Consider the following 144,179-nt stretch of genomic DNA (forward strand, 5'->3'; position numbering starts at 1 on the left):
CTGTTGTAATTCCTACACCGTTCACCTGATTTGGATGTAAATACCCTCAAATTAAAGCTGACAGTCTGACGTTAAAGCACATCTTGTTCGTTTCATTTCAAATCCATTGTGGTGTATAGAGCCAAAAATGTTAGAATTGTGTCAATGTCCCAATATTTATGGACCTGACTGTATATATGTTCAAAAACAACAGCAAGACATAAGCAGTCTGCATCTCCCCATCTATTTATGTACAACAAACCCCAGCATTCTCTGCTAAGGCCTTCTGCTGGATGGGAGATCTTCAGGAGTCCTATCATCTCCTGGTACTGGCACTAATCCGCAGCAGCTGGAGAGCCAGAGGAGGCCTCCGTCAGGTATAAACAGCGGCATCACAAAGCCAAGTCACTACATGTAGGCAGATCAGCAGTTTTATCAGCACGTTCCGCTGTGCAGCTATTCCTGGCTTCTTGTGGAAATGTCTATTTATATATCCAAACATGAATTGAACCCCTCAGGCAAAGAGTATTGAAGCTGCCACTCCTAAATATAAAGAGCAGGTTAGGTGATAGACAGGTGAGCTCTGCCCATGTACTCCTGCCATGCACATGGGATCAGGGACTTGTATACGGAAAGAAGACCCCATTATTAACTACATACACAGAGAAAAGAATCGAGCATGACTGCTGTGCAACGTGTTTACAGAGCTGCTTCCCAGCCATAACCTTTTCACAATCACACACTATTATATTACATGTATATAGCTCTGACATATACCGCAGCGCTGTACAGAGAACACTGAGCCAGTCCCATCAGTCTCTGCACCAGAGGAGCTTACACTCTAATGTCCCCTCCCCCACAGTCACATCAGTCTCTGTACCAGAGGAGCTTACACTCTATAATGTCCTCTCCCCCACAGTCACATCAGTCTCTGCACCAGAGGAGCTAACACTCTAATGTCCCATCCCCCCCAGGCACATCAATCTCTGTACCAGAGGAACCCAAATCAGAGGAGCTTACACTGCTCCCTGAACCCTCCCTGCAAGCTATAATCCCCCATCAGTGCTCCCTCCAGCCTCTTCACCCCATTGTAGACCTTGCTCTATTGCTCTAAGGCAGCGGTTCTCAACCTTTCTAATGCCGCGACCCCTTAATACAGTTCCTCATGTTGTGGTGACCCCCAACCATAAAATTATTTTCGTTGCTACTTCATAACTGTAATTTTGCAGTGGGAGGACTAGCGCCCCATCACTGATGTCAGTGGGAGGAATAGTGCCCCATCGTTGGTATCAGTGGGAGGAATAGTGCCCCATCGTTGGTATCAGTGGGAGGAATAGTGCCCAATCATTGGTGTCAGTGGGAGGAATAGTGCCCTATCATTGGTGTCAGTGGGAGGAATAGTGCCCCATCATTGGTATCAGTGGGAGGAATAGTGCCCCATCATTGGTATCAGTGGGAGGACTAGCGCCCCATCACTGATGTCAGTGGGAGGAATAGTGCCCCATCGTTGGTATCAGTGGGAGGAATAGTGCCCCATCATTGGTGTCAGTGGGAGGAATAGTGCCCCGTCATTGGTGTCAGTGGGAGGAATAGTGCCCCGTCATTGGTGTCAGTGGGAGGAATAGTGCCCCGTCATTGGTGTCAGTGGGAGGAATAGTGCCCCGTCGTTGGTGTCAGTGGGAGGAATAGTGCCCCGTCGTTGGTGTCAGTGGGAGGAATAGTGCCCCGTCGTTGGTGTCAGTGGGAGGAATAGTGCCCCGTCGTTGGTGTCAGTGGGAGGAATAGTGCCCCGTCGTTGGTGTCAGTGGGAGGAATAGTGCCCCGTCGTTGGTGTCAGTGGGAGGAATAGTGCCCCGTCGTTGGTGTCAGTGGGAGGAATAGTGCCCCGTCGTTGGTGTCAGTGGGAGGAATAGTGCCCCATCTTTGGTATCAGTGGGAGGAATAGTGCCCCATCTTTGGTGTCAGTGGGAGGAATAGTGCCCCATCTTTGGTGTCAGTGAGAGGAATAGTGCCCCATCGTTGGTGTCAGTGGGAGGAATAGTGCCCCATCGTTGGTGTCAGTGGGAGGAATAGTGCCCCATCGTTGGTGTCAGTGGGAGGAATAGTGCCCCATCGTTGGAGTCAGTGGGAGGAATAGTGCCCCATCGTTGGAGTCAGTGGGAGGAATAGTGCCCCATCGTTGGAGTCAGTGGGAGGAATAGTGCCCCATCGTTGGAGTCAGTGGGAGGAATAGTGCCCCATCATTGGTGTCAGTGGGGGGAATAGTGCCCCATCATTGGTGTCAGTGGGGGGAGTAGTGCCCCATCATTGGTGTCAGTGGGGGGAGTAGTGCCCCATCATTGGTGTCAGTGGGGGGAGTAGTGCCCCATCATTGGTGTCAGTGGGAGGAATAGTGCTCCATCACTGGTGTCAGTGGGGGGAGTAGTGCCCCATCACTGGTGTCAGTGGGAGGAGTAGTGCTCCATCACTGGTGTCAGTGGGAGGAATAGTGCCACATCATTGGTGTCAGTGGGAGGAATAGTGCCCCATCATTGGTGTCAGTGGGGGGAGTAGTGCCCCATCATTGGTGTCAGTGGGGGGAGTAGTGCCCCATCATTGGTGTCAGTGGGAGGAATAGTGCCCCATCACTGGTGTCAGTGGGGGGAGTAGTGCCCCATCACTGGTGTCAGTGGGAGGAGTAGTGCCCCATCATTGGTGTCAGTGGGGGGAGTAGTGCCCCATCATTGGTGTCAGTGGGGGGAGTAGTGCCCCATCATTGGTGTCAGTGGGGGGAGTAGTGCCCCATCATTGGTGTCAGTGGGGGGAGTAGTGCCCCATCATTGGTGTCAGTGGGAGGAATAGTGCCCCATCATTGGTGTCAGTGGGAGGAATAGTGCCCCATCACTGGTGTCAGTGGGGGGAGTAGTGCCCCATCACTGGTGTCAGTGGGAGTAGTGCCCCATCACTGGTGTCAGTGGGAATAGTGCCCCATCACTGGTGTCAGTGGGAGGAATAGTGCCACATCATTGGTGTCAGTGGGAGGAATAGTGCCCCATCATTGATGTCAGTGTGGTGGAGGGGAGAATAGTGCCCCATCATTGGGGTCAGGGGGGGGGGGGGGGAATAGTGCCCCATCGTTGGTGTCAGTGGGGGGAGGAATAGTGCCCCATCGTTGGTGTCAGTGGGGGGAGGAATAGTGCCCCATCGTTGGTATTAGTGACACAAATGATGGGGCACTATTCCTCCCACTGACACCAATGATACTTACTTTGCTGACCCCTGCTCCAGCCTGGGCTCGCTCTCTCACTTACCTGTCAGCTGTCTTCCTTCTCTGGCCGCTCTCCTCTTCACTCGCTCCGGCAGCTCCCTCGATCTTCTTTGATGTACGCGCGCTGCCGCTCAGCTCCTCCTCTCCAAGCTCCACCTCCTCGCCGGTGATTGGCCGCCTGTGTGCCTCTCCTGAGCTACAGTTCCGGTGGCCAATCAGCGGCGAGGAGGCAGAGCTGCTGAGCGATCCCGGAGGTGTGGCCAGGTGACAGGAGCAGCGTATCATCCCGCCCACACATCGCCTGAGACGGAGGAGCGGTGTCTCGGTTCCTAAGACCATCGGAAATATGTGTTTTCCGATGGTCTTAGGCGACCCCTGGGAAATGGTCGTTCGACCCCCAAAGGGGTTGCGACCCCCAGGTTGAGAACCGCTGCTCTAAGGTGTGAGGAAGGCAACCACCCCCACCTGACAGTGTTCAGATCTTTAAGGGCCAATGGCCAGGTATTGTCACATGGGGGGTAGTGATGTTATCCACTCTTGTAAACTCCGATACCAAAACTTACTCAGAGGTACTCCTGAAGCAGGGAGGCAGCATGGATTGGTGAGAGGAGGAGGAGGAAGAAGAAGAAAAGGAGGAGGAGGAAGAAGAGGAGGAAGAAGAGGAGGAAGAAGAGGAGGAGGAAGAGGAGGAGGAAGAAGAGGAGGAGGAAGAGGAGGAGGAAGAAGAGGAGGAGGAAGAGGAGGAGGAAGAGGAGGAGGAGGAAGAGGAGGAGGAAGAGGAGGAGGAAGAGGAGGAAGAAGAGGAGGAAGAAGAGGAGGAGGAGGAAGAAGAGGAGGAGGAGGAGGAGGAGGAGGAAGAAGAGGAGGAGGAGGAAGAGGAGGAGGAAGAGGAGGAGGAAGAAGAGGAAGAATAGGGGGAAGAGGGGGAGGAGGAAATGTCGCTCTGTCATAAACAGGTGGCAATGTCACTTGAACGATGCAACAACAAAATACACAAATGTGTTTGCAGCCTACGAATGTATTGCCAGTTCACATGGTAGTTCTTACAGAGCGTCTTCCTATATTCATTGCTGAGAGCACGCTGTATACTATCATCAGCTCTCCTCTCTCAGCCAGACGGTCACTCGTGCACAGTGCAGCTCAGAACATCATCAGCTCTCTATGCAGGCAGGGAAATGACTACAGCTTTATGTAAAATGTATACATTACTGAAGACAGAATGTTCTATTCAATTCCGATGAAAATCTCCATGTAGTCAGGGAAGGGTTAAAGGAGGGGGCTAGGAGTTGTATGCAGCCCCTACGGAAGGCCTGAGTCCGGGCAGATGAACTTCACACACATTCTAGGAGTTTGTTAGCGGCTGTTTATAGAGGGAAACCCAGTTCCAGTGTCTCTAATCCATCCTTGTTTCATATTTTCCAGCCTCGCAGCCACTGACAGGACTATCTTTAGGAGACCCAACATGTTTGGAAGAGAGAAGCTGGAAAAGAGGCCACCTTGTGCCAGCTTGGCACGCTGCGTGATGTGGAAAATAAGGAGGTGCTCCCAATTCCACCCCCACCCCCCCTCAAATCAAAGACGACAAACGCCAAGGACAACAAAGAAAGGCAGGCTTTCCCTGCTCCCCTGAGCAGCCGGCTCACACTTTTACAATGGTTTCCATAGAACTTGTTTTGCTATCATAACAAATTCGGTATATCCAGGCAGAGCCGCGGAGCGCTGCTTTGTGAAGACAATTCATTTCCTGGTCTGTCATAGTGCCAGGGCATTTTTGTGTGGGTGCCACAGACGGGGGACTCCCTGGATACAGCTGCATCTACCATAGCAAAACTTCATCACGCTCATATTTATGTGCAGGAAGAGCTCCATGAGCCGCTGTCATAGCAAGGGTGGGGAGACCGCGGGAGGGGGAGGGGGGGTTGTGTTCACACTCCACCCTGAGTCTGTGTACACTACAGACACAACCCCAATCCCCTTCTCTACTCTATATACTCTACATGACTACTACACCTCCAATGTATATACTATACTTACCCGTCTACCACACCTCCAATGTATATACTCTACCCGTCTACTACACCTCCAATGTATATACTCTACCCGTCTACTACACCTCCAATGTATATACTATACTTACCCGTCTACTACACCTCCAATGTATATACTCTACTTACCCGTCTACTACACCTCCAATGTATATACTCTACTTACCCGCCTACCACACCTCCAATGTATATACTCTACTTACCCGTCTACTACACCTCCAATGTATATACTCTACTTACCCGTCTACTACACCTCCAATGTATATACTCTACTTACCCGTCTACTACACCTCCAATGTATATACTCTACCCGTCTACTACACCTCCAATGTATATACTCTACTTACACGTCTACTACACCTCCAATGTATATACTCTACCCGTCTATTACACCTCCAATGTATATACTCTACCCGTCTACTACACCTCCAATGTATATACTCTACCCGTCTACTACACCTCCAATGTATATACTCTACTTACCCGCCTGCTACACCTCCAATGTATATACTCTACCTGCCTACTACACCTCCAATGTATATACTCTACTTACCCGCCTACCACACCTCCAATGTATATACTCTACCTGCCTACTACACCTCCAATGTATATACTCTACTTACCCGCCTACCACACCTCCAATGTATATACTCTACTTACCCGTCTACCACACCTCCAATGTATATACTCTACTTACCCGTCTACCACACCTCCAATGTATATACTCTACTTACCCGTCTACCACACCTCCAATGTATATACTCTACTTACCCGTCTACCACACCTCCAATGTATATACTCTACTTACCCGTCTACTACACCTCCAATGTATATACTCTACTTACCCGTCTACTACACCTCCAATGTATATACTCTACTTACCCGTCTACCACACCTCCAATGTATATACTCTACTTACCCGTCTACCACACCTCCAATGTATATACTCTACTTACCCGTCTACTACACCTCCAATGTATATACTCTACTTACCCGTCTACCACACCTCCAATGTATATACTCTACTTACCCGTCTACCACACCTCCAATGTATATACTCTACTTACCCGTCTACCACACCTCCAATGTATATACTCTACTTACCCGTCTACCACACCTCCAATGTATATACTCTACTTACCCGTCTACCACACCTCCAATGTATATACTCTACTTACCCGTCTACCACACCTCCAATGTATATACTCTACTTACCCGTCTACCACACCTCCAATGTATATACTCTACTTACCCGTCTACCACACCTCCAATGTATATACTCTACTTACCCGTCTACCACACCTCCAATGTATATACTCTACTTACCCGTCTACCACACCTCCAATGTATATACTCTACTTACCCGTCTACCACACCTCCAATGTATATACTCTACTTACCCGTCTACCACACCTCCAATGTATATACTCTACTTACCCGTCTACCACACCTCCAATGTATATACTCTACTTACCCGTCTACCACACCTCCAATGTATATACTCTACTTACCCGTCTACCACACCTCCAATGTATATACTCTACTTACCCGTCTACCACACCTCCAATGTATATACTCTACTTACCCGTCTACCACACCTCCAATGTATATACTCTACTTACCCGTCTACCACACCTCCAATGTATATACTATACTTTCCTGTCTACTATACCCTCATCCATACTGACAGTAAACGTCATTTTTCTAGTATACATTTGAGTGGTATTATGTTTCAGGAGACAGAGACCGCAGAATGGATCACACAACAAGTAGATGTAGTAGGGAAGGTTTATTACCCATATTATTTGTTGCTGTCTGTGTCCTCTTAGGGAAACATCACTACACTTCCTGTCCTTGGGAAGCAACAGTACGTCCCCATAGTAAAGGAACTCTTAGAAAATTGTCCCCATTGGATCATTCTCCTTCACCCCTTGCTGTGATGACAGCCACAATATACCATCATTGGTCCCTAAACAAGCTATCTAATGGCCCCCGTCTGATCACCCACATGAACAAGAAGCATTCTATTACATAGAATAATGGGACTGTGTACAACGGGCGTGTCTACCTGCACAGGATCAGGGAATAGTTCCAGGACATTTGTAGCACTGACTAGGGAAGATGGCCACAGACTAAACATGTACATCTTTATGCAGAAACCATATTTTTCCAGCAGGAAGAGGCTGTCATGGGTTTCCTTCCTCCAGGCTTCGAGATAAAGAGAACATTTTCTGATGATTTGCTTGTTACCTCAGAATACCTTTCCTGCAGACTATAGGTTTATAGTGTTTTGTTCCTTTGCCATTATTCTGTATACAAACATTTACATTGTTTATAGCAGAGATCAGATTTCTGACTTTTCTACAACCACCACCAGCATTATTTATGTACATGACCTCGGTGAGTAGCTTTGAAGCCAAACCTGTTATTTTTGGGATATAGTAGGTACGGGTTGGACCTTCTGTCATAGTATTGTGGCTGTCAGTGTCCCCTTAGGAGTTATATTGCTCCTGTCCTAATACACAGGATGTAACAAAATGAAGAACCACATCACGGTTAAGAGGTTCAGATACGGCTGTATTCCAAAAAACGCCAGGGGGGGCAATCTGAAAAGTATCCAACACATTTTGGGGGGCCAAAGATGCCCCCTTCATTGGTTGCTGTCAAACCAGCGAGGCCCATGCTTGTAATCATACTGGGATAACTAACCCCTTAATGCTGGCGCCTCCTGGCCCTTTACGGGGTTTCTGATGCTATGAGGCAGGGCAGGGGTTATGATCATGTGACTGCCGTGATTGGCTGTCATAGCGGTCACATGAATAGAAAGCTTCTGATCGCTACTTTCAGTTAGGCACCGATAACTGTGTAGAGAGCGCTCTTGGCAGAGTTTGTTTACATTTTGGTAGGCATATATGTGTCCTATTGGCATCAAGGCCCAGCTGCTGAGAGGCAGCATATCTGCACATACTCTCTCTGCAAAGAGGTAAAGGTCCAGACGCTGTTAGTTCACATCTATTCTATTCACAAAGCACTGGATACTTTTTAGATTGTCCTCGACTTTTATTGGCATAAAGTTGCATGTGGACCTCTTATCAGTGTTGCGGAGCTTCAATTTCCATTTGCACATTTGAGGGGATGGGGGAATCCTCTCCTCTGTGACTTTTTGCTCTGATAGCAGATCAGCACTGCAGGTCAGCACTGCGGGCCTGCAGCTGTGATCAAGTGGCTAAAATTCAACAAGGTGGTTGAACAGAAGTCAGCTGTCTTTGTTCAACCACAGTGGCCATACATGGATTGTAATTTGGCCGGTCCCTGCTAAACTGGATGAATTGTGATCCATGTATGGCCAGCTTGCTATACACAACAACAGTTGGCACTTAAGACATTACCAATCAGGAACTAATCTCACTCTTTCATTTGGCAGTCATGACCTCCTTGTATTAGGAGCATCTGCACATACATGGCATGTCACAGCTGAGCAGCACTGCAAGGGCAGATGTATACAGGAGGGGTCAATACCAACAATGTAGAGGGAGGGAGATGACAACACAAAGCTTTGCAATGCCCACAACTGTCTCCGGGTTTACAGATGGCTCCATCTTCCAGTTTTGTAAAGTCTGAAGGCTTGGAAGAGTCTGTATGTCACGGCTTCTCTGCTGACAAACCAACACCAGGTAATGTTACACTGAAATACCCCGGGCAGCAAGAATGCCAAGCAGGTCCGCTGTGCCACAGATCAGCATAGACAACGCTCAAATGACTGAATACAAAAACAAATCATCCATTATAATACGAAGAACTCTTGGGGGATAAAATACAGATCTCCCATTCACAGCGAACCCACAGAGAACCTCTAATCCTTCACTATTCCAACATATAACATCATCGCTCCAACAACCTGAATGACTATCCTGGTCCATATACCAGCAGACAGCTACACTTCATCCCTCTACACCACGGATCAACAGACCTTCTACACAAAGGGCCAGTTTACTGTCCTTCATTATTTAGGGGGGCCGGACTGTGGCCCGTAAGAGTAAAAAAGGTCCTGATGTGGAAAAAACACTGACACCATCTTTGGTATCATTTGGAGGAATTGTGCCCTATCATTGGTGTCAGTGGGAGGAATTATGCCCCTTCAGTGGTGTCAGTGGGAGGAATTGTGCCCCATCATTGGTGTCAGTGGGAGGAATTATGCCCCTTCAGTGGTGTCAGTGGGAGGAATAGTGTCCCATCATTGGTGTCAGTGGGAGGAATAGTGTCCCATCATTGGTGTCAGTGGGAGGAATAGTGCCCCATCATTGGTGTCAGTGGGAGGAATTATGCCCCTTCAGTGGTGTCAGTGGGAGGAATTGTGCCCCTTCAGTGGTGTCAGTGGGAGGAATTGTGCCCCTTCAGTGGTGTCATTCAGCCCATTGTAAGCGTCATTGAGAGAAACTGTGTCCCATTGTTGGTGTCAATGGCAGGAATTGTGCCCCTTCAATGGTGTCAGTGGGGGGAATTATGCCCCAATGTTGCTATCAGTGCATGAAAAAGTGCCCAAAGGGCTGGATTAATGCAAGCAAAGGGCAACATCTGGCCCTGGGCTGCAGTTTGGAGACCACATACAACCCGTACAATGCCACTATGTATACTGCATTCTTATAAACACACACAGGGAAAACAATAAGGAAAATAAATATGTCTATACGTAATCAAATACTGTGATCTGAAATTTAAAAAAAAAAAACTCTTTGAATCATCAAGAGTCACATTGGGCTCAGCCAGGGAAGAGGTGCAGCCTTGTCTGAAGACAGCAGAAATCGAAGCATACAGGACAAAGCCACACACATGAAATCACATCCCCAATCACTTATGAAAGGGTTTTCTGATACTAGAAGAGTACTACAACCAATCAGACGCAGAGATTATTCTAACAGTTTTTTCCCAGAATAGGTTCAATTCTGATTGATTGCGGCAGGATAAGACAGCCCATACATTAGGCTTTTTTTTATGGTGATACCCCACTGTTGTATTCTGACAGCGGAGAGCCTTCCCTGCCCTCAAACCACAATGATGTAACCGGCAGTGCTGATCGTTTGGGAACAAACTGATTATACACAAGCTGATCAACAGATCGATGTGTATACCACCAGCCTGCCCATACACAGAATGACAATCGGATGTCCCTGCTGAACCAAACTTTGATCCATGTATTGCCGGTTTAAGAAAGACAATCTGTGAACTTCTCGTGATCAAAACCAACAACAGAACTTTGCAGTCATGTTTGATCGTGCTTAGCTAGTATTCTATGAGCAGGGAGGGGGTTCCTCACCTTACAGGCATACTTCACCTTTACAGGTAAGGGGCACCTGAAGACAAAACAAACTGAGCAGCTTTAACCAAAGTTGAATAATGCCCTTGCTATAGGTGTAGGCCATTTACATTACCTATGACGCCTGACTGAAAGACTCCCAGATAGTGTTTCCCTGTCCTGCCTTGTTACTAAGACGTTGCTAAGAGACTCATAGCTGTTACTGTTCACCACCACCCTCACAGGAGTGAGCTCTCTAATGCTAGGCTCAGAGATACTGCACTGGGGAGAAAATGTACATGTGAGGGGGAGTTGAACCAGAGAAACAGCTCACTTCTGTGGGGGTGAACAGAAACAGCTGTGAGTGTCTTAGCAACGTCCTAGCAATAGGCCAGGATGAGGGGGAAGCAATCTTTGGGGGGATTTCAGCCAAGGGCACCATTCAACTTTGGTCACGGTAGCACAGTTTGTTTTTATCTACAAATGCCCCTTACCTGCATAGGCAGTCATTCGGTAAAGGTGAACTATACCTTTTACGGCTACAGTATGAATGGAGCCTCATCATCTGCCAGAGCTGAAAACAGGTCCCACCTGCTCCAAAAACAAGACCCCCTTATACAAGTGTAGAATGTGGGAGCCACTGTGGTCTGTAGGTGGTGGTGGAGGTAGTCTTAGCTCAGGGTTGGTAATACGGGTAGTGTGGGGCTGTGTGATCCTAGCTGAGTGATAAAGTACATATATAAACATGGTGCCTACATTGCAATAAAACCCAATGTACACGAGTACACCATTACTATCGCTTGCCCATTGCAAAGTTACTGTTTGTTAAGCTGTAAGGCATGTTCCCCTTCATAACAACTCCAGCTGATGCCCCATTTCATCACTGAAACTGGCACCTTTATATATCACAAACAGTTTGGGGGGGGGGGGAGGGAGGGGAAGAAACGGCTCAAGAATACACACAAATGCAACTAAAGAAATATTATTTTGTCTGAGTGTTGAAAAAGTGAACATTGCAGTTTTTCCACTGATGGACACCAGCCTATCCTGGTGTTTGAAAAGTACCCAGAAACCGCAAATAATCCGAAATTTCATAGTAGACATTTCTTCAACTGTTCTCAGCTGTGTGCCAGAGAATGGCAATGTTCTCTATTACAGTGCCCCCCCCCCCCCCTGTAGTTAAGTGATAGAACTCACAACCCTGATATTACCCACACATCAGATCTCGCCTGTAAGTGGGCAGCCTGTGACTTGGCACCTACCACCATGTCTGTGTACAGACTGTTTTCCACCAAACCACAAAGCCCAGGGCTTAGTACACATTTGAAAGGTGTGAAAAATGTTGAGTATGTCAGCTTCCCAGAACATTACAAAGTTATTCAAGACAAATAATGTTGTATTAATTGCCATTGTGGTTTTGTTACAATTCAGCGCTTCTTGGTAATACTTTTTTCTTGCTCTGTATCTGATTAAACCGTGGTAGGAAGCGAGTATACAGAGAGCTCAGATCTCACAGGTTTAGTATATTAAATGCCTATACCACCCAAAAGTGATGTTTCCATTCGGCACGGCTCGCTGGCAAGCTGCATCTTAGTTTTGGCTGAAGCGGATCTTCATTTTATTTAATATCAGCATTAGTAATATTTATATTATGGAGCCTCAGCAGTAACCACTTCTGTCATGTTATGGAAAAGGCGGCGAGGGATTTGCTGTAAACTATTTTATGTAAAAAGAAATAATAAAAAAGGTAAACTATTTATTCAACTAAAGATCTGTATGTGGTGACAATGAATGGGGAGGGGGGGATTTACAGAGTGGGGTGAGGGTGCATCATTTTCACTTCTAGGACATTCATGGCAGCTACAGGAAATGATGAGTCTAATGGTCCACACTACATGACTTGTGCTTCATCTAAATGTGTTTTCTGCAAGTTTTACATCATGATAGGATTTCAGAAGAATTCTGGTCCTAAAACAAAGAGCAATCGGTAATGTGCACAGAGGATAAAGCACACTGGGAGCTTGCTGCATTATTCTATATCTTCTCTGTATGAGAAGACAGTCCTGTGATCTGTGAAACCCCTCACTACACTATACATGAATGACTCAATTCCCGTGACATCAGACACATAGAAGATAACAGAAAAAGCCGTAAATGTGTTCAAACTCACATGTCATACTGTTCTCTTTAAGTTTTGGCTGCATCCTCCGTTTCTTTGAAACCAACAAAAGATCCAACTACATAAATCCTGGATAACGGGAGCGGTCCGGGAGCCAGAGGACACTTTTATAGGATCGCTTCCAAACTGCCACTTCTTCCTATAGCCAGTCATAGATGGTTCGAATCTTGGCCAGTTCAGCTGGGACCATCTATGGGCAGATTGGTTGTACCCAATTCAATTGTTGTATGACTTGGGTACAACCAGCATGTCAGATCTTCCATGCAATTATTGCCAGCAGCTAAAGCCGCTAGCAATAACCACTGTGTTCCCCCTCCTAGAAGAACACAATGGCTTCAAGGGAGGGATTTCTCTATCCACACTGGCTGTATTGATTGTGGAAACAACCTGTGGTTGCAGAAAAGAAAATTGCATCGTCTATGGCTGGCATATGTCACCTCTGAGGTCACAGGCACAGTGCCTTGATGGTTCTGATAGGAACTGGGGGGGGGGGTAGAGGTATTTATTTATTTATTACATAGTACTAATATAGCGCCGTCAATTTACGCAGCGCTTTACATATATATTGTACATTCACATCAGTCCCTAACCCTCAAGGGGTGTACAATCTAAGGTCCCTAACCCTCAAGGGGCGTACAATCTAAGGTCCCTAACCCTCAAGGGGCGTACAATCTAAGGTCCCTAACCCTCAAGGGGCGTACAATCTAAGGTCCCTAACCCTCAAGGGGCGTACAATCTAAGGTCCCTAACCCTCAAGGGGCGTACAATCTAAGGTCCCTAACCATCAAGGGGCGTACAATCTAAGGTCCCTAACCCTCAAGGGGCGTACAATCTAAGGTCCCTAACCCTCAAGGGGCGTACAATCTAAGGTCCCTAACCCTCAAGGGGTGTACAATCTAAGGTCCCTAACTCACATTCATACATACACATACTAGGGACAATTTAGACAGGAGCCAATTCACCTCCCAGCATGTCTTTGGAGTGTGAGAGGAAACCGGAGTACCCGGAGGAAACCCACGCAGGCACAGGGAGAGCATGCAAACTCCAGCCAATCATTTTGCTCTATTTGAGTCCATTTGCAGCTTGCAATGGAGAAAGGGCATGTACCTGAGCTAATTAACATAGTCTTGCTTCTCCCTTCTGTAATATTAAAGTGTATACTGATGTCAGTTTAGTGGGGGGGGGCAGTAAAATGTGATATATTATTATGGCAATTACAATACTAAAGTGAAGGTCCAGGTGGTGACAGGAAAAGATGTCATTATTTGAATAACCATCATACATTTGTAGCCAGTGCCGAGACTCATGAAAACGATATGTAAATATTCTGCAAAATGTTATCACAAGGTGTCCTCATAGTAACCAGCACTGCCCTCCATAGTACCAGACATATCCCTGGCATTTACACTGAGATCACAAGGTGAAGAATACCTCAAATGATCATAAAAGACAGCGGATGTAAAATACAGATTTATTTATATGGGAAATATTAATTTGAAAACATTACCCATAAAGTAGAAGCTAATCACCTCAAATGAGTTATTTGTTGTTCCTGTACAATGGTTCAGATTTGTGAGTTTGTTTCTGGGACACATTCTCAGCACGGACTGATGGTTTTGCAGGTTTAAGTACAGCAGAAAAAGAATGACAGTTGGTGCTCTAGACTGAGACAAGTACACACTATAGAGGTATGCTTTGTTCATATTTAATGTCGGAGGTTTACAACCACTTTAATGTATAGAATGTATTAAGGTAAAACAACTTCTGCCTTTAGAACCACTGTCAAGATATGCTTTTGGTTACCCAGTATATACACAGTGCCTACTTAAAGGAGACGTACAGCCAAAGCTCTTTTAGCTGTAATTCTCCTCTGGATCACAGAAGTGCAGTTTGTTCAGGATCCACCCCAGAGTCGGGAGCGGCAACCTGCCTCGGCCTCTCAGCGGTCTGCCGAGCTCCAGTGAGCGCGGTGGGGGGGGGGCAGATCAGACAGCGGTGACTGATAGTCACCACACCCTGCTCACAGTGGTGGTGAGAACTCAGCAATTGGTCATGTGATTGCTGAGTTCTCACACTTAGAGTCGGTGGATGACAGATGCAGCATCAGATCGGTGCTGCATCCACCTTGGTAAATATGATTTGAAGAATAAAAATGCCATACTTCTCTGTAAGATCTTACCTATAATAAACAAAGTCGGGCTTCCGCTTTTTTAAATCAATATAACAGAAGGAAAGCGAGGACTGGTTGCTGTAAGGACTGTTTTTTCTTCCTTTATAGGACTAATACAGCAGCCTTTTCTTATCACAACGTGTAAAATGTTTGTGAAATTGTTTTATTACCTTTCACATTCACATGTACTGAAGCATCTTTGCACTAAAGTCAGCAACCCCTAAGGCTCCATGCACACTGGGGGGGGCGCTTTAACCATTAGCCGCCCGGCCAATGGCCGTTTGGCGGCTTCAGATGTGTCTCTCCACTCCGGGTGCACGCCATTTGGTGTGCTCCCGCACATGCGCCGTTTGCGCTAATGCAGAGCGGCGCAGCAGTGCGATCTCTCACCGGCCGTGCACCTCGGACACGGCCGATGACAGATCCGAGTACCGGCTCCCGTTGCTGGTACCATGTGACCTGCTGTGACCAATCACAGCAGGTCACATGACAGTTGTATACAATGGATGGCTTCATTCATGATGCCATCCATTGTATACTAGTGCCTAGCTGTGAATGGTCACAGCTAATCACATGCACATGTCATGTGATTAGCTGTGACCAAATCACAGCTAAGCACAAAAAAAAAAAAAAAAAAAAAAAAGCTGAATGAATCGATTTAATTCAGGTAAATGCTTGCTTATAGCAAAGTAATTCTTTGCTATAAGCAAATTGTGTAAAAAAAAAAAAAAAAACACTGATTACTTCCCCAAAGTAGTACAGTGTTACTATGGTAACATTGTACTACTTTGGTCATAGTAAAATATGAAAAAAAAATCTTAAAAAAAATAAAAAAAAATGTAATAAAAAATTAAATATAATAATAAAAAAAAAAAAATATATATATATATATATATATATATATTTTTTTTTTTTTTTTTCATACTGTCACCAGTCATTGTCCCTGTTCACCGCCATGCCAGTTATATGATGACGCTGTACTGCACTGGTGACAGTATGTAAAAAAAAAAATTGTGAAAATAATTTTTTTAATTTTTTAATTTTCCGAAAAATTATGACAAAAAAATACAACTTCAAAAAACTCGCCATGCCTCTTATGAAGTACGTCGGACTGTCTACTCTGCAAAAAGGGGTCATTTGGGGGATATCTGTACTATTCTGACATTCTTGGACCTCAAGAAATTAGATTGACCGTCAGTACTTCAGGATTGATCAATATTCAGATCTATACCATAGTTTGTGAACTCTATAACTTTCCTACAAACTAAAAAATACATCCTAATTTGGGTTATTTTCACCAAAGACATGTAGCAGAATACATCTTGGCCTAAATTTATGAAGAACAATTATTTATTTGTAAACTTTTATAACAGAAATAAAGAAAAATGTGTTTTTTTTTCAAAATTTTTGGTCTTTTTTTGATAATTTAGCAAAAAATAAAAACCCCAGCGATGATTAAATACCACCAAAAGAAAGCTCTAGTTGTGTGAAGAAAATGATAAAATTTTAGTTTGGGTACAGTGTTGTATGACCGCGCAATTGTCATTCAAAGTGTGAGAGCGCTGAAACCTGAAAAATGGCCTGGGTAGGAAGGGGGAAAATTGCCCGGTATTGAAATGGTTAATAAAGCTGGTAACGTTAGCTGTGTAAAGTCACGTTAAAAACATGAGTTTTTTTAGTGTTTTTGCATTAGCGTTTAGTGGCGTTTTGCCATTTTTTTTAGCTTTTTTTGTCAAAAAACATCCAAAACGCCGGTTTGCTGCAAATTACCATGTTTTTCAGTGTTAGAGCGTTTTTACAGCTAAAAAATTTCTCTAGAAACCCACTAATTCTGGGTTTTGTTTTCCAGCCAAAAAAACGTTGATTGCAGTCTATATGTGTATGGATACATAGGATAACATGCTGGGGGGTTTACTGGCTGTAGAAAAAACGTCAAAAGCCATAAACAGCCGCTGTAAAAACGTCCCGTGTGCAGGAGGACTTAAGGTTAACAGCAGATGATAAAAGCAGCCAAAACAACAAATGACTGAACTGGCAATAAAAGGTCATAAAGCCAGAGATGATCCAGTGACAGCTATCAATACAAAGGTAAAGATAAAACTGGAGAGAATGACACGTATGCTGCCATTCATCTCACCGATCATTTATGAAGAAAGGTCCTAAGAAGGTATAAAGCTGCATTTACAGCAAGTATTACCATGGTATAATTAGTAACTATATCCCTCTTAAAAAGATCAATATAAAAATCTGACATCTAAAAAATTAAGAGAATAAATAAAATACAGAGTTTAAAAGAAAAAAAAACAAACCCGAAGAAGTAGCGGGATGAGACCATTACACAACGTATTCTTGGTGGGTTGTCTACACAGGAAATGCCGATTTGGAAGCCAACCCTTCGGCACGATACTTAAACCAAAAGCAGCCAAAGCTGCTGGAGCCGGTACATCTCCAGTGCCAACACAACACTGTTTCTGATTTATTCCTGAATGTGTTTGTTTAAAAACAGTCAAGATGATTGAAGACAGGACGGGCTTTTGTGGACTTTTACTCCCATGAAACTATCAGGGCTTATTTGTTAAACAGCAAATTGTGCAGATTGCTGCCTGGGAACAATGAACATTATCCGTCAAAATCAGCCAATTCCAAAGTAAAGACGGAAAACCATCCCAAATGCCCAATTTGCCCCCCAGTAACCGACCATCCTAAAACGCTGACAAGCAGCTCAGCCTATCGGATTGTATTAGTAGCGGTCCGGTCCAGTTTCCAGAATTCTTTTCTACAAAATTCTGCTGATTGATCACATTAGCGAGATTCATATTCGCCGCAGTGACAGGTTTTGTATTATACTACCCCCACATCAGCCAGTATTTATTACCAGGGAGATCACCTGCTCCACAGACAGAAAACAGAATGATACATAACACACGGAATGCTCAGACATAATGCAGTGCTCCATGTGGGAGATAGTCCCTATATATAAAGGTGGAAGTGTCAGGGATCCGCCTGTGTCAGGGACTGGTAGTCACCGAAGAACATTTCAATAACCGTTTTTGCTCTTTTGGATAGCGAGGATTAGAACCCCTGCTGAGTTATACTTCTGTGCAGGACTGCTTTGGAGAGATTTTCTCTAACTTCCTGTCCTGCTGACAATGGTTTTACCAGACAGGAAGTGAGGGGAAACCTGCAACAGGGACACAGACAGAAATAAACAGGGGTTCTAGTTTTCCTCTATTCTACCTAAGAAAATCGTTTTATTTCTGTCTGTGTTGCAGTTGGATAGCACCCCACCCCCACTTCTCCTCTGGTAAAATACTGTCATCAGGACAGGAAGTGAGGGGAAAATCTCCCTAACTCAGCATTTTTCAACTGGGGTGCCTTTAGGTTTCTTCATGGGTGCCTTTGGCAAAATGCCTAAAAATGGCCCACAAATTGTATACAAGGCAGCAAGTGGATGAAGCCTGCCTTCTAGTTACACAAAGCCCCAGGTTTTCATTGTGCACCATTACATCCTTCAAGGCGCTGGCGTCCTAACAACCAATGACGTCATCCATTGATAGGGAGGATGGTGGGTTCTTGTTTATCGCTCTCTGTCAGACTTAGGGCCACATTAGCTGAGTAAGGGAGAAGAGAAGCAATGGAATACTAGTCAGTACCAGTGTGCAAAGGTGTATCTGCTTTGGAAGAATAAATCACCTCTGTGATGTGTCGGGTGTCCTGCGTGTGTGTGTGCGATGGGTCGGGTGTCCTGCGTGTGTGTGTGTGCGATGGGTCGGGTGTCCTGCGTGTGTGTGTGCGATGGGTCGGGTGTCCTGCGTGTGTGCGATGGGTCGGGTGTCCTGTGTGTGTGTGTGCGATGGGTCGGGTGTCCTGCGTGTGTGGGTGCGATGGGGCGGGTGTCCTGCGTGTGTGGGTGCGATGGGGCGGGTGTCCTGCGTGTGTGGGTGCGATGGGTCGGGTGTCCTGCGTGTGTGGGTGCGATGGGTCGGGTGTCCTGCGTGTGTGGGTGCGATGGGGCGGGTGTCCTGCGTGTGTGGGTGCGATGGGGCGGGTGTCCTGCGTGTGTGTGTGCGATGGGTCGGGTGTCCTGCGTGTGTGTTTGCGATGGGTCGGGTGTCCTGCGTGTGTGTGTGCGATGGGGCGGGTGTCCTGCGTGTGTGGGTGCGATGGGGCGGGTGTCCTGCGTGTGTGGGTGCGATGGGGCGGGTGTCCTGCGTGTGTGGGTGCGATGGGTCGGGTGTCCTGCGTGTGTGGGTGCGATGGGGCGGGTGTCCTGCGTGTGTGCGATGGGTCGGGTGTCCTGCGTGTGTGTGTGCGATGGGGCGGGTGTCCTGCGTGTGTGGGTGCGATGGGGCGGGTGTCCTGCGTGTGTGGGTGCGATGGGTCGGGTGTCCTGCGTGTGTGGGTGCGATGGGTCGGGTGTCCTGCGTGTGTGGGTGCGATGGGTCGGGTGTCCTGCGTGTGTGGGTGCGATGGGTCGGGTGTCCTGCGTGTGTGGGTGCGATGGGTCGGGTGTCCTGCGTGTGTGGGTGCGATGGGTCGAGTGTCCTGCGTGTGTGGGTGCGATGGGTCGAGTGTCCTGCGTGTGCGGGTGCGATGGGTCGGGTGTCCTGCGGGTGCGATGGGTCGGGTGTCCTGCGGGTGCGATGGGTCGGGTGTCCTGCGTGTGCGGGTGCGATGGGTCGGGTGTCCTGCGTGTGCGGGTGCGATGGGTCGGGTGTCCTGCGTGTGTGGGTGCGATGGGTCGGGTGTCCTGCGTGTGTGGGTGCGATGGGGCGGGTGTCCTGCGTGTGTGGGTGCGATGGGTCGGGTGTCCTGCGTGTGCGGGTGCGATGGGTCGGGTGTCCAGCTCTGCTTATTATAGATTGTAATCAGCCTCACTCATCACAATTTCAAAATGAACGATCTTTGTTGACCATTGTATTTAATCGGATGCCAACTAGACTTTATGGTATACATGCCTGAAATGAAAGGAGGAATATAACATGGCTATGAGCGATGATCGGTGTTTTCAGACGTGGTTCTTGCAAGTTACCATCCAGGGCCTCACTGGTGATCTGGAAAGCTCAGCAGGCATGGCAGCCCCAGCCCACATCGTCAAAGTTCCAAGTAAAGGACTAGGAGAGTCAACATTCACTGTTCCAGAAACAGAAGTGTAGCACAGTATAGACATGCCAAATGACTGAAGGCCACGGAACACAGATCGAGTCATTATACAACAGCTCTGCGTTATTTTTATTTTCAGAAGAAAGGGACTCTTATAATCTGCTGGAATGTTATGAAGCAGACATGACTCCGGGCCATCAGCTATCTTTACAGCAATCACAAACTTTTAATGCGCTTAACTGGCTCCATATTGGCAGTCCAAGGTTTGTGAGGGACAGATACAGAACGGTAAAGTAGTGGAAAATACGCAGCTAGATCTGCAGTTAATACTATGGGATCTAATGTTTCACCGAGAACAAAAGGGAATCTACAAGAGTACAAAGAAGCACATGGAGCATGATGTAATCCAAGGTGGAGGTGCAGGAAGATCCCGAATAAAGGGAACATACAGGGTATGACCGGCGACCTCGTGTTTTCCTATCTCCCAGAAATATAATAACTGTCAGACAAGTCTGCAGTTATTATATTATCCCTGATTAGTAAGAATTGCACTGCTGATGGGGACACAGCAAAGACAGTACGGCAGTGGTGGCCAATCAGTTTGGTTCTAAAGCCATAAATGAGACCCCTTGTCCTCGAATGAGTTGCAGATGACATCATTAGTGATTTCCATAACCAGTTTAGGACACTGGAAGAATGATGTGTTATTGATCTACTTTTGATCAAGGGATCTTCTTAGGTACATTCCAGGTAAGTGCCTAACTACACTGGATAATGTACAGTATTATGGGAATTGTTTGCCCTGCCAAAGGATTTGTAATAAAGATAACTCTGCCAGACAACACAACCACGTCTCTGTTCTCCTCTGTAGTACGGCACAACTTGGTCACGATCGCTGGGACTAAACACACCGCCATCTGCATTATTGAAGTGGAGGTGAAGTCCAGGTCAGCCTGTAGGTACAATGAACATCACCTAAACCTGAGCTGCTTAGGAGATACTCACACAACATGCTGCTGGTGACGTCACCGGTGCGTGCACTCTGAAGAGTCGGCATAGTGTGATGGACCTTCAGACCTCTGTGCAGCAGCTGAGGGCTCCCGGGTACGGGAGTGACACCATCACAGCTCTGGCCATTTATACGTCTGGAGCCCGCAAACCCGTAAGGAAGAGCGGGTGAAGATGGCGGCACCATGAAGCCGTGACAGCGCGGCACTGGAGGGCTCCGTGTGTAGGTAAGTCTGCCTTAATGTACTAATATGCGGTGCTCACTAGTACATTATGACCTAAACCCGCATGAGGAGGGGCATTATTTTGTTTTTTTCCAGGCGGTATGTCTGAAGAGAGCTTTATAATAACATCAGAATGGGAATGCTACAAAACATTGTACAGTCCCACAAATGAACACCGGAGGTATCTAACATGTACTATGTGACTAGAACACTGGAGGTATCTAACATGTACTATGTGACTAGAACACTGGAGGTATCTAACATGTACTATGTGACTAGAACACTGGAGGTATCTAACATGCCCATGTGACTAGAACACTGGAGGTATCTAACATGCCCATGTGACTAGAACACTGGAGGTATCTAACATGCCCATGTGACTAGAACACTTGAGGTATCTAACATGCACTATGTGACTAGAACACTGGAGGTATCTAACATGCACTATGTGACTAGAACACTGGAGGTATCTAACATGCCCATGTGACTAGAACACTGGAGGTATCTAACATGCCCATGTGACTAGAACACTGGAGGTATCTAACATGCCCATGTGACTAGAACACTGGAGGTATCTAACATGCCCATGTGACTAGAATACCGGAGGTATCTAACATGCCCATGTGACTAGAATACCGGAGGTATCTAACATGCCCATGTGACTAGAACACTGGAGGTATCTAACATGCCCATGTGACTAGAACACTGGAGGTATCTAACATGCCCATGTGACTAGAACAACGGAGGTATCTAAAATGCCCATGTGACTAGAATACCGGAGAGATCTAACATGCCCATGTGACTAGAACACTGGAGGTATCTAACATGCCCATGTGACTAGAACACTGGAGGTATCCAACATGCCCATGTGACTAGAACACTGGAGGTATCTAACATGCCCATGTGACTAGAACACTGGAGGTATCTAACATGCCCATGTGACTAGAGCACTGGAGGTATTTACATGCCCATGTGACTAGAATACCGGAGGTATCTAACATGCCCATGTGACTAGAACACCGGAGGTATCTAACATGCCCATGTGACTAGAACACTGGAGGTATCTAACATGCCCATGTGACTAGAACACTGGAGGTATCTAACATGCCCATGTGACTAGAGCACTGGATGATTCCTCCACAAGAGGGACAATATTTACAAATATTAGTAATACTTCCTGAGGGAGTATGAGGCTAAATATAAACCTATGCATTGTGATGGTGTGCACACCTTTTTGTGTATCATGTTTAGGGCAGCCCTATACATGAAGGTCACACCAAAGCCGTACAACCACCTTCTTTTTTTTTTAATTGCACCACACCAAAATGCAGGGTACTTTGTTAGTGTTATTATTATACAGTATTTATATAGCGCCAAAAGGTTTGCTCAGCGCTGTACATTATAGTGGGGGACAGAACATGAGACAAGACAGTAACAGAACAAAACACGAGGGGTTCAAGGGCCCTGCTCTTTGCAGCTTACAATCTAGGATGTGTTTGGGCTTGCAGTTTTGTGCACGCGTTACAAGATGTGTTGGGGTGCCATTAAGAATTAATAGCTTTGCTATGCATCTGCAAAATGAATGCTCAATATTTTTGCGGGAATGCAAGTTTTGCGCATGGTACAAATGTGAACCTAGTCTATACTGATGTATAAATGCTGTATCTTCCTGGCAGAACGTTTCTGTGTAGTATGGTCCATACACATACATGCAACAATTCTTCTAGCTTCTTCTAGAATGTCAGATATTGTAATAATAAAATCTACTATTAAAGATTTGAAAGGGGCGATTGCTAGCTGTTAGCCGCAGAAATATTCAGATAGAAAGGCTAATTTGGGGGTCTTGTATGTGTCGCAGAAATCTTGTGGTTTTAATTTTTTGCTCTTCTCCATTCTCAGAAAAATGTCTATAAGCAAGATGGCAAAGAATTTGAATCACAGCTCCCCGTTCCCATGGTCAAGAGACGCCAAAAGCCTGCTGGCAGAAGACAGGCACCAGCACTCTACAGTCTACATCTGAAGTGGTTACGATGCCCTGCGGGGCCACAACAAAGAAACAACAGTGTACCAGTCAATGTGCCGCTGTTTATGTGCTGCCCTGATAATATGTGGCCTGCAGCTGTGTGTGTCCTTATCTGTATTTAAATAGATCATTTCCTCAAATGTGCAATGAACCATCCAACTGTTTTTTTACCCAGTAAAGCCAACCATAGATGGATCAAATCTCGGCCAGTTCAGCAGGGACCAGCCGTGATTTGATTCGTCTATGGACAGGTTGGTGAGGTGCGTGAGGTAATCTTCCCCGCTTTCGCTACTGTATTCTGACAGCCGCCAGTCTCCTCCAGCTGTCAGAATACGCTGCTCAGTGCTGGAGCCGATTTGCTGCAAGTGCTGATCAAACAAAAATATACCAACAGTCCCGTTCGAGAGAAGTAAATCATTAGATCAACCCCTCCCGAGCGGGAACGGCCATAGATGGATAAAAATTCAAGTGGTCTTTGCTGAACCGGTACTTATATAGCGCCGTCAATTTACGCAGCGCTTTACATATATATATTGTATATTCACATCAGTCCCTAACAGGGGTGGACTGACAACTCATGGGGCCCCTGGGCAATAGGGGACCATGGGGCTCCTGTGTCCTTGCCCAAACTCAAAAAAGCCTATGAAAAAGGTTCCAGGGGCATCTCATGGGGCCCCCTACTGACCCCGGGCCCTCGGGCGGTGTCCGAGTTTCCAAATGGTCAGTCCGCCCTTGGTCCCTAACCCTCAAGGGGTGTACAATCTAAGGTCCCTAACTCACATTCATATACAAGGGCACATTTAGACAGGATCCAATTAACCTACCAGCATGTCTTTTGAGTGTGGGAGGAAACCGGAGTACCCGGAGGAAACCCACGCAGACACAGGGAGAACATGCAAACTCCAGGCAGGAGGTGCCGTGGCTGGGATTCGAACCAACGACCCAAGCACTGCCAGGCAGAAGTGCTAACCATTTAGCCATTGTGCTGCCCATCTATGGCCAGCTTTAGAGGTGAGTATAGTTTTCAGAAAGAAATTTCAAACTTGTATATCAATGTTACAGGAAAAAAAATACCGGAATAGAACATCAACAATAAAACTGTTATCTACTTAATTCTCCTAGATTGTAAGCTCGAAAGAGCAGGGCCCTCGATCCCCTCATGTTTTGCATTGTATTGGTATTGTTCTGTCACATGTTCTGTCTCCCTTTGTAATGTACAGCGCTGAGCGAACTATTGGCGCTTTATAAATACTGTATAATAATAATAATAACAATTCCCCAATTCTTGTAAGGAAATGCTGCAGTGCTGTGCAACGGTGTCCTCATGTGAGGTGTGGATCTCCAGCCTTTTCTCATTTGGCTGGTAGACCCAGACTCGGTGCTAGAGGTACAAGCAGGAGAGTTTATATTTGTTTTTATAAGATGTAATGCGGTATTTCACAGGGCGAGGAGCCCACGAGTCTAACAAACAAGGACACCATGCAATTTAAGGCAAGGTCTCCTTTAATTAGAAAAAAAATGAGTTAACCAGCGGATCCAGGAAGCTCATTCGGCTGCCTGACTGACAGGGTATAACTGCCATTTAATCCTGGTAGAGTCGTATCCTCCTTCCTCCTAAATGACAATGCCAGAATGTAGTAACGTTGATCCCGCTAACGATGCAACTTTAGTTTATGACGGATTTAATTACAACCTGACTGTGTGATAACACATTGTAATAACAGAAAATCCCCTCATGAATAACTGAAGCCACTTGTTGTGGCCCATCAGAACGATCCATCTGCTTCAGATGACACGCCAACATGTAACATGGAAAACACGGTGTGAAGTTTTCAGGCTACAAGCATTACAAATCAATGTCGTGTTAAATGTTCCAAAGGAAAATCAGGACCGTTAACCATGCAGTGGCTGAGAGAGGATCGCATTGCTGTGAAATGACAGATTTCCGTCAGTCCTACAAGCGGAGAGACGCACAGCGCCAAAGCTAACCTACGTCATAGAATGTCTGTATACGTGTAATTATATAGAAACCTTGGCTGTCTCATCAAAATGAACTCATTTATGTACTTCGAAAACAGACATTATCACTTGGGGACATCTGTGCAATCAGTACAATACAGCTACAGTCAGCCTGTCACACAAGTCATACTTCTCAGCAAAGCCACGCACCTTTAAAAACGGAAACTTATCTTTCTGGCCGTCTACACTGCTGAATGTCGCTTTGTTGCTGAGAAATCATTGCACGAACTTCACTGGAAGACTGACACTGAACTGCAAGGGACACGGGGTTGGGGGGGGGGTGACACTGCCAGAAGGGTCAGGTTTCCAGTAGACTCGGAGGGACCGTGTCCTGGGGTGGATTCAGTAGTGCAAAAGAGGTAAGTATTCCATCCCCTCTTTAACCTTTTTAGCTGCCAGAGACCTTTTTGCGTTTACTTTAGGCCTGAAGTTTACATAAAACCCCCAAACATGATATCATTTCTGAAAGCAGACACCCTAGAGAATAAAATAGTGGTAGTTTCAATGTTTTTATGTCACACGATATTACCACAAAGGGCTAGGAAATGCAAAATTTCAGTAAAAAACACAACAAAGTGAATTATCAAATTCTTTGGTAAAATATAAAAGATGTAAATAGATACCCAACATATCAAACCTTACACTTGTGTGTGCCAATTAAATGGCAACAAACTTCAATACCCAAAATTTTCGATAGGTGACGCTTCAAAAGCCGCTATAGGTCAGTTCAGTGTTATGGAGGAGGTTATGTGCTAAAATTATTGCTCTCACTCCGTCATGTACAGCAATGTCACATGTGTATCATAATCAACGTTTTCATATGTAGGCGTTCACGATACATGTGTTTACATTCATACGTGTGTGTGGTTTACGTGCTTGGGTAACTTTCATTTCTTTCATGCGTAGGTGTTCACAATACGTGCTTACATTCATACATGCGTACATGTGGGGGGGTGCTTGGGTTAACTTTCATTTTTTGCAATTACATTTTTTTTTTTGGCTACACTTTTTTATTACATAGGGGACAAAAAGTCCACTATGATGATTTTTTGGTGACAGGTTCTCTTTATTAAGACATGCAGGGTATAGAAGACCCCCGATGTCTCCTCTTTAAGCAATGCAATGCAATGCACGTCGCATTGCAATACATTCATTCTCAGCTATGCTAGCCGGGGAAAGTGATATGGAGACCTGGAAGTGACGTCATACCTGTCGCTTTCCGTGTCACACCGGGGGTGTGTGCCCAAATTCTTCCACCTGCCTGGCAGGAGTCTGCTAGTCAGTTTTACACACAATCTCGCTTGCTGCAGCCATTGGATTGTGTGTAAAAACACTCCGCTGTGTGCAACCCCCCCCCCCCCCCACTGGCAGCAAATGGGTTAAGCCAGCCATGGATAGATGGAATATCAGCAGATTCAGCAGGGACTGCCCGAGATTCAATCCATATATGGGCAGACTTTTTGTACCCAAATTGATCCCTTGAATGACTTAGGAACAACCAGCCTGTAGGATTTTTTACATGTGATTACTGCCAATGGCAGTAGGTGCTAGTAGTAATCATTATGTCCTGCCGGCCAGGAAAGCTACCTGCCAGCAAAACACAATATCGCCAAAGGAGGGATTCCCCCATGAACACTGAATGTGTTCACTCCAAAGACACGCTGGTAGGTGAATTGGATCCTGTCTAAATTGTCCCTAGTATGTGTATGTATGAATGTAAGTTAGGGACCTTAGATTGTACGCCCCTTGAGGGTTAGGGACTGATGTGAATGTACAATATATATGTAAAGTGCTGCGTAAATTGATGGCGCTATATAAGTACCTGAAATAAATAAATAAATAAAATGTGTTGATGAGGGAATTGCATAATTTACTTTCCTTCCACCCATGATGGAAGTAAAACAATAGGATGATCTATGGCCTGCTTTACCGATGTTTACATTTCACTTATGTGGGTCACTTTAAACTGGAATGGCAATAAAGTATCCAGATAAGGCTGTGTACTGGCATTTAGACCCCATGTGCCTGAACTGTCTGTGATGCCACAACCAATGGGACTCTGACTGCCTGTTATGGACAATAGAGACACCATCTTTTACACACGTTTATATAAGAGGTACTGAATATTTAAGCAGAAGGCTGAAAAAAGAAACCAATATAGGCAAACAATGACAAAGCATTACTGGGCAGAGAACAGACAATAAGCAAAGAGCAGTAACCAATCAGATTTAAGACAATATCTAATTGGCTGTCACACTTTGCCAATTATCATTCCTTTTAACCCCCCGGTCACATCAAGCCCGACTTTGAAATCTTGCGACTTACAGTTAGGTCACACGATTTCAAAGTCGGGTGACCTGACGATTTGAGGTGAGATGTGCAAGACATCTGACTAATTTAGAAATCGGTGTGGCTCTGACCAAGTTGTAACCGCACCGATATGACCTCTGTAATTGCAGACAATAGGGTGTGACCCTCCACTTCTACATAAGACCATATTGCCACAAACAGTAGGACCTTACCGTCATCCAGATATGCCTGGTCCAGGTTCTGCTCCTGCTTTACAGTGACACCAGAAGGTAAGATTTCCTTCTGCTCTGCGCCTGGAGGAATGTTTTTCGGAGGCCTCTGGCTGCTGGACTGTTGCTGGATTACTGTTGGGTAGGAACTGGGGCTTATTCTCTGCGCTTGGCTGGGCCGTGGCAGACTAGGAGTGAAGTCGGAGCACATTATGTGCTGAAACTCCTGGTGACTTCCGCACCTCATCTGGTGATTGGTGGGAGAAAAATGAATGACTGGAGATGGCTGCGGGTTGGCTGCAGTATGGACAGGAGAGCCAGCGTGGACCAGAACTGATCTGTGAGCATCGGGGACAGCAATATGTGAGGCCACCAGGGGAGGCTGATGGAAGCCCAGTTGACTGGGGCTAAGACTTTTGCTTCTCTGATAAGCAGCGACTGATGGACTCTGTTGTGGATATCGAGAATCAGGCGATGGAAGACCGGGTCGTACTTGCTGACAGGAGACTAAGTTGGCCACCAGGCAGGATGGAGAATCATTATTCAATGGATGTTGGGAGTAGTAACTCTGTGGAACAGGCCCCACGCCGCTGTGTGCACTGCTGGCCACGATGGGAGAATTGTATTCATCAAGAGGTTCTGTTTTAATGGATGGAACTGAAATGCAAGTAGAAAAATAACATTGTCTATTAGTATGTAATCCAACACAGGAGGAGGAGCTTGCTGGTAATAAAAAGGTGCCAAGGAACAAATGTCTTCATTTACAAAAGGCAAGGCTAAATAATATCACCTGTATTTTTAAGATGTTGCCTACCTAAATCCTAAAATTTTTACATCAATAACAGAAAAAAGACACCTAATAGACAAAAAAACACCATTCCAACATACAAAACAGTCATAACATAACCTTTTCTAACTCCCTGAAGAGGCTGTAGTAATAGTATTCTGATAAAATGACATATTTAGAACAGAGCTGGATGCAGAAGAAGAACTTGTGGCTTTAATATCTTCGTACTGGTGTTGAGTGATCTCCTTGGCTGGTGGCTCAAGTGGGAGCAATTCAAGTGACCCTATCACCAATCAGGAACAGACATTTGAAAAAACGGCATTGTCTATTATCATTTGACTACAATGTTAAATAAAAGGACCATCAAGATCAAAATTGCCAACATCTCTGTAAACTATCAGACAAATCTAAGACCTGCTTCCTGCTTTTATGGATTATGATGTGTAAAACACATAAAGTGGGGATAACTGCTCTCTGTGGTGGAGAAAAGACCAGTCAATATCCACCACACTTTTGCGGAAAGCAACCTCAGAAGCTCCTTGGATCATAGTCACGTCCTGCCTAAGTACTGAGGAAACTGTCTATATGGCTGACATATGAAAGCATTGGGGTTGATTTACTAAAACTGTAGAGTGCAAAATCTGGTGCAGCTGTGCATGGGAGCCAATCAGCTTCTAACTTCAGCTTGTTCAATTAAGCTTTGACAAAAAAAACCCCAAAAAACTGGAAGCTGATTGGTTTCTATGCAGAGCTGCACTAGATTTTGCACTCTCCAGTTTTAGTAAATTAACTCCATTGTGTCCAAAACCAACAAGTCCAGTTGTGCTACGGAGGTAAAGTTAAAGGTAAAGCTCACAAGTAAAGTTAAAGCCAGACCCTAGGCATACATGTACTGGAGCTGTTTTCCTGGTCAAATTTTGTTTGGGAAGTCCTCAGATTTACACAGCTCTGCCAGACAGTCAAATCGGTGACCTTAAGGCCTCATGCACACAGGACATCATAAAAACGCCAGTAGTGTTAAAAATTTGAGTTTTGCCGCGTTTTTGCATTAGCGTTTAGCTGCATTATCATTTTTAGCAATAAATTGCTATAATATTGATAAAAAAAAAGATTGATGAAAAAGCTTGAAGCTCAAAAATGCAGCTAAATTCTGAATTGTCACATTTAACTGCGTTAGAGCATTTTTAACAATGAAAAACGCTTCTTCAAATGCGGTAGTTCTATTTTTGTTTCCAGCCAAAAATCACCCCTGCCAAGAACTGCTGATAAAAGCCTGTGTGTGCATGGACACATAGGATAATATGCTGGGGATGGAAAACGCCTGATGCCCAAAACAGCAGCTGCAAAAACGCCCCGTGTGCATGAGGCCTAAAGCGGAACTGTCATCTGCTTCATGTTAGAGAAATATATATACACACACAAAAGAGAGCTTAATGTCCTTTACTGCAGTTATGCAATACAGCCTGTTCACTTCCCAGCTGATAATGTTTCTCCTCTCCTTCCATCACCACGTTCCTGCCTGGGTGCCTTAAGCCCCATACACACAATGAGAATATTGGACGAATGATCGTCCGTTGTTTTTATGCTAGTCTCATATTGAAAGTGAAGAGGTTACTACAGTTAAGAAAATTCAGAAAGAAAATCTGGAAGTAATGTAATGCATTTGTATTGTATTTTTGGATGAAAATTTGTACTGATTGAACCAAAATCATACATACGATAAAAATGTTCGTGCTTGTCCCTTCAAATAATTTCGGATGGAAGCTGTGTACCAATGATCAGGTTATCGTACGATCGCTTCGAAAGCGGTATTTTTCGTAAGATTTTCTGATCCTGTGTACTACACATTACTGTGCTGATCCAATCTATCCTAAATCAACTTCTAGGGTTACAAGATTCAGGGAAGTGAATTAGTTGCACTAAAACAATACCCTGATGAATAAATAACAATAAATGCTGAATTTTATATCTGTCTAGAATTCACCTTTTAGAAAATTTATGTTACTTTAAAAAGGGATGATGTTCCACGGCCTTGCTGAAAGTGGAAATGAGCTTTATTGCCCCCTTCCCATTCAGATCATGGTTGTGTGCCTTTGTCAACGATTATATGAATAATAATGAATTACACAATGGGGTCAAATAGTCATAGATTAAATCACATGAAAGAGAAAAAACCACTACAATGCATGCAGCCTCTTTAGGATCATGCGTTTCATTAGTCAGCGTATTTCCCTGCTGGCATGAATCATGATGTGAAAGTCTAATGACCACCAACGTGCAGTAAAGTAAGTCGATGTTAAACCACTATACTTGTATACATGGACGAGTGACTCACAAACCAAACATCTGCCCAACAATCAAGTCATTTGTATTTGGTACTGCAGATACGCAAGAAGAAATATAATCTTGCTCATTGCCCTACATATGAACTCTAAGTAGACCAAAGAAAATGCACCAAAACAGCAGAAAAGGCTTTGATTCACCCTTTAAGAGGCGAGTGTCATCCTTGTGTAGCAAGGGCTGCCATGTTGTAGGTGTGATTGGAGTTGTGGGAGGCGGAGGCCTATCACCCAGTAGGGTAATCCCAGCACTGTGTTCCTCGTAAGTCAACAAGGGAACTTACAAAACGGCTGCTGGCCTTCACTGTGCGCAATATGGACACAAAGGACCTTTGCCACAGAGCAGAATGACCATGGGAGAAGCTTAAGGGTTCATGCACACTAGCTTAAAACATGGCAGAAAAAAACACTAATTTTGAACATTGTTTAATTTTTAGGCACATTTAGTGTTTTTTTCTGTCAAAAATGCAAAACAGAACATTTTCTAAACGTTGAACATAAAATATGCCTCTAAACAGCCTAATGGGCATGGAAACATAGGATAACATTAGTTCTACAGGCAAAATGCTAAACTCCTCTAGAAGCAGCGTTTGTTTACGGACAGTGTGTATGGACCCCGCGGTGGAAGTGACCTTTCCTACTTCCAAGCAACATGTTAGTTCCTGGGGCAGCAGCTGAATCTATATGTCAATGCTATTGAAATTTCTCTCCTGAAACTGATGGAGCCCAGAAGTAAGAGAGTGACAGCTTCTGTTTGTAGGTTTCTCACAAGTTCAATATCATCTGATGTATGAAATACAAGTTTTAATGTGAAGCATTCTGGCAGTCATGTACCTACCTGGGTGGTAGGTGAAGTGCTGAGCCTGGCTCCTTTTCCTTTTGCCATTTATAACATAGAAGTTGACTTTCACTGGAGAGGTGATGTGCTTGTTGCGATATTCCGGGACCTCCACGAACAGCATGCTCTAAAATGAGAGAGGAGATTGGAGGCACTCAGTACTCCAGCGGTATGCACAACTGAATCTAATCCATTTTTATAAACACTTTATATAGATTTTTATTTCATCTTTAGGCAATAGATTGAAAGCCTCTCCCCTTGTGGTACATTTCATGCTCAGAGGGCTCTTCTTTGCTAAGTTTCCTGGCAATCAATGCAGTTCTAAGGTTCATGAACAGCTCAATTTTTTTTACTTTTTACCGCAGGAGGCACTTCATGATCATGAACTGTTTTTTTTTTTAATACAAGGAAAACAGAGGTTTGATGCCCTCAGGAATGTGTGTTTTGCACATGAACTACTCCCCTGCCTTTATCATTTAGCAGGATTAGGGATGTCATCTTCTGCAACACATTTGGCTGTCTATCTTTCTAATCTCAAAGGTTTGAACTAGGTTGTTATAACTTACAGGCTGACTTTTGTCTTTATCCACTGTTGCCTCGGTCTCCCAAATTTGCTGGCCATCTAAAACACAAAAACACAGAGCATTTACTCACTGATTAACAATGCTAATAATTTTCAAGAATCATAAGTTTATATTTCATACACTATGTACAAGAAAGAAAGGAGATAAGAGAAGAAGGAGGAAGGGGATGAAAGAAGAAAAAAGAGGAAGGAGATGAAAGAAGAAAAAAGAGGGAGATGGAAGTAGAAAGCAGAAGCAGATGGAAGAAGAAAGAAGAAGCAGATAGAAGAAGAAAAAAAGAGGGAGATGGAAAAAGTAAGAAGAAGGAGATTGAAGAAGAAAGAAGAGGGAGATATCAGAAGAAAGAAGAGGAAGATAGAAGAAGAAAAAAGAGGGAGATAGAGGAAGAAAGAAGAGAGAGATGGATGAAGAAAGATGGGAGAAGAAGGAAGAGGGAGATGGAAGAAGAATGAAGGTATAAGAAGGAGATGGAAGAAGGAATAAGAAGAAGAAGATGAAGAAAGAAGAAGCAGATGGAAGAAGAAAGAGGAAGCAGATGGAAGAAGAAAAAAGAGGGAGATGGAAGAAGAGATAAGAAGGAGATGGAAGAAGGAAGAAGAAGAAGGAGATGGAAGAAGAATGAAGGAAGCAGAAGGAGATGGAAGAAGAAGAGGCAGATGGATGAAGAAAGATGGGAGAAGAAGAAAGAGGGAAATGGAGGAAGGAAGAGGGAGATGGACAAAGAAAGATGGGAGAAGAAGGAAGCAGAATGAAGGTAGAAGAAGGAGATGGAAGAAGAAATAAGAAAAATGGGAGAATAAGGAAGAGGGAAATAGAAGGAGGAAGAGGGAGATGGCCGAAGAAAGAAGAATGAAGGTAGAAGAAGGAGATGGAGGAAGGAAGAAGAAGGAGTTGGAAGAAGAAAGACGAAGGAGATGGAAAAAGAAAGATGGGAGAAGAAGGAAGAGCGAAATGGATGAGAAGAAAGAAGAAGAATGAAGAAGAAAAGAGTAAGAAGAAAGAAGGAGATGGAAGAAGGAAGAAGAAGGAGATAGAAGGAGATGGAAGAAGGAAGAAGAAGGAGATGGAAGAAGAAAGACGAGGGAGATGGAAGAAGAAGGATAGGAGAAAAAGGAAGAGAGAAATGGAAGAAGAAAGAAGGATGAAGAAGAAAGAAGATTGAAGAAGAAAGATGTACAAAGTAAGAAATAAGAAGGAGATGGAAGAAGAAAAAGGACAAAAAAAGAAGATCGAAGGAAGAAGAAAGAAGGAAAAAGATTTCACATAGGAATCCTCTTCAAAACTCAATCATTGGCCTTCCCTGGGTTTGTGGAAACTGTTTACTTGCAGATTAAATAAGAATTATCATGCTGTCAAGTCTATGAACCATTCCAGAGAGCTGTATTTTGTCACTGAAGCCTGTGGCATGTAAACTACAACTAGTGGTAATGGCTCCAGCAAAACTCAGAAATATGACAACCTCATACAGACTTCCAATTGCACTGGCATTGTTTAAATGGCAACCCACTATTTTAGAGGACACATAAAATTTTGACCAGCACACCTTGCAAAAAATGTTTGTTTATTTAGACATCAGGAAAGTATCACCAACCATTTGTAGAACCGCACAGAGCCCCTTCCTCAACACAAATTGGTCTTCATTTTGCTGTGACCTGTGTGCTCCCCAATGCTGGCTGATGACATTCTCTCACTGATGTCTGAATAAAGGTAAACATTTTTTTGCAAGTGGTGTTCTGGTGAAATCTCTCTCCGTGTTTAGATTACAGACAGCAATCTCCTTCCGGCGTTCGCACCCAATCTACAAGTAGCATTAGCCATATAGTATGTGACTGCCACCACTGTATATGCATGCCCTTCTGTTTTAGGGACCATCATACTGCTCATGGGCAGCTCATTCCCTGGCCTTCAACAGAGAACATGCTTTCCCAAGACAGGCTTCTCATTGAAATGTAGGTGAAGGACTGCTCTTGGGTGACTTTAGTAGGCCGCATCATCAGAAAATCTGTGTTCTAGTTTATAGGGGGGGAAGAGGACAGATGGAGGAAGCGATGGCTATCGGTGCATGAAAACTCACTTCTTTGATGGAAATGCGCTAAAATAAAAAATGTTCTATTACAAACCTTTTCTTTCTGAAACTGCCGCAATGTTTTGGGACACTGAACTGGAAGCAGCCCACGGCTCGGGAACTCTGATTTCCCTCCTGGGTTAAATAGCCCTGGCATTCTATACAAGCATCAAAACTGCTCACACAACAATGGCTCCTGGAAAATTGTTACCAGTCCAGAAACTGTTCCCATAAAGTGTGGTTTCACTAAACTAATTATGCTTGACGAGGGTGTTGAAAATGCAAACTCTCCATAGGCCCGAGAAGTAATAGGGTTGGCGGTAAAGCAAAGAGCTGTGAAACGTTAAACACTTGCATTATCCGGCGGACGGGAGCCACAAAGTGCGTCATGCGATCAGTATGAGAAACATAAGTGTGAGAAAAACTGGGTGGAATAAACCAAAATGACACCGTTTCTGGATAACCAAAAGCCTTCACAAAGGCGCAGCTTTCTCTTATCTCATAGGTGAAGCAACAAATTAGGTGTTACTGGCACAATTCAACACTTTCCATTATTTGTGATGAAATGAAAACTATGATGTCAGTCTTTTCGGCTGTCTACACAATCAAGGCTCTTTTTGTTCTTCTTTCTCTTGCCACGGCTGAACTATATCAACACCAATTGCTTGATGAGTTTTGAAATAAAGCAGCCAACATCTCAGTCAATGGTCGCTCCAGTTTCCAATAAGTAGAAGCCACGTCTATACACAAATCTATAAAATCTCCGCTGGGCCTCTCTGAAGATACTTCAAGATTCTACCCTTCTTGACAACAGAAGACACTGTAACCCCTTAAAGTGAAACTAAACTCCCTCAATCACCATTAAAGTGATTCTAAAGACTTGAATGTTTTTTTTCAATTAAATAACAAAAACATTATACTTACCTGCTGTGTGCAGTGGTTTTGCACTGAGCAGCCCGGATCCTCCTCTTCTTGGGTCCCCTGCCAATACTCCTGGCTCCTCCCTCCTGTTGGGTGCCCCCACAGCAAGCAGCTTTGCTATGGGGGCACCCACTGCTCTGTGTGTCCATTCACACAAGTAGCCGCAGTTTGGCCCTGCCCTTCTCTCTTCTCATTGGCACACTGGCTGTGATTGACAGCAGTGGGAGCCAATGGCTCCTGCTTCTGTCCCAGCTAATGAGGAGAGGGAATCCTGGGATAGCCGAGACTCAAGTGCAGATGGCTGGATCGAGAGGGGGCTTAGGTGAGTATTAGGCGGGGCTGGGGGGGATGCTGCACAGAGCAGGTTTTTTACTTTCATCCATAGAATGCATGAAGGTAAAAAACCTTCGGCCTTTAGAACCACATTATTTTTAATCCTTATGCTGCTAGTATTAGTAGATGGGAAGGCAAATAATATTCACTGGATTTAAACTTCTTTTTTTTTTTTTACATACAGTTGCTTCCAGTTTTCTCACCTCGGCTAAAATGATGTCATACATACCAGGAGTCTTCAGGAAGAGCTTTCTCAGCTAAGCACAGCTCCCCATCTGCCTGCCTGAGCAAAGCTTAATTGAACAAGCTGAAGTTAGAAGCCGATTGGCTACCATGCAGAGCTGCACCAGATTCTGAATGCTCCAGTTTTAGTAAATCCCCCCCAAAGTCTCTTAAATTCTGCATTATTGTGCCCACCTCTATCCAAGGTGAAGCAGCAGCAGGAGATGGTAGATGCAGTAAAACTGCCACAGTGATACCAACCTTCCTGGAGAAGCAGAACACAACAGGTTCACTTTAAATTCTAAGTGTTGCTGGATTCTCAAGGACAATTGAGTGCTGTCCATGATACTTTTTTATCTGAACTAATATCCAAATTGTCAGGACACGCTTGGGGTGTGTCCCCCATCATCAAAGTACCGCTTGGACCCTGTAGAAGCGGTACACCACAAAAGCTTGTCCCGAGAATTTGGAAGTCAGTGAAAAGAAAGAAAAGTATTATGGACAGCACACAATTGTTTTTGCTGTAAGTGCACTAATCCGGCTTCAGTCACCTCAATTTGGATTCTCAGAAACTTCACCAGCAAAGCCATCAACCTCCTTTCACTTCCTGCTCCATATTTTATACTCTTATCTTTATATCTGGCTCTGCTGATATTGAGAGTGATGAGTCACTTGACAGCAAGTAATGCGGTTTAGCAGCTAAACTGTACATGCAGCCAAACCACGTGAGATGTAAAAAAGTGCAAACGATATGATTATAAAGCAAATGTTAAAAGCTTTCGAAAGGAGGGAGTTTGTTGGAATTCCCCTCCATACAGATTTACCAAGTTACATTCTTGGGTTTCAGTTTTCAAGAGGGCTGCATTTCCCATTAAAAATATTTTGGGTTGGTCAGTCAGAAAAGGGACATATGTAACCCGTGGCAATATTCTGTGATGAAATGATGCTGACTACAGAAAAGATGGTTGTACTGCCACATGCACTGCAAGACTACCTTTTTTTTTTTTCATTTCCAATAAAAAAGAAATTCCTTCTATAAAAGTAAAATCCAAATGATTACAGATAGAACAAATGGCTCCCTATGATGTGAGCTACACAGGTAACACATGGCATCTAGTAATTACACATGATAACAAAATGCTCCAAATGTGTGTTTTAATCGCAGCATGGTTCTTGACTATTGCCTGTGTATAATATTACATATCTAGAATGAGGAAGAATGTAGCAGTTGTGTTTTTAAACAGAAGTACCCAAGAAAACTATAAATATCTAAGCGAAGATCCAGATGAAAAAAAAAAAATGAAAGTCAGCAGCTACAAAAACTGTAGCTGCTGACTTTTAAAATACAGTCACTTACCTGTCCCTCGGTGTAGCCGTGTGCTCACCACCACTGATTTCACCGGCCGTCTTCTCTCCCCGGCATCTTTAGTTTGGGCACCTGGCTGTGACAGCTTGTGGCTTCATAGCCGGGTGTCCACTGCGCATGCGCAAGAAGCGCAGCACTTTGTGAATGACCCCATAGTCTTCTGGGACCTGTCATGTGTTCTAGAAGACTATGGGGAGGGAGGGGGGGGGGGGGGGACAACTTCCGCTTCTGATAGCCTAGGCAATCACAGCGGAAGTGGGAGCAGGTACTTGTCAAATTCGGGTACCCGCTCCCCAAAGGTGCCAATCCTTAATGGGAAGCGGGGGACAAAGCATTAAATCAGAACTTCCCCTTTTGGGTGGAGCTCCGCTTTAAGTATCAAAGGGGCCAATTCACTAGGTGATAAACACTGCATGAACTTTTTGAGTTAAAATAACTTGTGTGGTATTTATCTCAAAAGTAGTCAATTCACTAAAAAACAAGCGTTATTTACTAAATGAATTAAATATTTATGTTTTGCGATATTTAGCACTTACATTTTTTGTGTTATGTCTGGTGTTGGTTTTTTTTTTTTTGTGTGCAGACAAACACTGCACCAGAAGGCACACAGCAATATTGTGAAACTATGAAAACATTCTAGTGTGCTTTCATTCACAAAAACCATCTCCCTCTGATGAAATGTTACCATTTATTTACAATCCTGAGCTCAGAAGTGAACATTTTCACACGGATACATTGTATACTCATCAAGGATACATTGTATACTCATCACACGGATACATTGTATACTCATCACACAGATACATTGTATACTTTTTACATTCTGGACAGAGCAGAGTTCCCCCATTGTTATTTTGTATATTTCTAAAATACAGCCAGCAAACACCCGGTGATACAATGTACCAATGTGCGTGTTTTTGTAATGAACTGACTTTAATGATTTATCTCATGTTTTTTGGTATTTATCTCACTATTTTAACAAATGTGCGGTATTTACTTTACATTCGATTTTCCACTTTTATGAACTGACTCTTTTATTATCTCATGCAATATTTCTGAAAAATGAGTCGCGTGACCTTCATATCGCATGTGGTAACCTTTGAGTTAATTGGGATCAATTCACTAAAGTAGTTGCTGCGACACGTGGCCATGGAAGAATCGGGTAGTCATGGATGGGTTTTATCTTGTTCCCAAACTGTGGTGTTGGTGCAGATCAACTGCTCCAAAAGGATGGCAGGAAAGTAGATTTCTGTTCATTAGGTCACTGGAATCTGGTCGGGAAGTGGGAAGGTGGGCTACCTGGGCACTCAAGAAATGCACCCGGCTGAGAGCCCAGTTGCCAAAATAAAAGGTGGGGGTCTCAGTGTGCTGGGGGAGCACTGATGAGGTTCTACATCTCCTGTGTTTTATTTGATATACCCCTACAATTAACATGGTTTGTAAAGGATCAAATTTAATTTTAAAAAATAAAAAACATGTTATACTTACCTGCTCTGTGCAATGGTTTGGAGAAGAGCAACCCCGATCCTCCTTTTCTCTGGTCCTCCGCCAGCACTCTTGGCTCCTGCCTCCAGTGTCGTCATAGCAAGCCGCTTCCTATGGGGGCACTTGTGCGTGCTTGTTCCTGTCACACACAGAGCGCGTCTTGCCCCCCCATTGGCTGTGATTGACAGCAGCAGGAGCCAACAGCTACCTTGGCTTTTGGGCACAGCACTAGATTGAGATTGGGCTCAGGTAGGTAGAACGGGTATAAGGGGGGCTGGCAGGAGCTGCATGCAGAAGGTAAAAAAAAAAAAAAAATCTTCAGCCTTTAGAAGATCCTCTTCTAGACTTCAAGGGCTGCTGTAGAGATGTTTTTGAACTGAGAACGCTGCCTTGTTCCCTTACCATTTGATGGTAATCCCTCATCATGCATTAAAGTGGTAGTAAAGTCATTTTTTCATGTTTTACCTACAGGTAAGCTTTTAATAAGGCTTACCTGTAGGTACTGTAAGTATCTCCTAAACGTGCACTGTCTTGGTGATATTTACTTCAGCAGAGCTGGCGTTGTCACCGGTGCATACACACTGTGCTCTCAATGGATGACGTGCCATCCATTGAGAGAGCCATGCCGCAGCCTGAGAGAGTGACGTCACCTTGGCTCGGCTAGTCAAACGGCCGCAGTCCAGGAACCCGGAAGGCTGGGTGACGATGGAAGCCTCGGGGAGCCGAGACCGCTTCATTTTCAGGTAAGTCTTTCATAATGTGCTAGTATGCAATGCATACTAGCACATTATGCTCTTAACTTGCTCTTAACTTGCAGGGAGAAGATTGTTTTTTTGCAGTTTACTACCGCTTTCAAAAGTAAAAAAAAAAAAGAAGATATATATATATATATATATATATATATATATATATATATATATAAATCCTTGTATTTATTAAACAAATGCTGTGCAGATTTATGCAGCAGTACATAGTGTACATACAAGCACATATACACATGCACCGGGGACAATCTTGAATGTGATAAAAAATCCACATATGCACAAGAAACACACACTAACTCCAAGAATGACGATGTCCCTGTCTGGCAGTAAACTTCGGGCCCCAGCAAAGGCAAGCAAATGTGCTAACCACTATAGCACAGTGCAGTAAAAAGAACAGAATTTGTAAAGTACAACAACCTCCACGTTCACCTAATCAGGAACAGTCTATTATTGCTCTGACTACTTTATTAAAATGTAAGGGTAAATCTGGTTGCAGCATGTTGCTCATCAGGGCATTGCCAATGTCAAGAGGGTCATCTGAGCAGGTGGGCCCCGTCTCTTTACAACAATTCGTTCAACACAGTCCCATACATTTATGCAGAACGCTGGGAACCAGCAATCAATAACATGAGTCACATGGAGCTTCTGAGTCAGTCAGAGGATAGGGAATTTCTCTCGTTATGCCAGATTAACAGAATATTCGAGCAGCTTTCAACGTGCTTTTCTTTCTATGGTGGATTCCAAAAGAAAAAAAAAATGCTCTTTAAAAAATGAAGTTTCAGAGGAGAAAATCAGGCTGGAGTCCATTTGCGCCCCCGTATGGTACTCCCTGCCAGAAAGGATGGAGAAAATGCGTTGGATTGTTGTGTTAATGAGGATTTACCATCTGTAAGATTCCAGAGGATTGTGTCATGAGGGAACCTTCCAAAACACTGGATTCCACCCCGTCTCCCTGCGTTTCTCAGAGCTATGGCAACTGGCTTGCAGCAGCACTGTTTCTCAATCAGAGCTCTTAGATTTTTTCCTGTTTTGCAATGTTTTCTTGGGATATCCCGATGACATCAGAGAGAGAAAGAAAGTTCAGGCTGCCTCCAGTGTTGTGGAGATTTATGCAAGGTAATGGTGAGACTGGGTGCCAGACACATTGATGTTATAACAACATCGGCCTGTGTTTAGTTACAGCCTCTGTATACAACTGCAGCTCTCTAACATGGAGAACTACAAAAAAATACACATTACCAATACACACTGAGGTTGCCGTCCAGCAAAGAGTCCAACAACCAATAAGGGCAGGAAAGAGTTGATAAGACAATGGTTGTTACTTTTTTCTCTTTCATAGATGTAGCATCCTGCTAAACAGATTGCTAGAAAGGGTCAGGTACATTTAGTTCTTTAGCTCCTCTGTAATCATTGGAGCGGTGTGTGATTATTTTTGGCTGTTCTGGGTCTTGTAGGCTGCTTCCCCCTGCCTTCTTGCAGATTCTAGAATGTAGTGGGTTGGAAGAGGCAGACCCTTGGCCTGAATTCTCATGTGGTCTCAGTGATGCCCAGTAGGTGGCTGAGGAGTGCATAAATAGTCTGGGGCCTGGAGCAGCAGTCCAGAAGAAGAAGTCCCTACCCAGACAGGGTTGCTACCCTTCCGGGCAGTATAGCTGGTTTGCATTTCATCAAGGTCCTGGCTAATTGGGAGATGGGGGTCTATTTTCTGAGAATAGCTGGAGTCATATCAAGGGACTACACTGAGGATGTGGTCTTGGAATTCACAGAAGTGTCTAGCTGATATTGGACGGAGGTATCCAAGTATCCAGGGACATTGTGAGTACAGGCATGGGTGTAGGATCCTACTGACTGTCTGCTGCTACTATATATTTGCTTCAGTGCGAGTCACTAAGCTACTCGTACACTCCCTGATTATCTCACGCCTCGACTACTGCAACTCCCTCCTCACCGGCCTACCCCAGTGCAGGCTCTCCCCGCTTCAGACCATCCTGAACTCAGCGGCTAGACTCATCCACCTCACCAACCGCTCCACCTCTGCCTCCCCCCTCTGCCTATCCCTCCACTGGCTCCCTATCGCCCAACGCATCAAATTCAAACTACTCACTCTGACCTACAAAGCCATTCACAACACTGCCCCTAACTACCTCACCAACCTGATTCCCAGGTATCACCCCACCCGTACCCTTCGCTCCTCACAGGACCTCCTTCTATCTTGCCCCCTGGTCTCCTCCTCCCATGCACGTCTGCAAGACTTCTCCAGGTCCTCGCCCATCCTCTGGAACTCATTACCCCAATCCATCAGACTGTCACCTTCCCTCCTCACCTTCAGACGCTCCCTGAAAACCCACCTCTTCAGGGAAGCCTACCCCACCCTCACCTAACTGCCGTTCTCCTTCATTCCTCCTACCACTCCATCCCCCACAGCCACTTCCTCCTGTACCACTACCCCCTCCCTCGTAGATTGTAAACTCGAAAGAGTAGGGCCCTCTAACCCCTCGTGTGCTGTTTGTAGTTGCTGTACTGTTTCATGTATTGTTCCCCCATCTATTGTACAGCGCTGAGCAAACCCTTTGGCGCTATATAAACTCGATGTAATGTAATGTAATGTCCTCTGATTTTTGCCCTGTGTATTGGAGTATTGCACAGCACCATGCACATCAACCAAGTTCAATTTGCATTAAAGCTTAAAAAGACACCCTAATTCTGATCACTGAGCTGTGAGACTGTCTGTGCTGCTGTGTGCCGTGCTGCTGTGTGCCTGGCTGCATCTACACCAAATGGGAAGAGAACATAGCCCTTGTTTGACAATAGCTGCAGACACAGCACAAAGTATGTTTAGGTGCTCAAAACACTGCTTCCCAGTCACTGATCACCGTACAGAGATCAGACTGAAAGTATTTACATGTCTCTTCTATTACAAGGGAAGTTGATTCGGCCTAGTCAGTGTTCATAATTCTACAATGGGGAAACTGTGGCTTCTTTGGAGAAAGCTGAAGCTGTGAGGAGGGATTGCTTGTTCTACATTACTCTACCCACCTCTCCTTTCTAATTTCAGACAGCGAGGGACAGACTCTGACCAAGTGACCTTATGATTTCATAAAGTGTAATTGTATGCAATTATATGTAATTACATGTCTGTATATCTGTTACGGGCCAAGACTTACCCGGTGTCTTCTCCGTGAAGATAACTTTGGACTCGGCTGTAAAATTCTGCCCGGTAAGAATCATCTGCTGCCCCCCATATACAAGACAGCTGTCAATGTCCTGCCTTTCCACCAGAGGAAGTTCATGAGCAGACCTTTGAGCTGGGCAAGAAAAGAAATTTAAATTTGTTAGTGGAAAAATATAAAATATATTACACAAGACACGATCGTTATCACACCTCTTCTATTCACCCTGCATGGTTTTATGCCTAGACTGAGCAACTTGCTGATCTCAAATATTGGTGAATAAACTTTTCCTTTACATCCTTCGGAAATCCTGGGACTTGTTGTTGCCCGATAATGGTACTATAATAATCCCCAGAATGCAACCTTTATGTTAGCATGTCCACTTAGGGCCGGTTCACACCATGCCCCCATCTGAATTGCAAAGCAACACATTGTGCGTTCCTGTGTAATTGTACCCACATGCAAAGCTGCACCTTCATTTTCGATCTGCAGTGGGCGTCACCCCAAACACAGTACGTTTGCCTACACCTGCCGGCATGATACGTTTGTACCATGCGATCCGGTTACAGTGCGTTTTAATAAGTAGGGCATGCAGTCATTTTGGCCCGTTGCGATTTTAGCCCGTTCAAAATGAATGGGCTTAAAATCGCAATCGCAAGAGCCACATGTGAATCTCCCAGGAATGCAGGGCATGTTCCTGCTCGGTTCAGCTTCGGGCATGGTGTGAACTGACCCTTAAAACAGATCATTTAGTGCTGCTACAAGCTGAATCTTACCTACAGCCTCTTATGTCTCTCAGCGTTTCAGCCTCCTACAGAAACTCTCAGCTACTATCAGCTCTGCCAGTTGTTACAGTTTTATTTATTGTTTTGTATATGTTAGATTTCCATTTTTTTTTTTCAAATTAGAGACAAATTCAATTCATGGAGGGGGCAGAGTTGTGAGATGCAGTGAGATTTACAGTATCAGAGTGTATATATATTTATATTACACTTCTGATTGGACTGTTTCTAACTGTACTGATGCATGGTGTATATAGAAAACAAATATTGGTAACTTGGTGACTTCATCCACAGAATATCGCTGCCTTTGTGCTCCTTTCACTTACAAATGACAGCATAGTGCAAAGCATTATTAGATGTAATTAAATCACTCAAGCATCACAAAAGTACTACGTTCTTACACAAGCACACCAAAGCCGGTTAGATCTGCCTGCTTCTGTTTAGTAATACACCAAGGTTGCTAAGCTACAACCGCACTCTGAGGGAAAACCCAAAATCTTCTGTAGACCCCAACTACTTATCCTTGTATCACAGTAATTAAACAAAAAAAAGCTACAAGTGACTCATATGTGAAACATGATTACGACGTCGTAGGGCAGGATGTGATGCTGTGCAAGCCACTAGGGGAAGGTGAGTAGAAGTGGGTCGGGTGGTGGGCTAGGAAGGGACAGTCTGCTGCAGAGTCCAGTTCTCGGAGAATATATAAATCTCTTCAGCCAAGGAATTCTCGGAGAAATGATTCTGGCAGTGTTATTCTACAACTGCTTCTGACACTCACAGGGTGGTGAGGGGATTATGTTATAACATGAACAAGACAAGGCAGAGAAGGCAAGTCTACCACAATACTACAAACATGTGAGAATAAAAACACACAGTAATAGTACCATGCAGGGCTGACAAATCCCAGGCACCAGGTCGACTAGAAATTGTATCCTGGTGCCTAGATTCACACACTGCCTGCCATTGACTGCAATGCAAAATCTCCTCCCATTGACTTCAATGCAAAAACTCTTCCCATTGACGTCAATGCAAAAATGCCTCCCACTGACTTCAATGCAAAAACGCCTCCCATTGGCTTCAATGCAAAAACGCCTCCTATAGACTTCAATGCAAAAACGCCTCCCATTGACTTCAATGCAAAAACGCCTCCCGTTGACTTCAATGCAAAAACGCCTCCCGTTGACTTCAATGCAAAAACGCCTGTCATTGACTTCAATGCAAAAACGCCTGTCATTGACTTCAATGCAAAAACGCCTGTCATTGACTTCAATGCAAAAACGCCTGTCATTGACTTCAATGCATAAACACCTCCCATAGACTTTAATGCTAAATCATCTCTCATTGACTTCAATGCAAAAACACCTCCCATAAACTTCAATGCAAAAACACCTCCCATAGACCTCAATGCAAAAACAACTCCCATAAACTTCAATGCAAAAACACCTCCTAAAGACTTCAATGCAAAATCTCCTTCCATTGACTTCAGTGCAAAAACGCCTCTCATTGACTTCAACGAAAAATCTCCTGTCAATAGCAATCCTATGTGACACTTTATCACCTGCAAGTCTCAAACGCACCACTACAAACTCGCACAGGACCCTTTTTATAATGGCACTCAAAACACAATGTGTGTGGATTGCATCTGTGTGAACCACCTCAATAGGAACACATAATATGTAGCCTGTCATGCTAATCTGTGAGTTTGAAAACACATCCAGAATCGCATATGCCATGATGGTTCAGTAGTTTTATCCTCCTGCAGCACAGTTATGCTCTGTGCCACGATGCTGTCACTCCCATACGCATGTGTAGGAGTGATGTCACCACAGCCCAGTTATTCAAGGGGCCAAAGGGAGTGAACCTGAAAGGAAGGCCTGGTGAAGATGGCAGCGCCCAGGACTAGGGATGCGGTGACAGCTCAACCCTAGAGGGCCTCCTTTGACAGGTAAGTCTGTCATAAAGTGCGAATACGCTGTGCATACTACTTTATGGCATAAACCTGCAGAAGCACATTACAGAAAACATTAGCGGAGTTTAATTCTCCTTCAATGGCGAATTTGCTTTGGGTCAGCCATTCTAAGAACTCATGACAGAGGATCAGCATGACAGCTGCTGGCATTGTTAGAATTGGAGGTCAGCCCACATGTATCTTACATTACAAATTAACAAAAAGTGCATTTTCTGAGCAATACAAGTTCATTAACAAAGCCACAACATCTCTGTGGTTTGTTTAATCACCGAATGTTTGTTTTTCCTCTACTATGTGTATTTGTACTTAATTGTTCACTTAAAGGACTATCCCGTCCAAGGCCCTCTGTGGTTAGTTCTGTGTAGCAAACTGGATATGGTAGACACAGGTTTACATGAAGCCTTTTGTGTGGGCTCTGTCTGCCGCCCCTCTTCTTCCTAAATTTCCAGCGTTTTCCCTAAACTGGGATACCTTCATAACAAGAGTGCCCTTGAATATTCATCCAAATGCCACGCCCTGACGCTGCCTTCATACATCATCCCACTGAAGTATAAAATAAATCGTTCTGAAGAGACGGCAAACAATGTAAAGTAGATCTAAACACACACTGGATGATACGTAAACAATTGCCACGGGCACACACTTCAATGTAAGCTTCACATCTTTGCACATTATTGCTCTGAACTGACTTCGTGATGGTGACAACGGTGCGTCACGTCTGCTGTGCTTGGGGTCAGAACAAGCATTTAGGGCCCTAGGAACACTGAGCGTTTAGTCCTGTGAATTGACACAGGGGGGACTTGGGGACTTAATATGGGGGATGAATTAATATGGGGAATGAATTACTATATGGGGGATGAATTACTATGGGGAATGAATTACTATATGGGGGATGAATTACTATATGGGGGATGAATTACTATGGGGGATGAATTACTATATGGGGGATGAATTACTATATGGGGGATGAATTACTATGGGGGATGAATTACTATATGGGGGATGAATTACTATGGGGGATGAATTACTATGGGGGATGAATTACTATATGGGGGATGAATTACTATATGGGGGATGAATTACTATGGGGGATGAATTACTATATGGGGGATGAATTACTATGGGGGATGAATTACTATATGGGGGATGAATTACTATATGGGGGATGAATTACTATATGGGGGATGAATTACTATATGGGGGATGAATTACTGTATAGGGGATTAATTACTATGGGGGATGAATTACTATATGGGGGATGAATTACTATATGGGGGATGAATTACTATGGGGGATTAATTACTATATGGGGGATGAATTACTATGGGGGATGAATTACTATATGGGGGATTAATTACTATGCTTACTATGAGGGAATATTACTATACTTACTATGGATGACACATACACATCATTCATCTACTCTTGGTCTGGCCCCTGGGTCCAATATATGAACCCATTGCAGCCCTCAAGTCAAAAAGTTTGCCCACCCCTGCAACTAGAGCCTCATGCACCGCGGCTAGAATATGGGGCCTAATAAAATCTGCTAGAAAAACCCATTAGGAAAAGAGTACATTTAAGTGGTAGAAGCAGGCAGATCCTTTGCGGGAGCAGTTCTCTGTGATCCTGGTCTGATGATCTCTCACACCCTGGAGACACAAGGCATACTGCTCAGGAAGCGACTTTCGGATGATCAGAGCAAGGATGAACGCTGCGGTGTGCATGAACCACTGACTACAATCGACCAGCAAAGAGAGCTTTTCCATAAGTCCAGTCACAGACTTGTGTGAGATGTTGCATAAAGGTAATAAAAACAGCTATACTGGTTATTTCAAGTAGTAGTAAAGCCTATGAGATAAAGAGAAGAAATGGGTCTCCCGGCAAGTCATAACGTATGGTACACATACATACTACTTCATTATAACAGACTTGACTACACACGGAGCCTCCAGCGCTGCGCTGTCATGGGTCTCCCTGCTCCCCAGCGGCTTCCACCTTCACCCAGTTTTCCTTCCGTTCTATCTTTGGCCGCTTGAATGGCTGGGCAGAAGTGACATCACTCCCATGCATGCGCACAGGTGTCACATCGCCACGGCACACAAACTGGGCCGTAAATGTTGTCTGAGCTGCGCATGCGTGGCTCATATCACCCTCTGACAGACAGGTGGGGGCATTTATGAAAGAAGAGGCCTCTAGGGTCTCTTCTGTCATAAAAACCTGTCTGTCAGCGGATTTTAAGATTTTTCACTTTACTACCACTTTAAAGTGACCGTTTTCCTGCAGGTTAAACAATGTATGACCTATTCTCTTCAAAAAGTGATTCAGGTGATTAGGCAGCCCATACATTACTCACTTTTTTTTGTTCTACCAGCAAGTTGATCTATGTGAGAGGGGTTTTATGATTATCAATCAGCTGCTGCACTTGTAGAGTTCTAATGAGGAAAGTGGCAGGGTCTGCATCCCTTTAGGCATGATTTCCTATTGGGAGTATCTCACCAAAAATTTCATTTTTCTTCCAAGGTTTGATGCCAAAAACCTGACTTGTATCTTAGTGCAGCCAGTCACACAAGCAGGAAATGATATTTTTGGAGGGCGTTCTGTACACCTTCTGTATACAGAACGCCTCCAGGTAGCCATATTGCATTGCATTGTACAGAAAATTACAGCGCTGCTGATTGAAAAGAAAAGGTAATTTTTAATAACTTTCATTTACAAAATGACTTGTGTCGCAATTGTATACGCTAGATTAATTTTTTTTACCTTCCTTTTTTTCATTAACCACATCCCGACCGCCCTTTAGCAGACATACTGCTGCAGGGTGTCAGGGGTGTGCAAAATCACTTGTATATACACATGATTTTGTGTTTCCAGGTAGGGGGCGCGTGAGAACTCACTGTGGAACCTAAGGGGTTAATCCTCCGCATTGTGTTTGATCCTGTCTTCTCTGATCCTCCCCTTCTTCTACTGTCTCCAATCCACCTGCTGATAGAACAGAACCTTGGGGAAAGCTGCTCATACTCAGTTTGGTGTGTATTGCTTGGGAGAGTGCATGAGATCAGCACAGGGCCAATCAGCACTGTCAAGAGAGAGGGTCAGGGGTCCTGCAGCCTCAGAGGAAGTCAGGTGAGAATGAAAACTCATTCTACAAGCTTTAACCAATGCTCTGCTGAACACTGATAGAAGTCACAAGACTGCTATAAACTGCTGATGAGAAAAGGTATTTAGCAGTTGATATGTATTAAAAAAAATTGCATTTCCATGTTCTGTGCACTGTACGGTGACTGGATATAGTGAATGCAGGGTCCGGGGAGAGCGGATATAGTGAATGCAGGGTCCGGGGAGACCAGATATAGTGAATGCAGGGTCCGGGGAAAGCGGATATAGTGAATGCAGGGTCCGGGGAGATCAGATATAGTGAATGCAGGGTCCAGGTTGACCAGATATAGTGAATGCAGGGTCCGGGGAGATCAGATATAGTGAATGCAGGGTCCGGGGAGATCAGATATAGTGAATGCAGGGTCCGGGGAGATCAGATATAGTGAATGCGGGGTCCAGGGAGAGCGGATATAGTGAATGCAAGGACTGGGGAGAGCGGATATAGTGAATGCGGGGTCCGGGGAGAGCGGATATAGTGAATGCGGGGTCCGGGGAGAGCGGATATAGTGAATGCGGGGTCCGGGGAGAGCGGATATAGTGAATGCGGGGTCCGGGGTGACCGGATATAGTGAATGCGGGGTCTGGGGAGAGGGGATATAGTGAATGCGGGGTCCGGGGAGAGCGGATATAGTGAATGCGGGGTCCGGGGAGAGCGGATATAGTGAATGCGGGGTCCGGGGAGAGCGGATATAGTGAATGCGGGGTCCGGGGAGAGCGGATATAGTGAATGCGGGGTCCGGGGAGAGCGGATATAGTGAATGCGGGGTCCGGGGTGACCGGATATAGTGAATGGGGGGTCCGAGGTTTAGTTACACTTTAAGCATGAAGAGTAAAGTCAGAACCCTGCATACCTATTTCAGTCCAGTGCTTCAGAAGATACTGAAGCCACTGGATTATCATGACAGCCCTGCAATTAGTATTTTCAGAAGGAAAGCTCAGCCATGGCAGTCTTGTTTAGTGATATCACAGCCCCACAAAAGAGAATAAATATAATGCATCCAAATGTTAGGTTTGTGTTACATCACAGCCCAAACAATTCTTTTTACTGTTAGGAGTACTTAGCAAAAAACAAAACAAAAATGGAATATGCCTAACAAATGAAGCCTGTATATTTTGGAAACTTTTCATTAAATAACTTATAAGGTCACTCACAGCATTCAATCGGATTGGACGCCGCTTGCAAGGAAACAATCCTCCCGCTGGCCTCCGGAATATGTATTCGAAAGACAAGGCGTACTCGGGTGTTCTTCCTCCCAATGTCTGTTTCACCTTTCCTCAGTTCAATATCTGCGTTTTTTAACTTCAAGATTCCAGCGCAATCGATACTGTCATCATAAAACACAAAGCAAGTCATATGATCAGCTATGCAGAGAGAAACCAAAGTGAAAGCTTAACTCCTCTTTTGTTGAGAAAAATTACCCCTCTCCTCTGGGTGATCTGTGTACAGAATTTTAACAAACTTTGTTGCAGATTCCTACCTTTTGTTATTCTGAAGAAAGGGATGTTTGTTTGTCTGTGTTCACGTGCAAAATGAATGGGAATGGGAGTGGTTCCTAATTATCAATCAGCTGCTGCACCTGCAGGGCTCTAATGAGCAAAGTGTCAGGGTCTGCATCCCTTTAGATGGGATTTCCCTTCAGGAGTATCTCAACAAAAATGACATTTTTGTTGCCTTAAATCTGACTTGTATCTTAGTGCAGACCTCTGGGAACATCAGTGAGCCAATCACACAAGCAGGAAATGACATTTCTGGGGAGGCGCTCTGTATACCATCTGCGTGCAGAACACCTCCTGGTGGCCACTTTGTATTTTACAGAAAATTACAGATTGATACTGATTGAAAAGGAAAGGTCATTTGTAATAACATTCAATAACAATATGACTTGTCTGCAGGGGGTTTAACACACATTCCCCGTGGCTGCTGCGGTGGCTTTTGCCAAAGCACAGCAGGGCAGTGTGAAGCTGTCCTAAGGGCCCGTTCACACCATGGTGCAGAGATGTCAGTTTTTCTAAAAAAGTTCTGCAAGGGCACAAGAAAATCAATTGTTTTCTATGTGCCCTGTTCACACCACAACACTGGTATCATGTGCAGATTTTTTCTGCACAGGAATCTGCAACGTGTACAAAACTCATCGAAACGCTCGTTAAAACTGAGGTCTCTGCAAGAGAAATCTGCACGTCCGTTTCCATCAGTTTTTCTGCACGTATGGTGTGAAGCCGCCCTAAATGTATAAAAGCTGACCATTGTAAGACCATTGACCATTGTCAGAGTTAAATGGTTTGACTCAATCCTCTAACTGCCACTCTTTCTGGACAACTTAGGTCTGTTAAATGACGCTGAAAAATAACAGACTTACTGGCCAGATCAACAGGCAAAACAAAGGGTAAAGCAAAGCCCAAGAATACCCCTCGCCTCACCCCTTCAGTCTCCGCCCATATCACAAGCCTACTGAACGACAAATCGGATTGGATGTCACTCCACTTCCTCAAACTAAACTTTCCAAAACCGAGCTCCAAGTTTTCCCCCCAGCCTGCGCCCCCCCCGGCTTCTCCATCACGACCAACAACGCCACCATCAGTCCCACCCCGCAAGGCAGAGTACTAGGTGTCATTCTAGACTCCAATCTGTCTTTCCTTGGCTCAAGTCCAATCGCTGACAAACTCATGTAGACTTCACCTCCGCAACATCTCCAAAATACATTCGTTCCCAACCCCGGAAACCACTAAGCAACTCATTCACTCCCTTATCATATCACGCCTCGACTACTGCAACTCCCTCCTCACCGGCTTACCTCACCACAGGCTATCCCCGCTTCAGTCTATCCTGAATACTGCGGCCAGACTCGTCCACCTTACTAACCGCTCCGTATTCGCCACCCCCCACTGGCTTCCGATTGCCCAACGGATCAAATTCAAAATCCTAACATTGACGTACAAAGCTGTTCATAACACTGCCCCGAACTACATCACTGATCTGGTATCTAAATACCACCCAACCCGTACTCTCCGCTCCTCACAAGACCTCCTACTCTCTAGTTCCCTGGTCTCCTCCTCCCCTGGCTGTCTCCAGGACTTCTCCAGGGCTTCCCCCATCCTCTGGAACTCCCTACCCCAATCCATCAGACTATCACCTACTCTCCTCAACTTTAGGCGCACCCTGAAAACCCATCTCTTCAGGAAACCCTACCCCGCCCTCAGCTAATTGCCGATCTCCTCCACTCTTCCTACCACTCCATCCCCCACAGCTATTTCCTCTTGTACCACTATCCCCTCCCTCCCTGTTACTGTACTGTCTCGTGTATTGTCTCCCATTATAAAGTACAGCACTGTTGGCGCTATATAAATCCTGTATAATAATAATAATAATAAAGAAAACTAATGCAGCCACCTCATCTAGGAACTGGCTAGCTGACATGTAAACAATTTTATTTTTGGGTCTAATACTGCTTTAAATACAAATGAGCATCTACTAAGGGAGGATGCTGCGATAAGAACTGCAAAACTCCACCACAAAAAAACAAACTATTTCCTGCAAAAAAACCCACTACTACAGAAAAAAACCCAACACTAGTGAATGTGACATTTAAACAGAAGTAGAAAATGAGCTAACCACTTATCTAAGATCTGAATACATTTTTGTAATGTATAATCTGATGGCTAATAAAAATGTACAGTAAAAAAAATGCAAAAACCTTGCTTTCATTCACCTTACAGAATCATATGCATGTACTGACAGATTTAAGTATCATTAAAGTGCTTCTACCAGCTCAGGGTTCTTTACCTTCATACACTCTATGCATGAAGGTAAAAAACCTTCTGTGTGCAATCCATGTATGAGCAGGCTCTATCAATCGACTTGTACACAACCAGCCTGCTGGGTTTTTCTGGAATGATCAGTGGCACTGGCTATAGCCGGTAACACTGTTCATTGTATCCTGACACTGTCACAATACCACAGCGGGAAGGATGACCTTAGGCAATTATAAGTAAATTGACCCTACAGTTGATCCCCTTCTGCCCTGCTTCAAACAGGTTTTATATTCCCATAGACATGTTCGAGAATGCAAAAAATGCAAAAAAGCCCATCGACACAGGCCCCAAACCAACTCTAAAAATGTTTTAAATCCCCCTAAAAAATTGCCAGCAAAAAAAAAAAAAAGAAAAAAAAAAACAGTTTGTACTTACGTTGCTCTCATGTTGCTCTTTGGCTCCAGAGGGATCTCTAGGACTTTGGTATGTCCAATAATCTTCTCATAGCTGGTGGTAGTAACTGTTTTGCCTGTAATGCGGTGGACCTGGTAGAAAGCATGGGGTTTGAGGATCCTCTCATCAGCTGTACCGATAAAGATCTGCAGACCCAAAGGCTTGTTCTCCATGTAGCCATGAAGCTGCGGATACAACATAACAACAAAAATCAAACACTGTTAAAAATCTAAATCCATCCAAAATAGAAACCTTTAAAATGACTCTGGAGTAGGGGCCAGAGGGAGGAAGCACAGACCGCAGCACGGTACCAGGAATCTTACACACATTGATGTGTACTAAAAAAACCCAGTAGAGACTAAACATAATGATGAGGAACCATTTAAAGAGTAACTGACATTTCAGCTTTGGATTGTTGCTTTCAAGGTGAACCTTGTCCTGGCTGTCCCGACCCACACTTGAGATCGTTAGCCAGCTGTTTTGAACAGCTCTTTTTTGGGCCTTGCTCATCCACCACACTACAACCTCTAAGATGCTTACAAATCAGTCAAATTACTGGTGTCAATCATAATTAGAAACATAATTGTAGGTTTGGCTGCCCTTAAAATGGCTGCATTCAAATTCAGACCTGTTGTGTTAGGAAAGCAATGGAAGAAGTGTGTAGAACAGGGGCGGACTGACAACTCATGGGGCCCCCGGGCAATAGGGGATCATGGGGCCCCTGTATCCTTGCCCAAACTCAAGAAAGCCTATGAAAATGGTACCAGGGGCATCTCATGGGGCCCCCTACTGACCCGGGCCCTCGGGCAGAGCCCGAGTTTCCAAATGGTCAGTCCGCCCCTGGTGGAGAACATTCTAGACCTGTTCTGGATGACAAATGTATGCCTTGCCGGCCTGTAGCAGTACAAGCTAAACAGTTTAAAATGCTGCTACAGAATATATCAAGTGATGGTTATTTTTTTTTTCTCAAGATATAATACAACCTGCTCTCCAAAAATACAGACCACGTGAAATTTGTTTAAGCAGATGTCCTGAATATGATTGTGTGGATTCTGGAGGCAGATGTTACTGTATTTGCATCTTCTGACGTCTACACACCCCCTCAATGACCAGGCGAAGGCAGCGAGAGGTACCAGAAAGAAGGCTATACTTCATTTATGAAACACTTTCATCAAATTATGGAAATATTTTGTGATAGTCGCCTGCGCTATACAAATAAATACAGAGCTCCATCTCAATGATTTGCTGTGTTTTTCAAAGAGGAACTACAGTCAAATATTGTGTCAGTCAACCAACAAATAAATGCAACCTTGCCCTCTTGTCCTCCGATACCTCTCTTTAGTAACAAGCCAAAGGTAACCTGGTCTTCCTTCACTTTGGGGCCAACTCTAAGGCAGGCCATAGACGGTGCGAATATACCTGTGGCTACAGGAAAGAAATCGCTTAATTCCCCCATCAACACAGACAGTGTTGATGGGGGAATCCCTCTGGCCGAGCTATAGTGTTCTCTGGGCGAGGGAAGCTGTCCCTGCCGGGAGAAGACAGTGATTGTTGCTAACAACTATAAGAGATAATCCCATGTAAAATCCAGCAGGCCGCCTGTACAAATGTTTTTTTGATTGATCGACCTGAGTACATTCAGCCTGCCCATACATGGTTTGAACCGTCAATGGCCGGCTTCACCAATATTGGTATTGCCTGTAAATGGAAACCAGGGAAGGCGAATCCTCCATTCACTCCTGACATCCCCTTCTTTGGTGGTCCTTGTCAGCTTTGTAAAACTAGATTCATAGAGTCCTAACTGTTTTTTGGGAAGGTTCACAAAAGTGGCGAGTTTCTTCTTGCAGATACAAGTCACCACTTTGCGCTTCTTCAGCGGCTAGATATAATTTCTTGCATGAATGACAGGATGACAAGCCTCATACATCGTTCAGGTCTGTTCACACCATGGTGGTGTAATTGTACGAAGGGTTTGCTTCTCTCAGCATTCTTGCCCAACACGGTTTCCACAAATACCTACAGCATTGGTAAGTGGTGAAAAAAAAAATAGGGCATTTTACATTTTAAAGTTTTGGGGACAACTGTACAATTTTTTATTGCCCCTTATTTCTCGGCGACCAGTAAAAATAGAGGGGTGAATCTCCCAAATGGGGACACAGACAGCAACAAAAAGTAAGATAGAAGCACTAACCTCCTCCCAAAGCCTCTGCTTTTTTGTACAATACTATCCCCCTATGACAACAGAGTGATCGTTAGTCCTCATTCACATGGGGCATACTACAGTGTACGCCTGTGTGAGGACTGTGTTTACACACATGGGGATACATAGATGTTCTGTGTATCCCTCTGCAGGCAGTTCCATTGATGTCAATTGGGATGCAGCAGCTGTCCGAACACAGATACTGCTCCCAATTAGACATCAGTGCAGAGTCCCAAGCGCAGACAGTGTGTTTAAGGTCATGCACCTGCACTCCTACAGATATCAATAGGTAGCAGCGGATGTGTCTGTGCAGCCGCTGCATCCCAATTGAAAACAATGGTACTGTCTACATGGGGATGCATGGAACATCTATGCATCCCCATGTAGGTAAATTCAGCACTTGCACAGTTCCATTGATGTCAACTGGGATGCAGCAGCTGTCCAATCACAGATGCTGCTCCCAATTAGACATCGGTGCAGAGTCCCAAGCGCAGACAGTGCGTTTAAGGTCATGCACCTGCACCCCTACAGATATCAAATTGGTAGCAGCGGATGTGTCTGTGCAGCCGCTGCATCCCAATTGAAACCAATGGGACTGCTTACATGGGGATGCACGAACATCTACGTATCCCCGTGTAGGTAAACACAGCACTCGCACAGGTGCTGTATCATGCCCCATATGAATGAGGCCTGATTAACAGTGTGCTGCTGTTGTTTCACTACCTGATCACACGCTGGGGTCTCAAGCCGGCCATACACTGTTAAATTATTTTTACTTATTTTTCAGCTTGTGGGCTGAATGAAAAAAAAAAAAATCAAATAGATTCCTCCATCCAGCCTCCATCTGTACCTGTTGCATTCTGATGGGGTGCAGCTGCTGTTCAGCTGACGGTTTTAGATTTTGCAATCAAAGGGTGTCAGGTGGGAAGAAGCAGGTAGTATCAGAACCAGCCTAATGCAGGCCATAGATGGGTCGAAAATCGGCCGATTTGTCGGCCGAAAATAAAATCGGCCGATTTTCGGATCGTTAGTGGGCGATTTGGTCGGCCGTTTTTCGGTATTTTGGCCGTTTTTGTTTTTCGGTAAAGTTGGAAAAAAAATCGGCCGATTTTGCCGATCGGCCGATTTTCGCGGCAATTAGTGGGCAAATCGGCCGATTTTTTACCGATAAAAAATCTGCGCATGAGCAGTGACCTGCAAGAGGAAGACAAAAAGAAGAAAAAGAAGAAGAGGAAGAGGATGAAGAAGAAGAAGAGGATGAAGAAGAAGAAGAGGATGAGGATGAAGAAGAGGATGAAGAAGAAGAAGATGATGATGAAGAAGAAGAGGATGAGGATGATGAAGAAGAAGAGGATGAGGAAGAAGAAGAGGATGAGGATGAAGAAGAGGAAGAAGAAGAAGAGGATGAAGAAGAAGAAGAGGATGAGGATGAAGAAAAAGAAGATGAAGAAGAAGAAGAAGAAGAAGAGGATGAGGATGAAGAAGAAGATGAAGAAGAAGAAGAAGAAGAGGATGAGGATGAAGAAGAAGAAGAAGAGGATGAAGAAGAAGAAGAAGAAGAAGAGGATGAGGATGAAGAAGAAGAGGATGAGGATGATGATGAAGAAGAAGAGGATGAGGATGAAGAAGAAGAAGAAGAAGTAGGATGAAAATAAGAAGAATTCCAGTCCAGCAAAAAGTATCTCTGCAGAGAGCTCCGCTATTTCTGACAGTTCTTTGACATTTACAGCGGTTGAAACATTGTATCTATTTGTTTCCGAATAAAAACATCTGTATCCTAAATGGAAACAAATAGATACAATGTTTCAACCTCTGTAAATGTGAAGGAACTGTCAGAGAACTGTCAGAAATAGCGGAGCTCTCTGCAGGGACACTTTTTGCCAGCTGTAGAAGGGATGAAAATCGGCCGATTTTTTTTACCATTGATGGTAACGTCGGCCGCTTGAACGACCGAATTTTCGTTTTTTAAAAGAAAAATCTGCCGTTTTTTCTCCCCATCTATGGCCTGCATTAGACTATGCAGTAGTGCTGAACTGCAGGACCGGGCTGGCTAGCCACAGGTGCTTGGATCAAAAAACTAAATAAAAAAAAGATTAGAAATCCTTTAGGCTTGGCTTACATAAATGCACTGCGTTTCCCTCACCGCATTGAAATCGCACAACATTCATGCAAACTGCCGGGAGTGTCGATGCTACCAACACCCCAAAATGTTTCGCAAAACGCAGTGCGACTGACAGAATTGGATCATATAGGTGTGAATTTGGTGAGAATTGAGCCATACAAATGAATGGTTCACATCGCACTGCACAGACATCGCATGTGATTTATATAGGAATGCAATACGATTCCTATCCAAAGTACGCGCAGTGTCCCGCACCGCATATATGTAAACCTTTGATTGGTAACACAATTCACATTTATCTATTTCAACTGAGTTTTAGCTGTTTGCCTTGGCTTCAATACAGAGCAATTGAATCATGCTGAGTAATTGCTAGCTTGAAAAAACCCCACAAATGCAGTAAAAGATAGATAAATCATGTTACGGTTCACAGTGTAGAAGGTACAATGTAGGTCAGGAGGGTAATAGCTATGCCAGAAGTCTCAGCGACGAGCTCCCGCAGACAGACCCCAGTGCCATGCACACAACAGTCATGGCTACCTGAGCACAGCATTGTGGTCTGATCTCTCTACCACAGACCCAGCAGTGCCGGAGGTCCTGTCAGTGAGAAGTCAGCCATACTGTGTTGTATCATAATCTAAACAACAACCTCAACCCCACAGCTGTAAATCTCATCTGAAAAATAAAATACAAATATGAGGAACTGGAAAACATTTTAAAGCAAAATGATCTTGAATGTCACATCTGTTAAAGAAAAAAAAATGATTTGGTGTATCCTCAGCACGATGTTCTGAAGAATCTTATGTCGCACAAGGGACAGCATATGGATTTAAAGGGATTGTGAAGGATGACTTTTTTTTTTTTTTAAATAACAGACATGTTATACTTACCTGCTCTGTGTAATGGTTTTGCAAAGAGCAGCCCCAATCCTCCTCTTCTTGGGTCCCCCTACTAGCACTCCTGGCTCCTCTCCCCTGCTGAGTACCCCCATAGCAAGCCCCTTGCAATGAGGGCACTTGTGTGTGCTCACTCCCATCCCATAGACACACAGAGTATGGCTTGGACCCCCTTCACTGGATGTGACTGACAGCAGGAGAGGAGGGAGAGTCACTGCTCTCAGGCACATCGCTGGATCAAGATCGGGAGCAGGGGAGTATGGGGGAGGGAGGGGAGGATGGGGGAGGGAGGAGAGTATGGGGGAAGGAGGGGGGTATGGGGGAGGGAGGAGAGTATGATGGAAGGAGGAAAGGATGGGGGAAGGAGGGGAGGATGAGGGAGGGAGGAGAGGATGGGGGAGGGAGGGGAGGATGGGGGAGGGGGGGAGGATGGGGGAGGGAGGGAGGGAGGGGAGGATGGGGGAGGGGGGGAGGATGGGGGAGGGGGGGAGGATGGGGGAGGGAGGGAGGGGGGGGAGGATGGGGGAGGGGGGGAGGATGGGGGAGGGAGGGAGGGGAGGATGGAGGAAGGAGGGGAGGATGGGGGAGGGAGGGGAGGATGGGGGAGGGAGGGGAGGATGGGGGAGAGAGGGGAGGATGGGGGAGGGAGGGAGGGAGGGGAGGATGGGGGAGGGAGGGAGGGAGGGAGGGGGGGATGGGGGAGGGAGGGAGGGGAGAATGGGGGAGGGAGAGAGGGGGGGAGGGAGAGAGGGGGGGGAGGGAGAGAGGGGGGGGGAGGGAGGGGGGGAGGGAGGGGGGGAGGGAGGGGGGGAGGGAGGGGTCTGCATGCAGAAAGTTTTTTACCTTAATGCATTAAGGTAAAGAAAAAAAACCTTCAGCCTTTAGAACTTTAATGTCAGTCTAAAGACCCCAATTGAAAAAATACTGAAATGAGACACCATGAACCTTACACATGTACAGATAAAAGCCACTGGGATGGTTTACAAAGAACTAGGCTTGGGTTTGTTCATACTTTCTGTTCAACTCATTTCAGTAATTGTTCAGTAAAATGTCTTTTATTTTTTTAAATAGCAATTGATTATTTTTTATAACAAAGTGATCATACTTCACGAATACCATCACTGTGCAACCAACTACAAACCTACATTCTGGTCATTCAAAAGTTTATGTGGGTTTTTGTTTTTTCTTTTACCAGGGAAGCCTGACCTCACAAGAAGTGGGAGAAAATAATCCCAAACTGAGAAAACACCTCACCATAAACAGCTGTCGCTTTTGGTCGATTCCTCCCAACTTCCTTTTCTGATGACACCTGCTCATTTTTGGCTTTGTACTGCATCACATCACAGCTGTGACTAGAACTTTATACTGTCACTTGTGACAGTTCAATAAAGTTATAAACAAAAAAAGTAAAAAAAAAAAAAAAGTAAACAGTACAATGCGCCAAGATAGATAATATATAAAAAGTTTGCTTCAAAACTACAAGACAAAGAAAGCAGTGTTAAAAGACGTCACGGTACAAGAATCGTGTGCCCGGGTCCCCTAGTCTCACCTGATGTTTGGCTATTATGATGAACTCTTGCGGTTTCCTTTGACGTGTTCCACTGGCACATAACATAAAGGAACACCTTTTCTGTGTCTGCCAAATATGGACTCACTCCCTTGGCGTGTTTTCTGTCTGCTATTTTATGAAGTTCTAGCCCAGAATTGGCCAGTGTCACCCCCAGACAGACAGGATACCAGAAGGTCCTGGCATTACTCTGGACAGAAGGTATTGTGAATCAGGGAGACAGACAGATTTACTCTCTGGATATTTCATGCAGGAAAGTCTGACAGACACAGTAAAGGATATCATTTTTTTTCATTACTGCCTAAAGGGCTGCTGTTCTGTGCTCACTGTGTGTACTTAAAAATCATTTACTTTTACAAGGTCTCTGGATTTATGATCCGGCATTGGCGGCTTCTAGTACTGAGAGAACATGAAAGCCATATGAACAAAGTCAAAGCCGTCTTAAGAAAAATAAATACAGCTACCAAAATTGATTTTATCTTTTGCAGTAGATTTGGACAGAGCAGCCTCGATCCTCCTCTTCTTGAGTCCCCAGCCGGCGCTCTGGGCTCCACCCCCACATCAATTGCTATGGGGGCACTCATGCCTGCTTGCTCCTGAGCACTTTTCTGTGTGTCCATACGCTTTGGCCCCACCCCTTTCCTTATCGCTGGCTCTAATTGACAGGTAAAAAAACCTTCTACAGGCAACTTCCCTTACAGCCCCCCCTAAATACATACCTTAGCCCGATCTTGATCCAGAGATGAACACGAGAACCAAGGCTTTCTTGCTCCCTATTGGTTCAGATACAGCATCAGGAGACATCTTGCTGCTGTATCTGAACCAATAAGGAGCAAGAAAGCCTTGGCTCTCATGCACATCGCTGGATCAAGATTGGGCTAAGGCAGTGGTCGGCAAGCCGCGGCTCGCGAGCCACATGCGGCTCTTTACACGCTTTAATGCGGCTCTTGTGTGCCGGGCGCCCGCTCCCCTCCCTCCTCTCGGGCGGCAGGGACTCTGCAGCGTGATCCAAAAAAAAAAAACAGCCAGGGCAGCGCGCTCAAATGCAATGATTGGCCAGTCTCGCTGCCACTCACATCCTGATAGCCAGTGATTGGCTGTCAGGATGTGTGTAGGCGGGGCAGCGTGACGAACGTGAGAGGAGCTAGGCTCCTCTCACAGTCCGCCCTGAAGACCGGAACGGCGCGGGAACACGGCGAGAGGAACGCGCGGAGCAAAGGTAAGTGAATTGACACAGGGGGGACTTGGCTTACTACTTGCTACTTACTTACTACTACTATATGAGGGATGAATTAATATGGGGGATGAATTACTATAGGGGGGATGAATTACTATATGGGGGATGAATTACTATGGGGGATGAATTACTATGGGGGATGAATTACTATATGGGGGATGAATTACTATGGGGGATGAATTACTATATGGGGGATGAATTACTATGGGGGATGAATTACTATATGGGGGATGAATTACTATGGGGGATGAATTACTATGGGGGATGAATTACTATGGGGGATGAATTACTATATGGGGGATGAATTACTATATGGGGGATGAATTACTATGGGGGATGAATTACTATATGGGGAATTAATTACTATATGGGGAATTAATTACTATATGGGGGATGAATTACTATGGGGGATGAATTACTATATGGGGAATTAATTACTATGGGGGATGAATTACTATATGGGGAATTAATTACTATGGGGGATGAATTACTATGGGGGATGAATTACTATATGGGGGATGAATTACTATTGGGGATGAATTACTATATGGGGGATGAATTACTATATGGGGGATGAATTACTATATGGGGGATGAATTACTATGGGGGATGAATTACTATATGGGGGATGAATTACTATTGGGGATGAATTACTATATGGGGGATGAATTACTATGGGGGATGAATTACTATATGGGGGATGAATTACTATTGGGGATGAATTACTATATGGGGGATGAATTACTATTGGGGATGAATTACTATATGGGGGATGAATTACTATGGGGGATGAATTACTATAAAAACTTATTGAAACTAAAAACAGTGTACCATCCTATGTATTTTCAGTTTTAAAAATGTGGCTCTCAAAATAAATTTCAATCGTGGTTTTGGCGAGATTTGGCTCAGTTGAAAAAAAAGGTTGCCCACCACTGGGCTAAGGTATGTATTTGGTGGGGCTGCAGGTGAAGCTGCATGCAGAAGGTTTTATTTTTTTTACTGCATTCTATGTGGTAAGATAAAAACCTGCTTTTACAACCACTTTCAGTAAAGGATGTGTATGGATTATATTTGGATGTGTAAGGATGTGTATGGATTATATTTGGAGAATTTTAGCTACCAACAGCCCAGAAAAACAATTGTTAAGTGTGCCATCACAAAGCTGCATTTCAATATGAACGGGAGCATAATGCGACAAATTGCCTGGCTTCAAATAGTGAATTTGTCTTTTTTTTTTTTTTTTTTTAAGGCTGCTCCGTGACCTGAGATCCTTGAACCTGTCCATGCATTCTATTGAACGAATCTAAGTCCCAAGTCGAGGGGTATATGCCATGTAACCACCTCCCAGCAGCTGTTGTGATATACAGGGAAAACACTCACTGATGTTACTGAAAATTAATAAAAACTCTGAAAACATCGATGCGCTCCAATCACCTTATCGTATTTCTGTTTAGAAGCTCACCAGTTTATGACAAAGGAAAAGCAAACACACTGCAGACAGTTCCAGTGGTAACCTGTCAAGGGAGACACAAATAGTGAGCTGACAAGGTTTCCTAACTAGTCTGATAACTTTCTCCTTTTGATCTGTAGGCTGAAATAGCCCAAAGCTGCCCACACATAAAAGATAAAAAAAAAGTGAAAAAAAAAGCTTTTTCATTGATCTGCATTCTGCACATCTTGGCAAATGTTTGGATTATTTTTTCCAGCGTGGGAGTACACAAACCGGCAGAGATCTCAAGGACCGATCAGGCCAATCTGTGACTCCTAGCCTTTATGGTGTTCATTAGAGTGGCGACCAGTTATAACGTTGAGGTTTTACCTGCCATGTGTCCTCGCTGGGAAGATTTCACCTCATTTCCTGTCCTATAAACCAACTTGGAAATGTGGAGATCCCCCAAATCAAAGTCAAACAGTTGTACTACTTTTTTAAACACATGGCAAGCGCATCGCATGGTGCTTTGTACCATGCGTTTTGGTGCGGGCCGGTGCTACCTGCATCCGGGGTGTCATTAACTTTAACTGACTCCCACAGCAGATCTCAAGGGCATTGCGATTAGAATGTGCTGCAGGAAGCTGCATGGGAATGTAGCTCCCCCTCACCACATTCTAGTGTCAAACGAGCCCTTAGGCTTGCTGTAACCTGTAGTACTCCAGCAAGTGACTGCTGATTACTCCGCCCCTTAAAAACCTGGGTACACACTTTCATTTTTTTTTTATTCAACCAGCTGGTTAAACAAAAAATTAACAGATAGATTACTGCATGAACAAAAGTGATATTGATGTAGTGATCTCTCCTGCTGAGACAGGAGGTTCAGAATACACTGATAAGCGTTTGTAGCCATTGGTTGCAAGCGCTGATTAAGCCTGGGCTCACAGTGGGCTCCTGCTGAGACAGGAGGTTCAGAATACACTGATAAGCGTTTGTAGCCATTGGTTGCAAGCGCTGATTGAGCCTGAGCTCACACTGGGCTCCTGCTGAGACAGGAGGTTCAGAATACACTGATAAGCGTTTGTAGCCATTGGTTGCAAGCGCTGATTGAGCCTGGGCTCACACTGATGTGGTGCGGAATTTGCAGCGGTTTCTGTGCGAATTCCAAACCGCACCCCGTTCATGCAAACCGCTGAGGGTGTGTATGTTAAGTTAACAACACCCCAAAATTGAACCGCAAAACGTGGTGCGATGTGCAGAATTGGATCGCATGGGCGTGAATAGCCATGAGATTCAATTCTAATGCGAATTCATTTGCATGTGATTTGCACAGGGAAGCAGTGCGGTTCCTGTGTGAATGACATGCGGTATGCCGCACCGCACAAGTGCTAATTCTGGTTCTCCAGCATGCCTGTTCACCAGAAGGTGTCAGTTAGACCAGCCCAGGAGTGGACTGACCATTCGAGCACTCGGGCACTGCCCGAGGGCCCGGGGTCAGTAGGGGGCCCCATGAAATGCCCCTGGTACCTTTTTTTAGTGTGGGCAAGGACACAGGGGCCCCATGATCCCCTATTGCCCAGGGGCCCCATGAGTTGTCCGTCCGCCCCTGGACCAGCCTTTGTAGAACAGACAGCTGTACCCATGGACCGGAAGTTGACCAGTTCTCAATGGAGAGGCTAATTTTTAGCCGGTGTGTACCAGGCCTAAAGGAGCGCTTGTATGAGTAATGATTTAACTAGCCGTATAGACACTTCAGGAGAGCAGATGATACATTCAGCCTGTATAGGAGGCCGCTTGTCATCATCTCTTCGCACTCCACCTGCCTAGGATCTGGTGTACACAGAGCACAAAACAAAAGACACCTGTACTCTGCTAATGGCTGCCCCTCCAGGAGCCTACGGCTATTCCCAAAAGAAAAATAAATAAGAGAAAATACACCATTTCTTTATAGCAAAGCTTGCATTTATACGAAATGAACACCTTTTCAGCATCAAGGAAAAAAAAAACCTGCTTTATAATCCAGCAAACACCTGGGAAGGAAATGATTTCCGTTAGAAAAGGTACACTGTTCACAATAAAACCTTCTATAAAGACTGCACAGTTGGAGCTGGAGCTAAACCAAGAGCCCTGAGTCACATTTGCCACACAGGCAAAGAAAAGCCAGACGTAATGTCTGCCTTTCCATCCCCTATTTTGGGATTTAAAGATCCTATTTTTCTGTTAAAACGTTTTCTTAATCTTTTTGCATAATTGGTCTGATATTATAACCCTGACCAGACATGATCCGGTCTGTGACTGGAGAGAAGGAGGGGCGCCCTTGGCAGCTGAACACTCATCTGCTGAAAAAACAAGGGGACCTTTCTTGTTTGCTACCTGCCATGAGTTGGGTAAACAAAATGTTAATTTGTTCGGTGATTTCAGCCACTGATTACGGACTGAGAGGGGATTATATAGAAGTATCCAGGAGCAGTCGTCTTTAACTTCATTCATACTTGCCAAATTCCCAGCTCCTGTGGAGGTGTGTGAGGGCTGACAGTCAGGGAGTCAAAACTGACTTTTAATCTCTCCAAAAAAAGACAAGCGCAACAGAATTTTTAAAAAAGTTTTTATCAGGGACAGTTCTATACTATTGACTAGGGTTGCACTGAAGCGTTTTTGTTTTTTTTACAGGTGAGGACGAGATACTTTTGGTCAAGTACTCGCCGATACAGAGTACCAATACCTTTGCGGTGCAATTTGAGCCCACACATAATCTCACTGCATTCGTTTTCAGGTATCGGGAGCATTTGCACGGGTACAGGTACTCATGCAAGTATTGGGGATCAGTGTAACCCTACTACTGACACAGTGCCACTATAGAACAATGATTGTAACCAAAACAAGGCAGGAGGCTCCATAATGATCCTGTATATTCCATAGGTAAGTCAGGAATGCATATTGTAGTGCTGACAGGCAGGCTGGATTTATGTGGGGGTACGGGGAAAGACAGGGCTTTACAATGTGACAGTCTATACCAGGGGTCTCCAAACTGTCTAAACAAAGGGTTTGTTTACGGTCCTTCAGTCTAGGGTGGCCGGACTGTGTCCAGTGGGACAATGCCCCATCCTTGGTATTAGGGGGAGAAATAGTGCCCCATCATTGGTGTCAGTGGGCAGAATAGTGCCCCATCATTGGTGTCAGTGGGAGAAATAGTGCCCCATCATTGGTGTCAGTGGGCAGAATAGTACCCCATCATTGGTGTCAGTGGGCAGAATAGTGCCCCATCATTGGTATCTGTGGGAGGAATGGTGCCCCATCATTGGTATCTGTGGGAGGAATGGTGCCCCATCATTGGTATCAGTGGGAGGAATAGTGCCCCATCATTGGTGTCAGTGGGAGGAATAGTGCCCCATCATTGGTGTCAGTGGGAGGAATAGTGTCCCCTCATTGGTATCAGTGGGAGGAATAGTGCCCCATCATTGGTGTCAGTGGGAGGAATAGTGTCCCCTCATTGGTATCAGTGGGAGGAATAGTGCCCCATCATTGGTGTCAGTGGAAGGAATAGTGTCCCATCATTGGTATCAGTGGGAGGAATAGTACCTCATCATTGGTATCAGTGGGAGGAATAGTGCCCCATCATTGGTGTCAGTGGGAGGAATAGTACCTCATCATTGGTGTCAGCGGGAGGAATAGTGCCCCATCATTGGTGTCAGTGGGAGGAATAGTGCCCCATCATTGGTATCAGTGGGAGGAATAGTGCCCCATCATTGGTGTCAGTGGGGGGAATAGTGCCCCATCATTGGTATCAGTGGGGGGGAATAGTGCCCCATCATTGGTATCAGTGGGAGGAATAGTGCCCCATCATTGGTGTCAGTGGGAGGAATAGTGCCCCATCATTGGTATCAGTGGGAGGAATAGTGCCCCATCATTGGTATCAGTGGGAGGAATAGTGCCCCATCATTGGTGTCAGTGGGAGGAATAGTGTCCCATTGTTGGTGTCAGTGGAAAGAATAGTGCCCCATCTTTGGTGTCAGTGGGAGGAATAGTGCCCCATCATTGGTGTCAGTGGGAGGAATAGTGCCCCATCGTTGGTGTCAGTGGGAAGAATAGTGCCCCAATCGTTAATGTCAGTGGGAAGAATAGTGCCCCATCATTGGTGTCAGTGGGAAGAATAGTGCCATATTGTTGGTGTCAGTGGAAGGAACACTGCAGTATTGTTGGTGTCAGTGGCAGGAATTATGCCTCATTGGTGTCAGTGACAGGAATAATGCATCAAGGGCCAGCCAAAAGCAAGCAAAGGGCTGCCTCTAGCTCCGAGGCCACAGTTTGGAGACCACGGGTGTATGCCAATAACCCAAAGGGCAAGCAAAAACCTGAAGCAGACCTAGAAAAAAAATGCATGGTCACCTTCCACATGTTTTAAGGCCATGTAGCTCAGTAATGGTAGGGAGACCATAAGAGTTATGTGAATGAGTTTGTAAGGCATAGGGTTTCCTCTGAAATGCCATAAAACTCACAAAAAGGGCATTTATAGGGAATAAAATGTGTGGTTTCTGCATAGGTTTATCAGTGAGATAAGATCTGCAAATTCAAACAAGTTATAATAAACTCAAGGATGAAGCTGAATGGCCTATGGTCAGAATCTACACAGACTGCAAACAATCTACAGCAAATAACTTGAGAAGGAGAAAACCGCCATATGGTCAGGTCCTGTGTAGATACTTTGGACATTTCTTCTCCAGCAAATAAGGAAGACGGGAAACTGGCTGTAATGTTACAAAATATTGCCAAGTGCAAAAAACTGGCTATGGATTCAAAACTGCAATCAAAGTTGAATGTGATTCATAAATATTGGCTAGTGAAGTAGCAAATACCCACTAGAGTCCACAGCTCATCCTGTCTACAAGCTGACCTTCGAGAAGGGAGTTGGGTCTTCTGATATTGGGTTTAAAGCTGAACTTCAGGATGATATGAAAAACACAAATGAATGCAACTCTGTATTTAGAATACATTTTCAGATTTATTTTGTGTTTTAAGCAGCGTATGTAACCAAATTTAACTGGGTATCGAGCCTCCTGCAATTCCCTGTACAGCAGAGCTCGGACTATGAAAAGAAGAAGCAGCACAAGGAGCCAATAAGTTCACATGCTGTTAACTGTTGCATCTATAAAGTATATGTAAATCCCCACCTTGTAAACCATGCAAATTAAATTAGAAATGAAAGGCAAAACATTCGTGTACAGATATAAAAAAAAAAGGGAAACAAGGTGTTTATAATATTTTTTATAAGGGATTACATTCCCTCTGTTCTCAGCTGCATAGAGAGATGAGGGAGGAGAAACAGCAGAACACTGATCTTCCCAGTGAATGACTGTGAGGTGACGGGATGGAGTATCAGGACAAGTCTGATCATTGGAGGAGAGCAGGCTGCCATTTTTATTACATACAGCACATCTGAAGGCTGAAACGAAAAAGGGCAATAGCGTTCAACCATTGGCTGCATTGCACAACTTATTTTTGTTTTGTTTTTTTACAAAGTTAAATTCCAGGAATTCTGCCACTTTGTAAAAGTGAAGCCCCTCTTCTGCCCATTCACAGAAGCCTTTGTATTTTGTGAATGTGTTCACATAATACTAAGGCTTCTGTGACTGGGCAGGAGGAGGGGGGGGGGGCATGGCAGATGTAGCGACTCCTGTTCAAAATGCAGGGCTCAGCATGATCAGCATCACTCTATGGGAACTATAACTATAGCTGTCTTCCAGGAGTTTTATAGAGCTGTCAGATATAAATCCAGGAGGTGTCATGCACCTCCGTAGGATGCAGCTGATAGTGTGCCTTAATTTTTTTTTTTTTTTTTACAAAGGAGCTGAATTCCTGGAATTCAGCTTTAACATGCTGTCATAAAGTTCCTCTCTAGTCCCCGCCTATTTCAGGAATGCAACCATGTTGGACCAGGTTATGCAATCCCACCCATGCAATTGACACAAAACATTAGGTAGACAGATTCCGCTTGTAGGGGTTGGAAAAAGACTAAAGCAATATAAAAACCTACAAAACCAATGGGGAGACCCACGACACACCAAAGCACTGGACGCAATATAAATATGAACTAGTCTTCACATGTAAACGCTACATATAGTAAGCTGTCCTTTCTCCTTCAAGGTTACTTCCTTCCTTAAATCTGCAGTGCCACCTAAAAGACGGCTGCCTGCAAATTCTCATAGAAGAAAGAGGAAATTAATAGGCTTTCCGGTGTTCAGCCACATCTCTTGTTCTGATGTGTTGCATGCTTCTAAATGGCTTTAAATAAACACACACACGTAGCACTTGGCCTCGCTCTCTACATGCTACCAAAAAAGTAAGATGCATATTTTCGTGCCAGGCTGTAAGCACCACCCAAAATATGCATTGTTCAGGACCCGGGCCTTACGTTAGCCACACACCTGACTGTGGCTTGGAAACAAAGCAAAGGAAGCGACTCCACTTATGTCAACTGCAAGATAAGAGTGAGGATGTGAACATCAAGCTACACGTCAAAAAACAAAAACATGAAATGGACGTCGTCGTAGCCTGCCATCATTCTGGGTCAAATGAGATCTTCTAATCTTTGTATTTATTTGTTCTATCAAAGATCTGAAAGCATGCACAAGACTGGCACAGGTCTTGGCTAAGTGTTATGACCACATGATTCTAATCTCAAATTTTGCAACAGAGAATCTGGTTTAGTCTAAATTTATTATGTTGTTAGCATATGTGACTAAGTGCCTGAACCATCAAGCATGTGGGGTGTAAAGTTTGATCAACACTGTAGTGCAAGGTATTACATATAATGAGGCCTATACCCTGTTGTAAGCCTCCCAGCCTGGCTTCTATGCTTCGAACCCAGCAATGGGCAAACTACGGCCCGGCGGACCTTTTAATCCGGCCCGCGGAGCTAGGCTCCCGCTAGGCTCCTCTCACAGTCCGCCCTGAAGACCGGTGTAGCATGAAAATCTGTCTCCTATGAGGATCTGTCCCCCTCGACGTATCTGCGCATGTGCCGGAGATCGCCGATCGGCTGCTAATGCCTGAAACTGGCACATGCGCAGATACGTCGAAGGGGACAGATCCTCATAGGAGACAGATTTTCATGCTACACCTGAACGGCGCGGGAATACGGCGAGAGGAACGCGCGGAGTAAAGGTAAGTGAATTGACACAGGGGGGACTTGGGGACGTAATATGGGGAATTAATTACTATAGGGGGGATGAATTACTATAGGGGAGATGAATTACTATAGGGGATGAATTACTATATGGGGGATGAATTACTATATGGGGGATGAATTACTATATGGGGGATGAATTACTATGGGGGATGAATTACTATAGGGGGGATGAATTACTATATGGGGGATGAATTACTATATGGGGGATGAATTACTATGGGGGATGAATTACTATGGGGGATGAATTACTATATGGGGGATGAATTACTATGGGGGATGAATTACTATATGGGGGATGAATTACCATAGGGGATGAATTACTATATGGGGGATGAATTACTATATGGGGGATGAATTACTATATGGGGGATGAATTACTATATGGGGGATGAATTACTATATGGGGGATGAATTACTATGGGGGATGAATTACTATATGGGAGATGAATTACTATATGGGGGATGAATTACTATATGGGGGATGAATTACTATATGGGGGATGAATTACTATGGGGGATGAATTACTATGGGGGATGAATTACTATATGGGGGATTAATTACTATGCTTACTATGGGGGAATATTACTATACTTACTATGGATGACACATACACATCATTCATCTACTCTTTGTCCGGCCCCCGGGTCCAATATATGAACCCATTGCGGCCCTCAAGTCAAAAAGTTTGCCCACCCCTGTTCTAACCCTACCCAACTCTATGAATAAGTAAATATATATATATATATATCAAATTAGTCCATCCAGACATTGAGATAACACATGTGATCCCTCAACATGTTTTATAATCTGGTGTGATGTAATACCATTCATCTGAATGGCACCTAAATGAATCTTGCAGCACAACATGCGTCCATTGGCATAGTGCTTTGGAGTGCCATTAAGACAAATTCCATGACATCATTGCCACACACTGGGTTAGTTAGTGCACGTCACCTCAATGCAATACATGAACACTGCTGTGGACAAGCCCTTAAAATGGTTGTAAAGGCTCCAGGTTTTTGCTTTCATGCATGAAGATAAAAAGCCTTCTGTGTGCAGCAGCCCCCCTAATACTTACCTGAGCCCCATCGCAATCCAGTGATGTGCACGAGAGCCTTAGCTCTCCGGGGACTCTCCTTCTTCATTGGCTGAGACAGCAGCAGGAGTCACAGGCTGCTGCTGCTGTCAACCACGGCCAGTGAGCCAATGGGAAGAGGGAGGGGGCGGGGCCAAGACGTGGCTGTGTGTGTGAAGGGACACGGGGAAGGGGGAGGACAGAGGAAAAAAAAACATTTTTAACCCTAAATTAAAGAAATGCATTAAGGTAAAATGGGGGGGGGACAACTGTGGTCCTCCAGCTGTTGGTGAACTACAAGTCCCATCATGCCTCTGCCTTTGGGAGTCATGCTTGTAACTGTCAGTTTTGCAATGCCTCATGGGACTTGTAGTTCGACAAGAGCTGGAGGGCCACAGTTGCCCACCCCTGAGGTAAAACATGTTTTTAGCTTTAGTATCACTTTACGTAAGCACTTTGGCCAATATACCAGCTAACTAAATGATTTATTACTGTAAAAAGACACATTTGTATGAGTGTTTATTACGGTCACTTGGCCAGTATAGTTTTTGGTTTGCAGGAAATTCCTAGCACAAATATGTTTTGACTCAGTAAAACTTTTTAGCTGGGGTGGGGGCGCTTGTAGTAGGGCGAGACGTGTGACAGCCAGGACGTTGTGTAAGTTTGGCAGTCTGTGTCACTGGTGTCTGTCTTGTAATTAGTTGTCAGTGTCACAGTGCAATACAGACAAACCGTGTCACTAGTGGTTAAAGTCACAGGAAAGGGACCTTTAATTATCCCTAAACTTCAAGCCCGGAGACTTGAAAACTGTGTTTTAGCTGCTAGAGAAACATTAAAAGAAAAGGAGAAAATAAACAGAACGGAGTATTTTTAGATCAAGGCTGGAGGGAAGTCAGCAGCTTTTCTGTCTAAACAAAGAAATGTATACGCTGTCCTGGGTTGTGTGCTGGAAAGCGGCTCCCCGCTTCGTGTAAATAATGACCTATCATCACCCTAGATCCTGCGCACACCTGTCTCAATGTGCGGGAGGACGACTTTCTCCACAGGACAATAACGCGCTTGTTCATCCGTGCGCTCAAACACTTTTGTTTGCTCTTAAGAACGTAATGAGCAAGGAAAGAGCACGCGTTGGCTGGGCCCTGGCTCCTCGCTGGGGAAATGGCCACAAAGAGACAGACACTTTTACAGTGCACCCTGCACTTTGGACAGAATACACCATTAGTGTGCCGTGGGGCAGAAAGGACTGATAACAGACAGTAGCTGAACTTGATCTGAAGCTGTATATACAAATTAGCTACAGACACAAGACGGCAGCCTGGAGACCCAAACACAGGAAAGGCGAGATTGATCGACCAGGGGGTGGCTGCAAAAACAATCGCAGAGGGACAATGCAGCAGGTAGAAGTCCAATGTATAAACATGTACATTTCCACGACTGAAAAAGATACAAAGGAAAAATATTGAGGCTAACTGTACATGTCAACCTGATATCATGTCTTTTAACCACTTCCTGTCCAGGGCAATTTTCAGCTTTCAGCGCTATCACACTTTGAAAGACAATTGCGCGGTCATGCAACACTGTACCCATATGAATTTTTTACCATTTTGTTGAGACAGATAAAGCTTTATTTTGGTGGTATTTATTCACCGCTGGGATTTATATATTTTTTGCTATGTAAATGAAAAAGTCCAAAAATTAAAAAAAAAAAGCGTTTTTCTTATAAAATTTTGCAAATAAATAATATTTCATCATAAATCTCAGCCAAAATTTATTCCGTTATCGTTTTAGTAAAAAAAAAAAAAAAAAAAAAAAAAAAGTCAAATTAGTTTATAACCAAAAATTATAATTTGTAAACATTTTTTTTTTAAAAAATATTATTATTTATGTTTTTTTTTTACATACTGTCACCCTAGCAGTACAGTGTCACCATGGTGACACTGTACTACTTGTGGGGGGTGATGAAGATTTTTTTTTTTTTACACTGATTGCTTTTACACCCATAAAGGCTGTAAAAGCAATCATTTCTCTTTCTCTCTGGCTACATTCTTGCAGCCATTGAGAACTACTGAGCGAGCTGTGATTGGTCACAGCCTGTCACATGGTACAAGGCTTTTGTGAATAGCCTTGTACCATGTGACCTCTGTGATCATTCACAGATTTCACACGTAGTAAGCAATGATGTCACAAGTGACATCTTGCTTACTATTTTGCATGTGATCACTGATTGGCCAATCAGTGATCACATGATCAGGACCTCATACAGAGGTCCCGTCCGACAATCGGTGTTTCACTGTGTCCGAAGGACACAGCGGGCAACGGATCGCGGTGCTGCATGCTCCGAGGGAGCGCGCACAAGCAGGGGGCGGGGAGGCCGTTTATAAACACCACCCGACCCTGCACTGCCATTGGAGGTGGTTAACACTTAGGGGAGAATTTACTAAACAAAAATAAACTGTGCATGATGGAAGTGTAGTTTCTCCAGTGTTTAGTAAATGTGCAGAAGCCCTGCTGACTTCCATCATCCAATCGTGTGCAAGCAAAAATGCTGTGTTTTTTTTATTTTTTTTATTTTCCTTGCACGTGATTGGGTATTCTTTGCAGAAGTGAAACTTTACCTCATTTACTAAGCTCTGGAGCAAATGCACTTGCAAAGCGCACAGTCTACTTGCCTTCAATATATCCACCCCATGTGCATTTTTGTCATGTGATCCTATAAGCGTGCAAATTGTGAAGCAATCAATACTGCTGAAATTTCTAAGGCCCCTTTCACACAGACGGACTCCACCAAGCGGATCCACCTGCTCAGCAGATGTGTCCGCTGATCCCAGCTGAGCAGGAAGATGACAGGTCTGTGCCCGCTCTGCTTGTGCAGAGCGGACACAGACACATCCCCCTGTTCTCTATGGAAAGGTTGGATGCAGGCAGACCCCCTGTCCGTTTACATCCAACTGTCATCCAATCTGCTAGACGGATGGGGAAAATATCCCCCATCTCTCTCTTTTTAGCGGAACGGATCGGATGCAGGTGGGTGTAAATGGCCACATATCCGTTTGCATCCGCCTCCCTATAGAGAACAATGGGTGGTCCGATCCGGTCCCCCTGAAAAACAGACAGGCATACCGATCAGTCCTCCCATGTGAAATGGGCCTTTGTCATTTAAATCCATATCAGTCAAGCTTAAAGTGCACCTATACCCAGACTATAAACAGACCAGAAAATGGACAAAGACATCCCCCTGGGACTTTAAAGGCAGACTGGTATACACAGAATCATGCTATCTTAGAACAATGTCAGTCTTCATTGATATTTGAATAAGAACAAAGGACCACATAGGTCCATAAAACCACATAAACAGCGTGGATTGGTAGGTGGTATTCCATACAATCAAGACATGATACAGAGTATATACACCCTAACACGTGGAGACACACCAGCAGGCAATCGTGGTGTAGTCTTTAAAATATCCCGACATATTTCGGAAAAAGACATTCCTTCTTCAAGGGACAGAGTTGGGTACAGTGATACTACAATGTAATAGGTACAACATCAGTTAACCATGGCAATCAAAAGAGGCCATTTTAACAGTAGTCATATAAAATTGAGCCCAGAGTATGGACAAGAAATTATTTTCAGGAAATAATAAAAGAACTACAACGTTAAAGATTCTTAACCCCTTCCCACCACCTCCTCCTGGCCCTTTAATAGGGTCTAAGTACCAGGAGGTGGAGCCAGGCACTCCGATCATGTGACCATAGTCATTGGTGATCACATGATCGGAAAGCTCTTGCGCATGCATTAGGATCCTTCCGCTTCCTGCTGTTACTGTGCTGGGAGCGCACTCTCAGCACGATAAAGTGTTTACATAGGGAGACATATTTGTGGCAGCTCAGCATTAATACCCAACCACCAAGAGGCCGCATATATGTGTACGGATGGCAGGAAGTGGTTAAAGGTCACGACAAGGACCCTAAAGTCAGTTTCACTTGGTTTCTAACAGATTACAGTTGTCTGCTGTTTGTTTACATTCATAGGCTGGCAAGATTCTGGTGCAATAGCAATTAATTGGAAAAAAATAAGTAACATTCTGTGCCTTTGTTGTGAACTTTGAGGAAAATTTAGCCATAATACCTATACCTACAGAGGTGAATAATGATTTTAAAGTGTTTTTACTGCTGCTTGTTTAGAATGTGTAAATACCTTAATCTGCATGGTCTGGACACAGGTTCACTTGAAAGCTGGTGAAAGCTTTCATCCCAAATGCTATAAAACTTGAAATTATCCAGATGTCACTTGGTCTAAGTTTTTGTATATAGCATCAAAGGCGAAGGCTTTAGTGTGGGTCTCTTAAAAAACCCCAGTCAGCTCTCTGTCTGAGGCTAGAGTTTGAAAGTTCATGTCTGTATCAAAAAGGTGTCATCTTTCCAAAGACAGGTGTACATAATTGGATTTGCCGATCCCCAACCAATGCGATTTATTTGTTAAGCATGGCAAGAAATGTGGTGGTTACTAATGGTATCGCCTTTAGGCTTGTTTGCTATGTTTCATACCACAGCCCTTGAGCTCTTACAGAAAGAATGTAAAGCGCACAATGTAACAAGATCCTGCAGAGCATGATCAAGAAGCACTGATCTAATTATTACTTCAGTTGCTCAATGTCAAAAAGACATTATAGTGGTTGTAAAACTCAGACATGAAATATGAACAAAGCATTTCCCTCTATACTGTGTACTTGTCCCAATCCAGAGCACTAAGTGTCATTTCTGTCTGCGGTGTCATTCCTCTGCTATCAGCATGAGTCTCTTCTGATGAGTTTTCCTGACACCAAGAGAAAAATGGTGACAGGAGAGGGACATCCAGCAGATTGAGAGCCTCGGCTCTGTTCCTGTGAGCTGTGTGGAGGGGGGGGGTTGTCCCTTCCCTCCAACCAGCTCTGAGAGCTCTCCTCACTGATGTAACCTTTAGCTTCCCACCACCTTTTCTGAGATGAGAGGTCTTGTGTAAACTCTGCACTTTGAATGGATGTAGAAGACATACGGTTGTAGATAAACAGGTACAACGTACATAGGATTTTGTTTCATCTCTGTGAGTCACTTCACTCGGTACATCTAAGGGTTTACAACCACTGTAAGCAACTGCTTACAAATCGTAGTTGTCTTTGTGCTTTAAATACCACGTGTAAAGTTTTCACAAACAAGACAATTGTAGAGAATGAACACAATTCACGATTGTAGTTTGACATGGCCATTAACAGGTACAAGACTGCAATATTTCTACTTTCATTCTCACGCACAAAGTCCTAGTCACTTACCTGGACGATTGGGTGTCCTCCGGTAGTGGCTTTCACTGCCCCACGGCTGCCCTCTGTCTCATAATGGGCACGGTGGTGTGGTTTCGGCTGCACTTCGATTTGGAGTTCATAGGATCCGGCCTGACTCTGCAGAGGCCACTCCAGAGCAGGAAGTGAAGCGACTGGGATGCTGCATAAGGCAATACATATGGTTAGTGGTCCCTGGTGAGGACATGTATAAAAAATGCACGTAAACCTGTTTGACAGGGGTCTCATTGTAGACCTAATGCAAAGTCACTGTTTCAGCACTAGACAAGCATTGATGAATTGCATGTCGACTTGTACTATTTAGTTTTTAAACCTCTCAGATCTCGACTTTACAGCCATTTCATATGTTCTTGTTATATTAAGTGGTAGAATGGCCGTGCCTCGCTCTTCAGTCATCCAATCAGTCCAGCAAGTTTAATCTGCCACTACAGAGCAAACCTGTGACTCCAAGGCCACAAAATCCACTGGTGTCAGGCAGAATATTGTCTATACTGCTACATCAGCAGGGATGGTTTCCAGAACACAGGAACGTCAGCAGGGGTGGACTGACAACTCATGGGGCCCCGGGCAATAGGGGATCATGGGGCCCCTGTGTCCTTGCCCAAACTCAAAAAAGCCTATGAAAAAGGTACCAGGGGCATCTCATGGGGCCCCCTACTGACCCCGGGCCCTCGGGCAGTGCCCAAGTTTCCAAATGGTCAGTCCGCCCCTGAACGTCAGATAACAGAGTCTGTTCTACATGTTTTAAGCTGGAAATAGCATTTTTCATTCCCCAGGGAGCAATGCCCTATAGCCACTTAAAAGTAATATATAGACCAGCATTGCTCATTTTCTTCCCAGATAGAGAGATGTAACATCATGATTGGTGAATTATTTGTTGCTACACTCTCAGGAATGGGCATTAGATACCGCTGTGCTCTGTATGATCTGCTTAACACTGATGGGATAGCCCATCAATATATGAGATGTAGGCAGTACTATGCACATTCTGTACATACTATCCATCTGGAGTAGAAAATCCCTAAATAATGTCATGTATCATACCAGTAAACCCCCACATTTCTCCTATGCATATTTGCTTGAGCTGATGTATCTAAACTACACGAAAGCTGGCCATAGATGGAATGAAATTCGTCTGGTTCAGCAGGGACTGGTTGTTCTTGCTCACCAGACATTGATCTAATGATTAACGTCTATTGAACGGGGCTGTTGGAAAATGTTCAATTGGCTTCAGCTCTGATCAGTGTAATCTGACAGCAGAGGAGTCCCCACTGTCAGAGTACAATAGCACAGCATGGAGGATTCCGCCATCCACCTTGCTGGCGTGGATGTAAGAATCAGTTTTTTTTGTTTTTCTTTTCAGACCTCTGACTGAAAATAAAACAAACAATGATCTATGGCCAGCCCTATTTTCCTTTACCAGACTTCAACCATGTTTGCAGGGATCTTTATGTGGTATGCTACAAGTGTGAAAGTAAGCAATTAAACTAAAATAGGGGGCAGCACAGCGGCTAAATGGTTAGCACTTCGCCTGGCAGTACTCTGGTCATTGGTTCGAATCCATGGCACACCCTGCCTGGAGTTTGCATGTTCTCCATGTGCCTGCGTGGGTTTCTTCTGGGTACTCCACTCTCCCACACTCCAGAGACATGCTGGTAGGTGAATTGGCTCCTGTCTAAATTGTCATTAGTATGCGTATGTATGAATGTGAGTTAGGGACCTTAGATTGTACCCCCCTTGAGGGTTAGGGACCTTAGATTGTACCCTCCTTGAGGGTTAGGGACCTTAAATTGTACGCCCCCTTGAGGGTTAGGGACCTTAGATTGTACCCCCTTGAGGGTTAGGGACCTTAGATTGTACCCTCCTTGAGGGTTAGGGACCTTAGATTGTACACCCCTTGAGGGTTAGGGACCTTATATTGTACACCCCCTTGAGGGTTAGGGACCTTAGATTGTACGCCCCTTGAGGATTAGGGACCTTAGATTGTACACCCCTTGAGGGTTAGGGACCTTAGATTGTACGCCCCTTGAGGGTTAGGAACCTTAGATTGTACCCTCCTTGAGGGTTAGGGACCTTAGATTGTACACCCCTTGAGGGTTAGGGACCTTAGATTGTACACCCCTTGAGGGTTAGGGACCTTAGATTGTACACCCCTTGAGGGTTAGGGACCTTAGATTGTACACCCCTTGAGGGTTAGGGACCTTAGATTGTACGCCCCTTGAGGGTTAGGGACCTTAGATTGTACGCCCCTTGAGGGTTAGGGACCTTAGATTGTACGCCCCTTGAGGGTTAGGGACCTTAGATTGTACACCCCTTGAGGGTTAGGGACTGATGTGAATGTACAATATATATGTAAAGCGCTGCCTAAAATTGACGGCACTATATAAGTACTTAAAATAAATAAATAAAAATATGTGGGCCAAGCTTAAAAAGATAACTCTTCAATGTTAAACTGGGTGTATTGCTCTAAATTCACACAGAACTGTAAGTCCTCATGCACACGGGACGTTTTTACAGCGGCTGTTTTTGGCTTTTGACGTTTTTTTCTACAGTCAGTAGACCCCCAGCATGTTCCCCTATGTGTCCATACACATAGACTGGAATCAACATTATTTGGCAGGGACGTTATTTGGCTGGAAAAAAAAGCCAGGACTAGTGGGATTCTAGAGGAGTTTTTTACTTGTAAAAACGCTCTAACGCTAAAAATGTGGTAAATTGCGGCAAACCAGCGTTTTTAGATGTTTTTTTGACCCAAAAAAAAAAAAAAAAAAAAAAGGTGGGACATGTTCGGATAGGCTTTTGTAGACTAGCTGGAGAGTGTGCTGTGGAATTTTGTATCATTTTGAAGATTCATATCTGTCAGTGTGTGACATTTATATGTTTATGACCTCTGTAAGCAAAGTGTCTTTATTGTTTCCTGGATGTAAAGCTGAATACGCTCTTTTTTTTGCCTTGTTCCTCACATTTTGAGGAAGGAGGAGTCTTCATGTATCGTGCCTCAACAAGTCATTTCAACATTTTATTTTACTTCTCCATTAATCTTGCCTGATTAATTCATGAGATATCTTCTACATTGTTGCAAAACTATGACCTATTTAAAGAGCAACTGTACAAAGGACAGGATGCTAAATCCCACCTCCTTATCAATTAGGCCCCACCCACCTATATCTGTTAGGCCTGCCTCCAAGCCACTCATTTGTCCATCCATTCTGCATATTGTTGTAGGGAAGTTAGTTTACACATCATGACAACCTCTGCTATCTTCCCTCCAATCGGTTACGGAAGCCTTCTTTAGACTCTACAGCATTTGACACTTCCAGGTCTGTCTGCCCCTTGTCCCCCGCTGCATGTAGTGTTCCTGGATCCTGAAAACCCCAAAACACTGCTGTGTCCTAACAGTTGTAGGCAATTGACTGGGTCGCTTTAAGGGCTAGTTCACACCACATGCGTTCCAAAACATAGAAAGTAGGTTACATGAATGGCAATGGCATAGTTCACACCAGTGCTTGCAGTTCCAGTGAGTTCTGGGTCCAGAAAAAAAGCAGAACAGGCTGCATTTTCATCTGCACAGAACTGTACTGGAACGCAGTAAAACACATAAAAAACGTACCAGAATGCACCTACAAGCATTAAAAATGCACCGGACCCCAGTACAGTGAAAAAAAAAAAACAAAACCGCGTCAGAAAGCACCGGAACGCGTTAAAAAGCGCCACAAATGTGCATTCAGAAATGCATCTGGAAGGGATCCGGAGGACAATTTTGTGGTGTGAACGAGCCCTAAAGCCAATCATCTAATAATAATTTAAGTATAACTAAAGGCAAAGCGTTTTGTTTTGGCTATGGTGGGGAGGGATTAGAACACCCGTGAGTTTGTATTGCTGTCTGTGCCCCCCATTAGGGAGATTTCCCCCTCTCTAATTGTCCCGTTCAACGTTATCATTGAAATCACATAAGAGAAAATCCCAAACTTTGTGTTGTCTCCAGAAAAGTAATAGAAGAGAAATCTTCCTTAAAGGAATTTCCTTCATTTGTAGGGATTTCCTCTCACTTCCTGTTTTGGCTATGGGACAGGAAGTGCAGGGGAATCTCCCAAATGGGACAAAAATAAACCTTGCAGAGGTTATAACCCTCCCTTACTCTATCCAAAATAAATCAAAAACTTTGCCTATGGTTCTATTGTATCAATTCTCTCAGCTAAGCTTTTTATTGGAAGTAACCTTTACTGCAATGTCTAAACCTGGACTTTCAATAAAGCGTCTTTATAAGACAACTGGACTTTTAACGGTCCCCAGACTTCCCAACCCGACCTCAGCTCCTTCGAGATCTTCACTGTGTGGCCTGCTGGGTGCTGCAGAAACTAAAAACGAAGAAAAGCCGTCAAATATAAAATGAAAAATAGATGGCTTTGCATTGGATTTCCTGGAGATTGCATTGCACATGTGCAGAATAAGCAGAGCCCATTCTGAAAACTCTTGAAGAGGATGCTGAGTGGCGATCAGCAGGCTGTATATTGAAGATCTTGGAGGAGTGGGCACAAGTTAGGACTCTGCAGCTGTACAGAGAACCCGGTACAATAACATCAGAAAACAAGTCATCTTTAGTGTTTATATCCTCTTTAGTTGTGGCTTTTAGGAAGACTCACTCTATTTTTTATTGACGGTGGAATGTCACTCCCAAAGTGCACCTCTATACCTTGAGGGTATAACTTCAAAAGTGACACGGACAAAGCAGATGACTGGTGGGGGTGGACAGAACTCTTGTGCCCCCTCGGGTCTCCTACGCACAGGGCTGGTGGCCCAGCTACACTAAGAAAACACAATACTTTGACAGAGTATGAAGGGTTGAGGCAATCCTCTCTTGCAATTGTATATATTATATATATATATATATATATATATATATATATATAGGGCAGGTCAGTAAATGAATGTGTCACTCACTGAGTTTCAAGAGGCACTTTCAACTTGCCCAATTTTTAAGGCTGCCCTACCTTGCTAGAGCTCCCCAGCCACTGCAGGCCGCATTATCCCCAGTTTCGGCTGATAGAATGTGACAGTGCTCGGGCCTAGCCGTTCTTCACTAGACCTGAACACTTTCACATGGCAGGAGGTCCTACATACCCAAAAGGCACCTGAATAAGAATTATTACAATGTCTCAGTAAAACAAGGTAAGATCTTAGATTAAAGTGATACTATACTCACAACAGTCAAATCAGTCTGTATTTGCAGTAAAGTGTGCTTGTTGTACTCACTGTGGAATCTAAGGGGTTAATCCTCCACATTGTGTAAAAAGGCTGTTTGATTCTGTGTTCTCTGATCTTCCCCTTCTTCTACTGTCCCCAATCCATCTGCTGATAGTACAGAGCTCTAGAAGGTACTCTGCACTTGCTCAATTTGGTGTGTTGCTAGAGAGTTTTTTTTTTTTTCTTTGGGAGGGTGCATGTGATCAGCACAGGACCAATCAGCACTGTCCAGACAGAGGGTCAGGGGTCATGCAGCCACATAGGACAGTCAGATGAGAATGAAAACTCCTCCTACAAGCTTTGATCACGGCTCTGCTGGAAACTGATAGAGGTCACAAGACTGCTATATACTGCTGATGAGAAAAGGCATTTAGCAGTTTATATTTACTAAAATAATTTAATTTCCATGTTCTGTATACTGTGGGAGAGTGGATATAGTGAATGCAGGGTCCAGGGAGAGCGGATATAGTGAATGCGGGGTCCAGGGAGAGCGGATATAGTGAATGCGGGGTCCGGGGAGAGCGGATATAGTGAATTCAGGGCCCAAGGAGACCAGATATAGTGAATGCGGGGTCCGGGGAGAGCAGATATAGTGAATGCAGGGTCCGGGGAGAGCGGATATAGTGAATGCGGGGTCCGGGGAGAGCAGATATAGTGAATGCGGGGTCCGGGGAGAGCGGATATAGTGAATGCAGGGTCCAGGGAGAGCGGATATAGTGAATGCAGGGTCCGGGGAAAGCAGATATAGTGAATGCAGGGTCCGGGGAGAGCGGATATAGTGAATGCAGGGTTCGGGGAGAGTGGATATAGTGAATGCGGGGTCTGGGGAGACCAGATATAGTGAATGCAGGGTCCGGGGAGAGCGGATATAGTGAATGTGGGGTCCAGGGAGAGCGGATATAGTGAATGCGGGGTCTGGGGAGACCAGCTATAGTGAATGCAGGGTCCGGGGAGAGTGGATATAGTGAATGCAGGGTCCAGGGAGAGCGGATATAGTGAATGCAGGGTCTGGGGAGACCAGCTATAGTGAATGCGGGGTCCAGGGTTTAGTAACACTTTAACTAATATACTAATATACCACGTCACACGATCTGTACTGAAAGGGAGGAACTGAGTTCCCCTTGGATGATTTTTCCCTTCATTGAAAATCACATGAATGCCTACACTGGGATCATGAAGCGATGTCTTCTAAAACCAATTGTCTCTGTGTTTTTGCTAACATTTATGGGTTTAACAGTGAGCAGAAAACAGAGGATCCTATTAAAGACAACTGGTACACAGCATGTACATAAAGTGATGTAAAAACTGCTGTTTTTGATAAAATCTGGTTCATTCAATTAAAGGAATAATCAAAACAGAAAATTAATAATGTGAATAAAGCAAGGCTCACCTAGAGTTAAAATGATACTAAACCCTGGACCCCGCATTCACTGGTCTCCCACAGTACACAGAACATGGAAATGCAATTATTTTAGTAAATATAAACAGCTAAATACCTTTTCCCATCAGCAGTGCATAGCAGTCTTGTGATTTCTATCAGTGTCCAGCTGAGCACTGGTTGAAGCTTGTAGGAGGAGTTTTCATTCTCCTATGACTGTCGTATGAGGCTGCATAACCCCTGACCCTCTGTCTGGACAGTGCTGATTGGCCCTGTGCTGATCACATGCAACCATGGATTGGGTACAGTAGAAGAAGGGGAAAGTCAGAGAAGACAGGATCAAACAGCCTTTTTACGCAATGCGGAGGATTAACCCCTTAGGTTCCACAGTGAGTATAACAAGCATGCTTTGCTGCATATACAGACTGATTTTACAGTAAACTTCAAGATGCATTTTTCCCTCAGTTCAGTAACACTTTAAGGTTTGAGAAATTAACTGTTCTTGTTACTGAGAGCAACCTTTTCTTGCCATACTGCACTGGATAATCAAAGGCAACTTTTTGGTTACTATGAGCAACAAGGACAGTGCTTATTCTTTTTTTGTATGTTAGATATTGCAGACTTTAATAAAAGATATACATTGTCTGTACCTGTAGTAGGGCATGGCAGGTACCAGCTGATTTGGCCAGGTCGGCGGCATAAGTAGGATAGACCCTGCATCTGACGTCTTCCTGTCTTCATGCTCATAAGGCCCAAGGTACTCCTGAGGCTGGAAAACATGTAATGGCATGCTCTTATGAGGAGACACCGGAGAAGGATCTGGACTGTTTCTCCACATTTTTGATGGTACACCACATGAAGAATCAGAAGCAAGGCCCAGGTCATCCATAGGATGTGGAGGAGCAGAAGAGTGACTGTAACTCACAGAAGAGCTATCATCTGGTTGGTGAACACAAGGTGATGCCCGGGGAGATGGTGTTCTTGAGTGTCGTGGAGAAACACTGGTTTGTTGGCTATTGTAGACCTCAGCACAATACCTTCTCTTTGCACCTGGGGAAGACGACCGTGAGTTGGGTCGAGGAGATGGAGAACGTGGTCCCAGGCAGGTTTCCTCTATGATTCCTTCCCTTGGTGACATTATTGGAGCTCTAGGAGAATAAGGACGGATGGTTTGAAAGTGTGAAGACAGGTCATCATTAGGACCATTTTTTGGTGAAAGGCAAGGAGATGTGCAAGGAGAGAAATTAGTCTCTGAAATATAACTTGTTGATGAGGCACTGCTGACGGGGCTCACGCAAGCTGTATCTCTGTAGTCAGAAAGATAGCAAGGTTGCAATCTTGAGATACCAGGACTCAAGTCTGACTGGTGCTCTAACAAAGTTTCTGAATCTCTGTGGTATGAACCACCTGAATGAAACAGTTCACGAGATGGCGTGATCTTAATCATTGGACTCAAAGCTCGAGCCCCAGCAGTCTTTTGAGGGTCTAAAAGGAATTTTGACCCTACGCTATTATCCTGTTCATATCTGTACAATGGATGTGGGGGGAAATTATAATTCGGAAGACTGCTAGGCTTGATACCATAGTCGGAAACATCACCATGACTGTACGAATCTCCAGAGAGGCAGTTGATTTTATGTGGAGTCGGTTCTTCTGGAAAAAGAAGGGTCTTTTTTAAATTCTAAATATGGTTACATAAGGCTCACAATCATGGAAAATTAAACTGATTGCCCATTGATTAAATAATATAATAAAAAAAATGATAGTAATTTCTTAAGGATGATCAAACCCAAATCATATAACTATTAAAAAGTGGGAAAACCTCTCTTCAGTTTGGGAAGGAGGATTTATGCAAACATCAATGACCGCTACTAGGGCCTTAGTAAGGAGGTTAAATGGACAGCTGCCTTAGGTGACATCATCTGAACCAATGGGGGAAGTCAACTTGAAAAGTTTACATTTGTGGCACCGTCTTACATGCAGTGCATTAGAATTCTGAATAGTTGTTTGTGTAACTGCTGGGATTTTTAACTGTTTTTTTTTTTAGCGGTGTGAAGGACATAAAAAGGCAAAATGTAAATAATCCTCTCAAATATGCATTTTTTGTTTCACAATATCCATACATGTAATGAGTTCTTACAGTGGTTCACACTATTACTTTTTAAATCAACACTCATCATCATAACGGAAGCTTTACATTACATTACTCTAAATAGCAAAAAGTATCCAAAAAACAGTTGCTTTTGCATTGATTTTGCCATGACATCTTTTTATTTTAATTAGTAACATTAATATAATTTTAAAGTGATTTTAAATATTTGATTATGTGGAAGTTTTTTTATGCTGCTGCCTCTAACACTATCTATTATATATAGTCATCTCTTTTGGGCTCCACTTTGTAAATTTGAGAAAACTGTAACAATTTAGGCCTATTTAACACCTTTGTATTGTAATAACATGAAAAAAATGATGATAATCTAATCAATGTGTGTTCATATTTTAAAAACCTCGCTTCTAAGTATAGCTTGTCATTATTTGTATTATATTTGCTCACCGCATTTGTAAACTCTGCCACCTCTACGATAAATTATCAGACACTGTGGGGTTGATTTACTAAAACTGGAGAGTGCAAAATCCAGTGAAGCTGTGCATGGGAGCCAATCAGCTTCTAACTTCAGCTTGTTCAGTTAATGTGGTTCTAAAGCCTTCAGGTTTTTCATCTTAAAGCATTCTATGCATTAAGATAAAGAACCTTCCATGCCGCACATTCCTTCCCAGCCCCCTTATTCATACCTGAGCCTGATCCGATCCAACAATGTGCAGGAGAGCAGCATATCTCTCACCGCTGTCCCCCTCCTCCCTGAGCAGACTGATATCAATCAATCAACTGCTGTGCTAAGGGAGTGGGGGCGGGGCCAAGCCACCTGCTCTGTGTCAATAGATGCAGACACGGTGGCTCAGGAGTGAGCCCACACAGGTGCCCCCATGGAAAGCTGCTTTCCATGGGGGCACCTGCTGAGGAGGGGCCAGGAGAATCTGTGGAGGACCCCAGAAGAGGAGGATCGGGGGTGCTCTGTGCAAAGGTAAGTATAATATGTTTGTTATTTTAATTTTAAAAAAAAAAAAGGTTTAATATCGCTTAAAGCTTTGACAAAATAAAAACTGGAAGCTGATTGGTTGCTGTACAGAGCTGCACCAGATTTTGCACTCTTCAGTTTTAGTAAATCAACTCCTGTCTATCTGATCAAGTTATCTGTAGCCTCTACTGATGTGAAACAACCACAATGCTCATGGTAGCCAGAGACCACATGAGCTAGACTGCCTAAGCTGTGGGTGACATAACGAAGCTTAGGGGCAGTGTTTTTACAGAAAGAAAAGGAGCACTGTCCTTCCTCCTGCTGACTGATACTTCACTGCTGTGCCCCATAGTGATATAGCAGCTGGTGCGATGAACCACAGCACCCAGCAATGAATGGATAGACACCAGGGTGTGTCAGAAAGCAACGGCAGCAGCTCTGTAAGATACAGAAGACTGGACTTGCAGAAAGCCAGATGGGTAAGTATTCGGCATGTAACATTTGCACAGAGAAGCATAAGGGGGATAACCATGTGAACTTCACTATTTCTGAGCATTATACTAAGGCCTGTTATACATGGGCTTCAGCTTGTATAAGAGCAGTGTGAACAGCAAATTTTGACAAAGCATCAACAGAGCTTTCAGCAAGTTTGGTGAAGCTTTTAAATTACCATTCAGCTCCAGTTTGTAAACATTGAACACAGATACGCACTGAAGTGTTGATTGCCACTTTAAACAAGCTGCTAGCAGGCTTCAGAACTTCTTGAAGCTTGTTGAAAGCCTACTATCAGCTTGTTTAAAGCGGCAATCAGCACTCCCATTAGGATGTGTGTTAAACATTTAAGGGTCCATGCATACTGGCTTAAAAATATGTTGCTCCTAGAGGCATTTAGCGTTTTTTTTAAGCCCCTAGAAGCAGCTAATGTTATCCTATATGTCCATGCACATTAGGTAGTTTAGTTTTTTTTAAGCTCAGGCTTTACAGACAGGTTTTGAGAGCATTTTTGTGGAAGGCAAAAAAAAAGAAAAAAAAAAAAAAAAAGTAAATGCTCCTAAACGCTGACTTCCATTTTTTTTTCACTCCTAATGTTCTGTTATAAAACACAAACTCCGACGCTCCTAAAGACTGGCACAAAAACCCTAAATATGAGTATTTTTATATAGCGTTTTCTGGCAAGGAAACTGGAATTTGTTTTTTCATTTTTGTTTTTTTTAAGTACAGTGTGCATGGCTTGTTGAAAGCTCTGCGAATGCTTTCTGTTCACAACTGCTTTAATACAATCTAAAGCCCGTGTGAAACTGGCTTTATTTTACAGCAAATGTGTTTCCTGTGTGAATGAGGCCTAATGCTCACCTTTAAACAAAAAAAAAAGAAAAAAAAAAAAAAACAATCTTAAAGCGGAATTCCACCAGGAAAAAAAAATAAAAGTCAGCAGCTACAAAAACTGTAGCTGCTGACTTTTAAAATACTGCTACTTACCTGTCCCTCAGTCCAGCCTTGTCCTCACCACCACTGGTTTCACCAGCCATCTTCTCTCCCTTGCGCTAGCATCTTTAGTGTGGGCACCCGGCTGTGACAGCTTGCGGCTTCACTGTGCATGAGAGAGAAGCGCTGTGCTTTGTGAAGGGCCCCATAGTCTTCTGGGACCTGTCACGTGTCCCAGAAGACTACAGGGAGGGAGGGAGGGAGGACAACTTTTGATTCTGATCGCCTAGGCACCCGCTCCCCAAAGGTGCCAATCCTTAATGGGGAGCGGGGAACGAAGGCTTAAAGTGGAACTTCCCCTTTTGGGTTGAGCTCCGCTTTAAGGCAATATCAACATAAGAACATAAGAAATGACCAAAACAATCAAGGTTACCTTCCACTGTTTCTCCCAATCATGAAACCAAATTCTTACATTGCTAGATAGGTTTCTCTGATCTATTTGATCATTTGTGCAATCAAAAACTATTTGAAATTGCTTGAAAACTGCCAGCATAATACTTGTGGCTGGTAAAGTTTTCAATCTAAACAATCAAACATGAATTAACTCAAAAATTATAATAAAAGGTTTCTTGTTTCCTCTATCTTCTTTTTTATGTTAATATACTTTTATGTATTGTACATTTCAAATATGCCTTATTTTTTTGGACAATATCACTTTCATACTGTGCTGTTGTTTTACTGTCTACTTATGTACAATAAAATCGTTTGTAAACAAAAAATAAAATAAAATAAAAGGGTTCAAGAAAGAGCAAGAGCTGGATAGTCAGCCTTTCTACAAGGAGAACTGCATATAAACATAACTAGGTTATTCAGTTTCCTCTTTCTAAAGCAAAAGACTTTGTTTTATAACCGATTTGCTGGTGTAAACTCAGATAATGAAACATGTAAAGTATAAATCATGTTTGCTGCAAACAGACTTCATTTAGATTCACTTCCTTTTCTTGTTGCAATTATTTTTTTCCAGTGTAATCCCTTGCTACACGTTGGCTGGGAGGCTGCCAGCCTCTTTTGTTTAAAAATCCCAAACCCGTTCCTAGCAACCCTGAGGGACGTCACCTGAGTTCATTCCCAAACGTGCCATGTCCTCAGACTCTTGCCAGGCATGTCAAAAAGCCAATACTGAGCTGTGGATATGAAGTCTCAACGTGCGGGAATCTTATACTACAAAATAGGCCTTAGCACGATTTACACAAATACCTTGAGGATTTGTAAAAAATGAATGTCCGCAGTCACCCCATCCCTGAACCGACTAAGAAACTCACAAAAGGCCGACGACCAACAAAAATAAGAAATATTAGAAATCATTTTGTAGAGAGTTGTGAAATATCTCTCAATATTAGCCAATCACACGGTAGCAACTCAATGCATTTAGGCATCTAGATGTGGTGAAGACGACTTGCTGAAGTCCAAGCATCAGCATGGGGAAGAAAGGGGATTTAAGTGACTTTGAATATGGCATGGTTGTAGATGCCAGACAGGCTGGCCTGAGTATTTCAAAAGCTGCTGATCTACTGGGATTTTCATGAACAACCATCTCTAGGGTTTAAAGAGAATGGTCTGAAACATAAAAAATATCCAGTGAGTGAGAGTTGTGTGGAGAAAAATGCCTTGCTGATGTCAGAGATCAGAGCAGGCACGCTCCCAAGCCGCACGTGTCCATTCACACAAGAGCGTGGCTCGGCCCCACCCCTCACTCTCTCATTGGCTCACTGGCTGTGATTGACAGCTGCATGAGCCGAGGAGAGAAATACCCGGGAGAGCCACAGCTCTCATACACATTGATGGATTGAGATGGGGCTGGTGGGGGGGGGGGGAGGGCTGGGGGGAGCTGTATCCATTAGGTTTTTTACCTTAATGCAAAGAATGCATTACATAAAAAGAAACCTTCAGCCTTTAGACCACTTTAAGTACATATATCTAAAGCTGGCCATACACACAGACTTGTTAATCACACAAAACACCACGGATCTACAAATCTCCCCTGCCGGCTATTGTATTCTGACAACTGGCTCTAGCAGTTGTCAGAATACCCAAACAGTGTCTGCATCTCAATAGATGTAGGTGCTGTTTGGCCATCATTTTCTACAGAAAGGGCAACCATGGATTGAATTTCAGCTGTGGAATGGCAGCTTTAAAGGATAACTCCACCTTTGTGGGAAAAAAATTACCAAATAAACAAAAAATAATATAGAGTATATAACACATACAATTATGACACAAGCCATATTGTAACTGAATGTGTCTTGCCTTTTCATTCTGCAGGGATGTAATTTTCTGTAAAATGAAATGCAATATGGCTACCTGGATGTGTTCTGTACACAGCTCTTCTACAGAACGCTCCCCAAATATGTCACTTCCTGCTTGTGTGATTGGCTCACTGATTTTCCCAGAAGTCTGCACTAAGATACAAATCATGGTTTAAGCATCCCCTGCAACAAAAATTTCATTTTTGGCGAGATATTCCCAAAGGGAAATCACGTCTAAAGGGATGCAGACCCTGCCAATTTCCTCATTAGAACTCTGCAGGTGCAGCAGCTGATTGATAATTATAAAATCACTCCCATACAGATTCGCTCTGCACATGGACACAGACAAACCGCTTTTTCTCCACAATAACAAAAAAGTAGGAATCTGCTACAAAGTTTGTTAAATTCCCTGCAATGTACATAGGTCACTCAGACGGAGTTACTCTTTACACCCCGGTCACATTAGGTGCGACTTAGCATGCAATTTGCAAATCGTATGCCAAGTCACACTCTACTGTCCGCTATTAGAGCAGTCAAATCGGTGCGGTTCTGAATTGGTCGGAGCCGCACCGATTTCTGAAGTAGTACATGCACTATTTTTGGTGCGATTTGCATAGACATCTGTGTCAGATGTCTTGCAAATCGCACCTCAAATCAGCAAGTCACCAGAATTTGAAATTGTGCAACTTCACTGCAAGTTGCACGATTCTGAAATCGGCTTTGATGTGACCGGGGTGTTAAGCTGCAAAATCTCTGAGGTACAAAGGAAAGCACTGGGCGATCAGATCTAAAAGGACTGAAATGCTGCACAATAGTGGGCTGAGCCTCTAAATACTCTCCTTTAAAAAAGTATGTTTTAAGCAGCTTAAGTGAATACTGGGTGCACTGGAAGTGTCCTAAAGGAAATCTCATGATTGATAAGTGTGTGGGCAACAATAGAAGTATCAAAATCTGCTTAGTAGATGAACAAAATTGCATATTTACTGTACAAGATCAGTGTTTAAAATCAGGGTATTTTCAGGGGTTGGTTGTCAATATTAGGCACAGCTGGAAACTGTGCAGTAAAGCAAGCAGTACCCTGGCCAGCGCAACAGACATACTGACCCAGCCAACTGGAAAATACCAGCAAGTTATCCGTTGTACGTCTTTGGTGATTGTTAAAAGGATCTCTTGTCTTTAATCTTCTTTCATTAGAGGCCACAGATGCTACAGTGGTTACAGTGAGACACTACAAAGCCATGCAACAATGTCCAAAATGAATCCCTGGTATGTTACAGCTTCTCCGACCTAATTAATTCCATGCTGCTAACAAGGACAAATCATTCAATTATGGTTTTTTGGTACTTTGAACATAAGAAAGGAGAACTTCAAAAAGAGCCCAATAAACTGAACTTGAAGAATGTCATGAGGGGGAGAGCGGGTCCTCGTTGTACAGTTTTGCACAAAAGTCAGAGGCTTTAAAAATAAAGGATGACAAGATTTAGGGAAAAAAACAGGCCATTGCAAACCAATGGTACTTAGAGGCTCCAGGAAGATCTAAACGTGGAAAAAAAAGGCTGAATTTGTTACAGAATGCACATTAAGGCTTGGTTCACATATGTGCAGGTGGTGCCGCTGCGGATCCGCACAAAAATCTGTGCAGCCGCACCACCCACACAGAACAATGCGGACCCGTGGGCGTGTGCCTCTAATTCTAATGGGACGCCACCCGCACAGGAAATCTCAACCGTACTGGGAACCGAGGTTCCCGTGTGGGCTTCGGTTTACAAAGAAGTGCAGAGACTTCTTCCCTTCGTGTCCCGGGACACGGGAGTCCATTCAAATGAATGTGCTCTCGTGGCCATGCAAAACGCGGCCCGCACGGACGCATAGATGTGAACCAGGGCTCAAAGGGAATCCCTGAAGTGTTTTTAGAAGAACTAAAAACTCCCAAACTACCACGTTGGAATTTGTATGTTTACTAAATTCGGCTATGAAGAAATATGATTTACACACCAGCAATTGTCATTGCTATATAAAGACCTCTTTGGTCAGATCTGCCCTACATCCAGCAACCAGAGATGTTCTAAACTGACTGCTGCTGTGTATGGTTCACTCCTGACCAGTACATTGACTGACTGCTGCTCTGTATGGTTCACTCCTGACCAGTACATTGACTGACTGCTGCTCTGTATGGTTCACTCCTGACCAGTATATTAACTGACTGCTGCTCTGTATGGTTCACTCCTGACCAGTATATTGACTAATTGCTGTTCTGTGTGGTTCACTCCTGACCAGTATATTGACTGACTGCTGCTCTGTATGGTTCACTCCTGACCAGTACATTGACTGACTGCTGTTCTGTATGGTTCACTCCTGACCAGTATATTGACTAATTGCTGTTCTGTGTGGTTCCTATCTCTGTGGGGAAGAGAGAGAAAGGAAATATGGTGACTTATACAAAATGTAAAGTATTCCTAAACCCAGGACCTACCAGTCTACCAGTACACAGAACATGGAAAAGCAATTATTGTAGTAAATACAAACTGCTAAACACCTTTTCTCATCAGCAGTATATAGCAGTCTTGGGGCTTCTATCAGTGTCCAGCAGAGCACTGGTCAAAGCTTGCAGTGAGGGCCCTCGATCCCCTCATGTTTTGCATTGTATTGGTAATGTTCTGTTCCCCTTTGTAATGTACAGCGCTGAGCGAACTATTGGCGCTTTATAAATACTGTATAATAATAATAATAGTGGGAGTTTTCATTCTCCCCTGATGGTCCTATGAGGCTGCGCAACCCCTGATTCTCTGTCTGGACAGCTCTGATTGGCCCTGTGCTGATCACATGCATCTTCCCAAAGAAAAAAAAAAACCTCTCTAGCCATAAACACCAAACTGAGCATTTGCAGAGTGCCTCCTGGGGCAGGGATAAGGGACAGTAGAAGGGGAGGATCCGAGAAAACAAGATCAAACAGCCTTTTTACACAATGCTAAGGGTAAACCCCTTAGGTTCCACAGTGAGTATAACAAGCATGCTTTACTGCATCTATAGACTGATTGTACTGTTGTGGGTTTAGTGACACTTAAGAACAGGTAACTTTCACCAATCATTTATCTAGACGTCCAACCTTTTGTTGTGTGCGCCAACTCCAAACCAGCTTGGTTAGATACATACAGGGCAGCAAATGATTCAAGCAGCTTATGTGTAGGTACTTAACAATGCGTATTACTCAGCATCAGGCAAAGGTCCGGTCAAAGCCAGATGAAAGGAAAACAATACGTAAAACCGTTTCATGAGTGTCATGAGAAACAGGTTAATCTGCCTCTGATTATGTTTAGCTTCCATTATACAGCTGGAAGAAATATCTTACAACCACAACACTTATTAAACAGCTTTACTGTAAGCACTATTCTAATAATGAAAATCCCATCTTCGGATGGTTTGTTTAAGCGTGTAAACTACACGCCACTGACAGACAAAGCTGCCATTCTGGGGCGCACATTATTATTCAGCCTAAAGAAGCACCAGGAACCGGCTAGAACACTGACAGATTGGGCTTTGACAGACTGGAGCCGTCAGGTTCTATGTAACATGCTGAACAGCTTATCAACAAGATAATGCCCTCAGTGATCTCCAACGTCTCCTCCAAGACCCACCAACAATACATATTCTACAGTAGCTGCTGAGAAATCTGCGTGTTTGGACAGTGTGAGGACAAGCCAGCAACAGACAAGAACTAAACACAAATGAATCAGAACCAGGTAAACGGATTTCTCCGTAAAGTGGAACCTCACCTAAAAAGAGTTTTGCTCTCCCCCCCCCCCCCCCCCACTCTCTGACTTTTTTTTTTTTTTTTCTGGAAATGGATACCTATTTCTTCCGCCCCGGCTTGCCTAGGAATTCTGCCTCCCCTACAACCTCCTAGGACAGATCACTTTTGTATAAATGTCAGTGGACTCACTTTTGTTGCCAGCGGTTTAGACATTAATGGCGGTAATATATATATATATATATATATATATATATATATTTGGAGGGGACAGCAAATTTCCATGTTATACAAACTGTACACTGACTACGTCACATTGTAGCAAAGTGTCATTTCTTCAGTGTTGTCACATGAAAAGAGAGAATCAAATATTTACACAAATGTGAGGGGGGGACTCACTTCTGGGAGGTACTGTGTAAGTCACCTTATATTTTCTCAGAACCATACAGAGCAGCAGTCAGTCAATATACTGGTCAGGAGTGAACCATACAGAACAGCAGTCAGTCAATGTACTGGTCAGGCGTGAACAATACACAGCAGCAATCAGTCAATATACTGGTCAGAAGTGAACAATACACAGCAGCAATCAGTCAATATACTGGTCAGGAGTGAACCATACAGGGCAGAAGTCAATATACTGGTCAGGAGTGAACAATACACAGCAGCAATCAGTCAATATACTGGTCAGGAGTGAACCATAGAGAGCAGAAGTCAATATACTGGTCAGGAGTGAACAATACACAGCAGCAGTCAGTCAATGTACTGGTCAGGAGTGAACAATACACAGCAGCAGTCAGTCAATATACTGGTCAGGAGTGAACCATACAGAGCAGCAGTCAATATACTGGTCAGGAGTGAACAATACACAGCAGCAGTCAGTCAATATACTGGTCAGGAGTGAACCATACAGGGCAGCAGTCAGTCAATATACTGGTCAGGAGTGAACAATACACAGCAGCAGTCAGTCAATATACTGGTCAGGAGTAAACCATACAGTGCAGCAGTCAGTCAATATACTGGTCAGGAGTGAACCATACAAGGCAGCAGTCAGTCAATATACTGGTCAGGAGTGAACAATACACAGCAGCAGTCAGTCAATATACTGGTCAGGAGTGAACCATACAGGGCAGCAGTCAGTCAATATACTGGTCAGGAGTGAACCATACAGTGCAGCAGTCAGTCAATATACTGGTCAGGAGTGAACCATACAGAGCAGCAGTCAGTCAATATACTGGTCAGGAGTGAACCATACAGTGCAGCAGTCAGTCAATATACTGGTCAAAAACACACATATCTTTTTTGCAGTGCCTCGCCGAATAGATTCATTTATCACAGCAAATCTAAGTCATAACTTTTATGCATACATTTAATACATTTGAAAGTGGATTTTTATTTTATTACAGGCACCACATATTTTACAAACGGTGATAATAACCTGCAAATTCCTGAAAGGGTTGCAATTTCAATCTCCACAAACTAAAAATGATATTTTATGGCCTCATCAAAATGACAGATAAATTATAAATAGTAGCCATTGGCAACAACCCCATTTTCCTGAGATTTACTGTTACAAGTGAAGCCTTAGGCATTAGGTTAGTAATTCAGTCCAGAGAAAAATCTGCATCAAGTAAATCCTGCAGTGGAGGAAATGCACATGTCTTTGGTGTCACAGAATAAACCTCAACTAGAAACTAATAGAAGAAGGAAGTGTGAAAAAAAGCGCTTACTCAGGATTGAAAGCATGGGAGCTACCTTGAGAATAAGGCTCCAGGCATTTGTTAATATAAGTATTTGGCCTATTTATACTGCTTTGCTTAGAACAGCAGAATACTGGCGGCAACAACGGACTACAACCTTTAAAACGTTCCATTGTTTGGCTAAATTTAGGTACATCTATAATGTTTATATTAATCCAACATCAGAACTTTAGGAGGCACAAAGCCTACTGAGAGGGGTCACAAGAACCTCTAGAGCCAAAAGATCACATGAAGCTTCCTCCCTATAAAAGGTCTCTTACATCCATTATTAGAACACACAAAAGGTTCATACTCATTAGGGCAAAGTCATTCTAACTTTTTATCATTTTATATTGTTTTCTCCAAAATACACTTACCCTAGGTTCACACTTGGGCTCCATGCACACGGGGCGTTTTAAAAACACCCCGTGTGCAGGAGGACTTATGCGGAAACACACTACTGTCCATTTAACATGGTTTTCTAAGGGTCTAGTTCAGGGGTAGGCAACCTGCGGCTCTCTAGCTGTTGTGGAACTACATTTCCCATGAGGCATTGCAACATTACAAAACTGACAGTTACAGATATGATTTGCAGAGGCGTGATGGAACTTGTAGTCCTGCAACAGCTGGAGAGCCGCAGGTTGCCTACCCCTGGTCTAGTTTTTCTGCAACAGATTGCAATTTGGGTGTAATAAAATTCAACAGACCGGCACCAAAACCGCAAGGTTAGGAAAGTATGACAGCTCTGTTCATGTTGTACGACTCTGATGTGACTTTACACACTCTGGCACTCAAGTGGCATCAAAGTCGCAGTGGAGGAACCTTTGTGTACAAAGTCACATGTTAGGGTTGGGGTTGGGGCTAAGGTTAGAGGTAAAGAGGAGCTCCAGTCTCCTTAAGCTGCTGACTTTTAGAAAACAACAAATGACCTGTCCCCTCCATCCAGTGGTTTGCTTATTGGCTGTCCTCTGTCCCCGGTGACCACAATTTAATTACGGGGCAACTGGCTGTGACATAGTGAATGGTCCCTCAGTCTTCTGGGACCTGTCATGTGTCCCGGAAGACTGCAGGGGGGAGGATAACTTTCACTCGCCTAGTACCTGTCAAAATTGGGTACTAGGGGGGGTACCTTTCCTGCCCTTCCTGCTCTTAGCACATTTAACATGTTCCTAAAACATTTCACAGACTCTGATCAATTACATGGCATTTACTATAATATCTGCTGACCAAACAAGTTCTCATTATCAAGATTAAGGCCTCATGCGGTTCAAATCCCAACCACGGCATCACCTGCCTGGAGTTTGCATGTTCTCCCTGTGCCTGCGTGGGTTTCCTCTGGGTACTCCAGTTTCCTCCCACACTCAAAAGACATGCTGGTAGGTGAATTGGCTCCTGTCTAAATTGGCCCTAGTATGTGTATGTATAAATGTGAGTTAGGGAGCTTAGATTGTACACCCCTTGAGGGTTAGGGACCTTAGATTGTACACCCCTTGAGGACGAGGGACCTTAGATTGTACCCCCCTTGAGGGTTAGGGACCTTAGATTGTACGCCCCTTGAGGACGAGGGACCTTAGATTGTACCCCCCTTGAGGGTTAGGGACCTTAGATTGTACGCCCCTTGAGGACGAGGGACCTTAGATTGTACACCCCTTGAGGGTTAGGGACCATACATTGTACACCCCTTGAGGGTTAGGGACCTTAGATTGTACACCCCTTGAGGGTTAGGGACCTTACATTGTACACCCCTTGAGGGTTAGGGACCTTAGATTGTACACCCCTTGAGGGTTAGGGACCTTAGATTGTACATCCCTTGAGGGTTAGGGACCTTAGATTGTACACCCCTTGAGGGTTGGGGACCTTAGATTGTACACCCATTGAGGGTTAGGGACCTTAGATTGTACACCCTTTGAGGGTTAGGGACCTTAGATTGTACGCCCCTTGAGGGTTAGGGACCTTAGATTGTACGCCCCTTGAGGGTTAGGGACCTTAGATTGTACGCCCCCTGAGGGTTAGGGACCTTAGATTGTACACCCCTTGAGGGTTAGGGACCTTAGATTGTACGCTCCTTGAGGATTAGGGACCTTAGATTGTACGCCCCTTGAGGGTTGGGGACCTTGAGATTGTACACCCATTGAGGGTTAGGGACCTTAGATTGTACACCCCTTGAGGGTTAGGGACCTTAGATTGTACACCCCTTGAGGGTTAGGGACTGATGTGAATGTACAATATATATGTAAAGCGCTGCGTAAATTGATGGCGCTATATAAGTACCTGAAATAAATAAATAAATAATGCACACTGAGCGTTTTTGAAGCTACTGCTAGGGGTGTAAGTTGTTTTTTTTCCTTCCTATAAACTCCCCTGCATGCTATCCTATGCGTCCCTGTACACACAGGCATTTAGCAACGTTTTGTGGCAGGAGAGTTTAGTGGCAGAAAAGAAAAAACCCATGGCCAGGGCATCCTGGAGCAGCAGCGTTTCGGCTGAAAAAAAAAATGATTGATGCGCTTAAATACGCCTAAACGGTAGGCGCTTTTATCATATGAGCAATCATTTATTTCAATGGCCAGAATAAAATATCTATTCTGGCCAATGAAATTAATTAACGCCCAAACACTTGACGCAGGTAAACGCGGTACACACTTTTACAATCATCAGGCGTTTTGGCTGCTGGCTCTTAGTGATGTTGGGGCCACACTTGAGGCCCCCCCCGTATCAACAAAGTCGGCCACCTCTGAACTAGGCTATAGCTAGAGCAGCCAATGCTATAAAACTACAACTCCCAGCATGCTTTGCCATCTGCCACTCAGGCCTGTGAAGTAAAGTTGACAGTACCACACCAATCCAGTGCGGGTTCAGTGTTAATGCTGCAAATATGTTTGAACATTGTAGAATATTCCTCTTGGACTTGGCACGTTCGGCCAAAATACTGAGCTGCTTCCACTTGAAGAGTTAATTTACTCAGCTGCTCAGATAGTATGCAGGAGTTCCATGTGCGCCTCTGATTACACGGTAGCTTGCACATCCTAAATAAATCAAGGTATTATCTTGTAGACACATGTAAATATTTGTCCAGCATACAAACTAGATGCATGCAAAATGTACCAGCTTACACACATATGGTGCAGGATCTATGTAATTTCTGGGTGATTTCTACATTATTTAACCCTCTGCTCGACTGCAGTTCTCCCACCGCGACTCACTGTTTCCTGTTCTCTGCTGTCACTATGCCAGACCATACTGAACACATGTGCAGCCACGGCTCATTGATATATTAAGATGATGCTTTGTATTTGATGACATATCTGTCAACACGATCACAGTACTGGAGAACAGACTGACACAATCCTAAAATCACTTTTACTGTTCATACTGCCAATCCAGAGTAATCAGCAGTGAATACTCGGGGTTTTGACATTTAAAAAGCAGTATTAAACCCAAATGCAAACATTTATTAAATTGCTGCTTATCAATTCTTATGTGTGATGACTGCATTCGTTTTCCTTTTTAGGCTTCCTTTCTTTTATTTTTTTTTCTGGTATTCCAGCCAGCAAGTCTGTTGTTTTTCACAGCAGAAACTCTCCAGGAGAATGTATCAGTTTACATGGATGAGACAAACCACTGGCAGGGGTGGTTACAATGATCAGCTTTTATTTATTCATGTAAAACCTTTATGCCAAAAGGTAAAGCAAAGTTTTATGTAACTGATTATAAAGTGTGAGCTGGAGCTTGGCCTCAATTTGTTAGTGTAATTAAATCTGCTAGTACATCTAACACTGCCCTCTAATGATACACCGATATATCGGCTGTCGGAAATTTTTGACTGAAAATAGGGTTATCTGCGTTTTGTCGACAGAAAAATAAAAGGTGCAGAAAATTGACTTCTGTGCAGACTCGCGTCCCATTGACTTCAATGCAAAAACGCCCCCTACTGACTTCAATACAAAATCACTTTCCTTTTACGTCAATGCAAAATAGGGCCTACTAACGTCAGTGCAAAATTGGGTCCCATTGACTTCAATGCAAAATCGTGCCTCATTGACTTCAATGCAAAATCGCGCCTCACTGACTTCAATGCAAAATCGCGCCTCACTGACTTCAATGCAAAATCGCGCCTCACTGACTTCAATGCAAAATCGCGCCTCACTGACTTCAATGCAAAATCACACCTCACTGACTTCAATGCAAAAACATCCTCTATTGACTTCAATGCAAAAACACCCCCTATTGACTTCAATGCAAAAACACCTCTCTTTAAGGTTTTTAATTTTATATAGATTGCATTTTATTTTCTGTAAAATTTTTGTGTTACTTTCAATAAAAGTTATTTTACGTTACTGGATTGTATTTTTTAAATTCATATTCATTTAATATTTCATGATATTAATTAAAAAGTCAAATATAATACAATTATATATGTAAAATATATATTTAAAAAAAAAAAGGTCCATTTCAGTTTTGGTTTTCGGCCACGTATATCCCTAATTTTCGGTTTTGGTTCAGAATTTTAATTTCGGCTCACCACTACTACCCTCCCCTGCAGACTGACAATGGTGCTGTCTGCAGTACCTCCTGTGCTCATTTCTCCAGAGTGGTGTCTCATGAATACAGGTGATGTGTTACTGGCTAGATCACCAAGTAAAAACAGGTGGGGGGGGGGGGGGGAGCAAAAGACAAGAAAACGAATGCAGCCACCCCATTTAATAATTGGTAAGCTGCAATATATGCCTCTTAGATTGTAAGCTCCCAGGATCAGGGCCCTCCTATCCCTCTTGTATTGAACTGTGTTGTTGCTGTATTGTCTCCCGTTATATTGTAAAGCGCTGAGCAAACTGTTGGCGCCATAAATCCTGTATAATAATAATATTCCTCCTACCAGTCCATCCCCCACAGTTACTACCTTTTGTACCACCAGCCCACCCCCTCTTAGATTGTAAGCTCCCAGGATCAGAGCCCTCCTATCCCTCTTGTATTGAACTGTATTGTTCCTGTATTGTCTCCCGTTATATTGTAAAGTGCTGAGCAAACTGTTGGCGCCATAAATCCTGTATAATAATAATAATATATTGCAAATTTTTGGTTTGGGGTTTAGCACCGCTTTAAATCTCTGAGTCTAGAGTACTGAATACTGCTGATAATTCTGCAAAATGGCCACCAAATTGGTAATACGCAATAACACTGAGCCAGGAATTGACATTCTTGGTGGACGTAGGTGAATGCAGTTTATGAAAGTGCTCTTTTCCTGATGACAAATTCTCTTTTAAGAAGAAAACTATCAACTATTTTTCCTGAATGGGTCCAGCTTGACCATCACTGATACCTCATGGAAGAAAAAAAAAAAAAACCATTCAGGAAATGGCTATATTGTAAACTTTAGCAAAAGCATGAACATAATGGTACGCAACTAGACATGTGCGGCAGAAAACTAAACACAGTAGATTCTGTACCAAAAAGCAAATACAAGGATAGGTTAATAAATGTACACAATGCTGTGCAGCCTGCAAACAGATGAAAAATAGAAAGCAAACATTATTTTACGGCCCTGCTGTGAGTGAAAGAGATTTAACCCTTTGCTTTCTCTAGTCTAGCATACATGTCGCCTCAGACACGTAACACGCACACCTCCCATAAATGAGCGTACAATATTCATATCACTAACACACAACACGGAACACCTGCTGCTTCTATCCCCAGTGTTTACAAACCTTCCACAGAGTTGGAAGACTCAAAATTAAACAGGTCAGCAAAGTCGAAATCAATATCAGGGCTGTCTTTAGAGCAGTGCATTCCCAACGGGTCAGGATCGAGGATTCGATCGGCGGAGCTCATCTCTACTAAAAAAATATAAATAAATAAGATACTAGCGACCGGTTGTAAATCCTCAAGACAAAGCGGGTCCAGGGAGTTCTAGAAGGTTTGCTAGAAAAATTTCAGTCCTTGGGAAAATAGGGTTCCGCTGATCCAGAAGCACATTGGAGGTCCATCTAAAAAAAATAAATGAAATAAATGCACAATGATGGTGCAGGCTGGTTGGAGCAGGATGGAACAGGTTCTCCTTCAGGTGTGCAAATGGTAAGTGCGTGTTCGGACGGCGGGCTGGGAAGACGGGTCCAGGGCTGCTCTCGGCTCAGTGACAACAGATCACAAGTGTGTGAAACTGGCAGAAGTACAGAAAGCAGCGAGTGCAGAACTTCCTGCTCACAGCAGACACCTGCAAGTGACGAGGCGTGTCCTGCAGCCACAACTGGAGAAGAGAGCATGTCAGCAGCCGGTGTCACATACTAACACTGCCCCCCGGGCACTAAACAGGAACAACAATAGCAATCTGCTAACCTCTTCCTTCCCTTCTTCATAATCAAGACAAAACGAGGACCACACCATGCCCAGTACACACTGTAATAATGAGGCAGGGAGGGCAAGGCACAACGTTTACCAATCAAACAGGAAAACCACCATTTGTTTTAGTTCCTCAAACGACTACAGTAAGCGAACATTGGATTGGGTGACCTGCAAGCTTTCAAGACAGCCTAGCTCATAGGGGCACAACCTGGGACCCTCCAGCTGTTGTGGAACTACAAGTCCCATGAGGCATTGCAAGGCTGACAGTTACAGGCATGACTCCCAAAGGCAGAGGCATGATGGGACTTGTAGTTTCGCAACAGCTGGGGGGCCATCAGTTTGACACCCCTGACCCTAGCTCATAGGGGCACAACCTGGGACCCTCTAGCTGTTATGGAACTACAAGTCCCACGAGGCATTGCAAGGCTGACAGTTACAAGCATGACTCCCAAAGGCAGAGGCATGATGGGACTTGTAGTTTTGCAACAGCTGAGGGGCCACCAGTTTGACACCCCTGGCCCCAGCTCAGGTTGAGACCTGTGACCCTCCAGCTGGTTTGGAACTACAAGTCCCATGAAGCATTGCAAGGCTGACAGTTACAAGCATGACTCCCAAAGGCGAGGCATGATGGGACTTGTAGTTTCGCAACAGCTGGAGGGCCACCCGTTTGACAACCCTGGGGCCCTAGCTCATAGGTGCTCAACTTGTGACCCTCCAGCTGTTGTGGAACTACAAGTCCCATGAGGCATTGCAAGGCTGACAGTTACAAGCACGACTCCCAAAGGCAGAGGCATGATGGGACTTGTAGTTCTGCGACAGCTGAAGGGCCACAGGTTGAGCACCCAAGTCCCATCCTGCCTCTACCTTTTGGATTCATGCTTGTAACTGTCAGCCTTGCAATACCTCATGGGACTTGTAGTTCTACAACAGCTGAAGGGCCACAGGTTGAGCACCCAAGTCCCATCCTTTTGGATTCATGCTTGTAACTGTCAGCCTTGCAATACCTCATGGGACTTGTAGTTCTACAACAGCTGAAGGGCCACAGGTTGAGCACCCAAGTCCCATCCTTTTGGATTCATGCTTGTAACTGTCAGCCTTGCAATACCTCATGGGACTTGTAGTTCCACAACAGCTGAAGGGTCACAGGTTGAGCACCCTTGGCTGTTTTTCTTATCACTGCGGTTTGCACTTCTTTATAAATAGGCTGGTGGGCAGCTGAGAAATGTGTTAGCTCTGGTTCACACCGGTGCGACTTCCAAATCACATGACAAGTCGGCAAAAGAACCATTGAAAACAGTGCCACTCCGACTGTCAGAGTTGTACCAAGTTTGAAGGCAGTTCCTGCACTAAAGAAAAGAAAGAAGAGAAGGGTGATACTCCCGAGGTAACAAACAACAACACCATTAAGATAAAAAGGTAAAAAACGTATTGGACAAAATTACAAATGATGCATAACATATATAATGGACCAGTATGAACTACATTATGACTACATAGGTGAGTCGACTGTGTCCCCTCCGTTTTTGAGACATGGTACCTTTTTATTAGACGTGGCACAATTTTCCATGTAGTTCCTGCACTAATTCTGGCTATTTCAGGGGCGACTTGCATAGACATTGGTGCATGAAGTCTCATGGATGTCAGGCAAGTTGCACCTGAAGTTGCACTGACCCGCGGCTTTGAACTTGCACTACTTCAAGTGACGAAACGCAGTTTCAAAGTTGCATTCAGTGTGAACCCGGGCAGTATAACTAAAGGAAAACTTTTTAAACATTTTCTATATGGATAGAGTGGAGAGGTATTAGAACCAGTTTTTATTGCTGTCTGTGCTCCCGTTAGGGAGATTCCCCCTCTCTATTTGTTGTTTACCATTATCATTGAAAGTAACAGAAAATACCAAATTTTGGGTTGCCCCCAGAAAAGTAATAGAGGGGAAATCATCCAATGGGGACACTACTGGTGACCTGGGGGTCCCCAAAAAAATCCTTAAATTTGCAGGGATTTCCTCTCACTTCCTGTTTGGCTATGGCAGTGGTCAGCAAGCCGCGGCTCGCGAGCCACATGCGGCTCTTTACCAGCTTAAATGCGGCTCTTCTGTGTGCTGGGCGCCCGCTCCCCTCCCTCCTCTCCCTCCTCTCGGACGGGCGTGTGCAGGGCGGCCGCCCCCTCACCTCCCCTCCCTCCTCTCGGACGGCCGCCCGCTCCCCTCCCTCCTCTCGGGCGGCCGCCCCAAAAGTCAGGACTTTGCAGCTGTCAGGATGTAGGCGGGGCAGCCAGGATGTAGGCGGGGCAGCGTGACGAACTCCTCTCCTCTCACAGTCCGCCCTGAAGACCAGAACGGCGCGGGAAGCACGGCGAGAGGAACGCGCGGAGCAAAGGTAAGTGAATTGACACAGGGGGGACTTACTATATGGGGGATGAATTACTATATGGGGGACTTACTATATGGGGGGAGACTTACTATATGGGGGATGAATTACTATATGGGGGACTTACTATATGGGGGGAGACTTACTATATGGGGGATGAATTACTATATGGGGGACTTACTATATGGGGGGGGACTTACTATATGGGGGATGAATTACTATATGGGGGGGGACTTACTATATGGGGGGGGACTTACTATATGGGGGGGGACTTACTATATGGGGGACTTACTATATGGGGGATGAATTACTATATGGGGGATGAATTACTATATGGGGGATGAATTACTATGGGGGATGAATTACTATATGGGGGATGAATTACTATGGGGGATGAATTACTATATGGGGGATGAATTACTATGGGGGATGAATTACTATATGGGGGATGAATTACTATGGGGGATGAATTACTATATGGGGGATGAATTACTATATGGGGGATGAATTACTATGGGGGATGAATTACTATGGGGGGATGAATTACTATGGGGGATGAATTACTATATGGGGGATGAATTACTATGGGGGGTGAATTAATATGGGGGATGAATTACTATATGGGGGATGAATTACTATATGGGGGATGAATTACTATATGGGGGATGAATTACTATATGGGGGATGAATTGCTATATGGGGGATGAATTACTATGGGGGATGAATTACTATATGGGGGATGAATTACTATATGGGGGATGAATTACTCTATGGGGGATGAATTACTATATGGGGGACTTACTATATGGGGGGGGACTTACTATATGGGGGGGGACTTACTATATAGGGGGGGACTTACTATATGGGGGGGGACTTACTATATGGGGGACTTACTATATGGGGGATGAATTACTATATGGGGGATGAATTACTATATGGGAGATGAATTACTATAGGGGGGATGAATTACTATGGGGGATGAATTACTATATGGGGGATGAATTACTATATGGGGGATGAATTACTATATGGGGGATGAATTACTATGGGGGATGAATTACTATATGGGGGATGAATTACTATGGGGGATGAATTACTATATGGGGGATGAATTACTATGGGGGATGAATTACTATATGGGGGATGAATTACTATATGGGGGATGAATTACTATGGGGGATGAATTACTATGGGGGGATGAATTACTATGGGGGATGAATTACTATATGGGGGATGAATTACTATGGGGGGTGAATTAATATGGGGGATGAATTACTATATGGGGGATGAATTACTATATGGGGGATGAATTACTATATGGGGGATGAATTACTATGGGGGATGAATTACTATATGGGGGATGAATTGCTATATGGGGGATGAATTACTATGGGGGATGAATTACTATATGGGGGATGAATAACTATATGGGGGATGAATTACTCTATGGGGGATGAATTACTATATGGGGGATGAATTACTATGGGGGATGAATTACTATATGGGAGATGTATTTTCAGTTTTAAAAATGTGGCTCTCAAAATAAATTTCAATCGTGGTTTTGGCGAGATTTGGCTCAGTTGAAAAAAAAGGTTGCCCACCACTGGGCTATGGGACAGGAAGTGAAGGGAAATATCTGCAATGGGACACAGATGGTGGAAATATCATGTGTCCCGTTGGGGAGATTTTTATTCACTTCCTGTCCCATAGCCATGACAGGAAATGCTCTATCCAAAAAAAAAAAAAAAAAAAGTGCAGGGGACTGCTCCAAAGTATCGTGTTACAAAAGGTGAACTTATTTGAACTACTTGTGTCTTAGGCTACGTTCACACTAGCTTTGTTAGCAGACATTAGACAGGCGTTTTTAACGCTTCTCAAATTACTCATTTCTAACGCATGCCAAGTGCCCCTATAGCATATGACAGGCGTTTGGGAGGTGTTTGGGAAGCGTTTTTAATGCTTCTCAAATGCCTATGAAAATTCTACACATGGCAGCACACAGTGCTGTTCACACTGAAGAGTTATCATTGCGTCGCAGTAAAAAATTGACGCCTCATGTGGAGTCAGGAGAAGTTGAAGCTTGCCATTCAACCGCACCACAAACACCTATAATGAAGTTTAATGGAATTAACGCTCTGCAAACAACTGCCAGGCATTTGAGGAGCATCAATACCCCTAAACTTCATTATAGGCGTTTGTTGTTTGGTTTTTAATGCTTGGCAAACGCCTCAAAAACGTGCATAGGGCATTTCGAGGGAGTTAAAAATGTTTCCCAAACTCCTGTTAAACGCTATAGGGGCGTGTGGCAAGCGTTAGAAATGAGTCAAGTGCAGGGGCGGACTGACAACTCATGGGGCCCTCGGGCAATAGGGGATCATGGGGCCCCTGTATCCTTGCCCAAACTCAAAAAAGCCTATGAAAAAGGTACCAGGGGCATCTCATGGGGCCCCCTACTGACCCCGGGCCCTCAGGCAGTGCCCGAGTTTCCAAATGGTCAGTCCGCCCCTTGTCAAGTGTGAATGAGCCCCGATACTCAAGTTGTGTTCCCCGCTCTGCACAGCTTTAATATCAGTTCCTACCCTCCTTGCTGGGTTTTTAATTTAATTTATATTGGCCTGTGCAGGGCAAAGCAACACTTGCACTTGATTGGCGCCCTCACCAGCAAGCGTATACTGCTCTTCGTTCTGACTAATCTTTTTGGTCGCTGAGAGTGAAGTGGTACTTCCAGGTACTTACCTCCTCCCTTTCCTCCTATGTGACAATGCTGGTGCTCGGTGATCAGCCACTCTGGCACCCAATTATTCTCCACGCCCAAATGCTGAGGACTGCAACCTGGTACTAACAAGCAACAAAACCCATCTCCACCATCAGGAGCTCTGTGAATGCCGGCTAGTGCTTGGACCCCGCACCTCGGGTGAGCCCGCGTCATCTGCCAGGGTGACGCTTATCCAGCTGGTCGGTGGGAGCCTCTCTACTGCTATACCTACTGGTCTCCGAGCCTCACCCCTGACCACCACAGCCTCCTTAGATACTTGTCATTATCCCACAGAAATATTTCTACTTTGTTGCTGTCATGGAGACAACTCAAAATGTAGGATTTTCCCTATCTTTCTGTCCAAGAAATGGACATCCCAACAAATAGAATAAGTGTAGTAATGGTGACACAAATGGCAACAGACAGGAGTTCATATCCTTCACCACATCAAAAACTGAAAAAAAGGAAAGGAAACTATTTGTGAGAGAATTATGGCTCTTGCCATTGCTGACTCACTCTACAATTACTACCTGCTGAGCTGTAATGCAGAACTGTTACATTTTATATGGGATTCATTTTTAATGAGTTTTATATACATTGCTGCTGACAGATCTGCCACAATGCCTACTGCCGGGCTCGATACATTACCTAAGAATCCAGAAGACAGTTTTTTGGGGGTTTTTAGCGTAAGTTGTCAGCGCAAGGCAACTTTTTGGGTGAAAAAACTTGCTGCGAGACAATCACGGCAAAACCGTACCATGTTTTAGGCGTCACTGAAAATAATGGTACCTAAACCTGCGTTTTGCGATCACAGTGATTCTGCCGCGATCTCACAATGCCCAGGTGTAAACATAGCCTCCCTGGTTCACACATATGCACTTCTGGATGCGTTTTCAAACTCACAGATTCGCATGACAGGCAAGATAATATGTGTTCCTATTGAGGTGGTTCACACAGATGCCATCAACATGCATTGTGTTTTGAGTGCCATTATGAAAAGGGTCCTGTGCGAGTTTGTAACGGCGCATTCCAGACTCACAAGCGGTAGTGTAAAGTGACATGTGGAGAGAACTGTTCACATTGCCATTGACAAGAGTTTTTGCACTTTAGTCAATGGGAGGCGTTTTTGCATTGAAGTCTACGGGAGGCATTTTTGCATTAAAATGTATGAGAGGCCTTTTTTTGCATTGAAGTCAATGGGAACCATTTTTGCAATGAAGTCAATGGGAGCAGGTTTTTGCACTGACGTCTAAGGGAGGCGACTTTGCACTGACATCTATGGGAGGCGACTTTGCACTGACAACTAAGGGAGGTGTCTTTGCATTGAAGTCTAAGGGAGGCGACTTTGCATTGACATCCATGGGAGGCGACTTTGCATTGACGTCTAAGGGAGGCGACATTGCATTGACATCTATGGGAGGCGACTTTGCATTGACATCTATGGGAGGCGACTTTGCATTGACATCCATGGGAGGCGACTTTGCATTGACGTCTAAGGGAGGCGACTTTGCATCGACGTCTAAGGGAGGCGACTTTGCAATGAAGTCTAAGGGAGGCGACTTTGCATTGACATCCATAGGAGGCGACTTTGCATTGACGTCTAAGGGAGGCGACTTTGCATCGACGTCTAAGGGAGGTGACTTTGCATTGAAGTCTAAGGGAGGCGACTTTGCATTGACATCCATGGGAGGCGACTTTGCATCGACGTCTAAGGGAGGCGACTTTGCATCGACGTCTAAGGGAGGCGACTTTGCATCGACGTCTAAGGGAGGCGACTTTGCATCGACGTCTAAGGGAGGCGACTTTGCATCGACGTCTAAGGGAGGCGACTTTGCATCGACGTCTAAGGGAGGCGACTTTGCATCGACGTCTAAGGGAGGCGACTTTGCATTGACCTTTATGGGGGGCAATTTATTAACTTAGGCGCCAGGACGTAATTTCTAGTCGCCATGGCGACCTGGCACCTGGGATTTGTCGACCCTTGCCTACTATACAGTAAATTCCTAGGAACTTGTACATCACAATGGTGTATGTTGGAGTTACATCAGAAACCACATTAGAATGGTTAGAAAGAATGCATCACTGCCCACCTACATCAACTCACCGATATGGATGAGTTCAGGCTTGTTCAGATCTGAGTCTGAATGAGCTTACCAGGAAGCTGTCACCTGTAGTTGGCCAATCATAAGCAGCCAATGCATTCCCTGCCCTGCAGCAGCATGTATACATGCCCATTGTATATATGCGGTTGATTGGCAGTACAGGTGACAGCTTCCTGGAGGGCTCATCTGGCAGACTAGGATCCGAACAAGCCCAAGCTCATCACTGCTCATTAATACTGCAGTGATGTCAGCAAGTTCAAACTAAGCAGCCAAAAGTGTACAGCTGGTGTCTAACCATTGGTTGTCAATTTGAGCTAAAGGGGGCCTCCAATGCGAAATTGGGAACATGTTACATGAGGCTAATTAAGATCAATACTACAACCTTAATCAATGTTCTCACTGCAGACTGCTGAGGTCCAAAGGACACACATTATATACCAAAGGGCTGCAGGTTGGGCATCTGGGGTCTTAACTATACTGTGTTCCATCAGCTACACAATAAAAATGTCCTTTTTTCAAACCAAAAAGCAGCGTCTGTCCTTGATATTCATCAATTTTTGAGAATCTGGGGTTACCCTTTAAACTGTTGATATCTGACAGGTCAGACACAGGCTACGGAGTTATATTACACCACCTTCTCTATTAGTCTAGCCCTGATATTGCTTACAAAATTATTAATGGTTTCATTATCTTTCAGAGCCAAAAAAAAGATAAATAGCTAAAAAACAATCCATCAAAAGAATCTAAAGAAAAAAAAAAGAATGCTAGATGAAGGAAAAGGTCCTCTTATCTTTTTCTTTCTTCTTTAGTGATAAATATCACATTTCCCCCCATCAGTTCTGTCTACAGCCATAATTATGCTGAGGACAAATGAGCCCAAGAAGGAGTCACTGGGTCTAGAAGGCAGCATTCAAAAATACTGGAGTACTCCCACCAAGTGACTGCGTTTGATGAATAATAATGTGACTAAGCTATATTGCACCCCTTTTTATTCAGTTTTTTTCTTTTTATGCATAAAACTCCAACGCCTCTATGGTATTGACTTTTCCAGCAAAACAAAAATTATGTATCTGCTATGCAAACTATCGTTTAGTGACTTCACTCTAAAGCATTGGTCTCCAAACTGAGGCCCAAGGGCAGAATGTGGCTCTTTGCTTGCCTTTATCCAGCCTTGGGGAACTATTTCTCTCTCTGATACAAGGAATTATTCCTCCCGTTGACAATGATGGGGTACTCTTTCTCCCACTAACACCAGTGATGGGGCATTCTTCCTTCCACTGACACCAACGTTGGGCACTATTTCTCCCACTGACACCAAAGATGGAGCACTATTCCTCCCACTGACACCAATGATGGGGCATTCTTCCTTCCACTGACACCAACAATGGGGCATCATTTCTCCCACGGACACCAACAATGAGATACTCTTTCTCCCACTAACACCAGTGATGGGGCATTCTTCCTTCCACTGACACTAACGATGAGGCACTATTCCTCCCATTGACACCAACGACAGGGCGCTATTCCTCCCGATTACACAAGGCACTATTCCTCCCACTGATACCAATGATGGGGCACTATTCCTCCAACTGACACCAATGATGGGGCACTATTCTTCCCACTGATACCAATGATGGGGCACTATTCCTCCCACTGACACCAATGATGGGGCACTATTCCTCCCACTGATACCAATGATGGGGCACTATTCCTCCCACTGACACCAATGATGGGGCACTATTCTTCCCACTGATACCAATGATGGGGCACTATTCCTCCCACTGATACCAATGATGGGGCACTATTCCTCCCACTGACACCAATGATGGGGCACTATTCCTCCCACTGACACCAATGATGGGGCATTCTTCCTTCCTCTGACACCAACAATGGGGCATCATTTCTCCCACTGACACCAACAATGAGGCACTATTCTTCCCGCTTACACAAGACACTATTCTTCCCTCTGAAACCAAAGATGGGTCATTGGTTATATCCACTGACACAAGGCATTTTCTACTTCCACTGGGCAAAGTCAGGCCCCCCTAAAGTCTGAAGGACAGTAAACTGGCCCTTTGTTTGGAAAGATTGGAGACCCCTGTTCTAAACAAAGACATTATATAATGGTAAAAATGTTGAGCTGTTTAAATGTAAATCAACGATTTTGTCTTGTTGTAACTGGGTAAGGGTGGGGTGGGGGGGAGGGAACTTGTAAGGAAAGGCAGGTTGTGATTGGTGGGATGTGTTTATGGAGAACAGACTACAGAGGTACAGGCATTAAAAACCCTGATACCCAAACTGACCACGCCAACATGAATCTACTTCCATGCTTAGCGTAGTCAATTTGCTAAAGTAAGGAAGATTGACTGACAGGATCACCAGGCATTTCAGTGCTAAAGGAAAAAAAAAATTAAACAGGCTACAATTTCACAAACCAACATAGCATGAAAGCCGCTTATCTTCAACAATAAATGTAGTGATAACACCAGGGGCGGACTGACCATTTGGAAACTCGGGCACTGCCCGAGGGCCCGGGGTCAGTAGGGGGCCCCATGAGATGCCCCTGGTACCTTTTTCATAGGCTTTTTTGAGTTTGGGCAAGGACACAGGGGCCCCATGATCACCTATTGCCCGGGGGCCCCATGAGTTGTCAGTCCGCCCCTGGATAACACACAGATTAAAGCCCTACTAGGTCTAGGGAGAGCTGAAGAGAATGCATTAGGCTGCATTCACACCTGGTCATTCATAAATCAAGAGAAGAATTGCATGTTTCTAGCAGCATTTTCAGAAATGCAGCAAACTGCAGGGTGCATTTGCAGTGCCTTTATCTCTTAATGGCACCCCAAACGCGGAGTGATTTTGGTGTGCTTGCCACTAAGCAAAATATGGGGCGCCAAATGCACTTGGCTTACTGTCAAGAGTTTGGCACTTGAGCTTCCTTTGCACATTTTTCAAGTAACAGGCAGCCCATTCAAGTCAATGGGCTGTCATGAAAAAAAAAATGTATGTTGCAAACCGAAATGCATCGGTACACTCGGTATTCCGACAGCATTCAGAGCTGTCCTCTTCTCTCCAGGCTATGGGCAGTCCCCCAGGATATTGACCCTGCATGGTATGTGAAAGAGATAGACGTGTGACTGTGGTCAGCAGCACCTTGGGAGGGAGGCTTCGCAGGAGCGGTCACATGGATGGAGGGAGCCTACAGGAGCTTGGCACAGAGATAAGGAGCAACACTTACCTTACTACTAGGATCCTCCCCAAGGTGCTCCTGGCCATGATCACACCTCTGACTCCTTCATGTACAATGCAGGGTTAATAGCCTGAGGGACTGTCTACAGCCGGGAGCGAAGGAGACAAGAGGACAGCGTCCGAGGCTGCTGGAGAGGTGTAGGGTAAGTAATACCTAGATTAATTAGAATTAATAAGCAGTTAACACTTGAAACATGGGGGAGCCCCACTGGAAGGGTCGTTTTTTTCTTGTGCCTGAAGCCCGGCCTTAAAATAAAAAACGTTTTGGTTGGAGTTACACTTTAAGCCACCCAAGTTTACAGTAAGTGTGTTTTGATATTTCTGATATAAACAGACCATTGCTAATTTACAAAGTAAGCCAGACATTAAAACCCCTGAACTGTAGAAATAATATCCCAAACAGTCTCTATTTCTTGCCTATAATCATAAATCAGCAATGCACAGCTAAAGCTGAGAAAATAACACCACAGATCAATACAGCTGTGGCTCTCGGTTGTTATTTAAAAGCTATGGAAGGCGATATTGATCGGAATAGGGACCAAACTTCTGAGAAAAGTGGAAGTTAAGAACACTCTGTTAATCCTCCTAAGATCCTACCGTAATTTGCTGTAATTAGGGATTTCAATGGTTCATCACAATATAAATTGCCGCAGACACTCCGGCCTCTCAGTGTCTGAGATATTGGAAGTCTGCTGCTGGCTGCAAGGAGCGAAGATTAACTCCTGTACTGCTGCAAAAAATACAAAATATAACCACCAGGCCCCATAATAAGAACCCTCATGGACACAGACAACACAACAATACACATTACTGCCACTGGGCTCTTATAACAATACCAATATTAATAATTAAAGTGTCATTCCGGTCAAAACTAAGCCTGTATACTTACCTACTCTGAGGCCACACAGGTTCGGTCACATGATCGCCCAGCGCCGGCTTCAGTGTAGAGGAGGGACAGTCAACAATGGATATCTATGGGTGACGTTACCACCCCGCTCTGCAACCGTCGTCGCTGCTCTCCCTTCTACACTGAAGCCAGCAGCTGTGGAGAGGAACGACTTCAGAATAGGTAAGTATACAGATCTTTCCTTTTACAGGGTAGGTAGAATAGGCGTAGAATGGGGATGGGAGTAGATTTAAAGAACTCCGGGGTGGGGGAAAAAATCACCCCCCCCCCCCACACACAAAACAGTTACTAAAATTTTGAAAGCCCTTAAAGGTCTAATTGAATTTTCATGACCTCATCTCTGTAACTCAAAAGATAACAGCATCTGCTTTGCCAAGGAGGAGGTATAACAGCCGCCGGTTACATCATATCTCTACAGTAGAAGGAAACTACAGTTCCCATCAACCACAAGGAATTGTAGGGAATGTGAGAGGGTACACTAAGCTTGTACATGATAAATGTGTCTGAGAGTCTCGGTCCACCCATCACTGAAAGTGGGGCTGAATGACATCACTGCTTCCTGTAGAAAGAACTACAGCAGGGATGTGCCAAGATCGGTGACAGAGGAAATAGGAGGCAGAGCAGCCACCGGTCTTACAAACAGGAAACCAAAAAGAATTAACGGTTTGATCTGAAAATGAATGGGATATTTCAGAGCGACGAATGAACTAGAAGATAAAATTACATATTCAGTGAAGGTAGGAAATCAGCAGCAAGGACATGTAAAGATGTTTTTGCCCAGAGTTCTGCTTTAAGCTCATTTAGGTTTTGATTGGAATTCCACTTTAAAGAGAAACTTCACCCAAAATGTTAAGTTCTGCTTGTCTGCATCCTCCCCCCCTCCACTGCCACTGTTGGCACTCACTTTGTTTTGGGGGAGGGGGTACCTGCTCCCACTTCCTGTCAGATTGCCGCAAAGTTTGGCCCCTCTTCCTTTCCAGCGCAACCTTCTGGGGCACGTCACAGGTCGCAGAAGATAGCGGGACCATTCACAAAGCGCAGTGCAGCCTGCTCATGCGCAGTAGGGCACATAAGATGCAAGTTCCAACAGTAACCAGAAATCGTTGCTCAAATCTCTCTTGCTGCACTCAAAATGGAATCGTGCACTTGCTGAGGTGCCGCCCTTGATAGATCGGGGAATCTTGATACTAGCAGAAAAGAACAAAACAGGGCGCACTCTCCTCGTGCATCAACGCAATAACCAAAAATGTATTAAAAAGATGCAAAAACATACTCACAAGCCATGAAAGGTCATAAAAACAGAGACAAGAAGTCAAAGGTGCCAGTTGTGGACAGCATGCGTCCCCGGATGAAGGTCTAACACGTTTCGGAAGTCGAACTCCCTTCCTCATAGCAATAGCTCTGAAGAATCGGCTCGGGTGAGGACATTGCTGGATCCCTGCACAGGTAAATGTCTTTTTATTGAAAGTCAGCAGCTACAGTATTTTTAGCTGCTGACTTTTAATTTTTTGGGGAGGGAGACTGGAGCGCTCAATGCCCACCAGCCTAATAATAAATTAAAACGATGGCCACCAAACTCCCATAACAACAATAATAGTTATAACTATGTACACTAACCCCATAATAAGTACCACTATGGCCACTGCATTACTATATGCTGTTACAGAACATAAAACACATGACGATCACCAGACTCCCATTACAATGCTATAATACTTAAAAAACAACAATACGTCCAAAACTACAAAAGAAAAAAAATACTTCCCATTTTAGTATAATTTGGTAAAACAGGCTTCATGATAATAATTGTGCTGCCCCCCCTTTTACACCTCATACCTCAGTTTTTAGGACTTGTTCACAATAGCTTTGGGAGATCTGCATTTCGGTCACTCTTCAAAGAGCACCTGACTGGTGGTGAGGAGAGCACCTGACTGGTGGTGAGGAGAGCACCTGACTGGTGGTGAGGAGGCTCTTCACCACACCTGCTTTAACCCATGCCCCTTGCACATTGCATGCATATGCAGAGTTCTTGCAAAGTGACCCCATACACTTGAAAGTAATGGGGTTATAATTCCTGCCACAGCATGTGATCCCCCCTGACCTCTGCAGCTAAAGGGGGTAGTGACTGAGGGGCAGTAAATGCGCGGCCTTGTGCAGCCATAGATGGGTCGAAAAACGGCAGTTTTTTAAAGAAAAAACGAAAAATCGGTCGTTCAATAGGCCGACGTTACCACCAACGGTAGAAAAAAAAAATCGGCCGATTTTCGTCCCGTCTACGGCCGGCATTTAATTATTTCTGTCCCTGCAGAGAGCTCTGCTATTATATTTGACATGAAAAAGTATTGCGGTTGCAACAATGTATTCATTTGTATCCATTTTGGATACAGTTTTATTCAGATACAAATAGATACATTGTTGCAAACGCAATACTTTTTCATGTCAAATATAATAGCGGACTGGAATTCTTTTTCTTCGTCTTGCAGGTCACGGCTCATGCGCAGAATTTTTAATCGGTAAAAAGATCGGCCGGTTTGCCCATCATTGCTGGGAAAATCGGCCGATTTTTTTTCCAACTTCACCGATAAAAAAAATGTGCCAAAATCCCGAAAAACGGACGACTAATTAACCCAATAACAGTGCGAAAATCGGACGATTTTTTTTTCGGCTGAAAAATCAGCCGATTTTCGACCCATCTATGGCCTGCATTAGTGTGTAGACTAGTTTCTGTTTTGCCAGGCAGCGAGGGGTGCTGTGTCAGCCCATCCCACCATTTACATGTTTTTGAACTTTATAGAGAGGGTACAAAGTTACACTCCATTCATGTCTCTGCACTGCACTGCGGAAAGAATGGGTCACATAGAAAACAATTGTTTCCTATATGCCCTGAGGGTGACTGGCATTGATCAGGTGCTGAAAAATGCAGGTCATCACACATGGTGTTAAAGCAGAGCTCCACCCAAAAGGGGAAACTCTGTTTGTCTGCTCACATCTGGCACCTTTTGGGGCAGAGAGGGGAGCGGGTGCCTGTCAAAACCAGGTACCCACTCCCACTTCCAGCTCAGTTCACCATGGTGAACTGACCCCGAAGTTCTCAACCCCCCCTTCTTCCCCTGCAGCTTTCTGGGACACTTCACAGGTCCCAGAAGACTGCTGGCCATTCACAAAACGCAGTGTGATTCACGCATGGACAGTAGGAAACTGGCTGTGAAGCCACAAGGCTTCAATGATGGTTTCTCTTATTCAAGATGGCGGAGCCAGCACCTGATAGTCAACTGAAGAATCGGCTTGGGCGAGGACACAGCTGGACCGGTAAGTGCCGAATATTAAAAAGCAGAAACTACAGTATTTTATTTGGGGGGGGGGGGAGACACTCCTCTTTAATGAGCCCCAAATTCTGGAGTAATACTTTAACCTCTTGCCGACCGCACATAGCCGAATGACGGCTTCACTGCGGCCGGCCAGTTCTGGGTGGACGTCATATGACGTCCCCCCAGAACGCGCTCTCCTGCGCGCCCCAGGGGGCGCGCACCCGGCGATCTCCGTGATCGCTGTGTCCTACGGACACAGCTGATCACGAGATGTGGTAAAAGGCCGATCATACCGGCCTTTTACCACGTGATCAGCGGTGTCTAGTGACACGCTGATCAGAGGGAAATGCAAGTGCCGGTTCTCGGCTGCACTTTCCTCACGCTGTCAGATCGTGAGGAAAGTACTGCCGAGAACCGGCAGTTGTCAGAGCGGGGATCGGCACCGATCATCAGGGCCACTGATGATCAGTGCCCTGATGATCGGTGCCCAGCAGTGCCACCCACAAGTTCCGCCCACCTGTGCCCAGCAGTGCGCCCACTAGCTCCGCCCACCTGTGCCCAGCAGTGTCCCCACCTGTGCCACTCTGCAGTGTCACACACCTGTGCCCAGAAGTGCCACCTACCTGTGCCCAGCAGTGCCACCCACCTGTGCCCACCAGTGCCACCCACCTGTGCCCACCCACCAGTGCTGCCCACCAGTGCCACCCACCAGTGCAGCCCAGCAGTGCTGCCAGTCAGTGCCACCAGTCAGTGCCCAGCGGTTGTGCCAGTCAGTAACGCCAGTCAGTGCCCAGCAGTGATGCCAGTCAGTGCCATCTATCAGTACCCATCATCAGTGTTACCTATCAGTGCCGCCCATCAGTGCTGCATATTAGTGCCGCCTATCCGTGACACCTCATTAGTGCTGTCTATCAGTGCCGCCTATCCGTGCCACCTCATTAGTACTGCCTATCAGTGCCCTTTAGTGCTGCCTATCAGTGCCGCCTATCAGTGCCCATCAGTGCTGCCTCATCAACGCACATCAGTGAAGGAGAAAAATTACCTGTTTGAAAAATTTTATAATAGAAACAAAGAAACTTTTTTTTTTTTTTCAAATTTTTTGCACTTTTTTAATTTATAGCGCAAAAAGTAAAGCGCCCAGTGGCGATTAAATACCACCAAAAGAAAGCTCTATTTGTGAGAAAAAAATTTCATATGGGTACAATGTTGCATGACTGCGCAATTGTCAATCAAAGTGCGGCAGCGCTGAAAGCTGAAAATTGGCCTGGTAAGGAAGGGGGTATAAGTGCCCGGTAGGCAAGTGGTTAAAATACATGGAAACCCTAAAGGACTCTTTCATGTGGTCGGAAGTAAAAACAGGCGGTTAAGCTACGGTGTTACTGCCCCCCAGCCACCCATCCTCTACATCCCAATTGACATGAATGGGATTACCTGCACATGGATGCAAATGAACAATAGTTTACACCCGTATCAGGGCCATGTTTGCCCACATGGGGACATACAGGTGTCCATGCATGCACATGGAGGCTGTCCCATTGCAATTGGGGTGCAGCTGCTGCACCAACATAGTTGCTGCTCCCAATTTAAAGGATAAGTTCACTTACCATACCGTGTCATACTCATATTCAGGCTATTTTTTTTTTCACTAAAAAGATAGATGAATACATTTTGGCCAAGATTTATGAAGAAAGATTATTTATTTGCAAACTTTTATAAGAAAAACAAACATTTTTGGACTTTTTCCTTTATATAGCAAAAAAAAAAAAATAACACCAAAATAAGTTTTATCTGTCTCAAAGAAAATGCTAAAAAATTCAGATGGGTACAGTGTTGCATGACCGCGCAATTGTCATTCAAAGTGTGACCGCGCTGAAAGCTGAAAATTGTCCTGGACTGGAAGGGGGTGAAAGTGTCCGGACTTGAAGTGGTTAACATCCTTGTGAGGGCACAGCCCTGAATTTGGGACCTGGATGTGCCTGCACCCGCGCAGCAGTACCTGTGTCCATGCAGCCTCTGCATCCCAATTGTCATGAATGGATACACCCGTGCAAGGGCGCATGTTCGCCCGCATGGAGATGCACAGTTGTTCCATGCATCCAGGTAAAGGCAGTCCCATGCATGTCAAATGGGACGCACAGCTGCTTCTTTCAAGGCCGCTCAACACCATGCCATGATCTGAATTGCAGAGGACAGTGCTGTGCTTTCCATATGCAAGTCTATGCAGTGCGATTTCCAGCCCAATCATTTGAATGGGCTAAAAACGCACCGCGCTAAAAGTAGCGCCCGCACTTTTTTTTTTAAAACGCACAGCAAGCGCACTGCATGGTACTTTGTGCGTTTGTGACCTGCATACGGGGAGACATTAACTTTGACCCCCACAGATCAGAATGCGGTGCGGGAAGCCGCACGGGAACGCATCTTTCCGGCACCGCATTCTAGCGTGAATGTGCCCTCGAGTCTGACATCTGTGTGAACGCACGGTCCCCAAATGCAGACAGTGTGAATTTGGGGACATGCATGGACCCGCACCCACCTGTAGGTCAAATTGGGAGTCGTGGCTGTGTCTGCGCGACCGCTGCATCCCACATGACACAAACGGAAACGCCTGTGCGCAGAGCACCTGTACATCCCCGTGTGGACAGACACTGCCCCCCGTACTTGATGTCCATGTGAACGCATGGTCCCCAAATGCAGACAGTGTGAATTTGGGGACCCGCACTCACCTGTATGTAAAATAAGGAGTCGCGGCCATGTCTGTGCGACCGCTGCATCCCAACTGACACCGAGATGCCTGCGCACAGAGCACCTGTACATCCCCGTGTGGACAGACACAGCCCCTGCGCATGACATCCGTGTGAGCGCACAGTCCCCAAATGTAGACAGTGTGAATTTGGGTTCCGCACCAACCTGTATGTCAAATCGGGAGTTGCGGCCATGTCTGTGCGACCGCTACATCCCAACTGACACAAACAGGAACTCCTGCGCACGGAGCACCTGTACATCCCCGTGTGGACAGACGACGCCCCCCCCCCCCCAACGCATGCATGTACGCTCCGTGTAAACCAGGCCTCATGCAGACGGACAAGTGAGGCCAAGCAACAATCTGTGGGTGTATTTGTACTGGCACCTATAATGGGTGTACACAGGTATACGCCAGACACATGTGTAAATGGGGGGTGCAAACCCCCCCCCCCCCGCGCACAGATTCACACACGTGTGCGTAGCATTCACCCGCATACCGCCATTACTGTTTCCAAGGTGCAGAAACACGCCCTCAGTGTACCTTGTACACCCGTCTACATGAAGCTTATGCCAGGAAGGACCAGAAGGAGGATCTCCATGGCAGGATCTTCAGGAATTGTTATTAATGGAAGATGAAAATATCAAAGTGACATGTTAGAGGATCTCTGAGAGATTACTGACTGGATTCATCTACATGGGATGCTGAGAGTGCTGTGACTACCAGGAATATTACACAGAAGGGGTCACCCTCTCCCTGTTAGTGATGGAATATCGTTATATCCATGAATAGTTTGTGACAACACGGCCCCTATCTGTGTTTACTGGTGTCACTCCTGCCATGACACATTTACCTCAGACCGCCTCAGCCGGCTCTCTCTTCAAGGGCGTGCGCGCCTTCCATCCGGACAGCTCATTGGCCGCAGTCCGTCACGTGGGGGGCTGCGCGGCTGAGGCGGCTCTGGTGCTCCCGGACTGCCTCGCGCGGCGCCTTCAGCATTTGGCGGGAAAACGTTTTTTGCTTTACCTCAGAGAAGGCTGAGGCGGCCGTGATGCGGGGGAGATTCTTCCATCGGTCCCGGTCTTTGTATGTATGAGGCAAAAAGAAATAATAAACGAACAGCTTTCTTATCATTACCAGTCATCACATTATTGTTACTGCCAAGGGACAGGCCTTCTTGGTTTAACCACTTCCAGTCCGGACGCTTCCCCCCATTCCGGTCCGGACGCTTTCCCCCCCTTCCCGGTCTGGAGACTTTCACCCCCCCCCCTTCCCGGTCCGGACGCTTTCAACACCCCCCCCCCCCTTCCTGGTCCGGACACTTTCCCCCCCTTCCAGTCCAGGCCAATTTTCAGCTTTCAGCACTGTCACACTTTGACAATTGCGCGGTCATGCAACACCGTACCCATATGAATTTTTTAGCTTTTTTCTGAGACAGATAAAGCTTTGTTTTGGCGGTATTTATCCACCGCTGGGATTTTTATTTTTTTTGCTATGTAGATTAAAAAGTCCAAAAATTTTGAAAAAGTGTATTTAAAATTTTGCAAATAATATTTCATCATAAATCTTGGCCAAAATGTATTCCATTATATTTTAGTAAAAAAAAAACCAGATCAGTTTAACCAAAAATAATTTTTAAACATTTTTTTTTATTTATATTATATTGTAAAAATTTATATTATTTTTACATACTGTCACCCTAGCAGTAGTGTCACCATGGTGACACTGTATTACTTGTGGGGGGTGATGAAGATTTTTTTTTTTTTTTACACTGATTGCTTTTACACCTATAAAGGCTGTAACATCAATCATTTCTCCTCTCTGGTTGCATTCTTGCAGCCATTGAGAAATACTGTGAGAGCTGTGATTGGTCACAGCTTGTCACATGGTACAAGGCTGTTGTGAATAGCCCTGTACCATGTGACCTCTGTGATCATTCACAGATTTCACACGTAGTAAGCAATGATGTCAGAAGTGACATCTTGCTTACTACTCTGTATGTGATTGGCCAATCAGTGATCACATGATCAGGACTTCATACAGAGGTCCCGTCCAACGATTGGTGTTCCACTGTGTCCGAAGGACACAGCGGGCACCGGATCGCAGTGCTGTGCGCACAAGCAGGGTGCGGGGAGGCCGTTTATAAACGTCCACCCGCCCCTGTACTGCCACCGTCCTGCCGTTTATATACAATGGACGGGAAGTGGCTAAGGAAAAAGTATGTCTGGTTTCCATGGTACTGCCAGACTTCTCCCCATATTGTCTGTCAGAGTGAGGGAGGGCAGCGGTTGTGGCTATTAGAACATGTTACATGTTCCACCCTAAAAACAGGCGGAACATGTAACATGTTCCCACAGGTGAACGTATCCTATAATATACAGTACCGGGTGATGAGCGGGACCGACGGCTTTTTCAAATTTGACAGTACGGGGAGAAATCTCCCCGTACTATCTTCTCGAGAAGGGGGGGGGTTGTTTGCAGCTATGGGTTTCAAAGGTCAACTTATCCTTTAAAACATCTTCTGCCCCGCCCTATAGCAGACATACTGCCACACAGCGGCACGGGAGCACAAAATCATATATATGTGATTTTTCAGTTCCGGGTAGGGGGCATGCGCCCTACCCGCGGCTCCATTCGCGGCCTCGGCTGTCAATCACCTGGTCCTGGCCAGTGATTCCCTGCCGGCAAACGGTGATCGTCGAGTATTACCGACGGGGAAAGACCTGTGTATAAACAACACAGATCTCTCCCATCAGCTCCTGCACTCTGCTGTGTATGGCTCTGCATTGCAGAGCCATACAAAGCAGTGTGCTGAAAGTGGAAAGCACACACACAGCACAGAGTAAACCTTTTGATCGCCCCTCATGTTAACCCCTTCCTACACAGTGCCATTAGTGCAGTGTCAGTGCTCTTTATTAGCACTGATCACCGTATTGGTGTCACTGGGGATGGCAATGACACCAAGTCAGTTCCCCCCAATGTCAGAATGCCCGCCGCAGTGCCGCTATAAGTCGCTGATCGCTGCCATTATTAAAATCCCAGTATCTATACCGCCATTTGTAAACGCTATAACTTTCACGTAAACCAATTCACTAACACGTATTGGGATTTTTTTTTTAGCGAAGACACAGAGCAAAATACGTTTTGACCTAAATTTATGACAAAATTTGATTTTTAAAATTTTTTTACTGGACATGTTTAAACACCTCCCACTCGCCATATAGTAATATAACGGACACAAGATGGTTCTCTCGTTCTGATAGGACGTCATATGACATCCTCCCATTCTCACCGTGCATGCACGGCTCAGGGAGCGCGCGGCAATTGGCAGTGTGCTGTGTCCCTCGGACGCAGCGGATCACCGATCATAGAAAGAGCCGAAGATGTCGGTTCGGTCATGTGATCAGCTGTGTCCAATCACAGCTGATCACATGTAAATAGGGAAATGCCGGTTATCGGCATTTCTCTCCTCTCAAGCTGTCACGCTGACAGAGGAGAGGAGAGCCGGTAATCAGCATTCCGCAGAGGGGACATGTACACTGATCATCAGGGCACTGATGATCAGTGTAACCCCAGCAGCGCCACCTGTCAGTGTCCATCAGTGCCTTGTGTCAGTGCCCATCAGTGCCACATCAATGGCACATATCCCTGCCTACCAGTGCACATCAGTGCCACATATCAGTGCCCATCTGAGCTGCCTTTCAATGTCACCCATCAGTGTCACCTATCAGTGCCGCATATCAGTGCCAGTCAGTGTTGCCTATCAGTGCCACCTAACAGTGCCAGTCAGTGCTGCCTTTCAGTGCCATGTATCAGTGCTGCCTTTCAGTGCCCATCAGTGATGCCTGTCAATGCCCATCAGTGCCACCTACTAGTGCCGCCTCATCAGTGCCACCTATCAGTGTCCATCAGTGCAGCCTATCAGTGCCCATCACTGCAGCCTCATTAGCACACATTGAAGGAGAAAAATCACTTATTTACAAAATTTTATAAGAAAAACTAAGAAAAAACTTCTTTTTTTTTCAAAATTTTCAGTGGTTTTTGGTTTGTTTAAGAAAAAATAAAAAACCCAGAGGTGATTAAATACCACAAAAATAAAGCTCTGTCACAAAAAAATGATAATATGGGTAAGGTGTTGCACGACCGTGCAATTTGCATTCAAAGTGTGACAGCGCTGGAAATTGGCCTGGGCAGGAAGGGGGTATAAGTGCCCGGTAGGGTAGCGGTTAATAGTAAAAAGTCAAAAATACCGTTTTTTTTTTTTCCTCAAAAATGTTGTTCTTTTTTTGTTTATGGTGCAAAAAAATACACACAGGTGGTCAAATACCACTGAAAGAAAGCTCTGCTTGTGGGGGAAAAAAGGACATAAATTCAAGTAGTGTGCAGCTTTGCACGACCGCGCAATTGTCAAAGTAACGCAGCGCCGTATCACAAAAAATGGCCTGGTCGGGAAAGGGGGGTAAATCCTCTGGAGGGCGAGGGGTTAAGCAGCTTCATGTTTTCACAGTTCCTCGTCCATAAATACATTTTTAATAAAGTTTGAAGCGATCTGAGGTGCGGGAAAACTCATTTCTCACCTAGATGTGAATTTCCGCACACCTGGATGGAGCCGTTAATGAATTCACTCGTAATATTTATACCCGACTAATTATATAAAACGAAAAAAAAAAAAGAAAAGTCCTTCTACTTGACTGCAGTAATGATTTCTGTGGTAATGGTTTCTGTGAGGTTTTAAAAACCCTCCAAAAACAGCTCCATGTTGGTATTTAGAATGGACCTTTCATGTCTCTTGTTTGGTTAAGCGTTGAATAAGCGCAGTGTTTTCTCGCGCAGCTCGCAACATGGTCGGAAAAGAAGGGTAGCGGTGAAAAATGCAGGCTCTATTTTAGACGGGCACAATAATTCATTTCACTGGACGTAAAGGAAAATGAAAATCTTGAGAATGAAATGACTCACTCATGGGTTTTTGGCAGGGAGCTGTGGATTCCAGAGCTATTGCCTAACTGCTGATAACTACCAATGGGGGTGAGGGGGGGTTATCATGTATACATCACCGTATTTGCTGAAAAATGCTGAATTGGGCATTGTATGGTTATGTCAAAGGGGGGGGGGGGCGTGCTAAGTATGCTGAGAGTGACCTCAGCAAAGTTCTCTGTTTACAGAAACACATGAAGCTCCAACGTAATACTGCCGATGTGGTAAATACAAGTTTCTAATATACAAAGTGCGGCGCTTCAGATAAACATAAAATAAATATAAAAGTCCAATCCGTAAAGATAGAGGTAGAGGGAATGAGCAGGGGCGGACTGACCATTTGGAAATTAGGGCACTGCCCGAGGGCCCGGGGTCAGTAGGGGGCCCCATGAGATGCCTCTGTTACCTTTTTCATATGCTTTTTTGAGTTTGGGCAAGGACACGGGCTCCATGATCCCCTATTGCCCGGGGGCCCCATGAGTTGTCAGTCCACCCCTGGGAATGAAACCCTCTTCCCTGGCCCCTCGGTGCTATTATAGTTGTCTCAAAACAGCCAGGAGGAGAAGATACAAAAATCCACCGTCACCAAACACTGCCTCTTACCGGATCATATTGACCCCCCCACTTACGGAAGGGTCAAAATGCGCTGTATGAAATCCAAAAGGCAAGCTGCGGACCTGGGCATTCTTTGGTTTCAAACCGTCGCAGCAAAATTGAGGTCAAAGCTAAAACCTACAAAAGAATTATCCTCGTAGAGGACAGCCCCATTCAAAATGCATAAAGAATCCTCGTAGTATAATGAATAGAATATATTACCTCAAACGTAGTAAAACAAATACATATAAGAAAATGTAAAACAGCATGTCACCATGTAGATAAGTGGTACGTTTCAAACCAACAAGATGGCTGCCACGTTCCGGTGCGTGCAGAGGTCCCGCACTCTGGCTCCTTCCTACGCGTTTTGTCATCAGTGACATCGTCAGGGGCGTGGCCAGCATCAGGTCCAGGGGTGGACTGACAACTCATAGGGCCCCTGGGAAATAGGGGATCATAGGGCCCCTGTGTCCTTGCCCAAATTCAAAAAAGCCTATGAAAAAGGTACCAGGGGCATCTCATGGGGCACCCTACTGACCTCGGGCAGTGCCTGAGTTTCAAAATGGTCAGTCCGCCCCTGATCAGGACGCAGCACATACTTATAGGGAGGAGGAGAGCCACCTCATTCTAATTTGGCGAGCACCGCAACTGAAAAGAAAACATTGGGCACAATTTTGGCCATATTCAATATATTTCAATAAATATATATTTACTGCATGTTGAAATGCATTTTTATTACAAAATATCTGAATAATATTTTTAAAAATACATTTCAAATATACTGTATGTCTTTAAAAATATAAATTACATTTTTGGAATGCCTTTACAAATATATGTAAAAATATATGTTAAAATTACATTTTTATATGTAAAAAAAATCTGAAGAATATATTTAAAAAAAAACCTGAACTTTTTTTAAAATATATTCTTCAGATATTTTTACATATAAAAATGTAATTTTAACATATATTTTTACATATATTTGTAAATGCATTCCAAAAATGTAGATTTGTATTTTTAAAGACATACAGTATATTTATTTCAGGTACTTATATAGCGCCATCAATTTTACGCCGCGCTTTACATATATATTGTACATTCACATCAGTCCCTAACCCTCAAGAGGCGTACAATCTAAGGTCCCTAACCCTCAAGGGGCGTACAATCTAAGGTCCCTAACCCTCAAGAGGCGTACAATCTAAGGTCCCTAACCCTCAAGGGGCGTACAATCTAAGGTCCCTAACCCTCAAGGGGCGTACAATCTAAGGTCCCTAACCCTCAAGGGGTGTACAATCTAAGGTCCCTAACCCTCAAGGGGCGTACAATCTAAGGTCCCTAACCCTCAAGGGGTGTACAATCTAAGGTCCCTAACCCTCAAGGGGCATACAATCTAAGGTCCCTAACCCTCAAGGGGGGTACAATCTAAGGTCCCTCACCCTCAAGGGGTGTACAATCTAAGGTCCCTAACCCTCACATTCATACACATACTAGGGACAATTCATACATACACATACTAGGGACATTTTAAATAGGATCCAATTAAGCTACCAGCATGTCTTTGGAGTTTGGGAGGAAACCGGAGGACCCAGAGGAAACCCACGCAGGCACAGGGAGAACATGCAAACTCCAGGCAGGTGATGCCGTGGTTGGGATGCGAACCAACGACCCGAGTACTACGAGGTGGAAGTGCTAACCACTTAACCACAGTGCTGCAATATATTTGTAAAAATATTTTTCATATATTTTGTAATAAAAACTCATTTCAACATGTAGCATATATATATATATATATATATATATATATATATATATAAATATATTTTTAATATATTGAATATGGCCAAAATTGTAGTATTTCAATATATTTGTTAAGGATTTTTATAAAATATATTTCAAATATATTTTTCTTCCATGTGGGTAGCTGTAATAGTAAACATGACCCTTGCATGGGTGTAAGAGGCCTTAGGCATAACCAGTGTCTTGTGCCACAAAGCCTTTGCAGAACGAAAGAAATGTCCTTGTCACGTCTAAGACCTTACCGCCCATGTGTTCTGCTTTAGCCCATGTGTTCTGCTTTAGCCCATGTGTTCTGCTTTAGCCCATGTCTTCTGCTTTAGCCCATGTCTTCTGCTTTAGCCCATGTGTTCGGCTTTAGCCCATGTGTTCGGCTTTAGCCCATGTGTTCTGCTTTAGCCCATGTGTTCTGCTTTAGCCCATGTGTGCTGATTTAGCCCATGTGTGCTGCTTTAGGCCATGTCTTCTGCTTTAGGCCATGTCTTCTGCTTTAGGCCATGTCTTCTGCTTTAGCCCATGTGTTCTGCTTTAGCCCATGTGTTCTGCTTTAGCCATGTGTGCTGCTTTAGCCCATGTGTTCTGCTTTAGCCATGTGTGCTGCTTTAGCCCATGTCTTCTGCTTTAGCCCATGTGTTCGGCTTTAGCCATGTGTGCTGCTTTAGCCCATGTGTTCTGCTTTAGCCCATGTGTTCTGCTTTAGCCCATGTGTTCTGCTTTAGCCCATGTGTGCTGCTTTAGCCCATGTCTTCTGCTTTAGCCCATGTCTTCTGCTTTAGCCCATGTGTGCTGCTTTAGCCCATGTGTGCTGCTTTAGCCCTTGTGTTCTGCTTTAGCCCATGTGTGCTGCTTTAGCCCTTGTGTTCTGCTTTAGCCCTTGTGTTCTGCTTTAGCCCTTGTGTTCTGCTTTAGCCCATGTGTGCTGCTTTAGCCCTTGTGTTCTGCTTTAGCCCATGTGTTCTGCTTTAGCCCTTGTGTGCTGCTTTAGCCCATGTGTGCTGCTTTAGCCCATGTGTTCCTATGGCTGAGGCTGTGCACCTTTGTATAGCAGGAAGCCTCCATGATCCAGCAATGAATGGACCAACATGCATGCGAAGTAGGAGCCGGACATGGTTAGAGCCTTTTTCTGTGAAGGCTGTGCAGTGCCGGACAAAAGGGAAGTGTATCGGTAGCTGCCATTCAGGGGCCGGCTGCACACATTGCACTAAGGTGCACTACCACATGCACAGAGGGAACATAGGGGACAATGCCATGCCACTGATCTTCCCAAATCCATTCTAGTCTGGTGGATGTGTGTGGGATATCGTGGACTAGACGGTTTGAAAAATCCTGACAAGCCATCCACTACTCTATGTTCTGGGTATGATATTTGGCTTTCTATGGCCATTATGAATTCTATCTAACCCTCTGGCCCTCCTATCCCTCTTGTATTGAACTGTATTGTTGCTGTATTGCCTCCCGTTACATTGTAAAGCGCTGAGCAAACTGTTGGGGCCATAAATCCTCTATAATAATAATAATAATATCTATGAAACATTTGAAAGCCAAATGTAGTCGTGGAAGCCAGAGATAGCCGGGAAATGAGGTCTGCAATGGCAGCCTCCATGCTTTTCTCTGTGCAAGTTTCCTTTAAATACATTTTGGAATTCCTCTGAGGATGCGTTGGATGTTTAAAGGAATGTTACTCTATGTCCCCGTCTAATTTTTCTGATCTACGTCTTCTGCTTGGATAGCACTGCGCTCTTCAACGCTCAAATGAACAACATTGAAAGTACTTAAGTGATGAAGAGCTGAATAATTTATAAGGGGACCGTGTTCATTTCACCTCTTCTAACCACAAAACATACATTATACACTTTCCAGACCTCTTCTAAAAGCCTTTCACTAATAATCATGATTTTGGTCCTTGGATATGCATGTTTTAATAAGCGTATCTGACAGACGTTAACGGTGAAAAGTGAGACCAGGAAACAGACTGGCTACCCAGTAAAGTGCATTTTGTAGGTTGGGAAACCTTCTAATGGACGGACTATTACATTTATGATTTGTGAAGGATTAGAGACCTGACTCTTACCTTTTTTTCTTTTTTTTTTCTACTTTAGCATGAAACCGTTTGTATTCATTGATTGTCCTTATTATGGAATGCGTAGAAGATACAATGGATCAGTTATTGTTCTACTAGGAATCTTGCAGCAACTTTCTTGAAGTTCTAAGGATCAGCTTTTTTTTTTAGCCCGCTTGCGTTTTTTTAACTTAAAGCCTATAAAAGCTGAAAATTTTAGTAAATACCTTTTCTAAAATTACTTCAAGTGCACTCACTTTATCAGGTCCACCTTGCTAGTATCGGGTTGGACCCCCTTTTGCCTTCAGAATTGCCTTCATTCTTCATGGAATATCTTCAACAAGGTGTTGGAAACATTCCTCAGAGATTTTGATCCATAGACACATGATTTACTGTTGCCTTTCTATCATCTCGAACCAGTCTGCCCATTCTCCTCTGTTGTGCCATAGTGTATTATCCTGCTGGAAGTAGCCATCAGAAGATGGGGACATTGACACCCGGTGTGTTCTTCTGCTGCTGTAGCCCATCTGCTTCAAGGTTGGACTTTCAGAGATGGTATTCTGCATACCTTGAATTACTGTTGCCTTTCTATCATCTCGAACCAGTCTGTCTATTCTCCTCTGACGTCAACAAGTCATTTTTGTTCACACAACTGCCACTCACTGGATATTTTCTCTTTTTCGGACCATTCTCTGTAAACCCTAGACATGGTTGTGTGTGAAAATCCCAGTAGAGCAGCAGTTTTTTAAATACTCAGACCAGCGTATCTGGCGCCAACAACCATGACACGTTCAAAGTCCCTAGTACCGTTTTGGACCCCCTTTTGCCTTCAGAACTGCCTTAATTCTTTGTGGCATAGATTCAACAAGGTGTTGGAAACATTCCTCAGAGATTTTGATCCATATTCACATGATTTACTGTTGCCTTTCTATCATCTCGAACCAGTCTGCCCATTCTCCTCTGTCGTCAACAAGTCATTTTCGTCCACACAACTGCCACTCACTGGATATTTTCGCTTTTTCGGACCATTCTCTGTAAACTCTAGAGATGGTTGTGTGTGAAAATCCCCGTAGAGTAGCAGTTTTTTAAATACTCAGACCAGCCTAGCTGGTGCCAACAAACATGCCGCGTTCAAAGTCCCTAGTACTGGGTTGGACCCCCTTTTGCCTTCAGAACTGCTTCATTCTTCGTGGTATAGATTCAACAAGGTGTTCAAAACATTCCTCAGAGATTTTGATCCATATTCGCATGATTTACTGTTGCCTTTCTATCATCTCGAACCAGTCTGCCCATTCTCCTCTGACATCAACAAGTCATTTTCCAATCACGGCGATCACATGATTATGAACTCCTGGCATGAGAAACCCCTAAAAAAGCCGGGTTAAGTATTCTAGTGTGTTAGAAGTACAAAATACATAGTGTTTATCATTGCGACCAGAGAGTATGTTTTACCTGGCAAATAATCTCCTTTCACTATTTAAAAGAAAAATACGTGAATTAATGCTTTTAGTGCAACAGGCCATATAGGACAGTTCTTCTGGGGCATATTGATTACAGAGGGTATTTAATACCATGGCTGTAAACCTCAGACCAGGGACGGACTGACAACTCATGGGGCCCCCGGGCAATAGGGGATCATGGGGCCCCCGTGTCCTCGCCCAACCTCAAAAGAGCCTATGAAAAAGGTACCAGGGGCATCTAAAAGGGCCCCCTACTGACCCCAGGCCCTCGGGCAGTGCCCGAGTTTCCAAATGGTCAGTCCGCCCCTGCCTCGGATATGAAATATGAACAAAGCATATCCCTCTATAGTGTGTACTTGTCTCAATCCAGAGCGCAAGCGTAATTTCTGACTGCTGCTGCTTTCCTCTGCTATCTCCATGAGTCACTTCTGACAGTTTTCCCAACACCGAGTGAAAAATGGTGACTGGGGAGGAAGCTCCAGCACACAGCCTATGATGTGTCCCTTCTCTCCAATCCGCTCCCACTAAGATTTGCAGAGTGTAACTTCAGCTTCCCGCCCCTTGCTTTCTGAAAACTCAGACAAGCTGTATAAATTCTGCACTTTGAACAGCTGAAGAGGAGAGAGGGCTGCAGATAAACAGGGGGAAATTATGTAGAAGGATTTTTTTCATCTCTGTGTATCACCTGAGGATAGTCACTAACTTGGGTATAGGTAAGGGCAGAGTGCAAAGTGCAGAGACCTATAACAGCCAATCAGAATTCAGTTCTCACTTCAGTAAGTGAAATTAATTCGCTGTTGCCTGCTGCGCGCTGCACATCCTCCGTCCTTTTTGCACCGTCTCAATAAATAAGCCAGTTAAGCGCCTTCTGGCGATCCTCGGCTTTTGGTTACCACGCTTTCTTGGCACTAAAATATGAGCTAAAAATATTCAAGTCTGAAGTTAAAGCACATGACTTACTAATATTGAATAAATATGACTCCGGTCTTGTCAACTGACTGTTAGTCCCTGTAACTTAGGGCCTCTGTCTTTTTTTTTTTTTTTTGTAATAAGTATCAGCTGTTCTTCCGACTCCATTAGTATCTAATTGATATAAAACTCATATTTCAGAGCTTTCTTTTATCGTGGATTTGTTTTTTCTGTCTCTTGAAAATCCTCCGCTGTCTATCTCTCGGTTGTGCATCACCGTCCAGTTCCTTTTACAAAAAAAAAATAATTTTTTTTTCCCGTTGTGTTTTTACAGCTGTTTCAACTATTTTTTTCTTCGGCAACATTAGAAAAGTGAAGACGGGAAGGTCATTGCGATAAAATGAACCGATATTGTTGGTGCCTTTTGTCTTGACGTTTAAAGGGGTAAGAATAATGTGTTTTAAAGTGGCGTAAGCGTCGGCGATTTTTCACTTGTGGCAGGTTGTACTCCCAACGTCTTCCTGCTTTTCTTTATGATTCACGAAAGTGTCCTTTCCACAAATCCGTCGCTGTACTTGCTCATCCTAATGAAGACAACTGTCCTGGTGAAGTAGAATTTTAAGATCGATTGCCTATTGCAGAGCTATAGACAAATTCCAGGAGCTGGTGGAAATTGGTTAGCTGACCCCTGCCACTGGTGCCTATCAGATCCTAAGAGTAATTTGCCGACCTTTGTTCATTCTCTAGCCACAGGACCAGGGGCGGACTGACAACTCATGGGGCCCCCGGGCAATAGGGGATCATGGGGCCCCTGTGTCCTTGCCAAAACTCAAAAAAGCCTATGAAAAAGGTACCAGGGGCATCTCATGGGGCCCCCTACTGACCCCGGGCCCTCGGGCAGTGTTTCCAAATGGTCAGTCTGCCCCTGCACAGGACCGATGCCAATCTGTCTTATAGCCCATCGGCTTAGAAAAGAAATGCCGTGTGTCTAGGAGGTTTGTGGCCCTTTGCTGCATCTGAAGTACTATGTTGATATAGAGAAGTTTCTAGAAGAGGAGATGTTAAAAAAAAAAAAAAAAAAACGGGGCTTTTTGGGCCACATGTGGCTCTCTTGCTTTTTTCTGCAGCCACTGTGAGATTTTAAACTTAAAGAGGTTCTTCGTCCTGTTTGAAAAATTTTTTTGCAAATAGGATGAAGAACCTCTTTAAGTTTAAAATTTCAAACTTTAAAAGAAAAAAGAAAAAATAGGCACTCACCCGTCCAGGGGTCCAGCGCCATCCTCACCAGGGGTGGACTGACAATTCATGGGGCCCCCGGGCAATAGGGGATCATGGGGCCCCTGTGTCCTTGTCCAAACTGAAAAAAGCCTATGAAAAAGGTATCAGGGGCATCTCATGGGGCCCCCTACTGACCCCGGGCCCTCGGGCAGAGCCCGAGTTTCCAAATGGTCACTCCGCCTCTGGTCCTCACCCAAACCAGTTCTTCGCCAGCCTTCAGGTCCACGATGTGCACCACACAGCCATGCAAAGCAGTGTGCAGTAGCTGACAGGGGAGAGAACTGTTTTGTTTATCTCGGCAATCACTGGGCAATCACCGGGCGCCAGCGAGTAATCACCGGCCAGGACCTGGTGATTGACAGCCGAAGCCATGAATGGCAGGGGGGATAGGGCGTGCGCACGGCATGTGCCCTCCCTTAACCTGGAGATACAAAGTCACGAATATGTGCGTGATTTTGCGCACCCGTGCTGCCCTGTAGCAGTATTTCTGCTTTAGGGTGAATGGGAAGCTAATAAAGTACAGATAAAAGCTCGTATATGACGGCCTAAACGTGTAACAAATCCAATTCCTATTCAATGCATAAGCCTAACAGAAAAGTGAACAAAAATCATCCTTTTCCTCCCCTGACTGAACCAAATCCTGCTTCACTTGTGTCTCTAGCCCTCCACCTCCCAGGCACTGCAGTCCACAGTGGGAGAGCTTTTGGCAACAGAGGCAGTGCTGTCAATCCAGAAAGCAGTGGGCAGGGCTAGGTGTGGCCTGTTGGCATACTGAAAAAGCTGTAACAGTGCTGATTGCCACACCCCCTGTGACATCTCTCATTGTAATGCATGCAGGCCACAGCCTACATGAGAGTGACAACTTTGCTCTGAATTCGGGAGCTGTGCAGCAGCGTTGTCACCTCATCTCAGGAAGCTGCATGTGGAGGACTTCACTGGCAGGATCAACAGGTATTTGTGGGACTTCGTAGAGGGATGTAAGAGAAAACTGTAAGTGCAGATGGAATTATAAATATAGCTTGTTAATGGGGAGGGGGGGCATAGTTCTAATTTTATTTGTTCATACAATTTACATGCTGATATCAGGGGCGGACTGACCATTTGGAAACTCGGGCACTGCCCGAGGGCCCGGGGTCAGTAGGGGGCCCCATGAGATGCCCTTGGTACCTTTTTCATAGGCTTTTTTTAATTTGGGCAAGGACACAGGGGCCCCATGATCCCCTATTGCCCGGGGGCCCCATGAGTTGTCAGTCCGCCCCTGTGCTGATTGTATGATTTCCCTAAATTCTCCTTCGGGTGTAACGTGACGGCCAACCTAAACAATCATTCAGTTTCCATTAAATCTGCCAAGCCCTTGCACCACGGAGCTGTTTGTAAAAATGAGATTGTTCAAAGTGAACGCAAAATGTATAGTCTGTTGAGGAATTGTTAGACCTGACCTGAAGACAGCTGATTGGTGGCTCTGGGGGGATTTTTATCACTGACACGTGGATGACTGAGGACCGTTTAGAGGTCTGGTGTGAGTAATGTCCCGTCACATAGAGGTTGGTAGTCATCTGTAAGACTCGCAGATTGGGTTTCAACGTTTTTGTTGAGTGGCATAGCAGTGCATAGCAGCATGCCAGAGCAGTGCGGATCTATAGTGTTGCCTCATGTGACCTCCGTCTGTGTCGGTTTGTATGAGGTCTTTAGGGCAATCTATCACATTACATGCACTAAGTGTGCACATCTGGGCTTATGTAAACTTCGGAACCTGCTACAAAGGAGGTCAAGTAAAGGGACTCTGGTGCAGAATTTGTTCCCTTTTTGTTTCTGCATTGCATAAAGGCAGTGCTGTGCTGCAGACAGCAGGCAAAGTGTACCGAGCAAAGTGCATTCATCCCTAGCAAATAATCTGCATGAAAGGCACACAGACGGCAGGGAGCTCCATTCATCTCTGGCTACACGAATCTGCCAAGACTGGACTTTACATTCACGTTACAATCATGGAGATCAGGGATCTCCAAACATTTCACTACGAGGGCCACATTGTGTGTTTTACAGATATCTGGGGATGAAAAAACATTCGTTTTATAAAGGAAAAAAATCGTATTTAAATGAATGTTTTCTAGGAACTTTTTTTTTTTTTTTTTTTTAATCAGCATGATAGGATTTGGAGCAATAGAAAAAAACTTTAGTAAAAAACAAAGTAAAGAAATTCAAAATCAACATGAGCCCATTAGAATCCCCCTTATATCATGGTTCCCAACAGAGTCCTCCTTACATCAAGGTCCCCATCAGTGTCCTACCTTACATCAGGGTCCCCATCAGTGTCCTTCTTACATCAGGGTCCCCATCAGTGTCCTTCCTTACATCAGGGTCCCCATCAGTGTCGTTCTTACATCAGGGTCCCCATCAGTGTCCTTCTTACATCAGGGTCCCCATCAGTGTCCTTCCTTACATCAGGGTCCCCATCAGTGTCGTTCCTTACATCAGGGTCCCCATCAGTGTCCTTCCTTACATCAGGGTCCCCATCAGTGTCCTTCCTTACATCAGGGTCCCCATCAGTGTCCTTCCTTACATCAGGGTCCCCATCAGTGTCCTTCCTTACATCAGAGTCCCCATCAGTGTCCTTCCTTACATCAGGGTCCCCATCAGTGGGAGGAATAGTGCCCCATCATTGGTGTCAGTGGGAGGAATAGTGTCCCATCATTGGTATCAGTGGGAGGAATAGTGCCCCATCATTGGTGTCAGTGGGAGGAATAGTGTCCCATCATTGGTATCAGTGGGAGGAATAGTGCCCCTTCATTGGTGTCAGTGGGAGGAATAGTGCCCCATCATTGGTATCAGTGGGAGGAATAGTGCCCCATCATTGGTGTCAGTGGGAGGAATAGTGCCCTATCATTGGTATCAGTGGCAGGAATAGTGCCCTATCATTGGTGTCAGTGGGAGGAATAGTGCCCCATCATTGGTATCAGTGGGAGGAATAGTGCCCCTTCATTGGTATCAGTGGGAGGAATAGTGCCCCATCATTGGTGTCAGTGGGAGGAATAGTGCCCTATCATTGGTATCAGTGGCAGGAATAGTGCCCTATCATTGGTGTCAGTGGGAGGAATAGTGCCCCATCATTGGTATCAGTGGGAGGAATAGTGCCCCATCATTGGTATCAGTGGGAGGAATAGTGCCCCATCATTGGTATCAGTGGGAGGAATAGTGCCCTATCATTGGTATCAGTGGGAGGAATAGTGCCCCATCATTGGTGTCAGTAGGAGGAATAGTGCCCCATCATTGGTATCAGTGGGTGGAATAGTACCCCATCATTGGTGTCAGTGGGAGGAATAGTCCACCATCATTGGTGTCAGTGGGAGGAATAGTCCACCATCATTGGTGTCAGTGGGAGGAATAATGGCTTGTCATTGGTATCAGTGGGAGGAATAGTGCCTCCTCATTGGTGTCAGTGGGAGGAATAGTGCCTCATCACTGGTGTCAGTGGGAGGAATAGTGTCCCATCAGTGGGAGGAATATTGCCCCATCATTGGTATCAGTGGGAGGAATAGTGCCCCATCATTTGTGTCAGTGGGAGGAATAGTGCCCCATCATTGGTGTCAGTGGGAGGAATAGTGTCCCATCATTGGTGTCAGTGGGAGGAATAGTGCCCCATCATTGGTGTCAGTGGGAGGAATAGTGCCCCATCATTGGTATCAGTGGGAGGAATAGTGTCCCATCATTGGTGTCAGTGGGAGGAATAGTGCCCCATCACTGGTGTCAGTGGGAGGAATAGTGCCCCATCACTGGTGTCAGTGGGAGGAATAGTGCCCCATCATTGGTGTCAGTGGAAGGAATAGTGCCCCATCATTGGTGTCAGTGGAAGGAATAGTGCCCCATCATTGGTGTCAGTGGAAGGAATAGGGCCCCATCATTGGTGTCAGTGGAAGGAATAGTGCCCCATCATTGGTGTCAGTGGAAGGAATAGTGCCCCATCATTGGTGTCAGTGGGAGGAATAGTGCCTCATCATTGGTATCAGTGGGAGGAATAGTGCCCCATCATTGGTGTCAGTGGAAGGAATAGTGCCCCATCATTGGTGTCAGTGGGAGGAATAGTGCCTCATCATTGGTATCAGTGGGAGGAATAGTGCCCCATCATTGGTGTCAGTGGAAGGAATAGTGCCCCATCATTGGTGTCAGTGGGAGGAATAGTGCCCCATCAATGGTATCAGTGGGAGGAATAGTGCCCCCTCATTGGTGTCAGTGGGAGGAATAGTGCCCCATCATTGGTATCAGTGGAAGGAATAGTGTCCCGTCATTGGTGTCAGTGGGAGGAATAGTGCCCCATCATTGGTGTCAGTGGGGGGAATTGTGCCCCATCATTGGTATCAGTGGGAGGAATTATGCCCCATTTTGTTGTCAATGGGAGGAATTGTGGTGCAAGGGCCAGTTACAGGCAAGCAAAGGTCTATATTCGGCCCCCGGGCCGCAGTTTGGAGACCATTTCTCTAGGTTATGCTACTTCCACCAGTCACCACAACCCTTTCATATACAGTGTTCACAAAAGCTTTCCAATGGGCATGCAGTAGCTGTGCCACCTATTTATTTCTTGTGGCACCTGATGTTGGGTACTTCTATTAAACATGCCCAAACGTCTTTAATAAATTTTGTCCCATTTTCTGCATTCCTGATATAGTCTGAATAGTTTGTGTGTGAGCTGTTCTTGGCAGAACGCCTTGAAATGACTTCTTCATATGTACGTACAATTCTTTACCGTATTAAAGAAATCTCTGGTTTGATTTGGCTGCTTTTGATCCAACACAAAGCCAGGAAGCTGTGAGTATAAGAATAGGGTTCGGAAAATACTCCATAGTCACCGTATTCCAAGTAAAACCAAAGCTGGCGAAAAACAGATGAAAAAGTCCTGTGATCATTGAACATGAAGCAAAACTGAACTAGTTTTTTTTTTTTTTTTTTTTGCGCTCTTTTTCTAAGTTTATATTTCCGTTCCACTGGAATGTGTGTAGCAGTCCTCTGTATTAGTAGGTCACCTTAAGGGGTTGATTTAGTAAAATCTGAGCGTGCAAAACCTGGTGCATCTCTGCATAGAAACCAATCAGCTTCCAGGTTATAGTCCCCGGTCACACCGATACGACTTTGAAATCGTGCGACTTCCAGTGAAACCGCACGATTTCAAAGTCGGATGTCATTCCGACTTCAGGTGCGACTTGAAAGACATCTGCGGCTTGCAAGACACATGTCTATGCAAGTCGCACCTGAAGTAGCGCATGCACTGCTTTCAAAATCGGCGCGACTCAGACCAAGTAGGAAACTTACCGATTTGACTGCTTCAATTGCGGACAATAGGTGCAAAGGGCAATGCGATTTGAAACTGGCATCGCATGGCAAGTCGCACCCGGTATAACCGGGCACTTGTCTAAGCTAACTGAACAAGCTGAGGTTAGAAGCTGATTGGTTCCCATGCACAGTACACTAGATTCTGAGTGCTCCATTGTTTGAGTAAATCTCCCCCATAGTATTGTGCTGGGACTTCAGTGTACATATCACCACAGCTTAGAGATGTCAAAATATATCATCTGTAGAGAATGTATTCCCTTTTTTTGCAATTGTAACAGTAATTTCTGCAGAAATTGTAACCAAAAATATAATAAATTGTAATATAATTTCTGCAAATGTTACAATAGGTGAAAACCTCTGCAAAGGGTATCTACAGGATCCTTCAGCACCATTGAAGTCTTGGATTTGATGCCTTTATCTGAACTGGGGCATATTTATAAAGCCACAAATAGATTTGCTAAACAGTCATCCAGATTCACCGATTTAGTCCTGGTTCACAATGATACGACTCGCCATGCGATTTCACAAACAGCATCCAATGATCGACCGTGGAACCGTTCTAATCAATGCGACTCTGACTTTGCCAGAGTCGCCCGATTTGAAAAGTAATTTCTGCACAACTTTTGCCGGGTGCGACTTGCATAGACATCTGTTTACGAAATCACACAGATGTCTGCCAAAGTCGCACCTGAGGTCGCATTGACACAGGAGATTTGAAATCGTGCGACTTCATGTGAAGTCGCACAATTTCTAATTGGCATGCAGTGTGAACAGGGGCTCATAGTAGTGATTGACAGCTGTTATTTGGTGTTCAAAAATATTTACCAACATTTGAGTTTCAGAAGTCTCCAATGGGAAATGCAGCTCTATGTAACATTAGCAGTATTGATCATTCTGCACAAGATACAAGTTCGACTTTTCACTTTCAATAGGTTTTTATTACAGTATTTCAGAATGCAGGTCATAAAGATGAGGAAACCGGTAGATATGGACAATGCCCTATTAGCCATTAGGGCTGTAGCCGCCAATATTATAAGTCTGTTTATAGGTGGAGCAAAAGTCCAAGTTTAACTTTTTACTGTTTGTCACTAAACATGGTGTATCTAAATATTTCCACATGGAGACTTCTAACACTTGTTTGCCCGGTTCTTTGCAAAATCACCATCCTTTAGTAGCGATCACCAATGGCAACATTTGCCAGTGATCTTCATAAATCCAGAGACTGTGCATGGTTACGCCAAGCCTTTGTTATAATAATCTGTATTGCTAATATTGATGCCATTAACTGTTTTGCAGCACAGTGAAAAGCATCATGCCTAGGTAAACAAGAAAGCGAAAGGATATAAACGGCACTGAATATGAAGTCAGAAATATTTGATTCCTCCTTGAAGCATCCATGGACTTTCTACTGAAAACATGAATCGCTCTTTGAATGGTAAGCCAGATTTAATTTTCATCACTTTAGATCACGGTTTCTTATCCAGGGTTCCTCCAAAGGTTGCTAAGGGATTCCTTGGGCACTGAACAAATTTTGCCTCTCATACATTCCCACTGACAAACATTATCCTTTTAGCTATCTGTAAGGGGATAATTTTTCCCCTTGTGTGTAAGGAGCATTTTTCCCACTGACCATCACACTAATATACCATGAGTTGTAGATCTAGTCATTTCTAGCAGGGGGTTCCTTGAAATCGAACAATTTTTTTCAGGGGTTCCTTGAAATCGAACAATTTTTTTGAAGGGGTTCCTTGAAATCGAACAATTTTTTTCAAGGCTTCCTTGAAATCGAACAATTTTTTTTCAAGGTTTCCTTGAAATTGACCAATTTTTTTCAAGGCTTCCTTGAAATCGAACAATTTTTTTCAAGGGTTCCTTGAAATCGACCAATTTTTTTCAGGGCTTCCTTGAAATCGAACAATTTTTTTGAAGGGGTTCCTTGAAATCGAACAATTTTTTTTCAAGGTTTCCTTGAAATTGACCAATTTTTTTCAAGGCTTCCTTGAAATCGAACAATTTTTTTCAAGGGTTCCTTGAAATCGACCAATTTTTTTCAGGGCTTCCTTGAAATCGAACTATTTTTTTCAATGGTTCATTGAAACCCCAATTTTTTCAAGGGTTCCACTGTTTTTTTAAAAGGTTAAAATCTGCTTTAGTTCAAGATAAAAACATAAAATGTTGGATTAGTTGATGTTGATTAAAGCACTTTAGGCACTAACTTAGTATGTTCAAACCTTTGGTATATGTTAAAACCTATTTATTATAACACGAGTGACATTGCTCTTCAAAGCCTCTGTGAAATCTATGGTCTAACGGTGATCTTCTAATGAGAACCACAGTGTCTCCTGTTGTATACTTGAGACGGGAAAATGACTCACTATGTTTGGTCTTGAGGGATTTGCTCATGGAAGAGGGTCTGTGGGGTGCCGGGGATCTCCTTGTTGGGTGAGTCCCAGGATTACAGTCATATCTTCCAGAACACTTTGGACCTCCTTCAGAAAGTGAGTGGGAAGAGGGCTGGCAGTCAGACTCTCCCCAATCGCCAAAGCCCTAAACTATTATTAATAGGTGTTTTTTTCCCCAAACGGAATTCCCTCTTGCATGTGCCTGGCGGTGACATAATTTTGGTAGGACCGCATTCTTTCCAGCTACCAGTAGGGTCTACGTTTACACTACAAACCAACACTGGTTGCTGTGTACACTAAATCTCACTTAATTGCCCGGTACCTTCCACAAATCACCCACAAGAAATCTCACATGTGGAATTAAAGGCCGGGCCATGAAAGACTGAATTTAATCTGAGTGCCTCCTCTTCTCTCAAGGTTCTACCAGAAGAGTGTTTTCTTTACTGCATTTGTATTGCAAGTAGAGAAGTTTCTCTGTAAACATTATAAATATAATGAAGTAACTTTTCTACAGACAATCAAAACCTGAAAAAATGCATTACGGTTTTGGAACGGATTAGGGGACCTAAATCCAATCACTGCGAGGCTCCGTTGGTGAGATGTCCTTTTAGTAGTCTGTATCTTCCACCTTACAACAACATACTGCAAAGGTGTCATCACCAAGATTCCGCCTCTTATTGGTGTATTTTACAATATGAAAATTTCATCAAAGATGGTTGACAACATCATTTGATCTTATGACGGCTGCAAATGGTTGGGAATTCTATAGGGTATACCTCACCAACTGGAGTTCCCTAGAGATAGGAGCAGCCACACAGCAGTTTTGGGTGAAGGTGCCATGATATTAATCAAGGAGCATGGTAATTAAATTGGTTTTCAAAGCTGCAAGATGAAATATTACTTTCTTGTTGAACACAGTTCTATAAGTTGTACACGTGACTCTCGCTTCTTCTATATTTCCTGTGAGTTTTGACATGTAAATACAGAGCATGTGTTCAACCACCCCCTTTCCCCTGCTTACCCTGTAAGGACAGGACTTTCGCACATTGCCCTCTCATACATAATCACATATACCTGCCATTCAATCATTTTTACATTAATGAATCCTGAACTCTTGGGTGTTATTTACTCCACTCTTGTCTCTCATATATAAATTTAGTTACTGTTAGTAATGGCATTTAGTTATAAATGTTCAATCTTGTCCTGGAATGCAGGGGTTAAGCTCTGCTGTCATTGAGGTTTGCGGTATATGACATGGTGCCGTTTTCTTTCTGTGGTGATTAAAGGGGGGGGGGTGATTAACATACGGTAACTACACCACCATAAGCTGTAATTATGTGCTAACCATCACCTATATGTGAGTCTGTGCCACACACTGTAATTCAGCATTTGGAAAATGTTCACTTTGCTTCTAATAAAATCACGCCATTTCTGCATAATCACGGATATTCCTGGCTTAAAAATGTAAAGGCAAGCACAATATCAAAAATCAAAGTGTATATAGCTATATATATATATATATATATGTGTGTGTGTGTGTAAAAAAAGTTATTTTTGAAGAACATATATATATATATATATATATATATACACACATCTCATATGTAAATGGAAAACACGTAGGTGATTAAAAATTAGGGATATATACAGTGTGTATGTAATATATAAATATATATATATATATAATCGGTTCTTCAAAGAGTGTCCGCACTTTTTTAAAAGTCTATTATTTATATATATATATATATATATATATATACATATATATATATATATATATATATATATATACACACACAGACATGTAAATATATATATCTATATATTTAATTTTTTTAATTTTTTTTTTTGGTGCAAGGCAGCTTCCGTGTCTCAGCTGACAAAGCATGCTTGGAATAGTAGTTCAGCACATGGGAGGACTTTGATTGCCAATCTATGTATTATAGCTTGTATCAGTAAGTCAATAATTAAGGTCAGCAATGTAGCATTTGCCAAATTATTAATTGCAAATATATTTTAATAGTTTTTAAATAGTTAATAATTAAGTAGTTGGATTATCTATCTATCTATCCCTCCCATATCTATCTATCTATCTATCTATCTATCTATCTATCTATCCCATATCTATCTATCTATCTATCTATCTATCTATCTATCTATCTATCTATCTATCCCTCCCATATCTATCTATCTATCTATCTATCTATCTATCTATCTATCTATCTATCTATCTATCTATCCCATATCTATTATCTATCTATCTATCTATCTATCTATCTATCTATCTATCCCTCCCATATCTGTCTATCTATCTATCTATCTATCTATCTATTATCTATCTATCTATCTATCACAATTTGTATGTAAAACATTCACAAAAATTAACAGATAGATTTCTTCATCTGCTACCCCTTATGCCCACATTAATTTTTTCTAACTTACCTTGATCCATAGATCGCATGATGTGTTGATGATATTGTGCCAATCTGCAGGCTGCTTCTCTCTGCATTTGGATTAAAAAAAAAAAAAAATTTGAAAAAAAAAAAAATAGAAAATGTATATTTATAGGAAGAAAAATCTTCTTTGGATCATATTAAGCCAGTTCTGCTGGGCACGAGAAAGGGGTGGGGGGATGGGGGGAGGGAGACCCTCTTCAATGTAAGAACTTGAAGGAGAGGGACCAACGAAGATGAGAGCTTGACATGAAGTGAGCACAGTTGTCTGTGATCTGGGTTACTAGAGAGGGAAAGGCCACTTCCTTCCCTGCTCTGAGTGTTTATAGTGTTTGAATAACGGGATTCCCTCAGTGTTTCCTCCTGTTTATCCCATTGCTATGGGAACGTTTGGATCAGCTCCATCTTCTAAACTGAGGGCTTTCCTGCAAACTTCACACTCAGGAATCCATGACGTCTCACTGCGCTGAGCCAAGCCAGCTCTCTGAGGCTCTCTCAGTCTAGCAGTACAAGCGCCTAATTGTTGAGCGCTCAGCTATGAGGGGAGTGCGGAGGAAAAATACCCAATGATCTATATGTAAAAGAAAAAAAAAAAAAGAGGGAGAGAGAAGAATGTTGTGTGTACCATTGCTAATAAAAACTGCAGGCACAGCACAGCTTCTGTTTAAGTCCATTAGCACTTTGCTGGGCTGTGCTATGCCATTACATCACCGTAATCCCGTAATAAAAGGGGTTAACTAACAATCTCCCGGCTGTCAGCATTTTACTTAACTTTTTTACTCAAGTATAGACTGAACCATTAAGTTTTGTGTTAGGCTTTCATGCTATAGAAAATAGATAAGGACTGATTTTCTAAAAATGAACTTTTTGCGCTGTCAACGATGACCTGGAGTTGTGAAAAGGACTTGTAATTTTTTAAATTTTGTTTATGTTTCAATATTTTTATTAAGTTTTTCAGAGATAAACAGGGAAAAAACAGGGAGAAGAGATATGGTTGATTCATGCATACAGTATGGCAATAGACAAATTAAATTTTGTTTAAAGGGAACCTATCAAAATAGAATTATGGGAGCTGTCAATCCTGAGTTAGTTTTAAAGATTTACATTATTATTTATTTATTTCAGGTACTTATATAGCGCTGTCAATTTACGCAGCACTTTACATATATATTGTACATTCACATCAGTCCCTAACCCTCAAGGGGCGTACAATCTAAGGTCCCTAAACCTCAAGGGGCGTACAATCTAAGGTCCCTAACCCTCAAGGGGTGTACAATCTAAGGTCCCTAACCCTCAAGGGGCGTGCAATCTAAGGTCCCTAACCCTCAAGGGGCGTACAATCTAAGGTCCCTAACCCTCAAGGGGCGTACAATCTAAGGTCCCTAACCCTCAAGGGGCGTACAATCTAAGGTCCCTAACCCTCAAGGGGTGTACAATCTAAGGTCCCTAACCCTCAAGAGGTGTACAATCTAAGGTCCCTAACCCTCAAGGGGAGTACAATCTAAGGTCCCTAACCCTCAAGGGGTGTGCAATCTAAGGTCCCTAACCCTCAAGGGGAGTACAATCTAAGGTCCTTAACCCTCAAGGGGTGTACAATTTAAGGTCCCTAACCCTCAAGGGGCGTACAATCTAATGTCCCTAACCCTCAAGAGGTGTACAATCTAAGGTCCCTAACCCTCAAGGGGAGTACAATCTAAGGTCCTTAACTCACATTCATACATACACATACTAGGGACAATTTAGACAGGAGCCAATTCACCTCCCAGCATGTCTTTGGAGTGTGCAAGGAAACCGGAGTACCGCGGAGGAAACCCACGCAGGCACAGGGAGAACATGCAAACTCCAGCCAGGTGGTGCCATGGTTGGGATTCAAACCAACGACCCTAGTACTGCCAGGCGGAAGTGCTAACCATTTAGCCACTGTGCTGCCCCATTATGAGGTGCCTATCTTCATTCTTGCCTCACTGATGAGAATGTAGTATTAAAATGTATGGAAACCCTAACAATACACATTACAGTGATTGTAAACCTCAGACATGAAATATGAACAAAGCATATCCCTCTATAGTGTGTGCTTGTCTCAATCCAGAGCACTAAGTGTCATTTCTGTCTGCTGCTTCCTTTCTCTGCTATCAGCATAAGTTACCTCTAATAAGTTTTCCTGACACCAAGAGAAAAAAGGTGACAGGGGAGGGACCTCTAGCAGATTGACCGCCTCACATCTGTTGCTGTGTGCTAGGGGGTGTTACGAGGGTGTGTCCCTTCTGATCAGCTCTCAGAGCTCTCCTCACTGATCTCTTCAGTGTTTAATTTCAGCTCTTCGCCCCCTTTTTTCTTAACACTGATATGCTTTATAAATTCAGCACTTTGAACGGATGTAGAGAAGAGAGGACTGCAGATATACAGGTACAAC

General features: G+C 44.3%; 1 protein-coding gene across 1 annotated transcript; it reads right to left on the reverse strand.

Annotated features, from left to right (window-relative positions):
- Window positions 1-27,812: 27,812 nt before the first annotated feature.
- LOC149434004 (nuclear factor of activated T-cells, cytoplasmic 2-like) lies at window positions 27,813-100,918 on the reverse strand (the record flags this gene model as incomplete). Its single annotated transcript, XM_089664233.1, has 9 exons — window positions 100,458-100,918; window positions 83,111-84,113; window positions 75,812-75,980; window positions 52,776-52,978; window positions 49,743-49,915; window positions 42,678-42,818; window positions 32,340-32,395; window positions 31,774-31,900; window positions 27,813-28,466 (listed from the first exon to the last, which is right to left on the reverse strand). Coding segments are annotated over exons 1-9 (2,650 nt in total), but the record flags the coding sequence as incomplete, so codon positions are not given.
- Window positions 100,919-144,179: the final 43,261 nt, after the last annotated feature.

The sequence above is a fragment of the Staurois parvus genome, unplaced genomic scaffold, assembly GCF_062004578.1.
Source record: "Staurois parvus isolate SC_StPar_1 unplaced genomic scaffold, SC_StPar_1.0 ptg001862l, whole genome shotgun sequence".
Taxonomy (NCBI): domain Eukaryota; kingdom Metazoa; phylum Chordata; class Amphibia; order Anura; family Ranidae; genus Staurois; species Staurois parvus.